The sequence below is a fragment of the Lytechinus variegatus genome, chromosome 18, assembly GCF_018143015.1.
Source record: "Lytechinus variegatus isolate NC3 chromosome 18, Lvar_3.0, whole genome shotgun sequence".
In the NCBI taxonomy this organism is placed as follows: domain Eukaryota; kingdom Metazoa; phylum Echinodermata; class Echinoidea; order Temnopleuroida; family Toxopneustidae; genus Lytechinus; species Lytechinus variegatus.
Genome location: NC_054757.1, coordinates 6075306 through 6194039, shown reverse-complemented (window position 1 = coordinate 6194039; position 118734 = coordinate 6075306). Strand labels below are relative to the sequence as shown.

Below are 118734 nucleotides of genomic sequence, written 5' to 3'. Positions count from 1 at the left end.
GAGGTGCTTGGCCAAGTGGTCTAAGGTCCCTGACTACACACCGGAAAGTCCACGGTTCAAAACCTAGCCATGTTACCCATATCCCTGAGTGAAGCATTGTTATCTGAATTTGCTCCATCAGTTGTTGATGTCTTTTGGGATTATTACCTTAACATGTAATTGATACATGTCTATAAAAACTCAATTACACACACCTAGACAACAAGCAATGTGCAACCGGTGGGTGTTTCATAAAGCTGTTCGTAAAGTTACGCACAACTTTACGCACGACTGAAACATGTTCTTGGGTCCTAAATATCAATTACATATGGATAACACACAGCACAAGAAAGGATCACCAGTCATGCGTAAATTCATTTGTATCGTATGAACAGCTTTATGAAACACCTACCAGGGCGATGTTATAAAGTGGACTTACATTAATCCAAATCCTATTTATTGGCATCAATCCTCGCTCATTGGCCTTGGTCGTTCTGTGTTCTCTATAGCAATATCCCATTTGTGCTGTAATATGGAATTATTCCCTATCAATAGATTACTTTTTAAAAATATTGGAATTTTAGGCCTCGATATCTTGGATATATTATTAAGTGAATCAATTTATATCATACTGAATTTGTAAGATTTGTCGTACACAAATATTTTAAGTCATAGCAAGAAATGTGAATATTGATCGAATGAAGAATAATTCCTCCTTGAATATAAAGATATGTGTGCGAGATCAAGATAACAAAAAGCACAAGTAAAAAGGAAATGACAGTTTAATGTGATTCACATCAAAGATGCTGAAAGGGGCAAATGGAAGGGAGGTTGGAAATGTTATTTTCTCCGAGATATGCCGCTATCTACAATAATAAGATATTGCTATGCATGGGAACGTAATGGTGCATGATTTTCTTGGAATGCTAATTTACTCAATGCATTACAGATCATTTCTGCTTTTTGCAATGTAAAGTTATGTATCGTGTTTATTTATGCAATTATTTATTTAGCAACACATTGCAAGTGTTTCCCTCTTTGATAATCATAAAAGTGTACTTTCTGTCTGTCAATGGAAATGTTATGTGTATATTCTAGATTTAAAGGGATGGTCTGGGCTGAAATTATTTATATCTAAAGAAATCGAGTAAAATTTACAAAGCAAAATGCTGAAAATTTCATCAAAATCGGATAACAAATAACGAAGTTATTGAATTTTAAAGTTGTTCAATATTTTGTGAAAACAGTTATATGCACATTATCAGGTGGGCTGATGATGTCACATCTCCACTTTCCTTTTTTCTTATGCTATTAAATGAAATCATAAATGTTTCATTTCAATACATGTGTAAATGATGTGTCTCCATTATAATGAAATAGGTTGCAGCAACAAATATACTTAATCAGTTATATACTTAATCATTTGTCAATGCTTAATCAGTTGTCAAATATACTGAATCAGTTGTCAATGCAATTGTTTTAGTTCTTGGTAGAAAAATTTTGAATAAACCTAATTTCATGTAATAAAATACAAATGAACAAGTGGGGATATGACATCATCATCAGCCCACCTAATGAATATTCATAAAGACATGCCTAGAACTGTTTCACCAGAATAATGCAAATTTTTAAAATTAAATAACTTTGTTATTTGTTGTCTGATTTTGATCAAATTTTCAGCATTTTGCTCTCTGAAATTTACTCTATTTATTGAGATATAAATATTTCCAGCCTGGACCAGCCCTTTAATTTGCATGCCAACTCACATTACACCTATTGGTTTTGTTTCATAGTACTCATGTTGTGTTTGTGCTGTAAATAATTGTGATGTAAATTATTTATGTGTACGATAGATTTGTAGATAATAAGAAATAGTTTTATTGTGTAAATACATGTACATGGAGACAATATATATTTTTAGTATACTGTTATTGTTAATCAACTATGATGCCAAAATCAGTTGACTTTGATCATTGTAAAAAGGGGGATGCTACATAATTGACCTGTGATTCATAGACTAGATACAGATTCAGATTTATTTCCAACAGAACATAATACAAATTATTTCCTTACATTTATAACGGACATTTACAATCCAAATCATTGTCATTATAATTATTTTCAATAACATCAATGATAATTAACATGAAATATTTACAAAATACGGTACATTTTGTAGACAAATCAAAATATAGTATATAAAAAAAGGAAAGAGTGGAAAGGCCCAAACCAAGGCAAAGGCACACTCATTCCGTGCTGGGCTTCAGTTCCCAGTGGGATGTGTTGACCGATTTCTTTGCAGTGGAAACTATGCTAAAATGATATTTGCATTAAGTGTGTTCCAGCCAACCTTACCTCAAATAGAAAATCGGCATGTTGGGTCAAAACACCATTCTGAAACAAAAAAAATCCTTAAAAGGACAAGTCCACATCCAACATTTGGATGTAACTGGCTCGTTCATATAACTATTTTGTTGAAAATAAGCGAAACTTTGAAATGTCATAACTTTCTTATTTTACATCTGATTTTGATGAAATTTTCAGCATTGTGCTTGTCTGATTTTTCTCTATTGATTCAAATCAACATTTTTCTGAGGTGGACTTGACCTTTAACATCCCCTGTTCTTTGATTCATAAGAAATTAGACAAGATTACTGGTACATGTACCCTTTTATCAAGGCCTCCGTTTGATAAGTGTATAGGGTCTGATGCTAAGACTACACTCATAAACTGCGAACTACCTTGCCAACTTTTCTTGGCATGAAAACGCATAATGCATGTCATCTGTGTCAAGAAAAATGTGTATGATATCATTCAAATAAGTTTTCTATCAAAGCCTGTACTTATTTAATCTCATCAATGTATTACCAAAAAGAAAAAGAAAAAAAGAGTACTTCTTGAAGATGATGCATGTACATTACATGTAATTTCGTCTTCGTCTCGATGAGTCAGTTGCCAAAACACAATGTACAACCAATCTCAAAGACATTGTGGGGATTAGAATCAAGAACAAGGCGGTTTGTGGATGATTGTAAATCATTTTCTATCTCATCAATGTTTGTGCAATAGTAAATTGTATTGTGAAAAAAATTGTGACTTTTTATGAGGTTTTTGTCTTGTGGTGAATATGGGATACCTCTCAGTGGAGGCTTTGGTGCATTGCACAGTGGTACAATGAGAAATAAGTGAAAGTGGAAACGAAATATAAGAGGTATAAACCTGAGGAAAGGAATGAGAGGAGGGAATGATATTTGTGGGGGACGGGGGAAGAAATATAGGGGAAGAGAGAGAAGGGGGGTGGCTGAGCATGGGTGAAGAAGATCAGATGAGAGAAATGGGAAGAGCAATATTATGTTATTTGGCCGATGTGTGGGGTATGTTCTCATTATTCAATATGGTTACATGAAAACATTTTAAATGAACTCGGTGTGAACTTGGGTAAAGGCATACTGAGGCAAAATATCTGAAAAGGATGAAATTCTTAACAGCGCTGTATTTCTCATAATTTGTGAAAAAGCAAGCGAGGCCAAAATATTTATTTGGTCATAGATTTGAATGTAAACGGTAATGACATCAGACAGATATCCTTGCATGGAGCGGGCTTAGTTAAAAGGAGGGTCCTCGGAACAGGCTTCGGAACTATAAATGTTTGTGAAAACGGGGGTCCTGGGGGTCCTTGGAACGGATTGCCAGTATGTGAGTGCGTATGCATCGATCCCGATGGAACGGGCATGCAGGCATGATGTAGATAGCCCAGCGGCATGGCCGCAAATGGCATTCATGCACCCTCCCATCCAACACTACCACTATTCTCAAGCTACAAGGTTATGATCTTTTGCTCTGCTACCAAGCCTTTAAACCTGGGGAGGGGGATCCACAATTGACCAGAGGGGTGGGGGGTGTAAAATAATGTTTTACCAGGCAGAAAGGTATTGTTACGTTGTCATTATTTTCGTACACGTTTATTCCAGTTGAATTTTTAATTTCAAGTTCGATTCCCTAGATTTTGGTGTTATTTGCCCCCTCCCAAACGCTGAAAAGGTAAAATTCCTGAAAAAAAAGTGAGTTAAAACGATGAATGGTGGCAAAATAATTTTGCCTTTTTGAAGTGAAAATCTGATAGATTTGGAAATTATATTAAAAACAACTTTTGAACCCTTCCCCCCCTATCCTATTTTTCAATTTATCTTTTTTTTCCCTTGAATCTTAAACTTTTGGAAGTCCAGTGATCCTGAACCCCCCCTCCCTGCCATCATCTCGCATCATCTACACCTTAGTATCTTGGATAGTGTACTACCATAAGAGAAGGAGCTTCTGCATGATTAACAGGCACACATGCTTAAAAAGGCTAAACCATCTTGGGATTCCCTGAAGAAAACTTTGTTGTAAAAATAGCAGAAAAAATAGTAAAAATTATTGGTGAAGGTTTGAGGAAAATCCGTTAAAGAGTAAGAAAGTTATTAGAGTTTAAAATTCTGGATTTGTGACGTCATAAACGAGCAGCTGCCCCATGTGTTATGTAATATAAAATGTATGAAATTCAAATTTTGTATGGTTCCTGATGACTTAATTTTGTTTTCTTTTCATGATCGGGTGTGAAATGATTTGTCTATTGATAAACAAAAGTTACAGTGAAAACCATTTTCAATTTTCTGAGAAAATGACATTTCATTGATTTTTTACCATTCGCTATGTAGGAATGCTGCTCGCATATGACGTCACAAATCAAATAATTGAAATTCTAATAACTTTTTAATTATTTGATGAATTTTTCTCAAACCTTCGGCAATATTTTTATTATTTTTTCTGCTTTTTTTTACAATAAACTTTTTGTCAGGGTGAACTTCCCCTTTAAGAAATGAAGGGGGGGGGGAGGCACCTTCGGCCTACACCACGGGACACCACCCTCCTTCCAATTGGCTCCATCCCTTCAAATACCCTCTGTGCATGTGGGCCACAGCAGTGCACGACGGCAAAGACCCCTGTTACATCTGAGAGATTCCCTACCTCGGGCCGGCCCGGGGCCTACCTCGGGTCGGAAAGAAATCAGATGTAAACATCCCAAACCTACCTCGGGCCACCTTTTAGCGAACCTACCCGAGACCACATCCAGATGTAGTCTCGGGTAGGTATCGGGCCGGCCCCGGTCCACCGATTCGTAGATGTAAACGCACACAAGCTTTCGAACCTATCTCGGTCCGTTCGCCAGCTGTCAAATTACGTCATATAGTGCGTGCTATCCCCTCCCCAGCCCCGTCGTTCTTCGAATGTTTTTGCGGCATGCGACATGTGAATTGTGATTGATAAAGTCTTTGATTTGAGTGAAAAGAAGCATTTTAAACGTATCCTTTTCAAGTGGATCATATCTTCCACGACTGCTGGGATCATCAGCATTCTTTCAGAATCTCGGGTAACTTCAATTAGCGCGCGCGAATTATTCGGAGCCTAGATCGAGAGCGCCTTTTAAAGGTGTCAGCAATCGGATGCCGCTCGAAACAGTAGGCCTACAGATAGGGTGATAGGGGAGGGAATGAACACTGTGATGTAAACAGACCACATTTCGGACTCGGTCCGTTCGCGAAGCTAATCCACCAATAATCCAGTCAAGGTTGCAAGTGGACTCGGTCGGGTCTCGGGTAGGAAACTTTCAGATGTAACAGGGGTCAAAGTAACGGCGCTGCACCTGCCGCTAACTCAACGTGATAAAAACTTTCAACCAATCAGCTGCAGCCTCGCCAGCCTAAGGTAATCATTAATTTCTATTTCCATGTGATTGCAATATTCATCACTACTTGGATGTGGTGCAATGTATTATTTTCATTTGTCTTTGTGTGTCTTGATGGATTGTTTCATCGTATTTCCGCGGCGAGACTGGAAAGAGCTGCGGCCAAATGGGGCCAAATACCCCGCGATGCAGCCCGATCACCGGGATGCCGACGAAGACGGATGCATTACTCCAGGCCGCTGCGCTCCTTGCAGCGGATCGCCATGCATGCAGCCAGCCGCACTGAGTTTCTTGTGCCTTGAACATATAACAGAGGCGTCGATCCTGGGGGGGGGGGGGGGGCGATCGCCCCACCAATGAAAATATTGGGGGGGGGGGCGATCGCGCCACCACTGAAAATATTGGGGGGGGGCAAACATATTATTTTGCCCCCCCCAATAATTCCGGATATGCATTAAAAAAAAGATTGTAATGTTCAGCAAGCGAGATGGTGATACACAACTCGTTCTTAATTTTCAGCTCGCGCTTCGCGCTCGCATCTATTGTTCTTTTAGATACAAATCTTAATCACTGTTACCAAAAATGCTTAGAATATCAAGTTTTCAGGTCAGAATATAAAGAAATTTCAGCTCACTCTCGGCACTCGTACTACCTGTGTAGTGAGATATGTATCCTCCTCATGAGTTACTACAAACAGTCCTAAGCAGGCACGCTTTTCCTGTCTGTATACTAAAAAAAAATCTGCTCGCGCTTCGCGCTCGCATTAATTTGTTGGTGAGATACGTGTCTGGGTCTCATGAGTCATATATATATATTGTCCATGTATGTTCTCTTTTTTGAGTTTGAGAACATTCCAATAATTGTGGCCTTTATATTATAATCAAGGTGATCTGACTTGAGCAATGAATGGTTGAATGAATATAGTTGCAGATTAAAGTAGCACAAGTCACTCCACTGATATCTTAAAATGAAAGACAGGCATACTGGTGAATTAAGAAGCAGGTAAAAAAGATATGATCTCAGAATGAAGATAATCTTCACAAAAACTTGCTAGAATATCTTAACTGTCAAAAGAATGTTGGGGGTCCATTCTTTTGTCAAATTCAGTTCATATCAATCTTCTATTGCTTGTAGTTAAAAATCCAGCTACCCCCCTCCCCTTTCATAAAAAAAATCGTTCTTTACAAGAAAAGGATATGCTGGATCTCATACATGTACAAAGTTTGATATGTTTTATTAGACTCAAGTGCAGCACAAAGGTCGACTGTTTGCCATTAAATAATCGTTTTGTTTACTGACAGAAATTGAGCAAACAGTGTTTTCTGTGCCTTAATAGATGCATGCTTGCTTTTGATGTGGACTGTGGAGTATGATTGATCAGATATGAATTAAACATGATAATCATATTCAACATAGATTTTGCTGGGAGTATTTATTGGTGGCAGCAGTGGGATTGAGCTCATTGATTTTATGAACATGAATTCAATATACGATGTAATATGTGTACATGCATTTTTATGCAATGAAACTGCTAAGGGATAGAGTGCATGATAGTCCAGTCAAGATATCAGATAACTCAAAACAAATTTCAACAATTTTTTTTAAACAGAATTGATTAAGGCGTACCAAATATCAAAAGTGTAGGAAGATAAAAGCTGTGCAAAGGTCTCTAATTTTCATTTTCAAAATGACCACCATTCAATTATTGATATTCTTTGCACATGATGGCCCATTATGAAAAATACGAGACATTTGACTTCCTCCTGCTCGTACGCACGGGCGTCCGTCGATATAATACATAATATTTTTATGAAAATATGCACCTTTTTTCTTAAAAGTTGATGGAGAGGGGGAAAAATTAATCGTATCAAGTCGGGGTATTCAGTAATGAGTACAGGAGAAACTATATTTCACTGATTTTCATGATTCATCCCATTTGATTAACTCATCTATTCGTGTTTTGGGGCTAATCTTTCCCTTACGCATTGCTTTTTGGCAGAAGTTCTATGGAAAATGCACCTTTTTTCACACAAACTTTGAGACACTCTGTATTCATTCCCCCATTGCTCGAGAATGAATGGGCAGTTAACGACGGGGTTAAAGATTTATTGAGGAACGGAATGTATATTTCATGAAAATGAAAGCAATTTCCCCATTGGATGTTATCTTCAATACGTGTTTTTTAGATGAAGTCAGTTATCGAATAGGCTCTCCTGGCATTTGAGGTCTCTATCGGTGACGTCACTCAGGATCGTCATGCCTGGACCATCGGCCAGGCAGGGGTCGCAATGGTATATGATTTATGCATAATGCACTCGATATATACAATAATCTTGTCCTCCCGTTCAAATGAATGTGAAACTCATATAATTTCCATCAGAGCATTCAACAGGAGTACTGTAGTACACATTTCTTTGTTATAAGTGAATTAAAGTCCCTCCAGTGAGTTTGCCTCACCCCTATTGTGAAAATGTATCACCCCTAAGTTGTAACACAGTCAGCTGTTTGCACTCAGGGTCACTCCGTGACCTGTGTGTGCGTTCAAGAGTTGTACACGATTTTCTGTCTCATTTAGGCAGAAATCTTTCATAATGTTAAGTTGTTATTTTCACTTGAACATAAGAGATAAAAACATAAATTTGGCAAGAAAATTATTAAATTAGAATGTAATGGAATGGAATAAATTTAGTATCCATAAAGGAAATTCCTTTTTTACTGTTTTTCACAGATACACGATATATACAAAAACAAATAATGATGGCAACAGAAGGAAATTATTTTATCCCAGTTTATCAGGGTTCACATAAAAATAATACACAAGAATTAGAATTACCAGGAATAAAAGCTACTTTTCTGCTTTAGTATAAGAATTATTTATAGTACAAGTGTATTATTGATTCCTAACCTGTGAAACTTTAGAAGGGCGACAATACTCCTTATTACCAGAATTTATAAAGGAATTCTTGACAAACTGAAGTTGTGTAGGCCTAATTACTTCTTAATGTGACTAGTGAAATTTTAGTAGATCTTATTTGACATGTTGTTTTTACTAAACCCACATTTATATAAAAAGAGGGTGTCCTCATCGATATGGAACATTATTTTTCATTGTCAGATGTTATTGTTTATTTCTTAATTGGGGTTTGCCAATTGGACGATGGCAGCTGGCTTGTATGAGAAAAATAGAGCTTGGGGGAAAGGGATGAAAGAAGAAAGGAGGAAAGGTGACAGAAGAAATTAGTTTCAGGTTGTGGAACTACATAATACTACTATCATTTAGTTCAGGAAAAAGGTCACCTCCAGGCTGTCTGGCCACTCCTGCTTAGTAAACATATTAATAATCTTAAAGTGAGCTATAATCATAGCCATTTTTTTACATTCTCATAAAATTCATGTTATAAAAAAATCAAAGAACCAGGAAAAATATGAAGAGGTGAGGGAGAAATACCCTTTTTTTTAGAAAGAACATGAGATAACATGTAAATCCCTTCCTCAACCATGTTTGTTTTCTCCTTTACTGCAAATACACAATCATATGGGGAATTATAGAATTGATAGATCTATATTCCAAAGTGCAGATGGCGTGTGTATTTTACATTTTGAACTTTAGCGCTTTGTTGCAATGCCTTTCTGAGGTAATTGCGCCTGTAATGAAATGATACGTTGGGGTGTTTGCTTTCCGGCTAAGCAAATGTGATAGGGAAGCAATCCTCATTATTCAGAGAAGAAGAGTAGACGGCTATTGTTTCTCAAAGTGATGCAGCTATTAGATTGACACTTTCTTGCTTATCTCATTGAAGGGGAACAAACTGATGATGTGATATCCACCCATTGGACGGATTATTTTCCACTCTTAAAGGTAAACTTGACTTGATTTCAAATAGCGTAGATATAAACAGCATCACACTTTTGTGAGTTTCTTGCTTTTGTTCTGAACAACATACTGTATACATCTCTGCATCATTATATTGTTCAGAAAATGTGTTGAGGGGCATGGTTAGTAGTAAAAGTGGAGAAAGAACTTGACAAGTTATGATTTAGAGAATTAGATATTACTTGAGAAATGCATACGTTGGAAAAACAGAATGCCTTGTTAATATATTATTTGAAGGTGTTTGATTCTTGAAAATATTTTGCAAGTTGTTTCAAATCAGAGTTCTAGATTTGAATTTTTATTGCCAACATGATTGTCTATCGAACAATGTTATATTGTTACATACTTATATGTATAACCTGCAAAATTAAATTACGATATATAATATAGAGAGAAAAATTAGTACCGGTAACTTGTATTCAAATTAGGGCAGACTTTTCCATTTTACTTTGGTTTAAAAAAGTAAAGATGTAGGCCATTTGTGATACCATAAATTGCAATGTCAATTGTAACTGTAAATTGATGGAAAAACTAAATTCAATTGTAGGTGTCAATCATATTCCTTCATCTTACAGCCGTAGAGCCTTGGTCATTAAACAAATAAGATATTTAAATCAATTTGTTGCAAAATTAAACTGTTAAGATGAAAAGTTATGTAAAAAAGTTAGAATTATTTGATAAATATTGATCAAATTGCTGTATATTACAAGAACATTGTGCATGTGTACCCAAATTTCATGTGAAACAGATCTTCCAATGTGGAGACTGACCATTCCAAAGTCTATTAGTAATGTATCCTTGATTCTAATTCACCTCATCAGTCAAAGGAGTGTTATGTTTCAATCTATGAATAACATCCAGACTGGAACAGTCCTACAGACAAAACATGTTATTTCCAATGATATATCAGCGGTCAGTTTGGAGGGTAAATTGCCAATTCCTCTACTGCCAACTCATTCACTCACCACATGGTCAACTTTCAATTATTCCAATCAATTTTAATTCAATTCAATTTTATTTATTTCAATCACCATTTCGTCAATGACCATTTCATCTAACAACCATTTGGTCCAACCGTCACTTCGTCTAATCACCAGTCCGTCTTTGACCATTTTGTCTCGTAACCAGTTGGTTTAATATCTATTTAATTTTCGTTCATTTTGCACAATTAACACTCAGTCCAATTAGTCCAAATGGTATATGGACTAAATGGCTATTGGACCAACTGGTCATTAGCCGAAATGGCAATTAGACCATGTGGATATTGGACGAACTGATGGTAGACCAAATGATACTTAGACGAGTTTGTAACTATGCGAATGGGCATTAGACCATTTGAAAATAATCTGGTTTGGAGTTGGTTTTGTTGGTGTATGATTTTAGCATGATAAATAGATGATAAATAAATATAAATTCCCTCTGAATGAAAATGGCATATAACTTTTCAACTGAAAGGATTCAAGCAAACTTCTCTTCATCAATGCTCCTACACCTTTTGACAATTTCTTCTTTGTAAAAAATATTAGAATTAATCCCTTGGGTCATGAATGAATGAATGCATGTTAAACAGGAAAAATTGTATCTTTTCAGTTGTCAAAATAGAGTTTGTTTTGTCAATTTCTTTTTTTTCTGGTGAATGTTCAAATGATGTGGTGGTTCACTTTCTTCAACAGTAAACCCATTCAAACCTATCTTGACTATTTGTAGTTTGCACAGCTTGTCGAACCTATCTTTGGGAATATTTCTAATTTTCAGCTATCCTTACTTTGATATCGTGATATCCTTTTAGGTTTTGAAAAAAGAATATGACTGATCTTCCTACAAAAGTGTCTTCAGTTTGTTGTACTACCATGAAAGATCACTTCAATATCTTGGTCAAATGAGCACAATTTGAAAGAAATGACACAAAATTTTGGGATTCGCTCCTAATTTTTTTATTGATAAAGTCTCCTGTCGTCTTTGAAAAGCAATTATTACGCCTAAAATTTATGCTCACACATTCATGATTTGAAGGATCAACATCATTTTCACACAGAAGTTAATAGTCAAATGTAGAAATAACCCATAATTTTGCTCCGAACTTGTGTAATATGTTTAAGAACACTTTGTAACTTCTTGTTGTAAAATGTTCTCAAGAATTAAAGGACAAGTCCACCCCAACAAAAACTTGATTTGAATAAAATGAGAAAAATTCAACAAGCATAACACTGAAAATTTCATCAAAATCGGATGTAAAATAAGAAAGTTATGGCATTTTAAAGTTTCGCTTATTTTCAACAAAATAGTTATATGAACGAGCCAGTTACATCCAAATGAGAGAGTTGATGACATCACTCACTCACTATTTCTTTTGTTTCTTATTGTTTGAATTATGAAACATTTTTATTTTCTCGTCATTGTCATGTGAAATGAAGTTTCATTCCTCCCTGAACACGTGGAATTCCATTGTTTAAACATTTTGAGCTTCAGGCAAGGAGGTCCTAATCGTCAAATTCGTAAAAATTGAAATATTGTATAATTCAAACAATAAAAAACAAAAGAAATAGTGAGTGAGTGACATCATCGACTCTCTCATTTGGATGTAACTGGCTCGTTCATTTAATTATTTTGTTGAAAATAAGCAAAACTTTGAAATGTCATAACTTTCTTATTTTACATCCGATTTTGATGAAATTTTCAGCATTGTGCTAGTCTGATTTTTCTCTACTGATTCAAATCAACATTTTTCTGAGGTGGACTTGACCTTTAAGCAATATCAACTGTTTTTTAAATGTATTGTCACTTTTTTTTGTTTCTTTACAGATTGTAACCAACCAATATGTCTTGCCTATTTACCATTTTATTGTTAGCATCTTCTTTGTCCTTCGGTAAGAACGTCTCATTTATTTCCTCAATTTATAGTTTTACTTTCTAAATCAATGTGCCATAATTGTTCAATTGTAGTAGGCAGTTTTGCTGTTTATGAATGTAAGTGGTTCTTTGAGAAAGGTAGAAAGTTTTAATGGGGGGTGTTGCAAGAAACCTGTGATAAATTGCAAGTCTATTTTGGGTCCCAGGGCAACAAGGAGTATGAAATTGATGACATTGATTGTAAAATTGCTACAGAAATTTTGGATTGATTGCAAGTATTTTCTTGCAATGCCCGCTAAGAATGTCTTGAGAAGATATTGATAAATTTAAAGGAAAGAAAAGTAGGCTTTGTCTTCAACTTTATTAACATAAAAATTGAAGATTAGAAGTACCTCCATTTGCATACTCAAATGATTGAAAAGGCACACTTACTCATTAGATCCTGTCATGATTTCCCTCTACAATACTAAACAATAGCAATAGATTCATGAAGACACACTGTACAATAAACTGATACTTCAATTAAAGAACTGGGGCCCGTCTTACAAAGAGTTGCGGTTGATCTGATCGCTCGCAACTTTGGAAAACCAGCAAAGTCGACATATAAAATGCATGTTTGTTAACAAAATTCTAGATATGAAGGCATATCCACAAATTCATTAATTTCCGGACAATTGGTGTGTTCTCCTTTGTTTACAAAGGACATATTGCAAATTTTCTGTAGAAAAAGTTATGACATTAATTTCCATAGAGTTACAATTGATTGGATCAATCATAACTCTTTGTAAGACGGGCCCTGGTCTCATGAATTCATGTCTTCAAATCATCTAGATAAAATGTTTCCTTTGATCCTTTGATTTTAAGACTTTATTGCGCACGGTAACTATTTACAATATTTGTCTTTCGGGTTTGGTTCAATTTCTCGAGGTGTTATTTGATTACCGGTAATCTAAAGTTCACATTTATAAGCTCTAGTGCTATATGAGCCAACCTCAAAATCCTGTACATGCACATGAGTGCATAATATAGCCACCTGAAAAGTTCTTTGCTTTTCTGTAAATTCAAAGAAAAGCTTTCTTTCAACTGTCCTTTTCCTCATGCTTTCATGAGGAAAAGATTTTATTGTCATTTAACAATACAGGACATTACAACTTCAATAGCATATGAATTTTATGATATATATGCTCAATTTTTCATATATAGTATCCATTGTTTCAAAATTAAATTTTAATATGTTAAAATTGAAGTTCAAAGGTTGCATGTTTGTATTGAGAAGAAAAATTTGTGTTGTTTATTCTGTGATCAAGTTCTCCTATTGATATATATTTTCTTCTTTGATTTACCACATGATTTAGAAAGTGTAATTTTGACACATGTATTTCCAATCAGTTTCATTTTGTTTCTTTCTTTGACCAGGTCAGGGAGCTATAGAATTTGATGAAGACTTGGCAAATGAACAGATTTCTGAGGATCTAGAAATAGGTAACAAATATCAAAGATTCTCGTAAACACCTTGTAGTCTTATCAGTCCTATGGGCACATTGTGGTCTAGTGGTTCTGACACTCGCCTTTCAAACAGAGGGTCATGGGTTTGAATCCTAGCCATGGCATGTTTTGCTTTAGCAAGAAAGTTATCCACACTGTGCTGCAGTTGACCCGCGTGAGGTGAATGGGTACCTGGCAGGATTAATTCCTTGAATGCCATTGGAGAACTAGAAGCTCGACCTAAAGCTGGGGGTAATAATAGCAGTAGAAAGTGCTACATAAATCTAGCTATTGTTCTTTTTTACTGAGTGCTCATAGCACAATTGCAGCACAACATAGAAAATTTATATTTCTTTTCTATTGCTTGTATTTTGTTTTGAAATTTTAAATTAGCTGAAAAAAAATATTGCTAGAAAGAACCCTGGTATAGGCTCTATTGCCAATTATAATTATATACATGCAAATGTAATGTTAGTGTAATGTTGTTAAAAAGATCATTTTTATTGCAATAAATTTATTACATGAGAGATTTCAAGTGCAAACATGCATGGTAGGATACCTTCCTCACAATGACATATCAAAATTTATCCACATTTTAATTAATATTCATTGGGAATTAAAATGTTACATGTTACATCAACATTTCATAATCTGTTTCTCCCAACCCAGTGGAATGACCAATCTAATTTCTTTTATTGTCATTATTTTGCTACAGGTGCGTATGTAGGAACTATTAAGGCTAGGGACACTAATGATGAAGATGCAGTGTTCGTGTATGGTATTTATGACTTGTCTAGTTCTCCTGATGCCTATGACTACCTAGAGGTTGATGGAGCATCTGGTAATGTCACCATAAAAGCTGACATAGATTATGAGGTAATTATATAGAGGACAAGGAAAATGGTGATCAATGATGTCAGGTGATGATGATGAGAATGTGCGTGAAGAGGATATATCGATGTTGAAGTAAATAATGATAACGATGATGATGATGAGGATAATGATATAGTGTTAATTATATTAATGTTGATGATGATGGTGATTAAATATGTGATGATGATGATTATGATTATTATGACAATTATGATGATGATGATGACAATTATGATGATGATAATGATGATGATATGATGATGATATGATGATGATGATGATATGATGATGATTATGATTGTGATGATGATGATAAATGATGATATTGTGATGATGATGATGATTATTATTATTTATTTGACCAATATAAAAAAGTACATACACATTACATTAGAATGAAATTTACAGTACATTAACATGCAAAGAAATGCAAGAACGGCATGTGGGTCAGGGGGCTCCAGCGAAATACATCACTGTTGCCCGAAGGCATGATCCCCCACACATGCCGCTCCCAAGACATAAATAAAAATATATAAATACTCTTACACAAAATATTGCATGTTAAAAAAGGGAATACTAAAAAGGTGCCAACACAATCAATTAGAGAGTCTTGAGATGTATTAGAAAAAAGTTACTGCAAAATTGGAGAAATATAACATAGTCAGGGTAAAAAATTATCACATCGGTGCTAAACAGTAATGAAAGTGGCATTTTTAAATAAACTTGCAATAGAAATTTGGAATTTAAATATATATGATTAAGCAGATCTGGTGTAACTGGCGTTCTGAAAAAAAATATAAGGGGGGGGGGGTAGAAGTCCAAAGTAGAATGGAATTAATATCGAAAACATTTTCAGGATATAACCACTTGATATATCATAACAATACATGTACAGTGAAAACACATGATAACATGATAAAACTCATCAGGATAGGAAATTGGGATAAGAAAGCATTAATGATTAACGAGTCGAGGAGATAAAGAGAAAGGATAAGATTATCAATGTACTAGCCTTAAAATAATTAAGGTAATTTACAAGATAAAATACAAAATCTACAGGAAAAGCATGCATTAGTGTATAATTGCATAATTTTGATAGGAGAGAAAGAGATAATTTATACAAAGTAAAAAGGAGAAAAGATAGAGAGGGAGAGAGGCAGAGATAATGAAAAGGAACTTGTCTTCAACATGTCCAAGGCAGAACCGGAATCATTGTATTAAGCAGGAAAAGTAGAAAAGCATAAAAGTCTTAATCAGGAAATAGAATTGCTTGCTTTACAGAACTGAGGAAAGTAGAAGGAGAAAGAACAGCAACATCCTTGATGTCGTTGGGTAGTGTGTCCCACAGTCGAGGTAGTCTTCTGGAGGGGGTGCAGAAGAGGGATTGTGTCCTAGAAGAAAGATGTCGAAAGGAAAGAACTTCCATATGACGGGGGTTAACCAATCACTTTAAGGTCGTTGGGTGCCAGGCAGGAATGCCATATTCGAGGATTGGCAAGATGAGAGCTTTATATAATGCAAATATGGCATTGGTAGAGGCACCACGTGCAACAACTCGGATAAAACCAAGCAGACGGTTCGACCTAGAGACAATTGAATCAATGTGTGGGTTCCATGATAGGTCTGAACTAATTGTAATACCCAAGTACAAGAATGAAGATACGGATGATATGCATGCGTTTCCTAAATAGTACTGAGGAGTTTGGATTCTTTTCTTCCTGGTCACATGCATAACTTTAGTCTTGTGTGCATTAAAGGACGTACCATTGCTGGCAGTCCACTTTATCAAACTAAGTCATTTTGGACTATGATTTCGTCAGCATCAGAAGAAATAACACGGAATAAAAGAAGATCATCTGCAAAGAGAACAGCTTCAGAAGAAAGGGAGATGGAGATGTCATTAATGAAGAGATTAGATAGATAAAATGATGATATGATGATGATTATTATTCATTTGACCAGTATAAAAAGTATTAAAATGCATTGCATCAAAAAAACCATTATAAGTTTCCAAACATGCAAAGAAATATGGGAGCGGCGAGTGGGTCAGGGGGCACAAAAGTGAAATTCAGCACTGTTGCCCTGAGGCATGTTGCCCCCACACATGCTGCTCCCCCGGGGGGGGGGGGGGGGGCCACTTCCATTCACGAGTGGATACCATGCTCGACCAGGGGGTCTCGAAAAGCACCCTAAACACCTAATTTACATATTCTGAAAATGCACCCCTTAACAAGTATTGACGTGTGAAACCCCACCCTTAACAAGTATTGGAAACAAAACGATACGCTTGGCAAATATTCCCTGAAATGAACCCCTAAACAAGTACAGGAATGTTTTATTGTTTTGGGTCCTTCGGTCGTCGGCTTTACCTTATTTGGTTTAGTATGACCCCACCTTCTGCCCCTCGGGCAAAAATCGGACTCTAAATATGAAGTGTTGGGGCAAAAAGGACATCCTTTATAAAAAATTTTAATTTGTTTAATCATCCCCGCAAATTCGACCCTAAACACATACTTTCCTAGTGAAAAAATCGTGAAAAAGACATCCTCTTTACGTGTTTTTTGGGTCACGCATGGTATCCGCTCGTCAATGTAAGTGGCCCCCCGGGATATATATAGAGCGCAATGATGGATGATGCGCGCTGGGTTCGGGATACATGTTCGTGGCCGCGCAAACTTCCGAGCATTTCTAGTTATATTGTTGGCAAGTAGTAGAAACTTAGGGTTCTTTGTAGGTAGTAGATTGAGAAACACATGTTTTATTAATAAAAAGTAACAACGCACAGACTGCTGTGGAGAACTAATAAAAGTATTTAAGTTGGATCAATTCTGACAAGTGGTCCTCTTTTTTTCACCAGAGCTTTACCTCAATGTCTGCCCAATGGTTAGCAAATGCTATAAAGGTAAGTAAACCAAAAAGTGTTTCATTGATTCAGTCTGTAATGTAAAAAAGATCTTAAAAAAAAGAAAAATGCTATTTTTACCGAATGTAGGTATTTTCAGGGTATTTAGAAAAAATATTTATAAAGGCATGCGTTATTAATTGACCTTTCAATTTCATTGTCCAGTTGCTTTTCTAGTGTTTTGCACTTCTGTATTGCTATTGTTGAGTAAGCATTAAAGGATATCATAAATGATGCAGATGTACAGAATATGATATTTAATGTGATGGATAGAAAACTTTGTTTCCATGATAAATGTTGTTTATAATAGAATGGGAGTTTTTTTCAGTCCAAAGAAATCTTTACTTTTGTTTAAAAGTGATACTCAAATATATTTTTGCACATGTTAGGGGACATTGTCATTATTGACTTTAAGAATTTCAGTGGAATTATTTTATAACTATGTCATTTAATTCAATTTTTAATCAGGATGGGCTTGTTATTAATACTTATATCTCCATTGCAATCGGACAACTTTATACTGGTAAATATTTATTTTCACAGCGAATTAGTCAGTCATTATTTAAATTAATACTTCTGCAATGTCATGACTCTTAATGTTTTTATGTGAATTAAATCTATATTTCTATCTCTTTTTCTTTTAGTCTCCTGTAGTAACATTGTATATCACAAATGAGAATGATAATGCACCAATATTTCAGGATGAACCATATTCTAAAGAGATATCTGAGGTAATTAAGTCAATTCAATGATTTAAAAGAAGATGTTAATCATGTCGTTAATGGTAACAGTGCTATAATGATACTAATTATCATTATATACAATGCTAATGATAATGATGACAATAATAATGAACATAGTAATGATGAAAGTAATGGAGCTATCAATATGGTGATTATGATGGGAATGACATATTACCTGTACATCATCAGTCCCTTTTATTCATTTAAAGAGAAACTCCAGTAGTAGCAGTAAAAACTGATTTCATGAGAAAGTCTGTAAAACAAGGCTTAATTGTCAGTATATCATCGAGGTTCTAGATCTGGTACAGTTTCATTAACTGAACTTTGTGAAATCTTGAAATCTACGCTGAAAAATGTTCACGCTGAAGATCCCCAACACAGATAAGTGCACGTGGGACAATGTATAATTATTGCTTAGAGCGTTGGGCCCAACACTCTACCCGAATCCTGTGCTTATTTGCTGATTTCTCAGCAATTACACAATTTCTTCCAGAATCCTTTGGCACATGCGTTTTATTTATACAAACAGACACTTTGGTGGTCATTTCATTGGATTCTGTACGAACTCATTTTGATATCGTTACCAAAACTAGCATTTACCTTTAATGTAGATTGTTATACATTTGTTTACATTTATTTTTCATCTGTTGATCTCTTGAGGAGAAATAAATGAAGCTGAAAATGAGGCATGTTTCCATTTCATATATTGATATCGACAAGACTTATTTCATACATTACATTTCATGTTAAAGACAATAAGATAAGGATGATATTTTTGATGACTTCTATATCGGGTCATGTTTAATTTCATAACTGTTTCCCTTAGAATGAACCTGTTAACTCTACTGTTGCTACGGTAACTGCTACAGATGCTGATCCTCGGGATACAATAATATATAGTCTTTCTAATTCTGGTGCAGTGAGTATTGATGCATTCGTTTGGTTTGAGCATGTTAAAAATGTGATAAATTTTTTTTCCAGGCATTTCAGAGGATAGCGATTATTGATTAGTTATCATTACTGATGGATGTTTCATAAAGCTGTTTGTTAGTTAAGAGCGACTTTGCAAATGACTGGTGATCCTTCCTTGTGGTAAATGGTATATTCATTGACGATAGTTAAGCGCGTAAGAAAGGGTCACCAGTCGTTCTTAAAGTCGCTCGTAAGTTACGAACAGCTTTATGAAACACCCACCAGATATTGTGTATATGGTTACATGTAGGATTTCATAGCAGTGTTTACTTGCAGACAATGGAGAGTTAGATAGAATAAAGACGTTGAGTGAGATTCAGTTTGAATGTAGATTGAGGTGCAAGAAAACAGGAGACTAGATGGTACCTTCATGGAAACAGTTCCTACTGTAGTAGGCCTCGCTAAAATGATTCCAATGATATGTAATTCTTGAAGTTCCATCAATGTTTTCACTCTTGATTTGGAGTTTCTCTTCAAATTTCTTTCTTAGAACTGTGAAATGAAGGATTTCAGGCTGAAGAGCAGCACTTCAGGTGAAACTAGAACTGCAATCGTTTCAGAACGATGTGCATGCATTGACGCCTCTGATTTAATAGAGGGCAAGAAACAGAAAGAGATAGAAAGAAAACTGTAGATGATATACATTCTCAAAATATTAGAGGGCGCTATTTCTTAAAGGAATGGTCACTGATGCGTAAAACACAGTTAGATTATGTGAAATGATACAATTGGCAAACCCTGAAAATATGAGACAAAAATAAATTCAAAGGAAGTTATGGCAATTCAACTATTTTAAGACTTTGCAATAGAGGGCGCTATTTCTAAAGTTATGGTCACTAATTATGGATAACATGTCTACCAAATTAGAATGAATTTTGATGAGGAACGGTGGCAGGGGAGGACTAACAAATATTACATGTTAATCAAATTGGATATTAGCACATTTTGCTGTCCATAGGAAGTTACATTCTCGAGTAAAATTTTTTAGACCATATTGGCGGCCCATACGTGGTTGTTGAAAATGTGTGCATTGTGAGCAGTATACCATGTGTTCAGATTGACTTATCTTGAAATTTTCTGTTGTAACCTATGTCGTATTTGGTATCACTGGAAAGAGTATTCCAATGCGGTGACATTGATACCACTTTTATTTGTGTGGAAGCAATAGACCAGAAGTAAATGCCATATAAAGAAAGACATTAAAAATGAAGGTTTTGCACAATAATTTTAAGCTACCGTCAGCAATTTGTTAGTTTCTGTTACAAAAAATTAACGAACTGTTTAAGTATATATCAATACTCATATCTGCCAAGTTAAAAAGAATAAGCTTCAATAATAAGGAAATAAGAGCAAGTTGAAGTTGTGCTGGCAGTAAAGTGCATTTTTGGGTATTTTGCTGATTTTCGGGAGCATTTTTGAGATATTTCGTCAGTTGTAAGGTATATATTTTTTTAAATGGCATGAAAGGGCATATCTTGAAGACCCTAAATCCAAGAAAGGGTACGGGTTTGGCCATGCATGACGCAATGAGGAGCATTCAAAGGTAAGTGTTTTTGAAACTTTAGAGGGCGCTATTTCAATGACGAAAAATCAGTGATGCGTGAAAACTGAGTAGTATGTATGATATGGTATTGTAATCAACTCCTGAATATTTGAGCTCGAAATGAATAAAAACAAGAAAATTATGGCCATTTTACGATTTTTTGACTTTACATTTTAATAAATATGAAGTTTTTGAAGGAAGGCTATTTCGGATTTGAATTTAAGGCATGAAGATGGCATTTTGAAGGTCAAGTTATACGTCGCAGATGACGGAGCAACTCTTGGACTATCTTTAGCAATTTGTTAGAAGTCTTTAGCATGCAGGATAACTGAGATATGAAAGAATGAAGAATGGTATGCAAATGGACTTGAAATTGACAAAATGGCGCCTGGATGGTCATGCATGAGTGATTTTGGAAAATGGAAGACGAGAGGCACAACTAGGGATGCTGGACAACATGTCTACCAAATTTGGTTGAATTTGGATGAAGGACGGAAGGGTAGAGCTAACAAAACCATGTGTTAAACAAATGGGATTTTGGTGGAAGAAGAAGAAGAAGAAGAAGAAGATTACGGAATAGGAATATGGAACAAGAACAATGCATTGTTGCCATTGGGCGTCAATGCAATTATAGTTGCTGAAAAATCGCTATACCCTAATCATTTTTTGACCGACTGCATTATAAATGCCATTTTTTAAAAGTGTCATTGGTTAGCACAGTTCAGTCTTGACTGAGTTTCTTTTCAAATTTATTTCTTAGAATTGTGAAATGGAGGACTTCCGGGTAGAAAGCACTTCAGGTGAAATTATCGTCGCTAAGAAATTAGATTATGCTTCAGTTGTGCAGTATACAGTCTGTGTAAAAGCAGCAGTGAGTATATCACAAGTTTTATTAATTTCAGGAAGGGTTTGAGAAAACTGATGTAGGATTCTCTAATTAGTGAGCTTGTACTTTGTGAATATTTTTTTTGCATTACATGAACATCCTGTGAAGCTAGGCATTTGACTCATGTGAAGTTGTGTAATTGGTCAGCTTAATTAATGATGCTGATGATTGATGTAAATACAAATTGCTTTGTTTATTAAACAAACCAATTTGCACTTTATTCCCTTATGGCCTTGATTTGAGCTCTCCGGAAAGTTTCATGATAATAATAATATATAAGTAATAGTAGTGATGATGATATTAATTATAACAATATTTGAATGATAATGATTATAAGTATTCTGGACGACTCAAACTTTTGTAAATGGTTTATTGTATCTGCTTCATACCTGAGTAACTTATTTGTTTCTTTGTTTTATTTTGTTCATGCATGTCTAATGTAATATTACACCAGTGGAAAACAAGTTTCTTTGTAATCATAATGTTTGCAAAGACAAATTAATAAATATCTTGTAGCTCTAAAAATCAGAGTGCACATTGCTAGACATTAATTGCTAGAGTTGAAAAAACAGGTAACATATGAAGTATTAGAGTGATCATTGTTTGGAACAAATGGCAGTTAACGGACTGGGAATTGCATGTCATTTTTCGCTGTTATATCAAGTCCAGATTGGGGGGGGGTAGAAAGAGTGGGTGTACAGTATATATCTTCCACACTAGCATACCTACGGGGGGAGGGGGGTGTGCCGGGGGCAGACCCCCCTGATGAGTCACAACTGATCCCTGGCCCGCTCCTTTGAACTTGAAGACCTTTTTTTTTGGCTTGTCAATTTTTTTGGTAGACGAATTTGCCCCCCCTGTGGAAAAAAATCTGAGGTACGCCACTGATCTTCCACCATTATGATTAACATGGGGAGCTAGCAGTTGCTCCTTTTGAGAGAGAACTTTTTTTCTTTTAGAAATATTTAAAGAAGTCTTTCGGTGACATATACATTTTTTGGTGTTCTAAAAAATTGTAGAGTTGTACCTCTCCTATCCATACTCATGTTTTATCAAAATGAATCTATTTACTGTAGGATCAAGGGGGTTTGGAAGATACCACAACAGTTGTAATCTCTATCAGGGATGCACAGAATCAACCCCCTGTTTTCATTGGTCAGCCTTATGATAAAACCATCCCGGAAAATACTGCAGTGGTAAGTTATGATAATGTCCTAGAATAAGACATTAGATTAAATCAAATTTTGTTGGGACGTCGTGGGCTAGTGGTTATGAGTTTTGTCTTTCACACTGAGGGAAGTGAGTTCGATTACCAGCCATGACATGTTTTCCTACAGCAAGAAATTTACCCATGATGTGCTGCACACAACCCAGGTGAGGTGAATGGGTACCTGGTAGGAAGAAATTCCTTGAATGCTTGAGTGCCTAAATGGGCAGCACAGCTACAGTCGGGGTAGCATGAGCTTTGTATCCTGAGACAAAAAGTGCTACTGGTATATAAATCCAGCTAATATATAAATTATAAATAGTGTAGGGATTGATTTTGTACTTTTATTTCTTTCCACTTTTATTTCTTTCCACTCTTAGTCATGAATCATCCCTTTTTTGTAATAGAACACCCCTCATTTATATTCACCCTTTTCATCCTCACACAAGGTTCTTTTGTATTTATTCACTCCACCATCCTCCATACAGCTTTCTTCACTCCTCTCTCTCTCTCCCTCTCCCTTTCCTTCCACCTCTCTCCTGATTGGTTATAGTTGATGCACTCAAGCCTGGATAATAATTTGCATATAGTTTGAATATCTTTTGTTTGTATATATGAATATTCAGTTATACTTTGTTCTATTGATTTGCATTTAAATGAATATTGATATGCTTTAAAATAATTTGAATGGAATGTTGCTAGAATGCAACAAGGCTTCTGTACATTAAAAGCTGGGAGTTGGCCAGTAAGTTCTGAACATGATAGCATGTCTTGTCTGCTGGGCTGTCTGTGTGCATGAAGAGTGCTAGGAATGAGAATTGATAAGAACCCCGTACTACATTGGTGCCAGCGGTGTTTTCTAGTCCTCTTCTACCCCAGAGCTTCAGGCAGCTTTACCCACCAGCAGCTGATAGTTGAATTTTTCACCCTACTTCGAGTGATTTACACCCTCCTTCGAGTGATTTACTGCACCCTTCTTCTGTGGATACATTATCAGTACACCCTTCTTCTGTGGATACAGCTTCCATAAAGCATCTACTGATTGTATTTTTCATCCTGCTTCATGAGAATTCTTCATAAATGTGAGTTCTATTTTCATGATCTGAGCTTAATCTACAATCTTGCTTCCTATGTACATTTGTATCCATGTATGCAGTTGAAAACTGAATGTACTCTACATTCTATAGTGAGTTGGATGTGCATTCTCAAGTTTGTCAAGGCTTGTACATGTATCTCAAGACTGACTTTTGAATGTTGGTGAGTCACTTGCTTTAACTCCTGTTCATACATTCACCCTCCTTCATTTAGCAAGAGCTATTTCTGCTTCGATAGCTGAGTGTGATTATTATTGACTCTTGCAAGTTGATAGTCAATCTATAGTAATTTGACATATACATATACATATATGTAGCTGTATATATAGAACTCTGTTATACACATTTAACACCCTACCATCATGTTTCGACTTGATCTCCCTGAAATCTTCACTGGAGAAGATGGCAGAAATTTCGGTCAATGGGCAAGGAGATTAGAAGTTGCTGCTGAAGTCCTCCCACAGGCAGAGAGAAAGCTTCACCTTCTTCTTCCATCGAGACTTGCCGGTGCCGCATTTACAGTATGGGAGAGCATTTCAGCCTCTGACCAACAAGACTATAGTATAGTAAAGAAGAAGATGATGACAGTGTTTGGGAATACAAATTACCTTAATTCCTTCAAATCATGCATCGATGCAAGGAAAAGACATAGAAATGAGGCCCTAGAAGTGTTTGCAGCGGCGATAGCCACTCTCGTTGAAGAGGCCTTCCCAGACTATGATGCTGCAGGAAAGGATGGCGAGAAATTTCGCAGATTTCTTGCAGGTATTGACAAACCCCTTCAGATAAAGATATACGAGATGGGCGCTAATACTTTCGCTGAAGCATTAGACATTGCCGTACGGGTCGAAAGAGCCAATCAAGTTGGGCAACCGCTAGATGAGACAATAGCTTCAGTTTCACCGAAAAGAAGTGATCCAAACTCTGTATTATTGGAGAAAGTGATGAAACGATTAGACGATCTAGAACTGAAATTCGAAGGATACAAATCTAAGCCCAAACATCAATACTACGATGGGCATCAGAAGCAGTCTAGATCACCAAGCCCTTTACGCAATCGACATGAACATCAATCTAGATCGAGGTACCGAAACTCAGATGATCACTGGCATCGGTCATCTGGACATCATCGGTCACCCAGTCCACACTCTCCACACCATAGACGATTTAGGTCACCAAGCCCTCAACGCTTTCATCGCAGCCCTTCCCGATCAAGTCCACTCAGATATAACACTTATGATGACAGATCAACTAGCCCTCACCAACGCCGCTACTCAAGTCGACCAAACTGGCAACCTACATTTTCTAATGATCGCCATCCCTCTGATGTGAGAGATTCACCCTATCGTCAGATGAACAGTACTCAGTCGAGGAAAGTTCACTTTGATCACAACCAGGGAAACTATTCATAGTTGATGACAAGGGTCGACCATCAACTTCATCCCTCTTTGATAAACAGACCCAAACTGAAAATGAATGTCATCCTTCATCTATATCAACTGTCAATCGTAGGTCTTCATCACCTCCACCACCATACATTCCCACAATTGTCGACAACAAGTATATTTTAGCCTTCATCGACAGTGGTTCCTTTATATCGCTGATGAGTGCAGATTTCTACTACTCAATCCCAGAGAGCCAGCGAAGTCCATTGCACAAGACGATAACTTTGGCTTCAACGATAACCAGAGAAGGTATTGACATTATTGGAACAACCTCACCAACCATCCATCTTGGAAACAAGACAGTCAAGCATCTGTTCAGAGTAGCGAGAAACATAACTCACCCTTTCGTCCTTGGTTGGGACTTCATGGACCAACATGATGCCTCCATCTCTGCTCGTACATCTACATTCAATATGCCTGGTATGAGTATTCCACTTGTTGAACGACATCAACACCAAGTACCACTCAAATGTAATGTTTGTCTGATTGGAAAGACAACTCTCCCTGGAATGAGTGAGGTGCATGTTCAAGGTCGATTGATTTCACCACAACCTGATGTAGTTCCACAAGACTACAATGGAATATTTGAGCCCTCTATCGACGAACATCTCAATATTGCAGGTGCGAGATCCCTTTCTCGACCACAAGATGGTATCATCCTACTCAGACTGATAAACCCTACATCTGAGATGGTAGAATTGTCTGCTAACACTGCACTCGGGCAATTCTATTCTACTACTGGAGACAGAGAGGAAGAGTACGAGATTCTTGACGGTGTTGTAGCCGGCACACAGGAAAGCTCACCTCTTGACCTTTCTTCAATGCTCCCTACTTCGAACCTGTCCAAAACCGAGTATGAAAGCGCTGAACGTCTACTCAATTCTTATTCTGATGTTTTCAGCAGCACATCTGAGGATATTGGACAGACTAATTTTGCCTATCATGAAATCAACACGACAACAGAGACGCCAGTTCGACAAAGAGCATACAGAACTTCACCTACTATGAGAGTTGAAATACAGAATCAAGTCGATGAGCTACTAAGACGAGACATTATTGAGGAAAGCTTCAGTCCATGGGCCAGCCCAATTGTGATGGTGAGAAAGAAAGACAATACCTACAGGTTTTGTGTAGACTACCGAGCATTAAATGCTATCACAGTCAGAGACTCCCATCCTATCCCACGTTCTGATGATTCCATCGACGCTTTAGCATCATCTTCCTATTTTAGTGTTATCGACTTGTCATCTGGATATTGGCAGATCCCACTTGAGCCACAGGACAGAGAAAAGACTGCCTTCACTACAGGAACTGGACTCTATCAATTCAAGGTCATGCCTTTTGGCTTGGTTAACGCACCAATGACGTTCCAGAGAGTAATGGAAGCAGTTCTCCATGGGTTACATTGGTCAATATGCCTCATCTACTTGGACGATTGCATAGTACTTGGCAAGACATTTCAAGACCATCTACACAATCTCAAAGAAGTATTGCAACGATTCCGAGATGCTAACCTCAAGCTGAAGCCTTCGAAATGTCAATTCTTTCGAAAGGAAGTAACCTATCTTGGTCATGTGATCAGTACTGACGGAGTTCTCCCCGATCCAGTCAACACCAAGAAAGTGTCATCCTGGCCTCAACCAACGACTCCAACCCAAGTGAGATCATTTTTGGGACTTGCCTCCTTTTACCGGAGATTCATACCAAACTTTGCTCAAGTCTCATCTTCACTCACTGACTTGACACAGAAAGGCAAGAAGTTTATCTGGACGGCAGAATGCGAGGAAGCCTTCAACCAACTGAAGTCCTCTCTCACAAGCCCACCAATCCTTGCATATCCGGATTTTGCCAAGAAGTTTAGTTTGGCAACTGACGCTTCACAAGATGCTATTGGGGCCGTACTCTCTCAGTCACAAGACGGAAATGACCGAGTAGTTGCTTACTACAGTAAAAAGCTAACTCCAGCCCAACAGAAATGGTCGACATATGACAGAGAACTATGGTCCATAATTTCATCTGTTCGACATTTCAGACATTACTTAAGGGGCAGAGAATTCACAATCCATACAGATCATCGACCCCTCTTGGCCTACAACAAGGTTCCGATACAAGATGATGCCACAGGACGCAGAGCAAGGTGGATCGTAGAGTTGAACGCATATTCTTTCACCATGAATCATAGAAAGGGCACTGCACATCGTAATGCCGATGCTATGTCACGCATGCCAGACGAGACAGCACCCCTTGTTAGCATGGTAAACACACGCTCCTCTACGAGAAATCGATCTACAACTCAATCCGACCAAGCATCTACCAATCCAAAGTCATGTGACTCTATGGACGACAAAGTTACTGAGAACTTTATCCTTTCTAACCATCATGCTGATTTACAATACCACCAGCAACATGACATGGACATTCAAAGGATAATCAAGTACATCAAGGAGCACCATCATCCGACAGTGAGAGAAGTAAGACGACAATCACCCCGTCTTCGACGTCTTTTATGGCAGCTCCCTCGATTTGTATTTCAGAATGGTCTCTTATACCGACGACGACAAGACAACTTTGGAACATCCTCACTTCAGGTAGTTGTACCAGAATCTCTCATCCCTCGAGTGTTAGAAGAGATACATGGTAATCCATCTTCTGGACACTTCGGAGTTCAACGCACACTACACAGAGCTGAAGCTATGTGCTATTGGCCGTTCATGCACAAAGATATAACCAACTACTGCAGAACCTGCCATGCCTGTGAGTCGATAAGATCACCAAACCCAAAGCACCAAGCTCCGCTTCAGAACATCAAAACAGATCACCCTCTTCAAATTGTATTCGCGGATATAGCGGAACTTCCTACTTCGAGAAGTGGATACCACTATATTTTGGTTGTGGTTGATCACTTCAGTAAATATACCAACATTTACCCTATGCGTGACCAGACCGCCCAAACTGTTGCGAGACACTTATTTGAAGAATACATCAAAGAACACGGAGTTCCAGAGTCATTACACACTGACCAAGGAAGACAATTTGAATCTCGACTTGTTCAAGATCTCTGCAAGAAGCTTGGTATCCGCAAATCGCGTTCGTCTCCATACCACCCACAAGGAGCTGGTATCGTCGAGAGAGCGAACCGAGTTATTAAGGAACAGCTTGCAAAGTACATAGCCGATCAAGGAGGTGACTGGGACAAACATATACATCAACTACAACTAGCCTACAATACCAGTGTTCATTCAAGCACAGGTATGACACCCTATTTCGTCATGCATGGTCGTGAAGCACGGACCCCGGCTAGTATCACTTGTCCTATCATGACACAGTCATATGATTCTCCTCAAGAGTATGTCACCGATGTTTGTTCTCGGCTGAGAAAGGCTTTCCAACACGCCAAGCAGAAGACAGACCAAGCTCAACTTCGACAGAAAAAGGACTATGATGTCTCAACTAGAACCATCAAGTACACTCCCGGAGATCTTGTTTGGTTGCACGATCCCGTCAATGCTAGACACAAATTAGAGCCTAACTGGAAGGGACCTTTTGTCATTGTCTCATCCTCTCCTGATGAGCTTGACTACAAGATTGCCGACATCCATAATGAAAATGTGAAGAAACTGGTTCATCACAATAGGCTCAAACTTTTCAGGTCAAAAGCATATCTTCAAGGAAAGACTCCTATCACTCGTCCTACTTCAGACAGTCAGGAAAGACATCTTTCCATTCGTCCTCCTTCAAGTGCTCAGGCAAAGCCTGATATTCCTCCTCCATCTAACTTAGCATCTCAGTCTTCAATAGAGATGCCATGGTCAGCAAAATCTCAAACACATGCTGATCAGATCCCCATCCAGCCGGTGGAAAATCTTCAGGTTCCACCTCAACAACCAATCCACCCGGTGAGAAGTGAGACTGATCGACCTTCACGGTCAGATTCATTTTCTCAATCTGCAGACCAATCCATTCAACCCCAGAGGCTAGACAACTCTGATCCACCATCAGGGTCAGAGAAGTCTAAAGAACAGTCATCTACCCAATCCATACAGTCGTCTACCCAATCCATGCAGTCGTCTACCCAATCCATAAATTCACACCCTATGTTGGATGATTCTGACCAACCACCATGGTCAGAGTCTATGGGACAGTCGTCCACTCAGTCTCTACAACAGCAGGCTAACCAATCCATTCAAACTTTGGAACCAAACCAGGTTAATTCTCAAGGACGACAAGTAAACTCTCCTGACCAATCCAATATACCAGGACCCTTTAGAGAGAACCAAGGTGACAACCTGGAGGTCACCAACCGAGAACGCCCTCCTCAACCATCAACTGATGAATCTGTGAGCCAGCGTGTAACTCGTATGCGAGAAGATCCCTCTTCGACTTCACGAACTTCACGAACTCGTTCAGGCCGTTCTATACATAAACCAAAGAAGTATAGCGATTATCAATTATGACTCTTCCTGGAAGTGAGACATTTTGTAATTCATAGAACTGAAGATGTTATGATCGTCAATGTTAATTTTAGATTACTTCCCGAAGGAAAGATCTGAACATTTAATAAATTCAAATTTGACATCTTTATCCAAAAAGAAGAGAAAACCGAACACTACAATGGACGCGTCAGATACTGACTTAAACATGAAAAGTGAATATTTTGTATTGAACTATTATATCGGACAGAGACATCTACGAACCAAGATTAATATTTAGAAGAGTGAACGATTCGTCACATGCAAACTGATTCTTCATGATCCGATATTGAACAGACTCAAATTTCATTGATCTGCAAGTCCAAACATAAGAAATTTGAACTGACTATTTTTTTCAACACACGGATAAATGAATTTGAATGAACTTTAAATCATATGGATTAGTCATTTTGAAACAGAAAATGAGTTTTTTTTTTTAAATATGGACAGCATTTGAACATCAATCATTGATGTACAAGTTAAGAGTATCAGAATATTAATTTGAAAATCATACATGTACTAGGTTTATCTTTCATCTGACTGATTGACTATTAACATGTAAAGTTTGTAGACAGGAAAATTGAGCAAAATACTGTTATTTCTATGTCCAAAAAAAAAATTGCAAGTCAAACATTTTTTTAACATGATAGCATATAAAAAGGATAGATAGAAATGCTATTGAAACCAAAAATCTTTGACACAAAAAGTAATGATATTGTTTTCATATACTGTTATTCATACTTATTTATGCAAAACTAAGAGATTATTCCAAGACAGACATCACTCTGTTTATATTGTCAGTTGAAATAATTTATGATAATTGTAAATTTATCTTTATAGGAAAAAGATTACTATTTTGGTACATGTAGGTTTTTTTTTTCCAAACGTGAACCAAGAGGAAAAGAATTCCTTTCAGAATATAAGGTATTTAAGTATACTTCAATGTGATATGTGATGCTGAATATCTAAAACTTAAAGATATTATTGAGTTGATTTTAATCCTGCACAAAAGGTACTACTTTGATCAAATCGATATGTGTTTCAAAAAAAAAATCATTTTAAAAAAAAAATGAAATAATTTTGTGATTATATTTCAGATTTATTGGTACAATCACATATTTCAGTATAAAATATGTTTGGATAGTGATGATAATGATTTATCTCATTTTAGTGATTGCGTATAGCAGGATAGTTGGTACAAAAAAAAAAGTGAAAAATTAATCAGTTTACTTATTGAGTACAAGGATAACTCATAGGACATAGCTATTTAAAAGTTTTGATAATTATTGAAATTCAATATTAATGGTTTAATACATGTTAACAAAAAAGAGTAATTTTTGCACTTGATAATAGTGTCTAAATGATAAAATCATGGAGATCTGAAATCATTCATGTAACTTTGGAGAATTCAAAATTTTCAGATTCTTCATACCTATTTATTGATTTCATTTCATATTTGGTACAGACATGATCTTGTTTAAAAAAAAAGGTTGTTTACGTTGATGAAATTTTATATATTTTATACAAAAAAAAAAGAGAAGAAAACACAGAAATGGTGCTCGAAAAAAGAAAAATTGTTTTATTCTTTTATGAAACAAAAAAATAACAAAGGAAAATATAAAAGGTAATTTTCTTAATAGATCTTAAAGTTGTATCATCTGTTTAAAAAAAAAGAAAAGAATAGTTCCATCCAGGTGTATGGATAGTATGGTTGATACAAGTCAATCACTTTAGATATGTTTATATTTATGAAAGTACTCCATTTGTTAAATTCCATTGTTTTATAGCGACTAATGACAATTTATTATTAGTGAAAAGGATATATATATATATATATATATATATATATATATATATATATTTGTTGCTTGATAGTCATTTTCCAATTATTACAAAACGATGGTACATTTTTAACAGTTCTGATGTTTAGTAAATTTTCGAAGATAGATAACTACAAGATATTTCAAATTATAAAATGAGGACATTTTATTTGTGAAGGAAAGTCTAGTTTGTAGGGATTGATTTTGTACTTTTATTTCTTTCCACTTTTATTTCTTTCCACTCTTAGTCATGAATCATCCCTTTTTTGTAATAGAACACCCCTCATTTATATTCACCCTTTTCATCCTCACACAAGGTTCTTTTGTATTTATTCACTCCACCATCCTCCATACAGCTTTCTTCACTCCTCTCTCTCTCTCCCTCTCCCTTTCCTTCCACCTCTCTCCTGATTGGTTATAGTTGATGCACTCAAGCCTGGATAATAATTTGCATATAGTTTGAATATCTTTTGTTTGTATATATGAATATTCAGTTATACTTTGTTCTATTGATTTGCATTTAAATGAATATTGATATGCTTTAAAATAATTTGAATGGAATGTTGCTAGAATGCAACAAGGCTTCTGTACATTAAAAGCTGGGAGTTGGCCAGTAAGTTCTGAACATGATAGCATGTCTTGTCTGCTGGGCTGTCTGTGTGCATGAAGAGTGCTAGGAATGAGAATTGATAAGAACCCCGTACTACACTATTATCAAGTTGAGAATTATTGAAAAGAGGACTACTTAAGAGACCTTTGACTCTGGTGATTATTGGACTTATGCAAGTTTGACTTTGGCAAGGTTGAAATTTTACTAACTTTAGTCATTATTTTTTTTTTACATTCATACATTGAGATCTGCTTCCTTTTCCTTGTTTCGTAATCTAATGATGCTAATTATCTCAAAATTCTATTGCCAACCTTTCTTTTTTTATAACATTTTGTGAATCGGGTTTATCTGGCTTTAGCATATTGTCTGATATGGATTGGATTACACCTTTGTTCTTCATGTTATTTATGTATTTTTATTTGCACTCAATTGAAAATGATTTGTATGAATATTTGCCATGCAGGGTCATGTCGTTCTAACAGTTGTTGCCAACGATGGAGATCTTGGTGTGAACCCGAGGAACACAATAAATTACACTTTGATTGATGATGGTAAGGACTCGGATCCTTTATTGTGGCGTGAGGATCATTTGTAGGTTTGGGTAGTTGGCAAGAAATTCAAAGGTTGTACTATGTACATTGTGTAGGATCAAACCCGATTGTGAAGCTGTAATCACTGCCTTACGGTACGACATTCATTGTTCCATCTCCATTTTGAATTTGAAGGCCTCTCTGTTAACATTTCCTGTGACCCAATATATTGTTTAGATTACTTAGCATCCATAGTGTTTTCATGGTAGCCTTATTATGTACATACATGTATACCCATTAATAATGTGAGGATTTATCTGCATTTATTTGTAGTTATAATTATATTAGTAAAATCATGGTCTTTAGTGCACAAGTCATTATTTATTCATTGATTTGAAGATCATTTGAATCCATCCAACATTTCATTTCATGAATACCCTCAGGATTCTAAATTTTTCTTTTTTTTTCAGTTTGTTTCAGTTTCCTTTCAGTTTGGTTTATTTTCATTCAACTCAAGTAAATTTAACAGTAAAAGAAATCATTACAAAGATATAAATGAATATACAAGTACATGTACATACAGTATGACAATATGACATAGATAAATAAATTCACTTGGCATCAGCAATTGCACCCAAGGTAGGGTATAGAAGCAAATGGCTGAATGAATTATCGTAGCAATAATAATGCTTTCTTGTTATTGTACTGGTTAGCTGAAGGTAGATAAAAAAATATTATCGGGCCAACAACAGATCCTTATGGTACACCATATGAAAGGGAAGGTTTTAGTTACAGTCCACTCCAAATTTTGACATTCTTTGATTTTTGGTCTACCTCCTGGGCCCCGTAACATAAAAGTTACTATTATGGTATCTTTGCTATCCTATGGTAACTACCATGGTAATGATGATCAATAGCCAATCAAATTCAAGGATTCCATGAAAGTTACCATTAAACTTTTAGGCAACAGGGCCCTCCATCATGTTTTCTACAATTCTTTGTTGCCTTTTGCATGTTGAAGTACCAGCATTTCTATCCCTACCTATTCATTCCTACTAGTGTTGTTTGTTTGTGCCCTGCCAACATTTTTTGATTGGTCTTCATTTGTTCTGTGATATGATTGTAATTCTGCTTTAAGTGCATATATCAAGAGATGTTGTTTTTAGCCTTGCTTCTCATGATTATCTTGTCCACGTTCTCTTCCTTGCGAACGGTTTAACGAATGCATCTTGAGCACAACTTTCAACTTCTTTTTTAGAATAAATTTTTCATTCTTCCTCTCTGTTAATTTTCTTTTAACCTTGACCAACATAAATTTTCCAAAGTGGAGTATTTTTTTTTACTAGAAATGCTATTTATAAGTATTTCATCATAAATATGGGATATTGGCATTGTGACAAAAGTAAACAATCTCTACTCACTTCTGTTCTTATATTAGCTGATGGCACATTTTCTGTGCGAACAAATGGAGAAATTGTGGTAGAGAAGGAACTAGATCGTGAGACGGAACCAATAACTCAACTTTATACCCTGATCGTTCAGGTAATGTCATATTCAATCTCTCTGTACTCCTGGTTCATGAAGCTGTGGGTAAAAAGATTTGAAAGAGAAATGTCTTACATGTAAATGGCAAGAAATAGTGAAAGGAATGGTTTTTGAAAAAAACATTGACCAGACCCCCCCCAAAAAAAAAGCAAACAAACAAAAAAATAAAAAAAATGAACAAACAAATTAAAAAAAGTTATCACTATAAAAAAAGAACATATTCAGCTTAAGAAAATCTGACAAGATGAAAAGAAGAAAATGATTACAGATTTAAAGAACTGGGCCCCAATTGATCTGCCTGTGTTGTATATTATATCTTCTCAATGTAAAAATTTCACTTTCAATCAATGAACTGTTTATACTGATCATTAAAGGTCAAGTCCACCCCAAAAAATGTTGATTTAAATAAATAGAGAAAAATCAAACTAGCATAACATTGAAAATTTCATCAAAATCTGATGTAAAATAAGAAAGTTATGACATTTTGAATTTTCGCTTATTTTTCACAAAACAATGATATGCATAACTCAGTGACATGCAAATGAGACAGTCGATGATGTCCCTCACTCACTATATCTTTTGTTTTTATTGTTTGAATTATACAATATTTCACTTTTTACAGATTTGAAAATAAGGTCCAACTTGATTGAACCATATAGTATTAGACAATTAATGCAAATTCCACATTTCAGAGAGGAATTAATCGTTTCACTTGTCAATGAGGAGAAAATTAGAATATTTCACATCTCATATAATAAAATACAAAAGAAATAGTGAGTGGATGATGTCATCAGTCTCCTCATTTGCATACCGACCGAGATGTACATATAACTGTTTTTTTAAATTAAGCGAAACTTTAAAATGTTATAACTTTCTTATGTTACATTCGATTCTAATGAAATTTTCAGCGTAATGCTTCTTGGATGTTTTTATTTTTATTCAAATCAACTTTTTATTCGGGTGGACTTGTCCTTAAAAAAAGCTGGATCATCATAATTGTGGATCATTGAAAAAAAATGAGCAAACTATATTTCTTCTCTGCAGGCAATTGAAGATGACAATTCCGACCAGTCATTTGCACAGATTAATACAAACACATCAATCTACATTCGTCTTTCTGATGTTAATGATAACATTCCTACATTTAACCAAGACGGACCAATCGGCACAACCATCCCTGAACGCTCTCCACCTGGAACTCAACTTGATTTTGGTCTGGAGGCTTTTGATCTTGATTCAGTAAGCTTTTCTTTTCTTCAGTGGTTATATATATACTTCCCAGAATTCACAACTGTTCAGATTATTTTATGACTATTTGCTCTAAGAGTACATTATTGCCCCACCTAGTTATTTAAGAAATTGTGATTTTCTGTACTTATATAATGTATATCCTGACGCAAATGGAATAAGATGCTCCTTACCTTCAAATATTCAGAGCCTCACAATAATGCTTGAGATATTTGAGCAGCGGTGAAAAGTAGGTCCATTTTAAGCATTCATGAAAATAAATGTTGAGAATTCATGCAATTGTCATCATGTTATAAATATACGAGAACGATTCATAGTTCTTGAATTTGTGACAGAGACCTGCCCTATCAGTGCTTTTAATCTATCTGTGGTTATTATCATTGAGTAAGTTTTCACGGATGATAATTCCTTATAGGGGTTGCACTTATACATGTATGCATACAGACTGTACTCTATATTTATACATTTTCAATTGAAGTGTAGCAGGTACTTATGTTTGCTCTGTCTTTTGAGGTATTCAGTATGCACAGCTGCTATCCATATGCTATAACATGTATATACACAAGAAGATATTCCTTTCTTCCTTTATATGAGAAAGTTTTCAAATGGCAAAATTATTATTTTATTTGAGGAATGTGCGAGACCCCCTTCCTGTTCTGTCGTCTTTTCTAATCAAATTCCCTTTAAAGATAAATGAAAGTAGTTGCAGTGAACAATGATTTCATGAGAAAGTCTGTAAAACCAGGCTTAATCGTCACTTTATCATCGAGGATCTAGATCTGGTATAGTTACGTAGACTCAACTTTGTGAAATCTTGAAATCTACGCTGAAAATTGTTCACACTGAAGATCACCAACACAGATAAGCGCACATGGGATATTATTGCTTTGAATGTTGGCCTGACCCGAAACCTGTGCTTATTTGCTTATTTCTCAGCGATTACACAATTTCTTCCAAGATCCTTTGGCACATATTTTTTATTTATAGAAACAGACACTTTTGTGGTCATTTCATTGGATTCTGGAATTTATCTTTAAAACTAGATTGGATGTTTATATGCCTCTGTTTACCAGCTGGACATTTAAGTGCAGTATTTCTGACATTTTCTGACTTGGAGGTGTCGTGGTCTAATGGTTACGAATCTTGTCTTTCAATGAGAAGGACGTGGGTTTGAATCTCAGCAAGGGCGTGTTTTCATTCTGCAAGAAATTTATCCACATTGTGCTGGACTCAACCCAGGTGAGGTGAATGGGTACCTGGCAGGATTAATTCCTTGAATGTACCAAGCGCCTTTAGCAGCTGGAGCTACAGCTTGGGTAATATATAGTGCGCCATTGAATAGGAAACTAGATAAATTGGCGCCTCATAAACGCTATAATTTTTTATTATTAGTAGTATTATCATATTTGACATGTAACTAGTATTTCTAGACATATCATATTTATCTACATTGCAGGGAGATTCGGGGAAAATCGCTCTATCGCTTGAAGATGATGAAGATGTATTCTATCTAGCATCAGATACCATTTTCAACAGTGGGGTGGTTGACATTAGGGTCGATAATTCATCCGCATTGGACTTCGAAAGGATTTCCAACTTTACATTCCAGGTGAGTATGCTTTAAGTATGATTATCATCAATGTTACTGGTACAGACATCTACATTGGCATGGGGTATTTTTCAGTTCATTTTTCTCTTTCTAATTATGTTCTGTATGTCAGGGCTTCTCAAACGGTGGGCTGCGAAGCTCTCTCAGGTGGACCGCAAGAAGCCCCCCCCGGGGGGGTAGGAAAAAAACCTATAGTATATTTCACAAACCTGTCTGAACATGGTATGTCCGATCAGTCTATGCGGGTAAAACAAAAACTAAAGCACGGTTAGGTACCATGCATGTTGCATAGCATGCACATTCACAACAAGATGGTTCTAATGCAATTGTTGCCCATTTACTGGACATTTGCGAATGCAGATTAGTTCTCAAAATATTTTTGTTTTTAATGTGATTCAGAGCTTTGTGCTCAAATTTCACGAAACATTTTTTCATCTAAATAGATGTTTTCTTAAAATTTTGGTAGGTGGGCCTCGAAAAAATCTGAGAGTCAAAGTGGTCCTCGAGTAAAAAAAGTTGAGAAATGCTGCTGTAGGTACTTGCTACCATTCAGGATAAAAAACGAAATTAGTTTGTCCAAAGGAAACTTTAAAGAGACTTGGCCTCTGTTTGGATAGGAATTCTCTTGTTGTATTTCATAGAGCTGCTTGAAAAATTCCACATGAGTGTAAACATTTATCTAGGTTTTGCAAAACATATGGGTCTAACATTCATTCTGATATCCATCTTATTCTTATTGTAACATACTCATTTGGTATTGCATAAATATCTTAAAAGCACATTTATTTAGTGCAAAGCAAATTGTTTTGAACAATCCAAAGAAGATTGATAGAAAATATATTTGCACTTTGTACTGGATTATAGTGGGCGCGTCGTGGTCTTGTGGTTCTGACTCTCGCCTTTGAAACAGAGGTTTGTGTGTTTAAATCATAGCCATGGCGTATTTTCCTTCAGTCATGGCGTATTTTCCTTCAGTAAGAAATTTATCCACACTGTGCTGCACTCGACCCATGTGAGGTGAATGGTTACCCGGCAGGAGTAATTCCTTGCATGCACTGAGCGCCGGTGATGGTAGCTCGAGCTAAAGCCGGGGTAATAATAGCAGCACTTTGTATCCTCTGGCAAAAAGCGCTTTATAAATCCAGCTATTATCATTATCATTATTACTGGATGCCCGTAGTTTTTAAAATCATGTGTAATTTTAAGATCAGCTTCATGAAAAACCTAATGAAACGTATTCTCAAAAGGTGTTTTGATTTTACCATGGTAAAAAAAACCATGAGACAACGTAGGTGTATCACACTTCAATTATGCGCCCTTTGCCAAAATTCCACATTTATAATTGGACTTTTCTTACTTGATAGAATAGGTGTTATTAAGTACACAAATCTGCATAAACCATGTTCTTGTAACATGGTACATGTACATGCAAAATCTCTTTTGAGAATGTAAGCCAAATATGTCCTCATTTGATATCAACTTTAGATATTCTTTCATTTAAATATGTGTATGAATACAAACTTTCTGGCTTTTCCAGAATTTTGCCAGACAAATACAAGTAGGGCACCCTCTTTTGTCAGGAATTGGAGATTTAGGTTTCAGATAAAAGTGTAAGTATGAACAAGAAGGTTTAAGATCAATTATAATAGAATAACATAGGTCTACTTGATATCACTTCATGTTAACTTAGAATATCAATATTAATGAACTTAAATTTATAAATAAAATAGTCATTACGAAAATGTAAAAATAGCAAGGATGACAGCCATGATAACAGAATCCTGTGAGTTAATTATAAGTATACCTAAATTATCCCATAATCACAATAATATGATCAAGGAGAACCATCCGCTACCACGGGGTATTTTGCCAATAATACTCAGCAGTCAGCACATCGACTTACAAACTCTGCACAGCAACAAACAGTATCCTCCGCGGCCCGGTCCACGAATTATAGATATATCACAAAACATCAAAGAAAACAACAAATATATGAACTGTGAACTTCAACGTAAAAAGGATCTAAGACTATAAAATGGTCATTACTTATTTGCAATTATTACAACTATTACAAAATTAGCTGTTTAAATAAATGATAAACTCCTGCAAAGATGAATATGGTCATTCATTACTGGGTAAGCATAAAATTGTTCCTTAGCTCATTCGTCCACGAAATAAGTGAGTTAACAACCACCCCAGAGCGCAAACTTACCAGCAATTCATCCCAGTAACGGGGAAAAGAATTGATAGCTGATAGGTGAAGTCGATTTGTTCGCGCTCGGAGGTGGTTGAACTTCACGACCTCCAAATGCCGACTGTTAATCACAACGGAACATCTAACTGCATCACAACGAATAATACCATACAAAATCTCATTCATCACCTGAAACAATAAATATTGTTTGCCTTTTGGTTGTTAATTAGGTATTTGAAACCTGTAGGGTTTAATTTCTGAGTGAAGAAAAATAATGCCTTTTATCAATTCAGGATGACCATGTGACCTCACTGTAGTGCCCTCCTTATTCAAAGTTGGTAACATTTTTAGAAAATTTGTCAAAAGTCTCATTTTTGCTTTAATTTCAGGGAGCACATGTTGGTACAAGCAACTATATTTACTTCATATTTGCACAATAGTTCATAGTCAAATTAGTATTTCAACCATTACGAGGGCTTAGGTAATTTGCCAAAATAGTGCACCGAGTTTGATTAATAATCATTGGGTAATTTCATAATATAATCAACTGTTTGTATGCCCAACTATCAATTCGTACCATATACTTGCATGAAAATGTGAAATGCTATGTGAACTAGAACACAGACAATTCTCTTCATGAAGGCCATACATGGCCTTCATGAAGAGTGATGGTGGTGATTGGTGGTGATTTTTTACTTGATTGGTAAGAAAGCTTTAACGCGTGTAAGCAGGCAACCAGAGGACCGACAGCTTACAAGGTCCCCTCCGAGGGACTTGGTAGTGAGGATAAATGCCTTACCAAAGACCGGTAGTGCACCAAGTGGGAATCGAACCCAGGTCAGGTCACTGGAATCCATACTCCCCGCATTACCGACTGAGCTATTGCAATCGAGTGGACAGACATACTTTACAGAATTGCCCCATCGAATTGTTCTAGACTTCTATACATTCAATTGTCTAATTCCTGGGAGGATTATAGTTTTAATTCCAATTTTGAAATTTTATTAATTTTTTTCAGATAAGAGCTTCAGACTCTGAGACTCTGAACTCCAGTGTTATCACAGCTGTAGTGTACTTGACAAACATCAATGACAACACTCCGACATTCAGTACAGATCAGTATGATGTAGCCTTACCAGAGAACTCCCCTGAGGGCACCTTTGTTATCCAGCTGAAGGTATGATAGTGACATGACTTTCTCCATTTGTTTTAGACACTATCCTTCAAGATCTTGGAGTCCATATCCCATCCTAGTTTGAATTAAAAAAAACTCAAATATGTATGTGACATAGTCAGAATTAATTGCAATTATTAAATGTTCATTTGAAGATAAATGCCAGTTGTAACGATTTCAAAATGAGTTCGTACAGAATCCAATCAAATGATCACCAAAGTGTCTGTTTGTATAAATAAAAAATATGTGCAAAAGGATTCTGGAAGAAATTGTGTAATTGCTGAGAAATTAGCAAATAAGCACGGAATTCGGGTCAAGCGTAGCCGGGCCGACATTCAAGCAATAATAATAATACACTGTCCCACGTGCACTTATTTGTGGTGGTGATCTTCAGTATGAAAATCTTTCAGCGTAGATTTCAAGATTTCACAAAGTTCAGTTTACCAGATCTAGATCCTCGATGACAAATAAGCCTGGTTTTACAAGACTTTCTCGTGAAATCATTGTTTACTGCAACTACTTTCATTTATCTTTATTGTTGCCGATTTGCATTATAAAAAGATTTTGTTTGCCTGATGAAGCCAACAGTGGTTAGTGAAATGTTGCAACAACAGAGAATTGTGAATTTTAACTTTACAATTTTCACAAATTTTCAGTAAAAGATTAATAATTGTTTAATATTTTAAGATTACTAGATGAATCATAATATTCATGGATTTTAATAGCAATTTTATTGTTTATGATTGTCTTGCCAATTTAAGGAGTGTACCTTGATTAGCTTCATTTTAAAGGCTATGAGTTTATCTGCTACTTCTCAACCATTCTTAATTTGGAGGAAATATGCATTTGGGCCAATCTGAGCTCTCAAAATACTATGATTTTCCTGTTTTTCCTAATAAAGTTAATAGACCAATCATATTAGGAATGCATGTATCAGGTCCCCTATTTCTTCATACAGAAACCATCTCTGTATGTTGAAAGGTCTAAAAACTGTCTTCTTCAGAAGCAAATAATGAATATTATCTCCATGATTATCAATGTCTTAATGAAAATATCTACCATTCAGGCATTTAGTGCTAGGAGTCCACTGGGCTATAGAACGTGCCAGTTGGCGCCACTGCAAAGTGGCTGTGGCGCCTATAATGTTGCCAATAAGGGGCCTAGTGGCATGCAGTGGCTCAAACTGCCTCCTAACTGGTGCATGGTGGCACGTAACGCCACCAACTTAATTTTAGGCGCCATTACGTGCCACCATGTGCCAGTTGGGAAGGAGTTTGAGTCACTGCATGCCTAGTGGACTCCTATCTTAAAGGTCAAGTCCACCTCAGAAAAATGTTGATTTGAATCAATAGAGAAAAGTCAGGCAAGCACAATGCTGAAATTTCATCAAAATCGGATGTAAAATAAGAAAGTTATGACATTTCAAAGTTTCGCTTATTTTCAACAAAATAGTTATATGAACGAGCCAGTTACATCCAAATGAGAGAATTGATGATGTCACTCACTATTTCTTTTGTTTTATATTGTTTGAATTAAACAATATTTCAATTTTACAAATTTGACAATTAGGACCTCCTTGCCTGAAGCACAAAATGTTAAAATAATGGAATTCCACTTGTTTAGGGAGGAATGAAACTTCATTTTACATGACAATGACGAGAAAATCAAAATATTTCATATTTTATATAATAAAATACAAAAGAAATAATGAGTGAGTGATGTCATCAACTCTCTCATTTGGACGTAACTGGCTTGTTCATATAACTATTTTGTTGAAAATAAGCGAAACTTTAAAATGCCATAACTTTCTTATTTTACATCTGATTTTGATGAAATTTTCAGTGTTGTGCTCGTTGAAATTTTCTCTTTTTATTCCAATCAATTTTTTGTTGGGGTGGACTTGTCCTTTAAGCTTATTTAAGATGGCTACATTTTAAATCGTTTGTGTTTTAGCTTTTTTGAGCATATAGTTCTAGAATAAAAACTTTGAACCTTTTCAACATCTGCAGCAATATCATTAAAATATTCTTTCTATATTATTTTCCGATCATGATTATAGATATGAATTGGGCACTAGGGCTAAGATATTTCATTAAGTGTGTTAATGCAAACTATAAAACTGATGAGATGTTAGAAATTTCTTAAACCATTTGAAGTTTATTACTTATTATGTTTCATTTTCTTGTTTTAGGCTACAGATGCTGATATAGATTCTGTTTTGGAGTATGAACTTCTAGGCTACAATAACGAGTAAGTGTCATTTCTTCTGTTATAACAGCAAGATACAGGGTGTGATAACTCAATCATGACTAAAACCTCCATTTGAGAACACTATACCCCAATTCTCTTCTCCAAGCAGGGAAGTGTTATGTAACACTTCCCTGCTCCAAGTACGACAAACCCACTGCCCCAAGTTTAAGTATCAAAACACCTGTTTCTTGCCCGAGCGCGGATCATCGCGGCCGCCATTTTATTTACTTACTTTCTGTATTTCGAGGTCAATTTTCTTCGTTCGAAATTGAAAATGGACTAACATTGGATTTCTGAATACAATATGTCTTTGAAAACGTGATTAAATATCAAATACAATAATTTCATTCTGAAGGTCCTACTAGAGGCAGAGAAGTCTTACGTAATAGCACAGCTGTTGTTTATCATTTCGTCCTTAGCTTAATGCTCATTTACTGGCCTGTGGAGGTGAAATTGAGACAATGGGGATTACCTGGACAAGAAGGGTTTATCGGGGCTTGGAAATGTTATTGAGATTTTCAAATGAAAATTGGGGTAAAGAACTGCAGTTTGCAATCTGAACTGCGGTCTTTCTCCACATGGGGGTTTGATCGATGTAATGATGTTCTGAGACATACACTTCAGTCTACTTATTGCTGGTTGTAATTATAAGTTTGTCCTCTATTTATAAGAATATATTCTTATTTTGTGATGGATGTTGCTGTCTTTTATTTGGGTTTTCTAATTCTATATGATGATAATATGTTGTATTGATATAGCTATTTTAATAAGGCTTTCAAAGTACTTAACCATGGAATGATTAAACTCAGGCATAATACAAATTAGTGAAAATGTACATTTCATATCACAATTTCTCAATTTCAGTAGCTTTTAATTGTAGCTTGTAACTAATTATAAGTCTTGTAAAATCCCTCTTGCAGGTGGTTTGCCATAGATCGATCCTATGGAAACATCACTGTATCTGCAGATGCTGAATTTGATGCTGAGCTATTGAGTGTCTATTTCCTAACATGTGTGGTCAGTGATGGAGACAGGGTGTCCACAGCTCTTCTGAATGTTACCGTAACTGACATGAACGATGAAGCTCCTGACTTTCAGTCAGAAGACTACTCTGTTACCATTCCTGAATATAATTTAGATGACTTGGAGCAACAAGAGCTGCAAATTCTGCAGGTTGTGGTGAGTTGAATGCGATATGAAGTAAATTACTCTAAACCAGGATGTATTCCTGTGGTTTGTTAAACTTGATTTCCTTTTTTTATTACAGGAAATATAACAATCATAAACTAACAAAGCATAAATAAATATTTATCTTACATCTCTTGAAGTGACAGTTCTGAATTTATTCCAAATGATAATATCCAGGTTGGCTGGCAAAAGTTCCTTAAATAAATGTCCACAATGCTGGCGATGATTAAATTGATGTTGAAGCATAATGAATAACAAGAGTCACTGTAACAAGTTCAAATGTCTGTGAAGATGATGTTGATGATGATTAAAAAGTCAATTTCAGCAATCCATGGGTTGAAAAGCGTTAATTAAAACAGCTTGATGATCTCAATGAGAACTGAGAATTCCTCTCTCACAGTATCTGCAAACAGTTCATTGATGGCATGCAAATAATTCCACAGAAGATAAATGTTGTATTTCAGGTGGAAATAAAATATGCTCTGACATAAAGTCTGAGTTCTGAAACTCTGATTTCTGATCTGATGTTTTCCTTGAAGAAACTGCCAGCTTATATATGAATTATTCACTATTCTGGAACCTTAGTATTGTGTACAAAAAGAACATTCCCCTTTAAGGAGCAATCAAATTCCAGAAGACTCTTGAATGACCTCAGTGAATTTAACAATTGTGAACAAAATAGCTAATCCTATTGTTCATTTTCACTACCACTAGGAATCTCTTTGTGTTGCTGCCTATTGTCTACATTCTCTATTGTTTGCAAATTCCAGAAATAATAATGAGTACCCAAAGATTACTCATGTCTAACAAAGCTGTACTGGAACATTCTTAATCATTCTATGCTATGAATATCCTTTCAGAGGAAATAACCAACTAAATAAGTGAATGTAATTGCTCCTACAATTCTTCTTATATATACAGGTCTTACAACAGAAGCTTAGCGTGATGTAAATATTTTATAATCTATATTTAATATTTGTTAGTACATGTATTTCTAAATAAGACATAGTTGATTTCTTCACCAAGCATAAAAAAAAGAAATGCAGTAAACATGGAATCTACAGTTTAAGCAACATTTTTGTATGTTTGGATTCCCTCAATGTTAGCACAGAAGTGCTCCTTTAAGTTAAAACAGACTTCTGAATGTGGGCCACTGTGTTTGATGTAATGTATTGTATAACGTCTACTTAAATTGTTGTACGCGAGCAAATGGGAGGCTGAATGTCAAACATTTGTACCGTTGCATACCATTACGTACCATCCAAAATGTGCTGTTGTACGGCTTTAGGTGACTTCACAATATGATTTACTTTGTTGTGCTCAGTAAAAATGAAGGTGTAATCTGCGTATAAGTCTGCTGGCTTTATGGTCAATGCTGCCCAAGTTCATGTGTGCTTGTGGGATTTTGCTTTTCGCTTTCAATATTTTTGCTCCCTTTTCATAGATTACTACAGGGAAAAAGACTCTTCTTTCTTCACATTTTTGCTAAATTCCGAGGCGTTGTATAACACAAATAGCAAATATTTTTATTTGTGCAATAGTGCAAGATTTCGCATTCGGTGAAAGAAAGAGACGCTCTATTCAACTCACCTCATGTGAAATCTCGCACCATCGCACTCATGCCTATTCGCTCGTTGTATATTGTCTTATGGTTGCAGGCAACAGATGCAGATAGCAATGAAGTGAACAGGATTTTGACCTACTCCATTGAGAGCGGGAATGAGGATGGAAAGTTTGATATTGACTCCGCCTCTGGGATGATATTTAGGAATGCAAGTATAGATCGTGAATCAGAAGCTGCAACCTATGAATTGTTGGTAATGGCAACGGATAGTGGATCACCTCCCTTGAATGGCACCACCGATGTGATTATAACAATTGAGGTAAGGAATCAATTCTCTATATTTACTCCAGACTTTTTTACATCTGAATTTGAATGTATAGAGGTAGAGGCATTGTGGCTCAGTGGATAAGTCTCCGGACTGTGAACCACAAGGTCCGGTGTTCAATTCCCACCGCAGCACTAGCGTCCTTTGGCAAGTAGTTTATCTACATTTGCCACTCGACCCAGATGTAGTAAATCCAATTGAAACCAGTTGGATTTCCAACTGGTTTCAATTTTTTTCAATTGGTTTCAACTGGAAATGGTTTCTAACTGGAACCAGTTGGGTAATTGGAAATCCTAACTGGAACCAGTTGAGCAACTGGAAATCCTAACTGGAACCAGTTGGGTAACTGGAAATCCTAAATGGAACCAATTGGGTAACTGGAGATGACTTCTAACTGGAAAGATGGGTAACTGAATTCTAATTGGAACCAGTTGGGTAACTGGAAATCCTGACTGGATCCAGTCGGGTAACTGGAAATGATTTCCAATTGGTTTCCAATTGGAAATTTTCCAGTTACGTACCAACTGGATCCAATTGAAACCAGTTAATTTGCATATTTTCTGCCAGTGTGCACAGATTAATGTTTTATGAGATTCATCATAATTTACAATGTATCTATTTAATTTTTTTTCAATTTGAAGTTCCACACTTTTTTCAGATAAGTGTTTCCAATACTTAGCAGTGAAAACCATGTTCATAAATGTTATAGATTGTAATTAAAACAGATTCAAAGTTAATTAGTAAACCACTAATTGTTACCAAATTACATCAAATAAAAATACATATATTTGAAGAACTCCAGTATGAATATATACATATGAAAGTCTGTATTTTATCAATGCCCTTTACATAATTTGTGTTAATAGACAAATAACACTGCTTCTGTGTTGGCATGAGCAATAGTTAGTGCAAATGCTAATTAATTTGTAACTAATTAAGTTCATTCCAACTGGAAGTTCCAATTGGATCCAGTTGGAAACCAATTGGTTTCAACTGGTTCCAGTTGAAAACCAGTTGCCTCCAATTGGTTTCAACTGGAACCAATTGAAACCAGTTGCCTCCAATTGGATTCAAATGGTTTTAATAGGGAAATTGGAACAACTGGAACCAATTGAAAACCAACTAAAACCAATAGCCAACTGGTTCCAGTTGCCCAATTGGTTTTAACTGGAATCAGTTGGCAACTGGTTTTCAATTGGAACCAGTTGTTCCAATTTCCCTATTGAAACCAGTTGGCCAACTGGTTTCAATTGGTTTTGCTCTAATTGGTTTCAACTGGATTTTGGTCCTGGGAAATTCCTTGAATGTTACATGCGCCCGATCAGGGTAGCCATGCTAAAGGCGGGGTAATAGTATGCAGCGCTTAGAAGCATTTGTATTAAGCGATATATAAATGTGGCATATTATTATCATTATTAATTTAAGAATAAACTTAATTCAGTTGACATGAACATTTATACAATGATAGCATGGAATAATTCTAATAGGTTTTCCTGTACATACAACATTAAAATATCAGATTATTTCTATCACCAGCGTTCTCGCCAGTGTATAATACGCATGGTTCAAACACCATGCGTGCGGAAATGGAGACCAAGTGGAACCATGCATAAAATGTCACCAACATGCGTGGCGACATGCGTGGAAAAATTAAATGGAAATATACAGAAAAAATAATACTCTCCATGAACTCATCTTAGTGATATCAACTTCATTTATCGGGTTGCGCTGAAGTCCCACCAACTTAAGACCACTTGCAAATGAATATCAGTGCAGGGCCCTAGCTAGCACTGACGCTCGTTGAATGCGCATTTTGTATACTATACCGTACATGTATGCACAGATCGCTACAGAATTAAGGGTAACTGAAGTTATCGATTGATTTTCATTATTTTGTTGCCAATTTGATGAGCGCTTGTTTGCAGGTTTATAGCACATGTGTACGAGCGTGCAAATATCGTTAACCCATTCATGACAGGAATTAGTTAAAGCCTAATTTAATCAGCTTTATTCTTCAAATTAGCAACAGCAACATTTTTATTTTAATGCTACATTTTTCGAGACAGCTGCTTATAAAACGTCATGTATCTGAAATGAATATAAATTGACGGAAATTATGAGAAGTCAAAAAGTTGCCAATTTGCAGGGGAAAACGGTGATTTTAAACTTTCTATCACATTGCCAATTTAAGGATTTTAATGCTTATTTTCCTTTAAAAAATTTTCAGCATCAAACAACGAATATTAATGCAACCAAAATGGGCCCAGTTTGTGTAGAATTCTTTGCTCTTTCTGCTCATGTATTTGGTATGATTTTTAGGGCTTTGCATCAAAAGATATTAGACCAAACCACAAAATGTGGACCTCTGTCATGAATGGGTTAATACTGTGTAATCCTCAACGTTGCCTTTGCAATTCAATGTAAACATTAAATCGCCTCTTGTCAGGAAATCACGGTTTTAGGTTATTCGAGTATTCAGGCCTACTTCAGTTGTTGTCCGTTCTCCTTTTTTGCTTTTCAGAATCAGAAGATAAGGGCGCAAAGCCGCGCAAGTGTATAGACGATCGCATGAGTTTAGTGATTGACAGGGGTGCCGGTAGAGAATATAAAATGAACTTTCGCCAGCACGCACAGAACTTGCATGCACAACACGCGCAAAATAATTGCAAGACAAGTGGTGATCAACTAGGTGCATGCACGATACGCGCGCGCTATATAGACGATCGACGGAGCGGCGGACATGTTTTGCAGATCCAGCCTAAATCTAGAAACACGACAAAGCCCTTTGACTTCTCATGTCTGGTCCGACCAGGGCCCGATATTTTTTTTTTTTTTCTCGAAAATATTTACAATTCATAAGCTGGAAAGCTGCACTTCTCTTTCTTTGGACTGAACGGCAAGTATCTGTGCATTTATGTGCATTTGTGTGGGCTTAAAAATACGCCACAATGGGGCTTCCTTAGCGTCCAGCTTAGCGTCTCTATTTGATGAAAAAGGCCGTCGCTTCCGCGCTCCGCGCGGGAGGGGTGAACCCCCCTACCGCACATACCCCCAGGAGTGGCAGCACAAGTCCCCGACATGGGTGAATTTTTTTCTGGCGAGAACGCTGTCTATCACAAATACAGTTTTCACAGATTTCCAATCATTTTATTTATTCTGCCTACATTAGTACATGCAATGCAAAAGGTGTCAAAATTTAATGTATGTAATTCAAACAGTATTCATTACAATTATAAATAATAAAGTGAATCTAAAGTGATTTACAATTACGCTACAAAAAAGGGTAAACCAATAAACTATTTTGATTAATCATAGTTCACTAACATGGAATATTTGAAAAAAAGTGTCATTAAAAACAACAATGTGCTTATAATTTAAGAATTGAAAGGAGGTGTAGAGATTGAGACAGAAAATAGTTAAAGAATCAAAATTAAAAACAATTATAGCTGACTGAAGTAATGAGGTTTGGTTTTAGTGTGATAACTTAAACCGGAACTGAATGGATGTCATGGTCAGTTTTCTTCTTGGAGTTACTTATTGAGGGCCCATCATGACAAAAGCCATACACAGACCTGCCAACCAGTATGTTTTAGGCGTATTTAGTATGTTTTTGCAACCAAGAAATGTTTTTTCTTTTAAAAATATGTTTTTACAAAAATTGTAAGTTATTGAGAAAAATCATCTCTATATGTCTCTATTTCATAAAACGTACACAAATAAGGATATAAGATCAATGTAATTGATCGCCTGGATGTGCAAGTGCGCCAAGCATTTTATTATGAAATAGGCTTTTTTTGGGGAAAAATACATTTTTTTATCAGGGAATACAGTTTTTCATTCCCAGAGGTTGGCAGGTCTGTATACATGAGTTTATATCTAAATTTCATTTTAGGATAAAACACAGGTTTCTGATAATGCTTGAATGGGACTGATGTTAATGGGAATATTTGAAGCAATAAAATATTTTTTTTCCAATTTTTTGTCTTTTCTCTTGCTCTTGTAGGATGTAAATGACAATGATCCATTATTCTTGGAGGATGTTTACAATGCAACAGTTGCAGAGAATGCTGCTTCTGGAAGTAAGTTTTCTCATGTCATTTCACAAGTGTTAAAATCACTCTTAAAGGTATTTGTTTAACTTTGTGAGCAGCCGATTTAAAAAATTCTCAAACCAAGATGAAACATGTGTACAAGTGCATGTATTAGAACTAATAAACCCTGAAAACAACCATTATTGGGAATGAAAAGCTTAAACTACAAGACAAGCCCCGATTATGTAAATAGGCGTCTTATTTAATTCAATTCAATTCAATTTATTTTCGTCCATAAAGGAATAGACGCCTAAATAGTACACATAAGAGTATGGGATGAAATTAAGATGGTGTTTCCGGTCACTCTATATGTCAATTTTTGAAGCACCAAATAATTGTTTTCGAACGCAATTTTTTTCTGGGCTTCATTTTTGTAACATATCACAGACACAGGTGACAAGTGTGACCTTCTAGCTCAGATTTTTAAAAAGTCAAACCAATGTTAACCAATCACTTTAATGGGTTGTTTGAGTAAAGTGTGGATTCATATATTTTTCTAATTTTGTAATTTGTTATAAAATCGACTGCATTTGATATAATGCTGACGAGCCATGCAGAGCATTATAGAATTGTGTTGATAAGATTTTTTGTGTAAATTTACGCACTAGAAGATTTACTATGCAAAGGTAGGCCTAAGGTGCAATAAAGATTTAATGGATCAATTGAATATTCTCTTTATTTACAGCGGAAGTGGCCAACGTTACTGCCGTTGATGCTGACGTCGATAGTCTGGCTGTGCTGTACATAATAGAAGGAGCCAGTCCATTTCTGGTGAATCAGGAGGGAATAATTACACTAGGTGGGACCGTGGATTACGAGGTACAGATGATGTACAACCTCACCGTGACTGCTACGGATCGGGAGGACACATCCAGACAAGACTCCTGCCAAGTTTTGATAGCAATAGTGGATGTGAATGATGAACGTCCAGTGTTTGATACACCCTCACCTTCTTCCTTGTCAGTCAATGAGAGTATGTATTCACAGCCCTTCTGATCGAAGGGAGGGGATGGAAGGGCTGACCCCCCAATTAAAAAATGATAATAGCAATTAATTAATAAACAAAATAAAAGTAACATTGAAAGTGAATAAATAAAGTAAAATGAAATAAAACATAAATGAATAAATAAAAAGATGTATAAAAAATTTAAAATGAAAAAAAAATAATTATAAATGAATAGAAAATAAACATTTTGTGTCTAGTTTTAGTAAATGATATTGTTTGTATTTTTCCATATTAATTCCATCAAACTGCTTTTAAAAACTGGCCATTTGATCTATAACAGAATTATAATTATCTATTGATTACAATATTGGTGATTCTTAGCTTGCTTGTTTTGCTGGCTTGCATTTTTTGTAAAGGTACCTACAATCCGAAACTCTGCCTTTTTAATGTTTTGCCTATATGCAACAATGTATGAAGTATATGTATTTATGCACTGAAATGAAGATGCCACTTAACATGCCATCTGAGTTCATTATTTCAATGTTTATTTTACATTTATTGATAATCCAGTCAGTGTTATAACTATTATGTGTTCATTATTTAGATTTGAAGGAAGATGAACTTCTCTCCCTCCTCCCAATACCTGCAACAATAGTGACATTTCATGAAGCTGTTTGTCAGCAATTTTCCAATGTTGGTTGTTATAACTCAATGAAATCCTTGCATGTGATTGACTGAGACCATATTGGTCAATGACTTTCATTTACAATAGGCTTCATGAATCACTCCCCAGTCCATTGATCATTTTCTCTTTACAGGTGATACATTTTGTGATAGCCCTACTGGATCTGATAACTGCACAGTTCTAATCACTCTGAATGCCTCAGACCCCGACACCAATGCAGATCTGAGCTTCTCCATTTCAACAGTCAAAGGGTATGATGAGAATAACGGGATGGTAGAAGATGATTTTTCAAGCCAGTTTGGAGTGGTCAGTGGGACGGGCGAGGTCTTTGTCCGGACAAAGCTTGATCGAGAAACTGTTCAACGTTTTGACGTCACTGTGGGTGTCAAGGATTTAAACGCAACGGGAGACGATGCTGATTATCAGACTGACTCAGGTACAAATTTTTCTGAAAAACTTCTGAGCATTTTTTTTCTTTAACTAAGATGCTTAATTTCATTAAAGCATTTTTTGTAGCCCTGCTAGTTTGCAGATTTGAGCAAGAAAATGCACTGAATTCTTCACACAAGTAATATATAATGGTTTTGGTTTAAGTACATGCATGTATTAATATAACTTAAGCAAAGCTATGAACATAGGTGTTGGTGGGGAGGGGGAAGAAACTGCATGCAACCTAAAGTAAGAGTCTTGTTCAGATCAACATCAGTTCACGTTTAACAAGTTTCATTTTCTATACCCAAAATCTGTATGGAGTTCAGTCCAGCATCCTGATTTAGGCACCCCATCAAACACCAACAGATAACACCATTCTTGAAATAACCAGCGGTTCAGACATATGTTCACAAAATGCTACAGTATATTTCACGGCACCTCGTAAGAAAGTGTATTGTAATATTAGAATGAGATTATGTTAATCATTAATCCTGAATGACTGTGTTTTCACACATTGATGGATGCTTGTGTTTCTATAGTCAATCATTTATATAGGTGGTTTGCTACCTCATACATTTTTCTAACACATGCTTCACCTTTCATTAATATGGTATACTGTAAATATAGCCTGTTTATCCCACTGCTGCCGCCACTAATGCTACATCATTAAGTTCTTTGAGATAAAGATTTATGTTTTGGATCCTTGTAATCTTGAATCTTAACTGATGAATTGCTGAAAACCCCAACCTCTATTCCATGCCTCCAGCCGAACTTGTGATCACGGTGTTGGACGTGAATGACAATCCTCCCAAGTTTATCGAGCTCCCAGATAACTTCACCACTCCAGAGACTGACCAGGTGGGCATGGTAATCTCTGTGGATATTCTCGCTAATGACATAGATGCTGGAAACAACGGGATGGTCATGTATGGGCTTCTGGATGATGCTGATGGCCGTGTGAGGATTGATCCTGACACAGGTTTGTTAGAAACTTGACAGACGTATCACCTTGATTGTTTGTGAGAAATACTAAGTTCAGTCTCAAGTCCATCAATATTTTTATTGAAAATATGTGAATGCTTATGACTTTTATCTAAAGTAGATGTGTACTCATATGACAGACACACTCAACCTAAATCTTATATTACATTTTCCAAGAAATTATCACAGGAAAGATCAATTTTCATAGGAGCAAATGTCAGTTGAACTATAATTGGTGCTAAGCTTGCAGTTTTGTCAAGATCATGAGCTCCAACCAATACTCTTGTTTTGATGTTATTTCCGAGTTTAACTTTTCTGATTGTTTATTCTTATTTTATTTTAGGCATTCTTAGTGTGAACAGTCCTATTGACAGGGAAATGAGTGATTCTCTGACTATAATATTCTATGTTAAGGATAAGGGAGATCCACCTCTGAATACCACGAAAACACGTCAGATCTTCATCACTGATGTTAATGATGAGACACCGGTGTTTAATGAGACACTTCCAAGTGAAGCAAACGTTCCTGAGGATGTGGCCAACGAGACGTGGGTCTTGACAGTGCATGCCACTGATAAAGACTCCGACTTTGGGGAATTAACTTATTCCATTTCAGCTGGAGTTGGCGCTGAGGATTTTGAAATAGATAATAAAACTGTAAGTATCTAGTCCTAAAATTTTATGAGTCTGGGGAGCGGCTTGTACCAAAAAGAAGTGATCATCTGGAGTAGGCTTTTACAAGTATATCCTGTGATACGCTCATGGTTATACCACAGAGCGAAACCATAGGAAATACAACACAGGAGTACCAAAGTAAATACCTTATGATATTCCCTAGTTCTTTTGTCACTAATACCAAAGTACAATACCACACAAAATTCACCATGCAGGATTACCACACAAAATTACCACACAACACGACCACACAACATTATCACATAGCATTACAACACAGCAGAATTACCACACCACAGTACCATACAGCATTACCACTCAGCAGTATCATACAGCTATACATTGCAGTTTTATCACACAGTACCACTCAACATTTGCACACACCAGAACCACAAAACAGAAATACCACACCACAGTACCATTCAGCAGTATCACACAGCTGTATATTACAGTTTTACCACACAGCATCACACAACAATACCACATGTTACCACACAGCAGTATTACACAGCAGAACCACACAAGACAAATTCCACACCACTGTACCATTCAGCATTACCATTCAGCAGTAGCTCACAGCTGTACATTACAGTTTTACCACGCATTACTACAAAGCACTACCACACAACATTACCACACAGCAGAACCACATAACAGAAATACCACAACATAGTACAATTCAGCAGTATCACACAGCTGTACATTACAATTTTACCACAAAGTACTAAAAAGCACTACCACACAACTTTACCACACAACAGAAATGCCACACCACAGTACCATTAAGCAGTATCACACAGCTGTGCTTTACAGTTTTACCACACAGTACTACAAAGCACTACCACACAACATTACCACACAGCCGAACCACACAACAGAAATGCCACACCACAGTACCATTCAGCATTACAATTCAGCAGTATCACACAGCTGTATATTACAGTTTTACCACACAGTACTACAAAGCACCATCACACAACTTTACCACACAGCAGAACCACACAACAGAAATACCACACCACAGTACCATTCAGCAGTAGCACACAGCTGTATATTACAGTTTTACCACACAGTACCACACAGCAATGCCACACAGTAGTACCACAACAGTTCCACTGCAATTTGGTATTCTGTGGTATTGCTGTGCAGTAGTGCCCAATGGTACTCCTGTGGTATTTTTCCCCCAAAACACAGGAATATCGAATGGTTTTTAGTCTATGGTATTCCTGTGTGGTATCGTCTTATGGTAGCTGGGGTGTGGCAGTTTCTGCAGAATGTTACCCTTATACTTGTCTATCTTATCATTATAATTTAAATATTATTAAATTGAGTGCAGCAATTCAAGAAATATTTTTTCATTGAGTAAAGGTTACTGATATTTAAATATGGTATGTGCCCAACACATAGTTTGAAGTATTATTTGAATAATATAATTGGTACCTCATAACTTTTGTTTGCAGGGATAATAACATTGTGTTTTGGGAAATCTACAAGTATGCAGATGGAGATTTGCATGAGAAAGGACCACATTATTGACATATTTTTGCTAAATTGTTACCTATACCAGGGAGAGATTACTGTCCAGAAGGAGTTAGATCGAGAACGACAGTCTGTTTATACCTTGACCGTAGTGGCAAGTGATGGTACCAGACAAGACAATCTAGAGGTGAAATTAAATTATTAAAGATTATTCCTTAAATACAAGCTTTTTAGTTGCTCAAGCTGAACTCATACTGTAGATATAGTAGGAAGATGAGCATAGTAGCAGTATTAGTAATTAGGGTAGTTGTTATTTTGGCAGTAGTATCAAGAATAGTAATAATAGAAGTAATCTAATGGCAGTATATGCTATTTGTAGTATTAGAAATTGTATTTATAGTAGTTTTAGAAGTAGTTGTATTAGTAGTCATGCTAGAAGTGGTGGTAGTGGTAGAAGTCATGGTGGTGGTGGTGGTAGTAGTAGTTGTAGTAGTTTTAGTTGTTGTGGTAGTAGGAGTTGTAGTAGTAGTGTTGGTAGATGTAGTAGCAATAGTAGTAGTAGTAGTAGTAGTAGTAGATGTAGTCGCAATAGTAGTAGTAGTAGTAGTAGTAATAGTAGTAGTAGTAGTAGTAGTAGTAGTAGTAGTAGTAGTGGTGGTGGTAGTAGTAGTAGTAGTAGTAGTAATAATAGTAGTAGTAGTAGTAATAGTAGTAGTAGGGGTAGTAGTAGTAGTAGTGGTAGTAGAAGTAGTAGTAGTAGTAGTACACGTAGTAGTAGTTGTAGTAGTAGTAGTAGTAGTAGAAGTAGATAATGTAGTAGTAATAGTAGTAGTAGTAGTAGTAGTAGTAGTATTGGTAGTAGTAGTAGTAGTACACGTAGTAATAGTTGTAGTAGTAGTAGCAGTAGTAGAGATAGATAATGTAGTCACAATAGTAGTAGTAGTAATAGTAGTAGTAGTATTAGTAGTAATAGTAGTAGTAGGAGTAGTAGTAGTAGTAGTAGTGGTAGCAGTAGTAGTAGTAGTAGTAGTAGTAGTAGTAGTAGTAGTAGTAGTAGTAGTAGTAGTAGTAGTAGTAGGAGTAGTAGTAGTGGTAGTAGTAGTAGTAGTAGTAGTACACGTAGTAGTAGTAGTTGTAGTAGTAGTAGTAGTAGAAGTAGATAATGTAGTAGTAATAGTAGTAGTAGTAGTAGTAGTAGTAGTAGTAGTGGTAGTACTAGTAGTAGTAGTAGTAGTAGTAGTAGTACATTTAGAAGTAGTAGTAGTAGTAGTAGTAGTAGTAGAAGTAGATAATGTAGTCGCAATAGTAGTAGCAGTAGTAGTAGTAGTAGTAGTAGTAGTAGTAGTAGTAGTAGTAGTAGTAGTAGTAGTAGTAGTAGTAGTAGTAGTAGTTGTAGTAGTAGTAGTAGTAGTAGTAGTAGTAGTAGTAGTAGTAGTAGAAGTAGATAATGTAGTAGTAATAGTAGTAGTAGTAGTAGTAGTAGTAGTAGTGGTAGTAGTAGTAGTTGTTGTAGTAGTAGTAGAAGTAGTAGTAGTAGTAGTAGATGTAGTCGCAATAGTAGTAGTAGTAGTAGTAAAAGTAGATAATGTAGTAGTAATAGAAGCAGTAGCAGGCAAAAAATTGATTTTTTTCATTTTCAGGGCTACTTTTCGCATTTTTGGATAAGCTTGGATTTCCAGGGCTTCTCTTTTAGTTTTCACGGCTCTTATGAGCATTTCAGAGGCTAAATTGCCCCAGCCCCATGAATTTCTTTCCCTTAGTAGCAGTAGTAGTAGTAGTAGTAGTATTGGTAGTATAAGTGCAAATTGGTGATGCACATGTAGGCTTCAGTCAGTATTAAAGACAACAGAAATGTACTACTGCAGAAACAAAACACAGAGCATCAAGTGGTTCATATCATTCTTACACCTTCTTCCAAGTTATGATAAGAATATGTGGTACTTCTATTTTCATTAATTTCAATAAGGTGACAATCAACATTCTGGATGTGAATGATAATTCTCCAGTATTCACGGACAGTTTTCCTGAAAGTACATCGATTTCAGAGACTGCCGAGCCTGGATCTAGTGTGGCGGCCATCATTGCTACAGATGATGACGAGCCAGGAACCAACAACTCAGCAGTACGTTACTCTATGATCAACCATAATCAGACAGGTTTGTAACATTTACTACATTTATTTAATTTGTTATACATGTATCTTTTGAAATATCAAAGTTGTTGACTTATCTCCACAACGTGCATATTCTTGTCTGATAAAAATACTTCAATAGGGGAAACTTGGATATAAACAATTTATTATTTATTAAATTGAGGAATTTTTTGTGATATTTACTTTCTTTATTAGGACCGTTTGCGTTTTTGGCCATTATCAATGGTTTTATTATTATCTTCACCATCATGCACATTTATTCTTGCTAAAAAATTGTTTAAATGAATACATGTTTGCAATACTTAATGCAAAGTTGATGTGTATGCTACATTTGACTCCAATTAGTGAGAATGTCATGTTAATTTTGGATCAAATGTTTCTTGATTGCAATAGGAATGTATTGATATTTTCTTGCTCTTTATTATATAGTTAATTCTTCCCAGCATGCTTGAGAATGAAGACAGGTTAAATTCTAATTTTCAGAAGCCTGAACAACTACATGAATACAGCTAAAAGCAAGTAGCATTAGAGGTTATGACTTTAAAGGATTGATGAATCTCTCTTTAGAGATTCAACTATTTTTTTTTTGAATAATTGTACTGTTTTATAAAAGTACAAGACAAAAATAGTTTTGTTTCCCCAATTTTCACACTTTTTTTATATTTCTGTTGCTGAGAGGTGAATACACATTCTCCTATTGTAAAGCAAACTGCTGTTTATTTTTACATTGATAATACATTCAGTGCTGTTGAAAAACTGAGCCTCTGTATTTTTCCACTAATCAGATTTCTTTAAGATCAATTACGAGACAGGTGTGGTCACTCTTAATACGAGCACCACCGATAGCCTCATACCAGGGGATTATGTTCTGGAGGTGACAGCCTTTGACCTTGGAGATCCCCGTCTTGAGAGCGACCCCAAGGACTTCTGGGTCGAAGTCACAGACTACAATGATGAAGCACCTGTCTTTGTCAATCCCACACAGGGGTCCATAGTCTATGTAAATGAGGTGAGAACTGTATTGTTATGCATGGATCAAGGGGGCGGCACTGAGGAAGGGGAGGGGGACTCTTGCCCTCGGCCTTTTTTAATACAAATGTAATTAAATAGTGCCCTGTTTTATTTAGAGTCCCTGTTATAAGTGATGATTAACCCTAAAAGGACTGGGCTATTTGAGACGTATTGAGGACTGGATGGCCATAATGACCCCCCCTTTCGATCTCGGCCGCCGTTCACGCGATTGCGCCGAAATTTGGCACACACGTTCTTTATCACATAAACTACAAACTTGTATAATAAAAGAAATTCTGAAAACTATAATTTTCTAATTATGAATAAAATATGCAAGTTTATCCATGAAAAACACTATTTGCATATTTAGCACCCTATTTCACTTCAAATTTTCTTCTTTTTTTTGCAGATGTCTTCTTTTTAATCTAATTTAAAGGTTTCCACAAAGAAAACTTGCAAAATTCAATTTTTTCCTTATGTAATTCTTTGTTTTTAGAATTTTTAATGTATTTCTAACCCTAAATTAATTCAACAGACCAATAAAAACAAAAAATAATCACCCTTTTATGAATTTTATCTCCCACAGACTTTGTACACAAAGTATAAAAACAAGCCATTTTCGGCAAGACATTGCCTCGTAAAAAGTCATGTGACGTTGCGGTGGTACGACACGTATGTCGCAAATTTGGTCTCAAAAGTTGCGCAAGACTTCAAAAAGCGTCGAGCGTTGAGGGGAGGGCCATCATGGCCCCCCCAGACCTTTTAGGCTTGAAATATTTACGTTTAAGGAGTAAAGACCTTACCGTGATGACATCTTTGTTTTTCTTTTTTATTTGCTCGTTAACTTTTGTGGTAAGAAAAAATGTTTTTGAGGGCGAACCAATTTTTTATCTTTAAAATTTCTGTGCCTGGCCCCCGAATTCTGAATTCCTGTATGTACCATGGGGAAATTGAGTATTTCCTCATGAATGAATTAATGGCTAGTAACAGCATGAAGATATTGATCAATTGATGAAGGAAAGGGAATGAATGATTACATAGAGATATTAATTGATGGAGTCTGATTAAATGATAAAGGAATGAATAAGTGAGGAAATGAATGAATGAATGAGCATGCACGTCCACATTGGATCATATCAATGTTTTGTGATGATGATTAGGCTGTTTTGGATACTAAATTCATTCCATGATATCCATACCAACTGCTGCTAAAATCGCATTGTTCATAAAATCCTTCGTGATGTGGATGTACATGTGGGTGCAATAATGCCTACTCTCTACAAAACCTTTGTGAATTACAGGTTAATCTATGCAGGAAATGAATTTCAAATACGGCTTTTCACTAAATCTGAAACCTTGAACCTATCTAGAGAAAGAGAATTTGTCCAGTTACCGGCACGTTATAACTTTACAATCATTTTTTTGTAAACTTGCCCTTGCAGGGTTATTCAGGTTATATAACCACAGCTGAGGCAACTGATGGAGATTTAGGTGACAATGGCGTCGTAACATTTGCATTCGACACAAGTCTAGGTGCCACAAAAGACTACATATATTTCACCATTAACAATATTACCGGTGAAATCAACATAGTGGAAACAACTGACAGGGAGACAAAAGAAACCTATATTGTAAGTCTTTGCACTAGTTTTATGGCAACAAAATATTGTCTTTGGTGTATACATGCTTTCATAAAATGCTACTTCTTGTTTCTTACAGTACATCGCTTTTCCATTTGTTGAATTCAATCTCTGGTGTGGAATATTATATGATGTAGGGCCTACGTCACAGAATTTTGAAACATTGATAATTTCATTGTATGATTGAATTTATTTCCAGTATTGCTGATTTTCAGGTAATGCATATTTAACCCCTACAGAAATTTAAGCCGTGCCGCTTGCTAGTAACTAGCATGCGATTTAGCAGGGCGCTCGCTTAATAAGCGAGTGCACGCTAGCGAACAGTCCCTGCTCGCTAAAAGATCGCTTAACTATTACTCTGCACGCATATTACACGCTTATTAAGCTAGCCGCATGCTAGTTACTAGCATGCCGCAAGCTTGTCGCAGGCTTGCCGCAAGCTTGAAAATTTCTTTTGGGGAACATCAGGTGAAGCTGGATAAATATTTGTTATTAAAACAGTTAATGATGTCAATGGCCGGCCACTTCCTAGTTATGCTCAAGATAAATTAAAAATGTATATTACATATTAATTTCTATTTGAATTTGTTACAAGTTGTCTTGATGATGTAGCTAATGAATGTTTCTTTCACATTGCATCACCCAAATGCCATTGATGCTCTCATACCTGCTTTTTTAGAGCAATCAAATATTCGGGTGATATTCTTAACGGTTGATTCAATTAATGAAAATTGCTGATATTTCCCTTTCATTGTTCAATTAAATATCACGCATATTTTCTTTTGTTGGTGCGTCGTGGTCTAGTGGTTCTAACTCTCACCTTTGAAACAGGGTTGTAGGTTCAAATCCTAGCCATGGCGTGTTTTCCTTCAGCAAGGAATTCATCCACACTGTGCTGCACTCGACCCAGGTGTGGTGAATGGGTACCCGGCAGGAGTAAATCCTTGCATGCACTGAGCGCCGATGATGGTAGCTTGAGCTAAAGCTGGGGTAATAATAGCAGCGCTTTGTATCCTCAGGCAAAAAGCACTTAATAAATCGAGCTATTATTATCATTATTGTTATTAACAGCTTGGAATTATAGGAATGAATGCCAGGTCTGACCCGATACGTACGTCCCAGGTTACCTTCTCTGTTCAAGTCAACGATGCAAACGATAATGAACCCGCTTACTGGGGAAAGGTGAGCCATGGTTATCCAGTTCAATAAAGACTTATTAAAGTAATAATTGCATAATTTATTTGCATAATTGCATAATTAAGATCAGCCGATCAAGCTTAATCATTTCGGTAGCTTTAAACTGTTATATAATTTTTTTTATTAATTTATAAATAAAGTTTTATGTAATGAGCCCCCCCCCCCTCACCTCTTTGATACTTGAAGAAAACGTTCCTTTAGTAGTCTCTATAGTCCTTCATCCTACCTTTCTTTTTCTTCCTTTATTTTGATAGCAATCAAGCATGTATTCATATGTGCATGTATTGTACATAATTGAAATTAAGAATCAATTTTCATTGATCTATTGTGACAATCAACGGGTGTTCACCAAGGCCAGCAGTCTGTGCTCAATAGAATTTGAATAATCGCATGCATAATTTGGTATCTGACATTACCTTTATATTTTTAAAATAAATTATTATCATCATCATTATTATCTTTGTTAGCATCATTATCATTGTTCATATTATTATCATCATTATCATTTGTAGTAATAGTAGTGGTGATAATAGAACAAGTATCACTATTCAATTTAAATTCAACATTTATTTCCAAAGGTAAAAGCATTAATGTTAGTGGAAGTATTATCGGTGGCAGCGGTGGGATGAAACTGCCATCTTGATTGGTGTAAACATGAATTCATTGTATTTGTATACTGTGTGGTGAATCTAAAAGCTAACCTAGCTGTGGGATAGAATACATAGACTGAAAAGTATATTACTGTTATTTTATGGAAAAAGATCATTCAGTACAGTGTATTATGACATTTAAAACAATAAAATCGATCATATAAAGGCACTGTAATCTCCAACTATTGCACATTCCGTTTTTCAAACTGATATGCAGGGCACTGGTCCTAATGGCCCACAGGAACCTCCAGAACCTCTGCAGCTTGAAGTGCAGGAGAACCTAGAAGATGGGACCTTTGTAGGAACAGTTCCTACAGCAATAGACCTTGATAGTGATCCCAGTTTTACTCAGATCTTCTACTTCATAGTTGGTAAGTGGAGTGAAAACTCGAGGGATAATGATTGAGGTGTCAAGGTGTGGAGTTGTTCATTTACTGAGTGTTCGTATGACATGTCAAATCTCATTTGATTGTGCTTTTGTTTTTCAGTCTAAATCTTTGTCTTCTCGTTAATCCTGTTTTCTTGTTCTTAATTGATTTCTTTTCTTGCTTGTTTATTCTTTCTTCTTCTTCTCTTTCTCCTTGTACCTCTTCTTTCTCTTCTCTTCTCTTTCTTAATCTTCTCCTCATCCTCCTTCCTCCTATATGTTGTATCATTTTATTTTCTTTCTTCTTTTTCATCTCTTGATTTTTCTATTACCTTCGGTTGAAAGCTAAAACTGATTCAGATGATAGTGAAGATTATGATGATGATTGGAGTGATAGTGTTATACTATAAATGGTAATAATGATGATGAAGATAATGATAAAGAAACATGATATCTAAGATTCCCCATATTTTTTATCTTCCTTGATCCCTAGAGGGAACAAATGAAGACTATTTCTATCTGGATGAAGTCTCTGGAAATCTCACCCTCTTGCGGCCCATTGATCGTGAGGTTAGGCCACAGTTTTCCCTGGTGATCAAGGCTGTCAGTGATCCTGAGTTTGTTCCCCAAGAAAATATACCGTATAACCCTCTGTCAGATGGAACTTTGGCGAGAGTGACCGTCTTGGTGACCGACGTCAACGATAGTCCTCCGAGGTTTGATGCAGATCGATATACGGCAGGTAATGACAATGTTGTGATAATGACGATGATCAGGATGTTGATGATGAATGATGGTGATGATGATGATTATGAAGATGAGGATGATGTTGGTGATGGTATTTTATTTCATAATGCTGATAATGTCAATTATGTTGCTGGTGATGATGATTAAGAGGTTGATGTTGATAGTGATGATTATGGTAATGATATGATGTTGACAGTGATGATGCTGATGATGCTTTTGACAGTGATGATGACAATGACGATGTTAATGATGATCCCATCTATCCCCCAAAATACCATGTCGTGCTCCCAAACTGAAATAAAAACATTACTTGAATGTATTCCGTATTGCTTAAGAAGTGTCAGTAACTTACAAAGCTTCTGCTTGTCTATTCTCAGAACTGCAATCTATACTTTTTTTTACTCATGACAAATTTTGTCAGTATTTGCATTCAGTTCATTTAAAAAAAAAAAACTAAAGAGTTACCCATTATGCTGCCCTGCCGTTAATGAAAAAGTACACATCTATAGTGTATCCTCGTAATTGATAACAATATGTAAATGTGTACATTATTATTATTAACTTAATGCATTTTCCCATTATTTTTCCGTCAGGTGTGCTGTTCTCCACACCATTTGGAGTGGAGATCATCACAGTCAATGCAACAGATCCGGATGTAGGCAGCAATGCAGTTGTAGAGTATGAAATTCTCTCTCAGACATCATACGGATTTGATACAGGCAAGTTGCTAATATAATTAGGTGTGGACAATGGTTATGGATGGGATAAAGACAGAGAGATGACAGGGGGGGGGATGAAGAGAGGGTTTATTACAAATTTGTCTTATGCCAATTTGTCCAATTCCAACTTGGTCTACCATCAGTTCAATTTTTCAATTCAATTCTTTTATTTCATTTCCATTCAAAACATAATACAAAGTAATATAAAACAATACAAATCAAATACAATTTTACAGAAGGGCATTCTTACTTCGTAAAAAAAAACCAACAGTATAATATAGAGCATAAATGGATATGGAAATGAGGGGGATCCACTAAAAAGCAAAGCTTGTAAAATTGTGGATCCCCCTTGGAAAAGAAGAAATTATAGTCGACTTACTATATGCGTACATGCATGTATTACAGGAAAGAAAAAGAGAAAAAAAGTTCGTCCACTATCCACGTGTCTCACCATTTCGTCTAAAAACCAGTTGGTCCAATAGCCATTTAGTCCATATACCATTTGGTCTAATTTGACTAAGTGTTGTTTGTGGAAAATAATGAAAATGAAATTGATATTAGACCAACTGGTTATGAGACGAAATTGTTATAAACGAAATGGTGATTAGAATAGACGAAGAGATGATTGGACCAAATGGTTGTTAGACGAAATGTTGAGGGACGGATTGGCATTAGACTAAATGAAAGTAGACCATGTGGTGAGTGGACACGTTGGCAGTAGACGCATTGGCAATTTACTGAAGAGAGAGGCAGGCAGGCAGGTGGGAGGGAGGGACGTACACACTTGCTTCATGTTAACGCTTGTCAAAAGGAGGATTTTTTTTATATATATAAAAAAAATTTTTTTATATGTGATCAGTAAGGCATATCACATTGAAATTTCAAAGGTATTTTTAATAAAAATGTACAATAACTCGGGTAATATAGATGTGGAGAACAGGAATTATGAAAGCCATGGAAGATATATTTTGTTGGGTAATGTGTTTAGTTGTTGTATTGGTTGGGCTTTGAAATTTCAATGAAACATACAAAATTACAAAAAAGGGTAAAATAATTCCTGTATAATTGATAATATTTCATCAATTAATTTGCAAACCAGTGTTTTGACCTTTTTTTCGACTGTCAGACGGCAACTTGAAGACTTCACCTGTGAATGTATTTGGAATCAACAGTTTTGGCCAGGTGATTAACAGCGTTATATTCCAAGACAGTGTGGACAGCTATTACATTGTGGAATTGCAAGCTACAGACAGTCAAAACGGTGATTTTAAAGACAATGCTACATTATCGGTAAGTTGTTACATTTTGGTGCAAATTTAAGCTTGTCCTGGTTGTGAGCTGATATCAGTATTAACCCATTGGACACTGAATGATTTTGCTATAACACTTGTTTTCCATAGACTCCAGTCTGCATATCGTCGGCCTCATGCCAAAAGGGCCTAAACAATAAAAAAAAACATTTTGGGGGTGATTTGAGTTATTTATACATGTATCACTGTGTATTTGTAGTTCTTGACATGCTTTTCAAAATGATGACCTTAATTTGTCAAAATTTGTTATAATTATGAAGATAATTATGAATTCCATAAAGCCCTAAACGAGTATCCCGGGCGCAGCCGTAAATATGCTTCGGTTACGGCCCTTCTGGCGTAAATCTTGCTTTGGTTACAGCCCTTTTTACAGAAATAAGATAGGGTTAATGCTTTTGTTGTTCTGATTCATCAAATTCAAGTCGATATTCTTCCCATTGTCACTGATAGGTTTATTTGATGACTGAAACTGACCAAGTGAGTGCGATATTTGCAGATGAGCCAGGCAACATCAGAGACAGACAGAATGAATTCAAGCAGTAGGTTCATGGTGATGAAGATGATGATGGTGATGATGATGATGGTGATGATGGTGATGAAAATGATGATGATGATGATGATAAAGATGATGGTGATGATGATAATGATGATGATTATGAAGATGGTGATGATGATGATGGTGATGATGATGATGATGTTGATGATGATGGTGATGGTGATGATGATTATGAAAATGGTAATGATGATGATAACAATGGTGATGGTTAAGATGATGATACTAATGATAATGGCAAAATAACTAAAAACACCATCTTTATAGCCCAATCAACAGATGAATAAAGTATTTGTTAAAGAGATGCATAATTCACACTTATGTTAGATGTGATTGTTGGATAATACTCCAATATAATTGACATTATTGATCCATTACCAAATCTTTGATTCTCAGACAATATTATATTAATTTGACCAATTCCTTTTTTCTTTTTTTTACAGACTTCTGGAGGAAATCATGGAAGAAGTAGGAGGATATGACGATGTTTCTGTTAACATTGACTCCTTAGATTTTGAGCTGGATGGTAACAGTCTTCCTATTCCAAATAGGTCAGCACCATATTTAACATATAACGGCTCATTCACACAGGGCGCGACAATAATCTCATCGACATTTTTGTGTACAGGTCATGGGAATATGAGGCCTCAAAAATATGCAGCATTAGCAACATAATTGGATCTCAAGTCAGGTTTTCCTTCATCCATATACCTTACATTGGATAGCTTTCGATTTCTCATCTACATGTCTGACATAGAATTTTCCCCTGTGGCAAATCAGCCTAACTACATATCAATAAGGAGGAGAATGCAGTGTCAAGGGGGAAAAGATTCCACATCATGGGCTATGTTGTGAAATCTAAAGGTCCCCAATGTAAACCTAATAGCTCTTATTAAACCTGAATACTGTATATTGGCATCAAATCATCTTTAAAATTCAAATGACAGGGTTTAGGATAGCAATTCAAACTGCTTCCCATACAGAAATGAGAGTAAAGAAGTGATACATTTGAGATTTCACCTCCTTTGGAGTCATTAATGGCAATATCATTTTGGAATTCTAATTCATAGTTCATATTCTAGTACTTGCAGAAACTGTGTGGTGGCACTCAATTCAAACATTTACATGAAACTCTCTACAAACTTTCAGAATGGGTTAGAGAATAGCAATCCTATTCCTGATAAAGCTGGATTGTTTTCAGTCATATACATCTATAGGAAATAAATATGTATGAATGCAGAGAAAAAAAAGTGACACTTCTAAAGAATGAAATGTATTTGAAGGAGGTGTTGCAATATAGAAGTATTAAAAGTGACTATTCTCATTTTTGTTTTCGCATTGTAGAGATCATCAATTATGAATTCTAAGACAACAAAAATTGTGAAAATTAAATGAGTGTTCATGAATGAAGTATCTTTAAAAAATTGTTTCCTTCTTATTGCAAATATAGAACTGAGATGTTACTCCATGTTGTGGATGATATAGAAAATATAGTCATTTCTCCAGCAACAGTACAAGAGTGAGTACAACTATGATGCTTCTTTCTTAAACTAAATGTTGAACCCACAAGAATTTGTAGAATTTATAGTTTTAAACAAGTTCAGTTCTTGTGGTGAGTGTCAGTTTTCCAGGAGGAACCCCGAAATTCAACCTTTCATCAGGAGTAAATGATGTACAAAATGCTTCCACTTATGAAAATGTAAGGAAACTTGATATGCAAGATGTTGATTTAAAGGTCAAGTCCACCCCAGAAAATTGTATATTTGAATCGATCAAACAAACTCAATGCTGCGAATTTCATCAAAATCAGATGTAAAGTAAGAAAGTTATGATATTTTTAAGTTTTGCTTATTTTTCACATAACAGTTAAATGCACAACTCAGTGATATGCAAATGAGAGAGTCGATGATGTCCATCACTCACTATTTCTTTTTGTGTTTATTGTTTGAATAATACAATATTTTAATTTTTACAGATTTGACAATAAGGACCAACTTAACTTACCAATAAACTGTTACTAGTAAAATAATGGTAATTGAACATGTTCAGGGAGAAATAAACTTTGTTGCACTTGACAAGGAGGAGAAAATTAGAATATTTTTTTATAATAAAACACAAAAGAAATAGTGAGTGGGTGAAGTCATCACTCTGCAAATTTGCATTCAGACCAGGATATTTTACATCTGATTTTGATGAAATTTTCAGTGTTTAGCTTGTTGGATTTTTCTCCTTTTTTCAAAATTAACTATTTGTTTGGGTGGAATTGTCCTTCAATACAAATTATTGATCAATATTCCTCTATCAGTTACATTGTTTTTCATTATCATTCTGAGCCAGATATGGCTATTCAATGCAGCAAAATGTCATGAAAACCTTCCTTTGATATGCTTCTTTTCTGTTCTCTTTGGTACAGAGTTATTGATGATGCATATGGATACACAGAAGAGCTGCTTTCTTTTCATTTGATTGAAGTAGAGGTAATCATCATGAATCATCACTGCTTGCTAAAATGATATTTTATGTTCATGACACTAGTTGTTCCAAAACATGTGAAATTACATAAACATTGTCGAAGTTCATCATGTGAATCTTCAGACCAAAATAAAATTGTGATTTATGAAATATTCATAAAATTAATATTTTATATGGTATGGAGGTAGATGTGTGCAATGGGCATTAACCCCGGAGTCCAGGAATGGAGGCTCTGAAGTTGAGGACCTAGGATTGGCAAAGCAATGTTCTTAGAGTTAATGACATGGCTCTAGCAAATCAACTCAGTCTGAAACTAGGGTCATTTGATTTTGGAGCCAAGCTTGTCAGGCATTAATTCACATTATACAACTCCCAAGAATGTTCTGTGATCTGATTGGTCCAAATTGGATCACATGATATTCAGCGAATTGCATTATTGCATCCAAAATGCACTATCCTGCACTCTGACGTCAGAGTGCAGGATAGTACGAGTTCTGGAATTATCTAGAATTTAGATCAAATATAGCATTCGGGACAACTCAGTAACATGGGGGGGGGGTTGTATAAAACAAACAATACACGCATTCTTGTGCATGGTGGACCTAAATAATGAACTCTGTGCTCGACTCGCCAAATGGATATAACGCATATCCACTGGCTCTTCTCGCACATCGTCCATTATTTTGCCCTGCATGCACTCGCTTACGTGCATTATTTGTATATTAATTCATCCCTTTGGGGGAAGATTAGTGAATCAAAACTGATGGTCCTTAAACTGATGGGTTACTAGCATTACTGCCAATACTCATGTTTATTAATGAATATGATTAATTAATGGAAATGTATTTTCTCCATAGTGCTTGTAGTTGATATTATATTTGTTTATTTACATAAGAAAATATTTTATGATTATGACGTTCATTCTTGTGATTGAAATGTGTATGCATTGAATAACACATAAGTTAGTTTCCAATGGCAGATGGCATATTTAGTGTTGCTGCTCTAATTCACTCGACTATATTTTATCAATTTTTTGGCCATGTGTACAGTTTAAAACCAAGCAAGTTGAGCCCGATGTTCTGACAGCCTTACAAACTGCTAGTTTTGCTCTAGCATTTGTGTTGTTCCTCATTCTTGTCCTCCTCAGCGTTGTCTTTTATCTTAGTGTTACCTCGTAAGTATTCCTACCAATTGTATGCCAATCATTATTTCTACACCATTGCGATCTTTCAATAATTTTTTTCCCAATATTTGAATTTATCAATATTTTCCAGTGCAGATAGTGAAGTATTGAAAAAAGCTATGATGCATGAATGTTTGTGTAAAAGTGAGTTGACTATTAAACTCAAACCTAATTTTTTTCACAAGATCTAGATCAATACAAGATGATATTGGTTATACCCTACATTTAAAGATGATATTTGGCCTTTGAAATGTGAGACTTGGGGATGGGGGGGTGGGGTTGCTGCTGGCATGACGCAATTAAAAATTCATATTTTCCCAAAGAATATCAAATGTGTTTTTTAGGTAACAAAGTATCCACACAAGTTAAACATGTCAGGAATTGTAATGAAAGAAAAAATGGCATGCTATAGTTAAGTGTAGTTTTAGTCAACTTTTACCATTATTACTTATGATATGTGATAGTATCACTACTCATGTCTTTCTGGAGTTAAAACTCCTGAAAATACTGAAAATTTCTTGTTTGTAATTCGATATTGATTTTTGGTTGACCATCTTCCCAGTGAAGGGCGAACATTTACCATTTCATGCTTCAAAAGGATAGAGCTTTTATTTGAAATAGCAAATAGAAGACAAATACTGTAACTCTAAAATTACTAAAACAAGAGGAAAAAAGTCCCTTTACTAAATTAAGATAACAACATTTTGAGCTCATACTTTTACTAATTTGCTTACAGAATCATGTAGCACACTGCATTTACATGATTTTTGATACATACAAACACTTATTGGTGTTCATTTATCATGTTCAGAATTCATTTTAAAAAACATTGTTACCAATACTGGAATCAACTAGTTTTTCTTTAACACCGCAGGTATAAAAGGCAGATACGAGCAGCAACAATTGATCTTTATCGTGCTGGTGAGAAGAAAGAGCCTCCAGCTCCTGGTACGAACATGTTTGCGGAAAGCAAGTAAGAGAGTTTCTTTTTTCTTTTGAGTGCTTCATCAGATGATGTCCTTGTAAAAGGCTAGGATTGTGAATTTTTTAATGTTTTTATTAGAATAGGTACTTTGATAAAAGTTTTGTCTTTCCATTAAGGAGCCCACAGCCATCTTTTCTTTCACAATTGTGACATTAAACCATAGATTATACAAATTATTAATGATCATGAGTGCAATGGACAGAATACGTCATGGGGTGAAAGATATAATGATCCATTCAATGAGGCATAGCCGAGTTGAATTGATCGTTTATTTCATCTTTCACTGAATGAAGTATTCTTTCCATTGCACGAATGAGGAACATTCATTATTTGGTTTAAATCACACCTAAAATCTGTTTTTTTTTTCATTTGAAATTTATGAATTTTGATGCAAAATATGCAGTGCGAGCTTGTTTCTGTTGATAATTGCATACATACAACATGCGCGCTGCAAACACAAATGGCTTTACTTGAGATGCAAGCACGTCAGTATCGGGTGCGCGCGTAAAATGGCCAAAATCGTATGGATCCAAAATTGCACGATGACGTCATTGTAAATGGGCTGAATGATTAATATCAAACAACCAATCAAATGACAAGGATCTATCTAGGTGTCTTATAAAAAACGACGAATGTGGCAGTCTGCTGTAAGATGACGTAGAACACAAGAGCATACCCCAGAAAGAAATTCCATTAGAGTCCAGTAACCTAATGGACCATCAGAAACCATTAGAGCTGTTGGAGTTTAATGGTTTATGAAATATTGGACCAACATCCACCTGCAGAAAAATGCTGATGGAACAATAGAAAACATCTATTGGACCATAGAATAAATCTAATAGACCAATAGGTAATTTATATTGGGCCGACAGAAAACTTCTATTGGACCTACAAAAAAATTATATTACACCCATAGGAAACTTCTATGGGACCCATAGAAATCTGCTATTGGACCAACAGAAAACCTTTTTTGGATAGAATTTCGGCCTAAAGACAGCAGAGACTTTTGGTAGAGTGCCTTACCAAGTCACAAGTAAAATTTTTCAAAAAAAAAAGAAGTGCTAGAAGTGTTACAATCATATTATATTTTTAAAGACTTACCAATGCCAATGTAAAAGGCCCAGCATATTTAATTTTTGCCTTAAATTTACAATCATACAGTTACCATGTTAGTATTTTAGTTCATATGCATTGTATAATCCCTTTGAAAAAATATGCTAAACTCCATGCTCAGTATGATGATATACTAGATATTGCCTAACACATAACAGATAGTACATACAGTGTTGGAACCCTTTGATTAAATGTGTAAAATTATTGCATATTTTCAATTCTTCAGAAATCCTATATACAATCCTATGGCTACAGAGGTCAAAGAACCGCTCAGCGATGAGTAAGTTCCATTTTGTGTTAGTTAATATTTATATTTTTACTTCAATAACCTGTTGTTGCAAATAGAAAATATATCTGAATGTTGGAGGTGTTTTTTTTAACGTAAACACCATGTATGTAATCCTGAAAAGGGCTGTTCGTTATTCTTTCTTGATTGTATGTTAGCTCTGAAAAGAACTTACCCTTCTTTTCAGAGCTAACATACATGGTGTTTACCGTAAAAAAAACCCTCCAATATTCTCTCCACCATGGAAACCTTCAAAGATCATCTTATCTGAATGTCTTTCATACATTGTAATTGTAATTCTGCCAAGTTCCATCAAAATTGATCATTTGCTATCTTGATTCAATCACTCTTTCACTGCCTCAGGAGCGATACATGTCACAGCATTTTGTTATTGGTTTTTCACTTACAAATTTGATCTTGGCCAAATACATGCAAGGATTCCAGTAGCTTGTAAAAATTGTCGTTGAAAATCATCGATAAAGCACACATTGAAATACTATCTATAAAATGGTGGCAGCGGTGGGATAGGACATTGGTCATGTCAATACTATTTTAATTACCAATTTGCTCTTGGCCAATCAGATGCAAGGATTCCAGTAGCTTGTAACATTTGACAGTGAAAATCAATGACAAAGCACACAATAAACACTTCAGTTAATATCTAATGGTGGCAGTGTACATGGGATGTGAAGTCATAAGATCATCACAACAATACCTCACAAATGTGATTTCAGCCAATCATAGCAAGAATTCCAGTAGCTTGTAACAAGTGTCAGTGAAAATCATTGGCAAATCACACATGAAACCTTGCCTATTACACATAACTGTGGCAGCAGTGGGATGTGAACCTAGAAGGTCATCACATCACATGTTTACATCAAAACAATCATACTCCAGAATACCCAGATTCTTGAATGAAAAGAAGTAAACACATCCATGAATCAAACATGATCCATTCATGTTTCATAGTCATACATACTGTAAGCACATGTATGAGTATAATGCTTCTTTCCACCTTATTTAACTTTTTTCTCTTCTTCCTCTCTTCTTCCTCATTTCACTTTTTTCTGTCCCCCCTCCTTCTTTCTCCTTCTTTCTTCCCCTCTTCCCCCTCTCCTCCACCTCCTCCTCTGTTGTCTTCTATCTATTATCATCACTCTGTCATGCACAGGGATGAAGCAGGCAAAGAAGCAAAGGAAAGCCTTCAACCCAAAGAAGAGGAATACCAAGAGGTTGAACTGAGCTTCGATGTGGAGCCACACTATGAAGACGTTGGAGAAGGAAATGATAAGCTTCTTGATGATGTTCTAGACAAATATGAGAAACAGGCGCATGTGAATCTGGGATTTGACCAAGGAGAATCTAATTCCCAAAATCTTTACATATCTGATGTATAAAGAACGACTAGTTTTCCTTTGATAATTTCAGGAAATAATATAAACTTCATAATGTTCGAAACAGTGCCTTAAAACGTTGCATCGATTGTGAGAATTATCACAGCAGTGCATGCATGCCCCTGATCTACAATGTTTGGTCTATGCGGAAAATCAGATGGATTAGGAATGAAGATACATAGAGCAATATGCCAGCTATAACCTAAACCAAAGCTCAAAATAGTCCACACATTTCTTTAGGTACATGTACATACCCGGGAGGGGGGGCACTTACATTGACGAGTGGATACCATTCAGGACCAAAAAAAATATGTAAAATGGATGTCTTTTTCAAGATAGGGCACATTACGTAAGTAACGTGATAAGGGTGTCAAAAACACTAAAATAATGAAAAAAGGGTATCTATTTTTCTAGGAAAGTCATGTTTAGGGTAAAATTTGCAGGATGATAAAACAAACTTAAAATATTTTATAAAGGATATCCTTTTTCCCCCAACACTACGTGTTAAGAGTCCGATTTGTGGAGGGTGGGGCCGTACCACAGACGACCAACGGACCCGCAACAAGAATAAAATATTGTTATACTTGTTTAGGTGTTCATTTCAGGGAATATATTTGCCAAGAATATCATTTTGTTTCCAATACTTGTTAAGGGTAGGATTTCACACTCCAATACTTGTTAAGGGGTGCATTTTCAGAATATGGATAATACTTTTTAGGGTGCTTTTTCGAGACTCCATGGTCGCGCATGGTATCCACTCGTGAATGGAAGTGGCCCGCCCCAGGGGTTCATATGAGATTAAAGTCGCAGAAAGCCCCTTTTGGACCAAATTAAGTCAAGTTAAATGAGAGTGCCAAATTATGCAGGATGTAGGTCTCTTTAATGCAAGTATTTCTGAACTAAAAATTATGCTGTTTCAGAGGAGTTTTTAAACCATTTTCTGATTTTCTCAGTCATCCTACACAGATGGAATCTTAACATACTGTAGGACTTGCAATGGTGGTGGCTCACGCGAGAAGTACAGCATCTATGGGGAAAAGGGTGCGCTTAGCCTCTTTAATTTCTCCTTAATTCCAATTTTTAATTGGAGAAACAAAGCGACGGAATGAAAATTAACTTTTTATGATTGCAATCGGCTTACCAGTTTCCAGGCCTGCCAGTTTCCCGAAGTATGTGATGTAAATTCTAAAATTTTTATTCCAAAGAGCCTGTCGGGTTTGTCGACTGTTGGACAGCAAAGCAAACACTGTTTTTTCCCCAAATCATCATGGGATATGATTTTGCGTGATTTATATTCACACTAGGATGAACAAGGGATAGTGGAAGTGCCGTGATGTAGCAGTTCTGACTCTCACATTGGAATCAGAGGGTCGTGTGTTTGAATCCCACCATGGCCTGGCCTAGCGCCCTTTGGCAAGGCGTCAATCTACACTTTACCACTCTCACCCAGGTGCTAATAGGGTACCGGTAGGAAACAACCATCATTGTGGTTGGTTTAGAAAGTTTGCACCTAACAGGCTGCTTGGAATGCTATGAATCCAGTGACCGGGTAATAATAATTGTGAAGCGCTTTGAACAGTCGTAGATTGATAAAGCGCTATATAAATGCCAATTATTATTACAGTGTTCAAGAGAATGCTAAAAATTAATTTGCCTTTTAATCCTGTTCTTCTAAGGATAGTATCACACAAAAATGTTACGCTAAGATTTATAGGTAAGAGCACTCTTAGAAGAGGAAATATAATTGTATATTATTTATTATGTTTTACTTAAATTGAGCAACTTTGTGTGTGTAAACACATCTAATTTTAACTAACCATCCTGATTGAAATATTGTGAATAATGAAGATGCGCATGTAAGTACACGCGTATTCAGTGCATGTATTTTAGCTAACAGTACTTGTAATGTTAAGGCAAACATGTTAATAGCTACAAGCTCTTTTCATCATGCAATGTGCTGAAAGATTGTATGTCATGCTTTTTTATATATGTATTTTGCTAATATAGCATTGTGTGCGCCTCAATGGTGATTGACTGGAATACTACCCAGGGAGTGGAGGATGTGCATACCTATATGGGCACATTGTAAATAACCGGATTATTATTATGTGATTATATGAATACATATATATTTTTTAAGCTCTGTACTTTGTAAAAGTAATAATGAAGTAAATATTTTGTAGTAGTTTTGTTGTGTTCTACACAGAATGTCATCACATTGTATTTTCAGATCAAGAAATTTTGTGGAACCTGGAGAAAAGATTGTGTATTATTACATGTAAAGCAACTTAGCATGAACATACATGCTCTTATTATAAACAAAGTTACTACAAGGGAAAGATCAGACACTTTGACGATTTTTTGAAACGCTCCAAAATGCCAGAAAAATGCGTATGGGAAAAAGCGCCCGACAGCATTGAGTAAGTAAACCTTCGCATATCGGCACGCGACTATAAAACATATGGGGAAAATGAGAGAGGGGAGTTTGGAGAGGGCTCACGGATGGTGCATGGGAATAATTCCACGTTTTGTTACCAAGAAACCTATGAAATATATTGATCTCAAACTTATATAAGGGGAAAAAATTGAAAAAAAAATTGAAATGTAAAAATCGTCTATTCCTTCAACCCTTCACCATTTCTCTCATATGTTTTCTACACAACCATCTCGCAATACGCAAAGGTAAAAAGATTGTTGCTTAAAGCTTGTGTATAGTTTTGGTAAATTCACCAAAATGCACCTATCACTATTCCAATTCATTGCTAGCTAATATGAATGGATATGCCCTATAACAGTTATGATGTGGAGGATATGAAATGAAAATATGTTTTACAGGATAAATTTTGTGATTTTACATGGAAATTTAACTTGATCGGGTCACCCGATCAAATTAAAATATCTGTGTGTTTTTGTCTTTCAATTAAATCCTATTCCAAATCATGGAATGGGCTGAAACTTTCAAGATATGTTCTCTGTAACTTTTGGATATCTAATCACTAAATTTATAAGATACGTGCTTGAATGCCCATTTTTAAAATTTAAAACAAGCATCGCAGAGAGAGGGCGCTATATATCCAAGATTTGAATATTTGAAATTTTCTCAGAGAAGTGCAGTTGGAAAAATATCTAATGGTCTCTACGCTTCAGTAAGACTGTCATATTAGATGATATTCGATTATCAATCACATTATTGACCCTTTACCAAAGCTATACACAGGCTTTAATGCTGTAGGGCGCTCTTCTCAAGCGTTTCATAACGCGGTCTATGTATTGTCCCATCTTCCCGTTGTAGTATCTTTGTTATAAAGAACTGCACACCCGAGAATACATGTATTTTAGGAAACAAAAAGTGATTTTCATGGATTACTCTTTCTCTAAGCCAGTAAGATTTAAGGATTTAAGTTGCTTATAATAACTAGTCGTTGAATATCATTTGCTAAAATATTAACTACCAAGGGCCCATGTCTTACAAAGAGCTGCATAGATTCAAATCAATCTTAAATTGATATTGATCTCAGTACCTATCTCTGGATTATACAATTTGTGATCAATCTCAGTTTAAGTTTGGTTAGAATCAATTTTAACTCATAATCAATATAGCAGGGCCTGCTGGGAGAACAGTTTTCAGAACTGAAGTGTCTTCCCTGGGTAAATATACCGTTTATTATTATCAATCTTTGTAAGAGCCCCCTTGTGTGTTCTGGGTGACGCTCTACAATAATTATTGCTTCCTCTCAGATGTAGGGTTAAGATTGCAATAGGGTTTCATGTTATGTTTAGGGTTGGGTTTCGGATACGGCACAGTATTAAAGCCAGGGTTGAAGTCCGTCATTTGAGAAGTTGGTGGAACTGATAGCGAAGCAATGGTCGCCGGAGCAAATGACATGGAATTGTGTTCAGAAATAGTCCATTTTCAATCGACCCATTGATGACTGGCTAATTATGCTGTAACATGCATTCTTCATAGACCCAGGTCCAAATGAATACAGGCTCAGTCTTTAATGGATTAATTCTTTTCAACAGATTTTGTGTTGGCTCACTATCTCTTAATTTCAATTGCACTGTTACTTGCCTAGATATATTAATTCATTAATAGACAATTCAATTGTACTAATATAATGTTATTGAATCATTGAAAATGAGCAGTGTTTATGTTTTTTGTTGTATGATATTTTGTGCCTCAGAATTAGTATTTCAATAGTAATTTATACTATGAATCATATTTCATCTTTGCCAAATTTTGAAACTATCTGTAAATAGTACTGAAATATTAAAAAAATATTTTAAGATTGTATAATTTTACCCTTTACTGGGCCCTCATGTTCATGAATTCTGTAATGTGATTGGTCAGTATGTCTGAGAGATAATTCTGTTATATATGAAAATCACTGCAACAATAGGTAATACATGTATATGACTACACCTAAAGAAAATAATAAAATACACCCTGTTTGATCATGATATAGTGGAAATATCAATATCCTGGCGGGTGTTTCATAAAGCTGTTCATAAGTTAAGAACGACTAGGGATCCTTTCTTATGGTAAAGGATATTCACTATTAAAGGTCAAGTCCACCTCAGAAAAATGTTGATTTGAATCAATAGAGAAAAATCAGACAAGCACAATGCTGAAAATTTCATCAAAATCGGATGTAAAATAAGAAAGTTATGACATTTCAAAGTTTCGCTTATTTTCAACAAAATAGTTATATGAACGAGCCAGTTACATCCAAATGAGAGAGTCGATGATGTTACTCACTATTTATTTGGTTTTTTATTGTTTGAATTATACAATATTTCAATTTTTACGAATTTGACGATGAGGACCTCCTTGCCTGAAGCACAAAATGTTAGAATAATGGAATTCCACGTGTTCAGGGAGGAATGAAACTTCATTTCACATGACAATGACGAGAAAATAATAATATTTCATATTATAAAATACAAAAGAAATAGTGAGTGAGTGATGTCATCCGTTCCTCATTTGCATACCGACCGAGATGTGCATATTAACTGTTTTGTGAAATGAAGCGAAACTTTAAAATGCCATAACTTTCTTATTTCACATCTGATTTTGATGAAATTTTCAGTGTTATGCTTGTTGAATTTTTCTTTTTTTATTCAAATCAAGTTTTTGTTGGGGTGGACTTGTCCTTTAATGTTGATTATTTAGCGCGTAAGAAAGGTTCACCAGTCGCTTTTAACTTGCGAATAGCTTTATGAAATGGCCCCCTGGTTCCACATGTAGTGAGCAAGCAGGGTGTACGTGAAAGGATTGAACATCAACAGAAGAAAACACATAATCATGTAAATATTTCACCAAACATTATAATTCACCTCTATTTACCTGATTTAAACATATAAAAGATATATAGAAATATTTTAGAAATGGAAAGCTGCTAAATTCGACCCTGTATAAAGACATTTATCATAGGAAATTCAAATACATGTACATGAATAATGCAAAGTTCTACCCTGTATACAATGCTGTGTAATTCAGATAGGCACGCACATTTAAAAAAAAATAGATTGAAAGCATTATTCATCTGCACACAAATTGAATTAAATAATCAATCAGATAATCACATTGGAAATTGTAAAATTAACCCATATTTTGATTAGTGATTCCAAAAGATATAATAATAATAAGTATTTCTAATGCACACTTTGTAATTGATCATAACTCAAGGCACTTCATATTAAACAAACAAAAAACATTTGAAATAATCACAATTAAAATCATCAAACATAACATAACGTATGAGGAAAAGACATGACCTTCACTAATATGATTGTAAAAAAGGTAGTTTTTGACACTGAATTGAATGTCTCATGAGTGTTCATATTCCTTATAGCACTTGGCAGTCTATTCCACATAACTGGGGCCACATAGCTAAAAGCCCGAACTCCATATGTGACTTATATCCCCTATCCTTATCAATTTACCTTTTTGGGTTCTCCTGGCATTCATTATAACATTATTAAAAAAGTCTGATTAGATTGCACAATTTCTTAGGTTAATTATTCCAATAAATTTTGAATGTGATGAAATAATGATCACTAATACTATGAAATAATACAGCAAATAGAAAATAGTTTATTGGTGGTTATGAGACAGCACCAGAATTAATCATATTTGATTAAATATAACAAAACTCCCAGACTCTAATACAAAACTTGCATTGGCCAATCAAAATATATTGTTACATGCGCCCTTGTTAAAAAAACTGTTTAGTAAACAGTCATGAATGTAGTTTATTATAACCCTTCTATTATTGAGCCAAGACTCAACTGCATGTATCTGTGAACATTTTTAACTAAGCTGATCAACACTTTTCTGTATTATTCTATTATTAAAACACACACATACAGACACAAATTATCGTGTACTTGTAAATCCGCTTAACTTTGTAATGATAAATAAGGCAGCTTTGCCAGCTTATCAAAAGTCACAATGATCATTTCTCTCTGGCATCTAGGTCCAGTACCTTAATTGCTCTATTTATGAAGAAATAGAAGTTCACATTTACCTGTTGCCTACTCAGTCCTATAGGTTTATATCCACTGTTACACCGGATTTCCTAAGTAGTCTCGGAGCGCCCCGAGACCAGTCTCAAATGCAAAAACCTACATGCAGAGCTGCCAAGTTGTATTTTGCATTTTCAGTATTGTTATCCCCCAAAATCAGTATTTTGACCAAAAAATCCGTATTTTTACCATGAGATAAATATGCATGCATAATGGCAAAGTTCGATCACTTCTTACATTATTTTGCGCCCCACACCATCGCACACGAGACCGAAAGCTTCAGTCTAGATATTTGTTGTTCCGCTGAACTGCGTTGGCCACTCTCCAATACATAGACTGAAGAATTTGGAGGCCCGTACGCACAGACAACGTATTAGCAGTAACGTTAGATCCAACATTCGACGGAAACCTGTTTTTTTTCGATCGTTTTTTGGCACATAGAATCATAAAATGTCACATTATGAAAAAGAAATTGCATCGATATTTACGAAAAAATGTATGAAATTCAGAAATATCGTACCTTAGACCGCAGTTACGGCTAATTCGTTTACAATTATGATCGAAACATCGTCAGTTTCGATCCTTCCGTCGGTCAACGTAAGTTGCCATCTTGGATGACGTCATCATCCTTACAGACGTATTTACCAGTCGCAAAATATCGCGATTTGAGCCGCTGCTTTGCGCTTGTAAACTACGTGTGCGCTCGGAACTTGTCACCCGCATTGATTCGCCAGGATATTGAAAATTCTAATCGGAAAGCCTTGATGTAAGCATAACTCATTGAACGTAGAGGGCAGCAACACACAGAATATCTTTTCTTCTCTAATTTGTTTTTTCCCGTATTTTATCATGAAAAAGCGTACTGCCGTATTTTAAATTGATTTCCGTATGAAATACGGAAAAATCGTACTACTTGGCAGCTCTGTACATGAGACACCTTCTGAGCAAACCTATCTCGGATAACCTCGCAATGTATTCCAAGACCGGTTCAGAGACAGGTTCACTTGATGTGCAACACATGGAATGATTATCCAAACCAGAGATCCAAACAACAAACAGTGTGCGCTAGATGCCCTGCCAAACCTACATGTATCTCGGACAGCTTTGGTAATTCGGTGGTGAACAGCTGTCTCGGGGCGCCCCGAGACTCGTTATGATTCCGGTGTAACAGCGGTCAACATCTTGGAGACCGTTCTCAGGTAGGAAATCGGGAGAAATGGGTCTTGGTTTTCTCAGATTATCTAATATTACATGGGAAAATCCCATTTGGCCTCCTATCAATTTGGTCTATTGTAACTTCGTCTAACCATCACGTGGTGTATAATACTCTCGGGCAAACTTTCATTTGGTCTAATGCCAAGTTCATCACTTTTCCAATTTGTCTGCTAACTATATTGTATTGTGTCAAATGAAAATACAGACAATTAGACAAATAGCAATTGGACTAACTTTGTGGGGGCATTGTGGTCTAGTGGTCACGACTCTCGTCTTTCAAATCTAATGGACGTGGGTTCGATTCTAAGCCTTGGCCTTTTTCCTTCAGCAAGAAATTCACCCACATTTTGCTGCACTCAACCCAGGTGAGGTGAATGGTTAGCCAGTAGGAAGAAATTCAGTGCCTATATGGCAGCTCGGCTACAACCGGGGGTAATAATATAAGGATACCAAATGTAAAGCGAAGTAAAGAGTATATTGATATAGTAGCTGTGCTATATAAATGGTCCATATTATTATTATTATAAAGTAGATGAACTGGCTGCAGATGGTTTACCGAGGTTTTTTACCTGTCTGCTAAGAAAGCATGAATGCCCGTGTATGAGCAAGCAACCAGGGGACCAAGGGCTTAGGGTCCTCTCCGAGGGACCAGGTAAGGAAGATTAATGCCTTACCAAAGGGCACTAGCGCACCACTTGGAAATCAAACCCGGGTCACCGGAATCCGAAACCCCCGCTCTACCGAGCTGAGCTATCGCGCCTCCCTGTACTAGGATTAGACTATATGGGAGTAGACCAAATGGAAATTCGACAAAATGGGTGTAGACCAAATTTGTGATGTACCTTCCCATAGGATTAGTACAGGAACCTTCTAGTTCTGGTAGGCAGCGGCTTAAACATCCACTGAGTGAATAAAATAGGCCCTCCATTTCACCAACACTGGACGACTAAATTGATACATATTTGTACATATTCAATCAATGCAAGCCCATTGAAACCATATTCAATGGATTTGAATGCAAACTCATGAGGATATTTATTGTTCTTCACAAGATTGCTTTTTAGAAAAGGCTAGTTGAGACCCTCTCTAGTATATCACTACAAGGAAGCATTTTTCTACCATGCATGACAAAACTTTGTTTCATTCAAAAGATATATAATGACCAAAAGAGGCTGTGAATAATCATATTCATTATGAAATACACGAAAAATATGTATGGCTAGACTCAAGAAATACATGTAGTCCAAGTAACAAACATAGTACACATAGGATCCCTTTTCTCTGAAGAACTACATATGGGACTGTATTCTGAAGTCGGGTTTAACTTAAACTCAGGTTTAAAGTTGTGGTTCAAGTATGAAAAGCCAATTGTTGCATAATCACTAACAGTAGAGATATCATACTTCAGCTCATTTGGCTCTCAAATCATTCATGATTGTCTAGGAAGCATAAATAGATGATTGTCTTCACCATCGATGAATCAGGAAAGAGCACAGTAAACATAAGAAACATACAACTTAATAAAAATTTTGATACTTTTGGCTTCCCATACTTAAACCAAAACTTTAAACCAGAGTTTAAGTTAAACCCGACTACAGAATACTTGCCTTAGAGTTTAGTGGAAGTCTTGTGGTGTTGTGGTTCTGACCCTCTCCTTTCAATGAGAGGATCATAGGTTCAAGTCCTACTCTATGTTGAATTTTTTTTTTGCTTTTTATAAAGATATCCTTCACAATACACTGCTACAAGGTGGGGGTAAATGGAGACTAGTATAGCTTTGCTATACAAATGAACTACATGATCATTACATAAGCATGAAACTTGTAAGAGCAATTTCTTTTCATTCAGGTCATCACTAATATGTGATTTTTTGGGGATATCATTTTTTTCATAAAAAGTACAATTCTAGCACACCATGGTAGAAAGACACTCCTGTGCAGATACAAAATATATCCAGGAATTTGGAATGTTCACATTTTGAAATATACTTCCTTCATATACATGTGGAGTACCAAAGTGCGACATCATCAAGTTTCTTTTTGTTCAATTCAGCATTTTCATGACAGTATTTCAATAGAGCATGATTGGAAAAAAAATCCCCACATGCCTAATTTGACATGAATTGTTTCATAATGATCCAAACGAATGCATAACTGATGGGTGTTTCATACATCAGTTAGTTAGTTAAGAGTGACTTTCAGAACGACTGGTGATCCTTTCTTATGGTGAATGGTATACAGCAAAACGTTCATTGGTGATCGTTTTATAGTGCATAAGAAAAGATCACCAGTCATTCTTAAAGTCGCTCTTAACTTACAAACACCTTATGAAACGGACCTCAGGCCCTATTGAAATCAGTGTATACATGGGCCTGGTCCATGACTGTTAAGAACCTGACCAACTTTACAGTGACTTGAATGAGGCTAGGTAGGTACATGCATTTATATAGCCGTATCTTGAGCCCCAATCGACCGATACCCATCAAATTCTGATTGTGGATGTCTTACACCATGCTTCCCTATGACACAATTTCAAATATGGTGAAATCCGTCCCTCCCCCCAAAAAAGGTCATCCCTTCTGTACCCTATTTGTTCCTCTATATTGACTATGGGTTTACAGGTATGCCTAATCCGATACGTAGTTTATTTCTGCCTCTATTAGGCTTATCCTTGCTATGTACACACTGCAGCGAATTCCAATCCATTGTTTAAACAACCAAGTAAAACAGAATAATAAGAAGTAGTCTAAACACAGGTTGTGCAATGATCCATTTTAACCATGAAGCACACACATGCCATTACAATCCTACAGAAAATAACCATTTTGGTAGGACTTGCATATTCAAATCTAAAAACTATGAACTTTGTAAGAAGCTACAACTGGATAATAAAAGAAAGAAAAGTTTTCTGGAGGGGAAAATTATTCAAGGTGGTTGCTTTGTAAGGCAATTCCTCTTGCAGGAGATTGCTAATAGCTTTACAAGTAACTGGGAAAATTTTTCTGGATGACTTTGCGTTCTCTAGATAATTTCATATTTATTTTATACAAAGAAGAGTCATATGTTATCATCTCTGATTACCTCAGCATAAAAAAGAAATTATTTTCAATAATTTGGCTTGCCATAGTCTAATTAGTCTTTTATATATATTTTGTAATTGTAATTCAGTGAAGCATACATGTATGCTCTGCACCCAATACAGGGGTTTCACAAGAGATTTATTTGCAATTAATTGCAAATAAATGATTTTATTCGAAAAAAAAGACTCAAGGCATTGTTAACTGAAGTTAATTGAACAACTTAGTACTGATTTCAAGTGACTTGCAATTAATTGTAGAACTCGGTTGAAGACGCGAGTGATACCTTTGGATCAAGTTTTACTACCACAAACTAATTTATGCTTTCCTCTGTAGAAAGACCGTGACCTTCAATTGCTGTAAATTTTTCAATCGATTGAAGGAATTGTGATTGATTTTTACCTAAACCTGATTGCAATTGATTGTAAGATTCCGTTGGTATCACTTCTATTCTCGTTTGTTGATCACGATCTCATAGGGACGAAGGACCCTTCCTCCAGCCAACTTGGGGATCATGTTGGTCAGGCACTCATTTTCCTTACCAGGAACCTGATAAAATACAAGAAAATCTTAGATAAATATAGAAGAAAGATGAAAGGAAGGAAATGGCCACTAGATTCACTGTAAATGCGAGATAGAAAGTAGATATAAGTTTTCATGCTATGCATAAAAATGGCAACACTATACCATCCTCCCACCTGCAAACACGTTTATATAAAGTGAATGCAATATACAGTTTAAAGGTTTTAACCATAGATGCATGGCAACTAGGGGCATAGAATAGTTATTCTGACTGAAAAATATATTAGTATTAACTCAAATGTTGCAAAATTGAGAATTTTATACAATTTGATTTCCTTAAATGGAATCAGATCTTGATACAATCATCAAACAAAACTAATTCACATTAAATAAAGAATTTGATTAATTGATACAAAATAAATATAAACTGACATTTATACATTGTTAAACATTTGAGAAATAATAGAAAATAAGTGAAACCAAAAGCACCACAACAAATTGAATATTTGGAGGTTCCATATACAAACATCACTCTTTTAAGGGTTGAACAATACTAAATTTGTCCTGAGGATACAACAGAACAATACTAAATTTGTCCTGAGGATACTGTTGTCCACCAGGTTTACACTGACAAGTTTTATACTGTTGTCCATCAAGTTTTATACTAAAGCAAATTCAAATATACATGTATTCAAAGGCCAGAGGTCATAAGTTCACCTTGCTGTAGGTATAGTTCTGCATGAACCAGGTAAAGATGAGGAATAGATCAGCCTTGGCCACGGCTTCACCAAGACAAACTCGACGTCCAGCTCCAAAGGGCATGAAGCTCGATGGGTGATCGCGAACCTTGCCATCCTCCGAAAGGAAATGCTCTGAGAGAGAAAAATTGGCCGTGAATTCTATCATTCTCAGATCATGAACATAGTCTTAAAATTAATAGGAGAAAGAAAAATAGGGATGTAACATGAAAGGTGGCGAGTAGAAAAAGGGCGTAGAGACAGGTAGAGACAAGATAAAACAACTGAACCTCATATTTGTTATGTATGATACTTGTACCCACGAGTCAGAGAGATGGTTTATCCCAGCCATGGCGTAATTTCCTTTGGCAAGAAATTTATCCACATTGTGCCGCACTCGACCCAGGTGAAGTGAATGGGTACCCGGTAGGATTTATTCCTTGAACGCTTTAGCGCCTATTAATATGGCGGCTCAGCTACAGCCGGGGTAATAATATGATACCAAGTATCAAAGCGCAGTTGAGTATATGCACATAGTAACTGCACTATATAAATGGACATATTATTATTATTATTATATGGTGATAAAAAAGTTCATCCAAGAACAGTCTTCGCAAAGTTGGTGGATAGAATGGTTAAATTCCTCAGCCATGCCTGGACAGCCGTCAAGACATATCGAGCGTTGATCATTATAGTACTTCTTCTTCCTGTTACTGCAGGCAAACTCCTCAATTGGGATATAATTGCTGCAGGCGTGTGTGGCTAGTGGTGAATTTGAATTAATGATGTGCCCCCCGGATGAAAGTAGACATTTGAATTTTGTTTAGCCTCGTCTTAAAACCATCGACCGATTTAGCTTCACGTATGTGTACTGGTAGCAGATTCCATTCTGCCATGTTCCTTGGAACGAAAGAGTACTTGAAGCAGTCTTTTTTGTTGTTGGTCGGGAAAAAGAGATTGACGATGATTTCGGTGTCCTGACAGAATTTTGAGAGGGAGCTGTTAAGTATCGACCTACGTTGACTGAAGCACTATGATTTATAGATTTATATAAAAGTGTAAGTCTTGAGATAGCCCTTCTATCTTCGAGAGATTTCCATTCAAGTAACTTCAGCATCTGGGAAACACTACTGGTTCTCCTGTGATCTTTACAGACAAATCTAGCGGCTCTTAGTTGAACTGCTTCTAGTCTACTAATCTGGTCTTTCGTGTATGGGTCCCACACAGAAGCACAATACTCCAACTTTGGATGAACTAACACTTTATAGGCTGTTTCTTTTGCATTTCCGGGGCAACTGTACAAGTTTCTTTGAAGGAGGCCTAAAACCCTATTCGCATCTGGGAAACACTTCTGGTTCTCCTGTGATCTTTACAGACAAATCTAGCGGCTCTTCGTTGAACTGCTTCTAGTCTACTAATCTGGTCTTTCGTGCATGAACAGTGAATGGTATAAACGTGAGATTAAGATGAGAACAAGAGGGTCGGATGGTGGAGATTGTTTGGTGGAAGAAAAGAAGAGTGGAGATGGGGTACAATACATCAGATGGCACTAGGTATAGAGTATATTAGAGATAGGTATATTAGAAAGCGGTGTTGGCTCAGTCTGTAACGCGTCTGCCCGTCGAACCAAAGATCGTGGGTTCGAGTCCACCCCAGGCGGATGACTGAAGCCAGTGCGTTTGTGTGTAAACGTCTCTCCCATGTATCATAGATGCAGGCTATGTTACAATGGAAAACACTCCGTCCCTCGGATAGGACGTTAAATGGAGGCCCCGTGTAGAGGAGAGTCACCACCTTTGCACTATTTGTATAAGTGTAGGGGGAAACCCCGGTGTAGTGGTCCACCTGCCATTCCCCCCAATAAGTTATATCGGGAGGAGAGACCTGCGGGTCACAGTGATTCAGTTCGCTTTTCGCCTCCACAGGTGACGCCAAATAAATAATAATAAAAAAAAAAAAGAAAAAAGCAAGTTGTAAAAGCGAAGTGATGTGAGAAATTGAAAATAATTCATCGGAAAAGAAGGGACAGATGATTTAGACCTACCTGGGCAGAAGTTCTCCGGGTCTTTCCATTCCCTGGGATCAAAGTGCATGGAGTGCACATTCATGAAGACTGTTGTGCCTTTTGGAATAGTGTAACCACCTGCGATCAATAAAAACATAAAGCAATTCATCGATCTCCTGTTTGTCTTGAAGTAGACCTAGAGTTTACTTCTGTTTCAAAGAACAGGAAGTTCCAGACAGTTGCAATAACTGATTTACTTTTGTTGAAAGCTCTCTTTTTCCTAGCACTTGCTCACTTTATTGACTCAAACAAGAGAAGTAGCAAAGGCAGGGGATCAAACCCTTAATTTTTTTTAACACAACCTTCTCCCCCCTAAAATTTTGTTGAGGTACAAAAATCCTGCGTACGTTACCGAAGAGCGCATCAGAAACATTCACTTTTGGGCATAAAGTTTGTTAAATATCATGTTAAATGCTTGACAATCTTATCACTGGTAGCTTAAAAAAAAATTGTACATAAACCAGATTAATTATGTGTAGTAAACAAAAACAGAAATGGATATGATTAGGCCTTTAAGAAAATCAAATACTGTGCAAGCCTGAGAAAAAGGCAAATTTTGACAAATTTGAGCATTTTTTCTGCTTCTCTTCACATTAAGTTGACTTTGGATTTTTAACTCAATTATATCAGGCACTTTTTCAAAGGCTTTATTGACATTTTAGGGAAAAATCGCCGTTTCCCCGGTCTATTTTTTATGACTGGTACTCACGTAAGGTAGTTTCACATGTAGTGGCATGCGGTAGAAGGACAGGTGCTATAGAAGAAAAACGCACAACCTCGTAGAGTGTGGCTTCGGTGTATGGCAGGCTTCCGCGATCTCCAATGACAGGGATACGATCACGTCCAATCACGTCGTCAATTTCTTTCCTGACCCGGCCTGCGATCTCGGGGTGTTCTGTCATCAATGCTAAAGCCCAGTTCATGGTATCCGTTGAGGTTTCAATACCAGCTGAAAATGAAAGAGAAAAAACTATTAATGTAAAAAGGATCAGGCTAGGGGTTGACAAAAGATGAATGGAAAGGAAGGAGCCAGAATTCATACTACTACTACTACTACTACTACTACTACTACTACTACTACTACTACTACTACTACTACTACTACTACTACTACTACTACTACTACTACTACTACTACTACTACTACTACTACTACTACTACACTACTACTCTATTACTACTACTACTACTACTACTACTACTACTACTACTACTACTACTACTACTACTACTACTACTACTACTACTACTACTACTACTACTACTACTACTACTACTACTACTACTACTACTACTACTACTACTACTTCTACTTCTACTACTACTACTACTACTACTACTACTACCACTACTACCACTACTACCACTACTACCACTACTACCACTACTACTACACTACTACTACTACTACTACTACTACTACTACTACTACTACTACTACTACTACTACTACTACTACTACTACTACTACTACTACTACTACTACTACTACTACTACTACTACTACTACTTCTACTACATACAACTAGCTTGGATTGGGAATGGATTACTACTACTTCTACAACAACCTCTGCCACTGCTACTACTTCTACTATACTATATATAGAGAGCGAAGTTGGCTCAGTCGGTAAAGTGTCTGCCCGTCGAACCAAAGATTGTGTGTTCGAGTCCACCCCGGGCAGATGACTGAAACCAGTGCATTATGTGTAAACGTCTCTCCCCTGTTTCATAGATGCAGGTTATGTTACAGGGGAAAACAATCCGTCCCTCGGATAGGATGCTAAATGGAGGCCCCGTGTAGTGGAATATTGCCACCTTTGCACGTTAAGAACCCATTGCACTATTTGAATAAGAGAAGGGGGAAACCCGGTGTAGTGGTCAACCTACATTACCCAACCAGTTATCGGGAGGACAGACCTGCAGGTCAAGTTCTGAGTGTGTGCCCTTCTAGGCGACCCAGATTGACTGGCTCCTCATTAAAATGCACCTTTGAATGTCTTTGACAGATATATTGCGCTATACAAATGCTGTGCATCATCATCATCATATATGCAACTACCTTGGATTGGGATTGGATTAGATTGGATCACATACTACATACCACCAAAGATATCCAAGATAGTCCAAAGAAGCCGATCGTCGCTCAATTTCTCCAGGTTCTTATCCTCCGCCATGGCTTTCGCTTGGGCATCCAGTAAAAGATGGTAGATATCATTTACTTCACCTGAAAATATATTTAAAGAGAAAGTCCAGTAGTTGCAGTAAACACGTATTTCATGAGAAAGTCTGTAAAACAAGGCTTAATTGTCAGTATATCATCGAGGATCTAGATCTGGTACAGTTACATCAACTGAACTTTGCGAAATCTTGAAATCTATGCTGACAAATGTTCACAACGAAGATCCCCAACATAGATAAGTGCACGTGGGACAATGTATAATTATTGCTTGGAGAGTCGGGCCCGACGCTCTACCCGAATCCTGTGCTTATTTGCTGATTTCCCAGCAATTTACACAATTTCTTCCAGAATCCTTTGGCACATTTGTTTTATTTAAACAAACAGAAACTTTGGTGGTCATTTAATTGGATTCTGTACGAACTCATTTTGATATCGTTACCAAAACTAGCATTTACCTTTAACATCGGCTATTAATGATCATAATAGTGAATCGTACTAATCATAATAATATAAAGAAGAGTGGTATTGATAATAATTATAACAATGATAATACTACTATCCTAGTTGTGGATCAAGGCAGGGACGCACACCCCCTCTATGTTTTAAGAATTCCCATTGAACATACATATCAATAAAGCTAAATCTTTTTCATCTGCTCCTCTTATACTTCCAACTCCCTGGACACCCAATGTGCCACTAGTACTACTACTAAACTAATTATCAAATAATAAAAGGAGAAATATAATTTTAGAGATTGTAATGGATTGCTGCCATGTCTTGGTAAAGACTAAGAAATCGCTCTACAGGCTCTTTCACAAGAATAAAGATTCATTTGAAATTCCTCTTTGAAGGCAATAATTAGTGCACGAGGCATCATGTTCCACATCTAAAGCAGGGGCATTACCGTTCAGTCATCAGAGAGTTTACATATGACTTATCATTTGCACATTGACACCGAAGCACTACTTTAAAAAAACTTGTGAGAGGCTTCAGATCGCAAAAAAAATACATTAAACAGACATGAACCAAAAGTTAATTCATAAATTCTTTCTAAATCATTGCTTCACCATATTCCCTTCTCTCTCTTTGAATTTCTGCAAACATGCGGATCAGAATTTCCCCCTTTGGCTGCTATTGCTCAAGCATTTTTTTTGCTTATATACTGTGCCACTGCATTTGTTTGTTCTATTTTCATTACTTTGTCATCCTTATTGTATTCATGTCTAAATTTTGTCATGATACTACTATAAATCTGTCACATTACAATGTACTTTCATGTCATATTACGATTATGTTTTATGTATTGTAAAATTTATTTTGACTTTACAATAAATGCAGAAACTCCTGCAAAATTAGAGGATACAATTACCTTGTACATGGGTTTCCTTATGGCCAGCTATCATCTCAGTCACGATAGTCTTTACTTCGCGCATAATTCCTCGGATGATATCACGCTTTTGTGAAGGAATGTACTTCAGAAAAGAGAAAACATCCTCAGCAAATCCCAGCCCCAAGGTTTCATTCACCTCATCATTCAGCTCCATAAACCTTAGGATTTTGGGGTCACGCATGTCAAAACTACATTTGATAGAAAATGGTATACTAGTAAAGAAACGGTTGGATAAAATTGACGAGTGGAATCTAGTTCACCCTAGGTACAGATACAGGTAGGGGAGACCGGGGTTAGTTGGAACATGGGGTAAGTTGAAACATTGTAATTTTCTTTAACGCCTGTAAAGTAAATTTATGCAATACTTCCCTCAATTTATTTTTATTGATAATACAACAGTTGCATTATTATTAGCAATAAATTGAAGGCAGTATTGCATAAATTTACTTTACAGGCGTTAAACACCCTTTCCCCTTGACACATCGTGAAAACGAGCATTTCTGCGCAAACAGATTTCAGCAAGCTTTACACAAATGGACAGTGCTCACTAAAGTGTAACATTATGACAAAACTTTTATTTTCATTGGATAGATGAGACCCAAACCCAAGAATATATGTGAAAAAATTACCCACATGTTGTATATTTTTTAATTCCCAGGGGTTTTTCAAAGTGTAAACTTTTTTTTGATACGCACTGTATATCAACAGTTCCAAATGACGATCACAAACCTCTTTCCAAAGCACATCTCAGAAAAGATATTGTTCAGTAGAAGTGTGACAAGTTTCTTCGGATCGACTGGCTGACCAGCAGTTGCAGCAAGTTCAACCTCTAGCTTCAGGAAAGTAGATGAGAGGAGCTTCTGAAGAGGTTCTCCTGTTGCAAAGTGCCTGAAAAAAACAAATATGAGAGAGCTTCAATGATAAATGATGGTAATTTAACTACCGGTACACTTTTTTTTACCGAGATTAGGTTAAAATGTCCTGTCATTTTGTAAAAATAAATAAATTCATGTTTATTATAAAAAAAAAATCTCAAACTGATAAAAATTCAACCAGACTGAAGCTTTCATAGTGGATTTTAAAGATATTTTGTGTGGAATTCTTATTGTACACAATCACTAACCAATAAAATGGTTGATCTTATTTTATACTTAAATCTATAGGGTCCCTTCTATTAAGTGTTTATCAATAATGCTTAGTAACTTAAAGGTATTGTTTAACTTTGTGAGCAGCAGATTTAAAAAAATTTCAAACCAAGATGAAACATGTGTACAAGTGCATGTATTAGAACTAATAAACCCTGAAAACAACCATTATTGAGAATGAAAAGCCAAAACTACAAGGCAAACCCCGATTTTGTATTAGGTGTCTTATAGACGCCTAAATAGTACACATAAGTGTATGGGATGAAATTAAGTAGGTGTTTCCGGTCACTTTATACTTCAATTTTTGAAGCACTAAATAATTATTTTCGAACGCAATTTTTTCTGGGCATCATTTTTGTAACATATCACAGACACAGGTGACAAGTTTGACCTTCTAGCTCAGATTTTTTAAAAGTCAAACCAATGTTTACCAATCACTTTAATGTGCTAATGTTTTTATTAACAAACCACCAAACCAGGACTTTGTATATGGTTTGGTTCAGAAGTGCCAAGTTCAGCGAACTTCCATTCGGTTCAGCTACAGAGCTACTATACATGTAGTTGGGTTAAAAAAAAAAGTTTGGACTTTCTTTATTTCATTTAGTGCAGACTTCCATATGTATGCATAAATTAGCATAGTGAATGACATCACAATTGTTTTCCAAACTGCAATTTTCTAGATTATATCATAAGACATCCATGTTGATATTCTGAGGGGAGGCCTAAAAGTATTTGCATCTCCAAAACCATCCTATACTATGCCTCTTAAAGTTGCATTCTTTACAGAGTACTCATGGTATACCAACCTAAGGGCAGTGAAACCTAGTTTACGGTGCATTTTCCAGGTGTCGTCAAACATTCCAAAAGCAATGTCCTGGTACCCACCTGAGGCCAGATAAGCTGGAATATTAAATGAATTATTATTTTTTTATACAACTTTATAATATTTAGGCATTGACTAATACATGAATGTATGTTGAAAATAAAAAGATTATGCATTCAAGTGCAAACACGGAAAATGGAAACTATATACACTTTCACAAGTAAAATGGCCCTGGGGGGATGGGTACTCGACCAAAAAAATAGTAGGTATGTGCCGTGGGCGAGACAAAAAATGGGGCCTTCGAGCGGGCTTATTGCAAAAAGGAGGGTCCTCGGTACGGGCTTCGGAACTACAAATGTTTGTGAAAATGGGGGTCCTAGGAACGGGTCGCCTGCATGCGAGTGCATATGCATCCCAGTGGAACGTGCATGCAGCTAACCCGGCGGCATGGGCACCGGGTGCGCTAGCGCAGAGGCGATGGTCGGACAGCGCTCTGCGCCCGCTTTTCACCAAAAATGAGACTTATTGTAGCAGATCAATGCGGACGGAACGGCGTAACGGAAATATGGGAAGCTTTGGAGCGGAATTCTTTCTTTTTTTGTTTCGATAAGAAGAAAATGCTATGCTTTGGAGCGGCTTTCTTTGTTCTTTTTCTCAACAAGTCAAAAATACTATGCCTTGGGATGGAAATTGGAGTGTGAAAATGGGGGTCCCTCCGTGGCACATACCCACTATGCATTAACATGTCACATAAAGCAATGAACTTTCACCTATGTCACTACACAGTGCATGTCACTTGAACCAGAGATAATACACTGTACAACATACTTTTGTATGCACACTCCAGACAAAGATAATGTTTTGTCTTCGTGACTCTGTAAGCACTCAGCGAAATGCAGAATACCACCATGTGTGTTGTTAGCAAAACTAGAATTTATTCAATGGTATCATTCACTTTTAACCAGTCCGCGAGCAGCATACTTCAAGTTAAAATTCACTTTATTCACATCCATTAAAAAGGTAGAATAACACATACAATAATTACATAAACAATGATGAAAAGACATCAATACATTAAAAAAATTAATGACAAAAGACAAGGGTAGAATTTGAATGCAGTGGATGTAGGGGAATGGCAACTAAGGGGACGTGAAACGGTTTTCAAAGGGGGGGGGGACTGAACATGCAAAAATCACAACCATATGGTCATTTTTACATTTTTGTACACGGTTTTGGAAAAAATGTTGGGAGCCGAACATACAAAATATCACAATCATATGGTAATTTTTACGTTTTTATACACGGTTTTGGAACAAAGCCCCCCCCCCGGCTTCCGCAGCCCCAGCAAACTTAGCTAAAGACCTATTGAGGTCAATCACCCTTAGTTCTGTGCAATGGTTAAAAACAAAATAACATAGATTAGTACATGAAACTAATTCAGTTCCTATCATTGTTGATAAGTCCCCAAGCTCTACTCATCCATACCTGAAGGGAGTCTTGGACGGCCTGCAAACTGGACGCTTTGCTTCAGAAGTGCTTCCTTAATGACCTCTTGATGATTCAAGGCAACCATCCAGTGCTCACCCATCTTGAAACCTAAGATGTCACCGTACTGCTTGCCCCAGCGCTGAAACACTGTCTCCAGGTTGTCATTTAAATCTAAACATTCAAATAAATATTACATTCCTTTAACTCTTCATGCGTTACGTTCGCATTATTGCACATCCGTAGGCGTGCTTCGTTCGCATTTTTGCACAACCACACATTTCCCATAGACGTCCCCTGTCCCATTGTTTTTGGAACAATTGCATGCCCCGGAGCGTGACTAACTACAATGTATAGCCTGGCGTTTGTGTATACCGTACATGTGTAGCGATTAATGAATCGCGCGTGCGACATTAGTTTAGCGTTCGACGGATTATCGCAGTTTACAAATTACAGAATCGTTGAGTTTTCCCCCAAAATCAATACATCCTGATCACAGCCAGGAAGTTCATTGAAAAAGGAGAGGAGAAAATCAATAAAAACCCTTCTCACAAACAATACCATGGCCAGGTTTATTGTTAGGAGTCTGTGATTCATGGCACGAATTTTGTTGGAAGTATTAGGAGAAAGCATTTAGAAAATGTAAATTACTATACATTTTTCCATAAATTTATATACGATAAGAAAGCCCAGGAAACACTCTACAAGTTTGCTACACAACATTTTCTTTCAAAATGATCAGATAAAAAGTTACGGCACTCTAAATAACAGAGTGTATTATACTGCGTAGAGGGGATCACGCTAAAATAATGCAACACACAGGGGGTTTACAGGTGAACGCATGAAGAGTTAATACCAGAAATCATACTAAATCCTGATTTAATGCACATTCCAGAGGAAAACAAGAGACTATGTCATAAAGCATGATGTCAATGTTTTTCACTTATCATGACGTGGCCGCAGAACAGATCTAAAGTGGTGAAAGAGGGAGCGGGAGGAAAGTGAGGGATTGGCCACGCATAAAATCACTAGAATGGTAATATCTACATTTTTGTACACTTTTATGGATAAAGACGTGACCTCTGTCCAGGGCTGGGTTCAATTACAAGATGATTTATCAATTATGTAATTAATTACATTTTTGAGTAATTGTAAAATTTGCAATTGAAGTTTTGAATGAGAAAGTAATTAAAATTGTGATTGAAAAAAATGTAATTGACTTCAATTACTGTCAATTACTTTTAAATACATTCAATTATTTTACAATAAACTTACTTAATTTATGATTTAATTTCATTACTTTTTTATGTCAACTGCTTCAGCCTTAAAGGTAAATGCTAGTTTTGGTAACGATATCAAAATGAGTTCATACAGAATCCAATGAAATGACCACTAAAGTGTCCGTTTGTATAAATAATACACATGTGCCAAAGGATTCTGGAAGAAATTGTGTAATTGCTGAGAAATCAGCAAATAAGCACGGGATTCGGGTAGGGCGTCGGGCCCGGCGCCCTAAGCAATAATTATACATTGTCCCACGTGCGCTTATCTGTGTTGGGGATTTTCGGCGTGAACATTTTTCAGCGTAGATTTCAAGATTTCACAAAGTCCAGTTAATGTAACTGTACCAGATCTAGATCCTCAATGATATACTGGCAATTAAGCCTTGTTTTACAAACTTTCTCATGAAATCAGTGTTAACTGCAACTACTGGAATTTCTCTTTAAAGAAAGTAACAGGCAGAATCTATTCTCTTTCACATAAACCTTCATCTTTAAAGTTTCTCTGTAACTAAAAATTATGTTGAAATAGGTGGTAAAAAATGTACAGAATAAAAATTGGTTTCAGTAATGACTTTTCTAGAAAGTAATTGAAATTGTAATTGACAAAAGTAATAGGTAATGGTAATTGAAAAAAAAATGTAATTTAATTGAAAAGTATTTGTAATTGAACATTTCTTCAATTACGTAATTGTAATTGTAGAAAGTAATTGAGCCCAACCCTGCTTCTGTCATTTGATGTCAAGCCATTATAAAGTCCTTCCTTGATCCACTGAATATTAAAAAATCAATCATGTTTTTATTTCAATAAAGGAATTGACAGCAGTCAAAGCACTAATTCAACTTTACTGCAAAACTGATCATTGACACAAATAATTTGTGTAAAGCTCCTTCACTCTACTATTAAACAAACGCATTTATCCAAGGCTTAATTTGAAAATGACTATCATCAATTGGCAAATGAATTGTCATGTCATGTCATGAGCTCCTGAATCATGATGATAATGAATAGGCTGATTAGGGAACAATAGGATACTCGCATCTTATCAATGAAATTTTTTCAAATGAAACAAGGACCTGCTGATCAAGTTAACAAATGAACAAGTACTTGAAGGGTTGGTTACACTTACCGAAAAGGCTCCCAATGACAGGGAGTCCTCTGGGTCCAGGGGGAAAGTTCCTAGGTCTGACTATCGTCCATAAGGCCAGAGAGATGGCTGCAACACCAAGTGTAGCTGTGATGGTCAATCCATTGACCTGTGGGAAGCTTGCATCTCCAAGGAGGTCTATCATGATAGCATTGGTCTCTTACAGCTACAAAAACAAGAGAAAACCAAGAGAATATAGGATCATGATGCGGCTATGTACTTTCCAGATTTGCTGATCCCACCGCTGCCACCAGATATTGAGTTGTGATTTAGACAGGCTATAGAGTGGACTTCATCAAGTCATTTAATCACATAGTTATTCCCCGGAGGTATCTTAAGTCCATTAACACAAACTTTCTGCCAATTAAGGTGTTCATTATTTTATGCCACTTGAGGTACCATTAAGTCCGCCAAAGAAAATATACAGGCAGGTTTCTTGTTTTTTGTCAAAACTCAGTGTAATAAATGGGATTTTCATTAAGGGCAATTCCATAAAATAATCAACCTTTTTGTATGTCTGAACCCTATTTTCTCATGTTTTACTTCACTTCATAAACTGACAGTCATGGTCATTTAAAAGCATTACAGACTGTCAAAAGAACATGAAATCTGAGACAGAAAATGTCATGAAGGTCACTTATATAGGGTCCTTTATATTCCGACAAATTAGGTGGTCTGTCGTAGATAAACAGACACAATTATTCAAACAGATATTAGATTGAAAGATAAACAGACATTTATCTAAACATATACATATATAAGATAGATAGCTAAAAGATGGATGGATGGAGAGATAAATGATTTAGGTGGATAGATTAATAGAAGATATATTCTATATTGATATATGGATAGATAGATAGACAGGTATAAAGATATAAACAGATAAGTAGGTGTTAGACAGACAGACAGATAGATATATAGATAGATAGATAGACAGACAGACAGATAGATAGATAGATAGATTGATAGATAGATAAATAGATTATAATTGATGACAAAAAAAACATGATGATGATGATAATGATTTATGACAAATATGATGACTATGATATTATATTGGATATACACATAGATTCAGAGACAGAAAGATACATAGGTACATACAAAGACAGACCGACAAGTAGATAAATAGATTGATAGATAGACAGGAGCCTCCTGGATAGCGTAGTGTAACGGTAGTAAAGTGGAGTGGAGCCTGCACGAACATCACTTGTGTGGAATAGTCTTCCTGACAGTGTACATGTTTCAGCCTCTTCAGTCAACTCCTTCAAAATTCGTCTAGATAGGCACTGGTCAAGGAATTTTGATTTGCTCTATAACTAGCCAGTGTAGGCAGTATTGTCTTTTTTTTCCACGGTTTCTAGCATACATGTACACACTTCTGACAGTCCTTTCTCGTGATCGTGTTAAGTACCGGTATATATATACTTTGTTTTAATACCATGGATACTGTACTAACACCTGAGGAGATACTACGATCGATGAACAGGCACTCAAGTTACTCAACTCAAACCTACAGCATCATGGACTTAAAGTAAAGTAAAGTTGAGGTAGGGTGAAGTCAACTACTTTTTTCAACATCTAACGGCAACAGTTCATCTGCTCTTGCCGCCGCGCGGCGAGTTCCCCCGCGATAGCTGAGCCTGAGCCGCGATGCGGGATTTGCATTGCAGATAGTATCGGGGTTTAATATGTACAGAAATTATACGACAATTAACACTAATTCAAATGAAGTACGAAGATGCATACACTCACCAAAATATCAAATACTTGAATTCACTAAACGCCAGTAAGTCTACACGTATTTATATCACTGTAAACTAGTTAATTATTTCTGGATCAGTGGATGCCAATCGTCACGATCATGTACGTGTCTAGTCTGTGTTGTTCTGTGTAAACAAAACAAAATGGGCGTGGCTAGTTGGCTAAAAATGATCACATGCTCGGCTCGACTGCAGCTGCCCCCCCCCCCGACAACCTGGTCCAGTGAATGGATGAAATGACATCATAGGAATCGTGTTGGATTGGCTTGTAATTACGCCATATGCCATATGTAGCGATCGTACGATTAATTGGTCCTTGATGAGCGATTTTGGCTACGATTTGAAATATGGCCTTTTACTCTAAAATGACTTCTTGCAATTATTCAAAATTGTTTTATTCGAATTCTTACAGCTGATTTGAGCCCCCCAGTTAAAGAGAGACTTTTCATTTATATGTTTCAGAAAAAGAGCAAAATGCGAAGGTATGCACAGATGGAACTAGTATTAATCTTAATTACCACCTATACACTGTTAAAAAAACCCTGATTTTACAGAAAAAAAAACAAGATTTTGCAGAAAGCAATAACAGAATCATTCTGTAAATTCATAAAGCAGGAATTTTTCTACAATCTAACAGAACAGGTCTGTTTAAAAAAAGGAGAAAATGGTGTAAGGAAATCTGTAAGGTTCCATAGATCTATACAATACCAATTTCCTGTAATTTTACATGATATAATGTAAGATTACGCATCTGGTAAGATTACAGGTGTTCTCGAGACTCTGCTGTAGGAACTTCTTTACAGTGTATATTATTTTGTTAGTAACCACTCTTTTCTTTGGATTTCTTCCCCCGCGCCGCTCGAGCCCTAGCTGATATGTGATGTAGCCCTTTCCCTTAATCTCACAAAACAGTTATGTATGCACATGATCCTGGTCGGCAAATGAGGAGACTGATGACATCATCATCCCCTCATTATTTCTTTTGTATTTTCTTATATGAAATATTCTTCTCATTGTCAAATGAACTAATGTTTTATTACTCCATTATCATGTGGAATTAGCATATGGTTCAGTCATGTTGGTCCTTATTTTCGAATCTGTAAAAATTGAATATTGTATAATTCAAACAATAAAAAACAAAAGAAATTGTGAGTGAGGGACATCATCGACCGTCTCATTTGCATATCACTGAGTTGTACATATCACTGTTTTGTGAACAATAAGTGAAATTTTAAAATGTCTTAATTTTATTATTTTACATCCGATTTTGATCATAAAATTTTCAGCGTTTTACTGCTTTGATTTCTCTCTATTATTTTAATCAACATTTTTCTGTGGTGAACTTGACTTTTAAGGGTAACACCGATTTTCAAGAAAGAGAGTGGTTTTAAAAGACTGGTCAATGGTCAATCGTGGCGGGGTCAAACGTAGGTATGTTGTTGTTGTTTACTTATAGCCATACCTGTTTGGTTTTAGGGTATGCTTTTTCCCCGAGGTCATATTCTGGCGACAAGGGGTCCAAATTATGAAAAGAAAGCCCGCGAAAAACTTGTCGAGGGGGATATTTTGCAAACAGAGTTAAAAACATGTTTAGGGGGTGTTTTGAAATAATTTGGTCACACATTGTGTACAGCAGTTATATTTAACTGCCACTACCACTAACACATTTCTAAACTTACATACATATCGATCGAGCGTCATGATCATGTGAGACTTAACTGTAGAAAATGGGCTCAATACTAGAAGCTAACATGAATCGTCATGATCATGTGAGACGAGTATACAAGTAAACAAAACAGTGGGCGTGGCTAGATGGCTTACCCATCATGATCAAATTTCTCGTACAGTACCAAAAATATAAAAGACTACCGTTTGGAGCATCGATTCGATCCCCCACCACGGGGGTCATTGCACATTAGATTCTTACGAATTGGTAAGTTTTTCGCGTAGCCGGGGGGGGGGGCGGTAGGGGCGGTCGCCCCAAAGAAAAAAAACTGCCCCAGAAAGAAAAAAAAGAAGAAGAGGAAAAGGAGAAAAAAAAGCAAAAGGAGAAAAGGGAAGAAGGTAAAGCTTTGTTGTTTTTTCCTTCTTTTTTTTCTTCAAAAGAATGAATGCCTATACAAACGTTGATCTTCTCTCTTTATAGAAAATTTTGCTTCCGCGCTCAGCGCGGGAAAAATATCAAAATCGCCTTTTCTTTTTGTTCCCCACACCTTTTTTCTACTCCGTTTTCCCCTTCCCGGCTGTGGGAATCGTATATTGTTGCCAGAAATTATACATGGGTGTAAAGAGTATGAAAAGTATTTTTTAAAATTGCATTGACGCAAAATGTCGGCTATTATGTACGGAGCGGGTAAACATTACCGTCACTTCCCGACTCCCCAAATGATATTTCTTTCGCTTTTAAACCTGCAAGCAATTTTATGCAAAGTATATCTGCTCAAAGGGGGAGGCATTATATTCGTGCCGTACATATGCAAAGTATGTACGACATGAAACTTTATTCTATATCGCTGGACATCCATTTCCTGTCTTGTTTTGTGCCATTGATTAAAAAAAATCAATATCACTGAAGTTTCTTAATCAAACAAAAGGAAGCACTTAATATGAGAGAAATTACACGATTTCTTTTTCTTCCAAAATAAATCACAAAATTTTCCGATCTTCGCGAGCATGAGAAAGGAAAATTAAGTCCCTTTTCTAGCTTACGTCACCCCTTTTACATTTTGAGCTTGTTTTTCTTCTTAATCGAGTTATAGTTTAAGAAATGTCAAAATTATAACTCGGTTAAAGTTTCAGATAAATTTCTAAAATTCAGAGCTTCATCGCCATTCGCGGAAAGGAATACGGCCTATTTACTTCCCACATAGCCTATACCCGTCTTCTACTGTTTAGAGAATTAATTTCGTTAACTTGAGTTAACGAAATTTAAATTAAATCTGATGTTACCTAGGTAGCCATTTTCTACCACTTCTGTTCTCAATCTTTATAAAACGTTTTAGCTTCCGTGAGAGGAATTATTTCGAATTCCTCAATGTTTTCCCATTTTGGGGGCGCTAATAATTCCTTTCGATTTGTTTTCTTTAATTACAGCAAGTCAATTGAATTCGAGTTAATAGGGGTACTAGAAACGCAGGAAACGTCGTCTTCTTCTCCGTGATTTGAATTTGATGAGACATCAAAATCTTCGCGCTTTGCGGGAATAAATATTTTATCCGTCCATAATATATACCCGTCTTCTACTCTGTTTTGGGACTTGAGTTAACGTAAATTAACGAAATTTAAATCAAATCTGATGTGACCAAGATAGGCATCTTGCACCACTTCTGTTCTCAATTATTATAAAACTTTTTAGCTTCCGCGCTTCGTGCGGTAAGAGGAATTATTTCAAATTCTTTAATCTTATTTCAAATGTTTAAGCTCATAATTTCTTTTGAAAACATTTTTTATCACAGCAATTTAATTGAATTCGAGTAGATAAGGGTACTACATACTCAAGAGACGCCTTCTTTTTGGTGATGTGAATTTGATGAGATATCAAAACCTTCGCGCTCCGCGAAGTTTTTACCGCCCGTCCTAAATTAAACCCTGGCTACGCGGTGTACGGGCTTTCAAAAACCAAACAAAATTAAATCCTTTTTGTAAGTGACCCTAAGTAGTTCTGGAAAACTAATATTTGTTTTCCTCGAGCCGAGTCCCTAATACATGTAATACTTTCCTTTAAAATTAATATGCTGGAAGCCTACAAAATTTGGCGTGGTGGCCTTTGAATTAGTCTTCTGACTTTGAAAAAAAGGGGGTCGCGGGTTCAAATCCCAGCCATGGCGTAATTTCCTTCGGCAAAAAAATGTGTCCACCTTGTGCAAAACGATATGGGAGGGGCGGGGTCGGGCTAGAGAACATGCTATATTTATCATTATATATTATATTATATACTATATGCGTCATATTAATTCAGGTGGATAAAAGCTTGTCTTTGGTCATATTAGATGTGCACTCATCATGCTATGATATTATATCGGAATGACATCTTTTCAATTTTGTCTTCAAAGGTGGATGGTTAAGAAAAAAAATGGGTCACATTGAGCGCTTGTTATACTTTGAAGAAATAAGCCCAAACTTTGAGGGGGTAACAAGACGACAGCTGGGCAAAATTTATGTCAAAAAGAAAAAATGCGAGCGAGCTAGTGAAATAAAAGTCTATTTAATAGAGCTTGTCAAAACATTCGGAAAATGTAATTATTATATCCCCTCTCTCCCCTTTGTATTTTTTTATTTGTTTCCTTCGTTTTTTTTAAAATTGGTCATGAAAGAGAGGGGAAGGGGAAGGCAAGTGGACTCACCCCTCCCACATTTTGTTTGTAAGTGCAGTGGCAAGAGGTGTAAGTTTCAATACAAAGTCTTTTCTCCAGAAAATGACGGGGTGAACTAAAAACAAAAGAGAAAGAAACCCGATGTTCATCCTTTTGTTTTTACTCTCTTCTGTCAACCTTACCTTCTGTTCTTTTTTTTTCTCTGCCAAAGGACTGGGAAGAACACAATGTGTGTCCACTATGTCAACACACTGTAATCACTCTTGTGTGACACTGTATTATTTTCAGCAGGGGGAGGGGAGTGCTGTATTCCCTCTGAGCCCCCCCCCCCCACCCACCCGAACGCCCGTTTGCGATTTTCAAACAGAATGTTTATTTTTAATTACATCTTATATTTATAAAAAAAAAACCTGAAACATATTTATGAATAAAATGAAGAAACTCCCAGAGCACACGTGACCCTTGAAATACCCTTTTAATTTATTTATTTTATAATTATGTTCGGACAATTAAGGCCCCCAGCTAGTTTAACTGGGAATTGTAGGTCTATGTCATCTACAAAAAAATCATTTAGTAGATAGGGGGAAAGTTGGCATTTTACCAGTATCCTGTAATTAGATGTGCCCCTATATTGAGCTCCCTTTTGCAAGTAAAAACACTCTTTTATTACCAGAAGAAATGCGCCAAATACAATGAATGATTCTTATCCCCAACAAAACCCCCCCCCCAACAAACTAAATTGATAAATCCGGGATTTATCTCTGTATGTAGGGGGCGGGGGAGTAAAATAATGAATACGTATGGTCAAGGAATATACAACTCATCTAAATTGTTAATGTAAGTATAAAATCAGTTTTATTAGACATCATTCAAATGCGTTGAAATGCAAATTTATAATAGTAATAAAAACAAACATAGTAATTGATCAAAATAACAAAAATGATAAAATACAAAATAATCAAATCATTAGACCAATACCATATCATATCAATATCCTATCCATTGTGATTATTTTCTAAATCGATATCTTGTAAAAGGAGAAATGGCGAGTTGTTTTATTAACTCGCCATAGTTTAAAGGTATTGTTTAACTTTGTGAGCAGCCGATTTAAAAAATTCTCAAACCAAGATGAAACATGTGTACAAGTGCATATATTAGAACTAATAAACCCTGAAAACAACCACTATTGAGAATGAAAAGCTAAAACTACAAGGCAAACCCTGATTTTGTAAATAGGTGTCTTATAGACGCCTAAATAGTACACATACATGTAAGTGTATGGGATGAAATTAAGATGGTGTTTCCGGTCACTTTATATTTCAATTATTGAAGCACTAAATAATTATTTTCGAACGCAATTTTTTCGGGGCTTCATTTTTATAACATATCACAGACACAGGTGACAAGTGTGACCTTCTAGCTCAGATTTTTTAAAAGTCAAACCAATGTTCACCAATCACTTTAAACGTTCATACCTCATTTTACCCATTAATTATTTACTAGACAGACAAGCTTTTCAGCAAGAGTAAATCAAAGTAGAAAATTACTGTATACCAAATACATTATGCAGTTTCCCGTGAAATCAATGCCGATAAGAAAGTTTGTAATCCGGAAGTTATCTTTCAAAATTATATGCCCCCTTAGGTAAACATGAATAGATAATAACAACTTGGCAGGGTTGAAATCATTGTTACTTGGTATTCTCTAGATCGTACTTTGCACTAACATTGATTCATGCATGCAGTTGGCCTTCTAATTGTCTTTTATTTCCGTACCACGGAAACAAGTCAATAGTTCTCCCATGAACTATTAGAGGAACTGCGGCCTGTAAAAATAATTTTGATTTAATCATTCACGACAACACCATTTAGCATACCCTTTTACATAATTTAAGTATGGCTAAATACACAATCTCATACAAATCTCCATAATCATATTTCAAGATAATTATGAATAATGTGTTTACACTATAATTATGTAACAACATTCAAACTCGACAATTTTCTTTAAAAACCCTAGCGATTTCCTTTCATTGTGTAAACAAGTAGTATATGAAGTAGAAAAAAATATACCACGTCCATTATATTAACTATAAAGTGTATATTATCATCATACTTTTACCTCAAAACCCATTTCGTTAATGATTGCCGATTCATTTCTAAATGTTGTAAAGATTTTCGCAAGAATCTATTTCTCATGTGTGATCCGTTAATTGCACAATATCAGAATTCTACATTTTACAGTAGAAAGTACGCCTGCAGTGGTACTCTTTATAATTATTGTAGCTGCTGTATTGAGGGATGAAACACAATTATATATGCATGCACTCTTCTATATCTGTTAATGCCGAATTGTACCAGAATAGTAATGGTTTATTGGCAATACATGATTGGCAGCCAGTGGCTTAAGAACATACAAAGATATTATCAAATCATTATTATACCCTCGAATTTGATAAAGGGTAACAATCTTGCATCATTATCTTTTTCCTGTCGGAAATGAATAAATACGAATTTGAGTAAGGACTTGAAATCGAATATGAATCGTACAATGAACAACCCTTTCACGGAGGAGAACATGTCGTGCCGTAGTATAGTCCTGTGCAGTACCTAGGATTTTTCGTTTTCAGATTAACGAACCTTCGGAATTACAAACCTTCGGAAATACGAACCGTCGGAATAACCGAACCTTCGGAATAACGAAGGTTCTGAATTACGAATGTATGCGGGATTTTCTACAGGGGGGGGGGGGCAAAATCGTCCGCCAAAAAATTTGACAAGCAAAAAAAAAAGGTCTTCAACTTCAAAGGAGGGGGGGGGGCACTGGTGGCTCGTCGCCACCCATAGCTAGTGGTCCTGTGTCTACTCATTCCCGCTTGTTCATCACTATCTCATACGGAAGAAGGACCCTTCCCGCAGCAGACTTGGGGATCATGTTGGTGAGGCTCTCACTTTCTTTGCCAGGAACCTGATAAAAATAGAAAGAAATAACCATTAACGTCCTCAAATATAAACTCAGGTCACAAAAGAGGGTATACAACGTGGGAAAGGTCCAACAAGTCGACGGACAAGCCAAGTAATAGGAAGTTAAACAACAGTCTCACCAGTTCCAAACAGAACGATGCAACTGGATGTATAACTTAAAGGTCAAGTCCACCCCAGAAAAATGTTGATTTGAATAAATAGAGAAAATCAAACTAGCAAAACGCTGAAAATTTCATCGAAATCGGATGTAAAATAAGAAAGTTATGACATTTTAAAGTTTTGCTTAGTGCGTTCATTTTGTTTTGCTGGAAAATGTTTTTGCTTATGTCACACATCATAAAAATTGCTTCAAGGATTTATCTCAATGAATACTGTTGCAGTTTTAACGGTATGATTAGACTTAAACACAATGAAATGTGTGAGGAAGAATATGAGAGTATATCACCTTGCTGAAGGTATAGTTCTGCATGAACCAGGTAAAGATGAGGAATAGATCGGCCTTGGCCACGGCTTCCCCGAGACATCCTCGACGGCCAGCTCCAAACGGCATAAAGCTCGGTGGATGCTCACGGATTGAGCCGTCTTCCGAAAGAAAATGCTCTGAAAATGATGATACAATTATAATTCTATCATTTCAAGATGTTGTCCAACATCAAATATTAACATAAGTCAATATTAAAAGTCTGACATATCATTCTCGAAGTATGGCGCACCACATGGCTTCTTATTCGGACCACTATTATTCTTATATAGCTCTTGTGTATAGTTTTACACGAAATCAGGGCGTAGTAAATAGCTGATGGGAATGCTTATTTTTAAGTGTACAGGGGCCCGTTGCAGAAAGAGTTGCGTTTAAACGCAAGTCAAAAAATCAAACGCAAGTCCCAAATGCGCGCTGTTGATTGGTTGAAAATCAAGTTGCGCATGATTTTTAGAGTTGCGATCGATTGCAACTCTTTCTGCAACGGGCCCCTGAACACTAGTCTTAATGCAAAATAAAAAAGGGTAACCTTTGTTAGTAACGTTATAACGAATACCCCTGGACCATGCAAGCTTAAAGGCACATGTCAAGAAGGGAATTTTTCTATTAGAGGACATACCCGGGCAGAAGTTCTCGGGATCTTTCCATTCTCGTGGATCAAAATGCATGGAGAAGACGTTCATCATCACCGTAGTGCCTTTGGGGATACTGTAACCTCCTGCAATCAAAAAAGGAGAGAATTCATTGAACGCTTGAGGAAAGATTGTCAGTCCTCTATCTAAATCACTCTCATTGGACGACACAATACAGATCATTTAAAGTTATGCCCGCTTGTGAAAGGCTCGTGGAACATTTTTGCTGAACATAAAAACTGTACTTACGCAAAGTAGTATCAGAAGTCGTGGCGTGGGGGATGAGAACAGGTGCTAAGCTTGAATAACGCAACACTTCATAAACCGTTGCCTCCGTGTACGGTATGGTTCCGCGATCCTCGATCATGGGGACACGATCACGCCCTATCACACGATCGATTTCATTTCTGATCTTCTCAGCGATTTCGGGGTGTTCGGTGACCATCGCCAAAGCCCAGTAGAGGGTGTCTGTGGATGTTTGGATACCAGCTGAAAAAAAAAGAAAAACAAAGACATAAAAACAGCTTTTTTTTACAAACAATAAAATAATCATAAAATATGTTAAATACATTCATCTGTTAACATGCAAACACTTAGTTTTACATTTTTCTAATCCAACAATGTGACTGTAGTTCAGAGGGAAAGTCTCTTCCATTTTATTTCTGCAAGATACCCACTTGCATCAACCTGGGCTGAGCGCAGCATATAATGTTAAATATTACGCCATGGCTGGGATTCGAAACCTGTTTAAAAGATCAATCCACTGGGCGCTGTGGCGTGCGCCTGTAATCCAAGCTACACAGGTATGTCACAACTTCATGCAGAGGTTCAAAGTTCGAGCTCTGGTCACGTCTTTCGGATGGTGACGCTAACAGTGGGTCACCGAATAAATGATTATATCAGATGATTGCACGTTTGTTAATGGCTCAATCACACACACACACACCCACACACATACACACCGTCACACGCCCCACAACTTAACTTCCGGTCAATACTAACCACTGAAAATATCCATGATAGTCCAGAGGATGCGATCATCGCTTAGTTTCTCCAGGTTCTTATCTTCCTCAATAGCTTTCTCCTGGGCATCAAGTAGCAGATGATAGATGTCAGTCACTTCACCTAAAAATCATGTATTTAACAAATATTGATGATAATAATGTTAACCAGATGACGATATAACTTTACCCAATGAAAATGAAACATACAAATCTTCTTCGTCAAACCAAAGGCAACCCATTAAGGAAGCTAGTAATTACTTTGTAAAATTGCACGATTGCACTTATTACAATTATTTTATGTTCATTTTATATCATCGTTATTATTATTAATTACTTCCATTATTTCCGAATGTTGAATACAAAATTATGATATTACCTTTTATATGCTGTTCTTTGTGATCTGCGATCTGGTCGACGACAATATCCCTCATCCTATTCATCAATCCCAGGACAACGCCACGCTTTTTTGAAGGAACGTACTTTAGAAATGAGTATATATCCTCAGGAAACCCTAGACCCACCTCTAGATTCATATCATCAGAGATCTTCATGAACTCGAGGATCTTCGGGTCATGCATGTCGAAACTATATTGGAAAGAGTGAGGAAAGTAAAGGGTCAGTTAACCCAAAACAAGGGCGGTTTAAAAAGCAGTGGGAAGCCCAAATATCTGACCCGGGTATCTGACCTACGAAAAATATTCAGACACGATCAATGTGCCAATACCAACAATGAATAAACCATGATGAAACTCGTGGTAGAATCAAAAGTAATGTTTAAGACTTTTTATCAACTGAAATTCTGAAAATAGAACCTCTCGCCAAGCGGCCCTCAAGGCTCCATATTAGGACCGTTCCAGTTCAGTGTATTCACTAATACACTACGATCATGAAATGAAAGCGTTTCTTTTGACAGTAATCCTCTTAAGAATATTTGAACTGAACAAAAATATACCATGTTCTTCTGGTCCTCTTGCTTTAGTTTTCGTAAGGTGTACAATGCAAGAGTCTGAGGTATAGAGATTTGATTCACTCATTTCATATGACTGCTTGACACGTACATTGGGTTTGACGTCTAGTCTTCACCCGATGTTAATGTCAAATGTCAAATTTGACCCCTAACTTTGTACGCCAGGAGCCATATTTCACGAACTTATAGCTCAACTCTAGAGATCTGTTCACTCTATACAATTACAATTACATTTTAATTTCTTCAAAAATTGATAACAAACCTCTTTCCGAAGCACATCTCAGAGAAGATGTTGTTCAGGAGAAGTGAGATGAAGCTTTTTGGATCGACTGGTTGACCTAGTGTCTTTTCAACCTCAACTTTCAACTTGGGGAAAGCGGATGAGAGAAGCTTGTGGAGGGCTTCTCCTGTAGCGAAGTGCCTGAAAGAACAATTCAACCATCGTGACGACGACAATAACCATGATCATGATAATAATAATGTTAATATAACGTTGATGATGTTGAGGAGGCTGAATAATGATAGTAGTAATAATTATGATAATAAAATGATAATAATAATAATAATATTAATAATAATAATGATAATAATAATAGTTACTATGATAATGATAATACTAATAATTATTATTATCATTGTAATGATAATAAAATAACAATGATGATAATAATAATGGTAATAATGATAATAATAATAATATTCGAGGCAGTTAAAACGCACCACTACGCCCCGCGACAGAAGCTGGGGGTGTTTCATAAAGCCAATCGTAAGTTAGGAGCGACCAGTGAACCTTTCCTTACGCTCTAAACCATCGTCAATGAATATTAAATGGTGAAAATTATTTACCACAAGAAAGGATCACCAGTCGTTCTTAAAGTCACTGTTATATTAACTAACGAACAGCTTTATAAAACGGCCCCATGCCCCGTGGGTGGGGGGGGGGGGGGGTACACAATGTGTGAACCTTCCCCTCTTTATTGAGGATAAAAGGCCAACCCTATCTGAAATGATGACTTTTTATGTGTGTTTTTATTCTCTCTCTCTCTTCGGATTGTTTCTGAAGGATATAAAGAACATTTTGGAAATAAACTTTATGTTTGCTCGCCATTCTCTTCGTAAAGACAAATCACTTTTTTTGCGATTTAGATCTTTGTTTTTTGCTTGTCAAAAGTGCCCCCACCCGCTGCAGAATCTCTCCTGATTATGTGCCTCCCCTTTTGTAAAAACATGGATCTGCGCAAATCATCTGCCCCTTAGATCTAGACCCACGACACTTCCTATACAACAGAATGTTTGACATAGTCATCACGACTTCATGACAATCATATGGTCCTAAACTAACCTCAGAGCTGTGTGTCCTAGTTTACGATGCATTCTCCAAGTATCATCGTACATTCCGAGAGCGATATCTTTGTATCCATCGGAAAATAAAGCACCTGCAAAGACGAAAGAAATTCGTCATTATCGTCATTATCAGATTATAAAAGAAAATCTTTTGAATATGTTGCTGCCGTCCTATTCAATTCTCTCCCTTGTGATACAAAAAATGCACGTCCCTCCATGCATTAAAAAAACACTGTAAATCATTAAAATTTTGACTGTCATACATGTAATTACACTGAATAACTTGATGTAAATGTAATGATTCCATGAGTAAATGTTGATTTCACTCTATGTATATAATCTTTTCAGATTTTACTATATTATATGTTACATACATTGATTTGCTAGATTTTGAATTATTTGTTAAACTGCAAGGCGCCTTCGGAGAGCAATTTTGCATAACTGAACAGGCCTACCCTGTAGTATAAAATGAATAAAACCAATAAATAAATCAATTCTCTCTGTCAGGTATTTTCAAATCCGCGTTTGTGTATGCCGATATTTTAAAAGAAAGCAAAAACATATCGAAATGTATTGAAAGACACCATAATGAAATTGGGGTAAAATAAGATACTGTATTAAAATAATTTACAATAAACAATATCTGTAAAATGGAAATGCGAGTTCACTTTCATTCTTATGATTTTTTTCATGACCTGGGGCCTGTTGCATAAAACCTTTTACCTGAGAAAACTCTGGTAAAAACTGAAGACTAAGGTTAGTCTGATTTCTCCCATTGACTTTAACACAGGGCAAAATCTCCGGTAAAAACAACCTAAGTTTTCTCAGGTAAAAAGTTTTATGCAATAGGCCCCTGGAATGAATTGATAGTATCGATCCTATAAGTTACACCATATATTTTTCCTATAAGGGTATCTTAGAGTTACACTACCCAGACAACTCCCTTTTATACCATACTTCATTCTTTCTTCCATTCTCTGTTTCTTGTCCCTTTTCTCCTAATTTTCCCCCCATTTTTTCCTCATCTTAAAATTAATAGGAGGCGTTCATCCCCTTTTCCCCCTTACCTTTGGCGCCGACCATGCATTGACATTAATTGACGAATATCTTTTCATACAATTTTTTACATTTACATTGATTGCTTAGGTCTAGGCCTGTACTCTTTCTTTACCTGATGGGAATCTTGGCCGGCCTGCAAATTGGACACCCTGCTTGAGAAGAGCCTCCTTGATGACCTCCTGATGGTTTAAGACGACCATCCAATGTTCACCCAACTTGAAGGCAAAGATGTCACCGTACTGCTTTATCCAGGCCGGGAAAATCTTCTCCATGCTGTCATTAAATGCTAAAAAATAAAGCAATGTGAGATGCATTCAGTATCGAAAACTAGACTCGTATACTGTCATCGCCGAAAGCCCAACAACCTCCTGCCCGTACATTACCTGGTACACCCCCGCCCAACATCAAAAGATAAACGTGTGCACTAAACCAAAATTATTGCTTTAGTTGTTTGGGGTTATCATTATGATAACATATTTCTGGCAAAATGCGTTAGCAACGTTGAGAAAGAGAAAGTGAGGGAGACAAATAGAGACAGACGGTGCAGCTAGAGAGAGACATACAGATACAGACCTATGGAAAGAAAGAGCGGGGTGGGAAAGATGGAGATAGCAAAAGACGGGCGAGCAGTGAGAAAAGTATTTTCAATATTGGGACAGTGATTTCGCTTATCCTGTTAGGCTGTCAAATGATATTCAATACAGTTAATTTCTAAAGCCGTACACATCTAAGGCCAATCGGGATTCTAGTGAACTCTAAGAAGCATCATAAAGCTAAGAAAACCACCAGAATGAGATGAGATACTTGTAAGGATTAAAAAAAACTTAACAACATATATTCATAAAAAATCTATTCAGAAGGGTGGGGATGAATTAAACAGTACAGCATAACATGTTCCCTATCCATAAAATAAGAGATTGCACTTACAGAAAAGACTTCCAACCAGAGGGAATCCTCTGGGTCCGGGAGGGAAGTTCCTAGGTCTGACTATCGTCCATAAGGCCAGAGAGATGGCTGCAACTCCAAGTGTAGCTGTGATGGTCAATCCATTGACCTGTGGTAAGCTTGAATCACCAAGAAGGTCTATCATGATGGTGTCAACCTGTCACTGATTGGTGTCGATCAGAATGATAAAATAAGTATTGGGTAAGAATCAGTTGTGCTACAATCAAGGGGTAGATCTATCGTATGCAGAACCTGGAGAGTGGCGTCAACTCCTGTACTGCCTGCTCCGTTGATTGATACTCCCAGAATACGTACACCCGGCGCCGCGGTGTATGAGTTATACTCACGTGGTTATACTAGCTGTGTATTATGAGGAATTACTGATCCGTTTATTACTAATCGACCTTCTTGTCGTACAAAGCAGTGTTAGTATTGCATAAGCATAGCGATAAATCCCATGACTTCAAGCAAATATTACATCACAAATCAAATCGAAGATTTCCCTGTTTCAACATGGGGTGACGTGGAATGGTTTTCGTGGACGTAGTCCACCTTTTTCTCCAAGGTTTTCCATTTTGCTCCACTACTGGGGTATGTATCGGGGGGGGGGGGGGGGGGGGGTAGAAAAATGGAGATGGGGAAATGGAAGGGAAAGGGGGTGAAATGTAAAATCATTTCATGGAAGTTATGTTTATCAGCCACTAAATTACATTCTCATTTTAAAAGGTATTTTTTTGTAGCTCGCTCGCTCTGAGAAATTGCCCTTCCTACACATCAGAATGTTTGACACCGTCATCACGACTCAACCACAACTAAGGGATTTCGTACCACAAAAATTTTGACAAGCAAAAAAAAGGGTCTTCAAACACAACTAAAGGATACGTCCCTTGCATTGGTTGTGACTCGTCACGGGGGGGGGGGGGGGTAGTATGCCCCCACCACCCCGTAGGTACGCTAATGTAAATCACGTAACAGTTTTATGACTTCCTAATAATGAAATGGTCCCTTTTTCAGAATGGAATTTTTGATATCGACAAGTTTCATCTCGCGCTTGAAGAGAAAAAGGAGAATCAATCATTTTCATACGATGACAAAATGTCCTTACAATATCCCCGGGTGCTTGGTCTAACTTAATAAGTTAAGAAATCGGCTGTTATATATAGTTAACTATAGTAAAATCTCATGTTGATTCCACATCATTGATGTCATTTGTGGGTTCTCATATATGCTTGTGCGATTCAGTAGCGAAAACGACTGATTTATTTTGAATAAGACCATTGTACGTGTATAGTTGGTTTTCCAGCATTACGCGTGTGTGTTTTTTTTTATTCATTTCAATTCAGTTGCTATTGGAGTGCACTGGCCTTTGCCCTCGAGAATGTCTGTTGCATTATTTTGATTTACAATAAAAGTTCAATGTCTGATCATAAAACTCATAATTAAAGGGGTACTGCCGTCTTTAGATAATTACATAAAAATAAACAGAAATCATTTGCATGTACATGAGCACCTGCCAAGGTGGATACGTGCGCTATACAAATCCAAAATGTGCGATAGGATAGCTAACCATGTAATATCTCCAGTTCTTTTTTCGTATGTTATCACATGAAATTATAATTGATTTCATATCTTCACACATTTGTGTATGATATATGTCTCTGACGGTAAGAAAATAAGTCGAAGCAATTATGATCTTATTCATTTAATCAGAGGTCAAGTCAATGTTTTCGTTCTTGGTGGACAAAATAAGAATGACTATAATTTGATATAATAAAATTCAAAAGAAAGTGAGGATATGACATCATCATCTTACCAATCGAATAAATGCATAGAATTTTAAATCGAAGTAATGCGAAAACTTATAATGTCATAAGTTTGTTCTTCCTTGTCTGAATCTGATTAAACTTTCAGTTTTTGTTCGTCTGATTTTACTTTTTAAATAATGTTAACTTCAGCCTAGTGTTTCCCTTTAAAGATCATCATGAACGATAACTATATTGGTATAGCGCCATCTGTAGCCTTCAAATGCAAATGCGTGTTGTGGGTAATACGAGCGTCAACGTTTACCCCATTGATAAGTGTGTTAATAAGCATTGAGAAATAAATCATAAAATAATATGGATGGAAGTAGATGGAATAATAATTCCTACACGTAGATAGGAATATCCGAAATTTCATATCTGACCAGAAAAGGGTATGTCAACCGTCTCATTTCGAAAACAAATCGACATTATTTTATGAAATCATCTTATGACGAGATCTCATCCATAACCTAAAGCTGTAAAATGGCACTAATTCCTCCGCCAGTCGAAGTAGCTTCCGACACCTTAGTGACGTCCCCAAATTGACAATGTTCAGCGACTGTCCATGATCCTAGAATCAGTGCTAGATGGGAATCATATGAACACGCTTTTGTCAATCAGCTGTATCAAGTTAAAAATCTTAAGAATACGTTGCGTACAATATCTCCTTTTGCCCTCGGAACTATTTATCGGGCTCATGAATGCCACCTGTGGCGTGCGCCTAATCATAACTACAAATGGAAGAAGTAACGAATTCATGCAGACCGAGGTTTGAACCTCCCTTTTTATGTAATTTTTATTATGATTTTTATACAAAACACTATTACAATCGTTGCATCGGGGAAAAACATCCAAGAAATTTATTTATCCAACGCAGTACTATGCAACATAATACAATGAATTACACAAACAACTTTATTTAGACCTAAATAGTGTGGAAATGGAGGGGACCTCTGAAAAATACTTTCCAAGATCAAGCACATGCAAGAACTTGAATGGATTGAAAGTCGGGAAAACCCTTTACCGTATGTGATGGAAGGTAAATTAAATTTGGATTAACTGTTGCTTAACTCTGCACAAAACTCTTCATAAATCAGGTGTTAAGAGCGCCATCTATCGAAGCATTCCGGTTAGCCTAAAAATGTCATATCCATTATCTTGAGATTATACAAGCATACACAAATTATCACGCGGGGTTTTTTGGTGAGTGATAGTGCCTGTACTTAGATGTGTGTTGCGGTGATTGTGTGCTTGTGACTCTGTTGGGAGAACTGCATGTGTGCTGGGATGATGTGATTGACTGTGCTGGCGTGACATGTGAATTTGTGAAATGCATTGAATTTTCTGGCGAGTTTTCTAATGTCAGGAGGCAATGCATCGAATATTCAATGAGGGATTTAATATTTAATATCAATTTTAAAAATGAATAAAAATTGAGCAGTAGTATTAAACATTATGTAAACGAACAAGCACCCGAAAACTGCGATGCGAAACCATACCAAGAGCTAAAAATGAGATTGGCTCTGGAAAATTGAACAAGACTCCATGACAATAAAAAAGACCCCCCCCCCATGCATTTTTTTTACCCTTACATAAATTAAAATGTTTAAATTATTCACTTGACATGAACATTCTGTTTGACAACAATACAGTACCAGTATACATCAGTAATAATACATCAATGGATTTTATTTTCCAGAGATTTCCAATCAATCGTAGATATTTATACATATATATAATAATATGTATACATATATTTCTAATCATTTATTATTACTATTGAGCATACATCGATCACATAATTCGAGCTTGACATGGCCTGACAATCATTTGAATAAAAAATAGCAAAAAAAATAGTAAATAGTAAGGACCTCCCTCATCACTGATGTAAAAAATCGGACCGAGAAAATGCCTCCGTGTTCTTAAAAAAAATAGTAAGATAGCAAATAGCAAGGACCTCCCTCATCACCGCTCTCAAAAAACCCGGACGATCAACTACTATCTTTTTTTACTTGGCCTTATATAGATAGATAGAAAGACAGACAGACAGATAGATTGATAGATAAATAGATTATAATTGATGACAAAAAATATAATGATGATGATGATAATGATTTATGACAAATATGATGACTATGATATTATATTGGATATACACATAGATTCAGAGACAGAAAGATACATAGGTACATACAAAGATAGACTGACAAGTAGATAAATAGATTGATAGACAGGAGCCTCCTGGATAGCGTAGTGTAACGGTATAGTAAAGTGGAGTGGAGCCTGCAGCCCTGCACGAACATCATTTGTGTGGAATAGTCTTCCTGACAGTGTTGTTTCAGCCTCTTCAGTCAACTCCTTCAAAATTCGTCTAGATAGGCACTGGTCAAGGAATTTTGATTTGCTCTATAAGCCAGTGTAGGCAGTAATCCAGTATTGTCTTTTTTTCCCACAGTTTCTAGCATACATGTACACACTTCTGACAGTCCTTTCTCGTGATCGTGTTAAGTACCGGTATATATACGTTTTAATACCATGGATACTGTACTAACACCTGAGGAGATACTACGATCGATGAACAGGCACTCAAGTTACTCAACTCAAGCCTACAGCATGGTAATCCTCTGTTTTAGGGGTCCAAATTATTTTAGGTAGCTAACTTCAGGCAAAAGTCACGAATGCACTTACAATGAGAATAAGTCGTCCGCAAGCTACAAGGCCGTGAACGTACAAGCGCGCTCGATCGCCTATCAGCCTGGCTGCGCTGGTCAATTGACTGCTCTCCCGGGGAGTCAAGGCGAAAGGTGGGGGGGGGGTCCAATAGATACATATATATTGCTATATATCACCTCCTCTGTTTGAGGGGATTTTATTAATTGTGGCATTGGGGGCACATTTTAGGGCATAATGATGACATTGGTAGCAAGGGTGGTGTTATATAGCAATATATATGTATCTATTGGACCCCCCTTGTGCCCGTGCCCCTTAATAATGGAGCAGTTCATCCCCTCTTGCCACCACCCCTTCTCCTTGCTACCAATGTCATCATTATGCATTAAAAATAAATGTACCCCCCAATGCAACAATTAATAAAATCCCCTCAGAGGAGGTGATATATAGCAATATATATGTATCTATTGGACCCCCCCCACCTTTCGCCTTGACTCCCCGGGAGAGCAGTCAATTGACCAGCCAGGCCGATAGGCGATCGAGCGCGCTCGTACGTTCACGGCCTTGTACTATTGTAGCTTGCAGACGACTTATTCTCATTGTAAGTGCATTTGTGACTTTTGCCTGAAGTTAGCAACCTAAAATAATTTGGACACCTAAAACAGAGGATTACCTACAGCATCATGGACTTAAAGTAAAGTAAAGTAAAGTAAAGTAAAGTTGAGGTAGGGTGAAGTCGACTACTTTTTTCAACATCTAACGGCAACAGTTCATCTGCTCTTGCCGCCGCGCCGCGAGTTCCCCCGCGATAGCTGAGCCTGAGCCGCGATGCGGGATTTGCATTGCAGATAGTATCGGGGTTTAATATGTATGATGGTGGGCCCCAAGTCTGCGCACCTAACAATTTGAGTTAAGATTTAACATGAATTTCTTCTTCTTATTTCACAAAATCTTTCGGTTAATAGTGTTCCTTACATTATTAAGAGTAAGTGTACCAAATTTCTCATTAAAAAATGGAAGAAAATATAAGATTTTCTTGAAAAAACCTCGGGCAGTCATTTTCAGATTGAAAAAAAAATGGTACCCCATGTCTGCGCACTCATTCACTTTGCACACGATTCGGGGATTTTGATGACAAAGGCTGCATTTCGAGACCGTCGCATGAAATGCCCTGAATTCATTATTTTTCCACCATTTTGATTCGGATTTTTTAATGAATACCTGCCTATGTATTGCATGTGTAAAGTTCGTGCCCGTTGCGTATTTCTTTTACTAGAATCGCGCAGATACACGGGTGCGAAGACTTGGGAGACCGCGCAGACATGGGGGAACTGACCATACAGAAATTATACGACAATTAACACTAATTCAAATGAAGTACGAAGATGCATACACTCACCAAAATATCAAATACTTGAATTCACTAAACGCCAGTAAGTCTACACGTATTTATATCACTGTAAACTAGTTAATTATTTCTGGATCAGTGGATGCCAATCGTCACGATCATGTACGTGTCTAGTCTGTGTTGTTCTGTGTAAACAAAACAAAATGGGCGTGGCTAGTTGGCTAAAAATGATCACATGCTCGGCTCGATTGCAGCTGCCCCCCCCCCCCCCGACAACCTGGTCCAGTGAATGGATGAAATGACATCATAGGAATCGTGTTGGATTGGCTTGTAATTACGCCATATGCCATATGTAGCGATCGTACGATTAATTGGTCCTTGATGAGCGATTTTGGCTACGATTTGAAATATGGCCTTTTACTCTAAAATGACTTCTTGCAATTATTCAAAATTGTTTTATTCGAATTCTTACAGCTGATTTGAGCCCCCCAGTTAAAGAGAGACTTTTCATTTATATGTTTCAGAAAAAGAGCAAAATGCGAAGGTATGCACAGATGGAACTAGTATTAATCTTAATTACCACCTATACACTGTTAAAAAAACCCTGATTTTACAGAAAAAAACAAGATTTTGCAGAAAGCAATAACAGAATCATTC

General features: G+C 36.4%; 3 protein-coding genes across 4 annotated transcripts; 1 reads left to right on the top strand and 2 right to left on the bottom strand.

Annotated features, from left to right (window-relative positions):
• Positions 1–9424: 9424 nt before the first annotated feature.
• LOC121432158 (cadherin-23-like) lies at positions 9425–73194 on the top strand. Its single transcript, XM_041630015.1, has 39 exons — positions 9425–9563; positions 12381–12445; positions 13845–13910; positions 14629–14789; positions 17644–17688; positions 18333–18419; positions 19258–19350; positions 21707–21817; positions 22909–23028; positions 32941–33028; positions 34446–34549; positions 35597–35791; positions 37257–37409; positions 40622–40780; positions 42969–43027; positions 43948–44206; positions 45874–46098; positions 50108–50183; positions 50881–51168; positions 51960–52262; positions 53025–53237; positions 53583–53896; positions 55482–55580; positions 57360–57549; positions 58331–58554; positions 59999–60187; positions 61268–61378; positions 62261–62414; positions 62904–63152; positions 63751–63876; positions 65003–65166; positions 65637–65725; positions 66183–66290; positions 67190–67258; positions 68153–68216; positions 69261–69385; positions 70269–70367; positions 71719–71772; positions 72950–73194. The coding sequence occupies exons 2-39, from the start codon at positions 12397–12399 to the stop codon at positions 73173–73175; spliced, it is 5508 nt and encodes a 1835-aa protein (XP_041485949.1). The 5' UTR covers positions 9425–9563; positions 12381–12396; the 3' UTR covers positions 73176–73194.
• A 9619-nt stretch (positions 73195–82813) lies between these two features.
• Positions 82814–117433, bottom strand: LOC121431604 (steroid 17-alpha-hydroxylase/17,20 lyase-like). 2 transcript variants are annotated; one of them, XM_041629167.1, is made up of 12 exons: positions 117403–117433; positions 116254–116665; positions 96748–96931; positions 94338–94511; positions 92836–92929; positions 91614–91772; positions 90864–91072; positions 89417–89539; positions 88025–88264; positions 87295–87393; positions 85231–85385; positions 82814–84540 (listed from the first exon to the last, which is right to left on the bottom strand). In XM_041629167.1, exons 3-12 carry the CDS (start codon positions 96908–96910, stop codon positions 84439–84441), a joined length of 1518 nt encoding a protein of 505 aa, XP_041485101.1. In that variant the 5' UTR covers positions 96911–96931; positions 116254–116665; positions 117403–117433; the 3' UTR covers positions 82814–84438. The 2 variants fall into 2 exon arrangements, with proteins under 2 accessions (XP_041485101.1, XP_041485100.1); XM_041629166.1 differs by lacking the exons at positions 116254–116665; positions 117403–117433 and adding an exon at positions 98521–98661.
• LOC121431603 (steroid 17-alpha-hydroxylase/17,20 lyase-like) lies at positions 105621–112610 on the bottom strand. The gene is made up of 10 exons (XM_041629165.1): positions 112240–112610; positions 111425–111598; positions 110252–110345; positions 109172–109330; positions 108319–108527; positions 107941–108063; positions 107188–107427; positions 106926–107024; positions 106271–106425; positions 105621–105808 (listed from the first exon to the last, which is right to left on the bottom strand). The coding sequence occupies exons 1-10, from the start codon at positions 112400–112402 to the stop codon at positions 105707–105709; spliced, it is 1518 nt and encodes a 505-aa protein (XP_041485099.1). The 5' UTR covers positions 112403–112610; the 3' UTR covers positions 105621–105706.
• Positions 117434–118734: the final 1301 nt, after the last annotated feature.

Bases quoted from the DNA above. Each gene is read 5' to 3' on its own strand.
- LOC121431604 (XM_041629167.1), bottom strand. From the start codon at position 96,910: ATGATAGACCTCCTTGGAGATGCAAGCTTCCCACAGGTCAATGGATTG. The intron at 92,930-94,337 runs GTATGGATGAGT...TTAATATTCCAG, and splicing joins CCGTCCAAGACTCCCTTCAG to CTTATCTGGCCTCAGGTGGG. The intron at 84,541-85,230 runs GTGAACTTATGA...GTATTTTATCAG, and splicing joins AGAACTATACCTACAGCAAG to GTTCCTGGTAAGGAAAATGA.
- LOC121431603 (XM_041629165.1), bottom strand. From the start codon at position 112,402: ATGATAGACCTTCTTGGTGATTCAAGCTTACCACAGGTCAATGGATTG. The intron at 110,346-111,424 runs GTAAAGAAAGAG...TCGTCTTTGCAG, and splicing joins CCGGCCAAGATTCCCATCAG to GTGCTTTATTTTCCGATGGA. The intron at 108,064-108,318 runs GTAATATCATAA...CATGATTTTTAG, and splicing joins CAAAGAACAGCATATAAAAG to GTGAAGTGACTGACATCTAT.
- LOC121432158 (XM_041630015.1), top strand. From the start codon at position 12,397: ATGTCTTGCCTATTTACCATTTTATTGTTAGCATCTTCTTTGTCCTTC. The intron at 58,555-59,998 runs GTGAGAACTGTA...TTGCCCTTGCAG, and splicing joins CCATAGTCTATGTAAATGAG to GGTTATTCAGGTTATATAAC. The intron at 65,167-65,636 runs GTAAGTTGTTAC...TGTCACTGATAG, and splicing joins AAGACAATGCTACATTATCG to GTTTATTTGATGACTGAAAC.